Source organism: Clarias gariepinus, chromosome 9 (genome assembly GCF_024256425.1).
Source record: "Clarias gariepinus isolate MV-2021 ecotype Netherlands chromosome 9, CGAR_prim_01v2, whole genome shotgun sequence".
Lineage (NCBI taxonomy): Eukaryota > Metazoa > Chordata > Actinopteri > Siluriformes > Clariidae > Clarias > Clarias gariepinus.
In genome coordinates, this window is record NC_071108.1 from 16,330,918 (window position 1) to 16,452,813 (window position 121,896).

The 121,896-nt window shown below is 37.2% G+C and overlaps 5 protein-coding genes across 13 annotated transcripts in view; 2 read left to right on the forward strand and 3 right to left on the reverse strand.

Annotated features, from left to right (window-relative positions):
• tpd52l2a (tpd52 like 2a) overlaps positions 1-6,397 on the forward strand; it is a 13,320-nt gene extending 6,923 nt beyond the window's left edge. For 2 of the 5 annotated variants that reach the window (XM_053503733.1, XM_053503737.1), the window contains 5 exons: positions 2,741-2,842; positions 3,231-3,257; positions 4,931-4,972; positions 5,253-5,289; positions 5,410-6,397. In XM_053503733.1, coding sequence (XP_053359708.1) covers positions 2,741-2,842; positions 3,231-3,257; positions 4,931-4,972; positions 5,253-5,289; positions 5,410-5,451 — 250 coding nt within the window. In that variant the 3' untranslated portion in view covers positions 5,452-6,397. The remainder of the gene's footprint in view (positions 1-2,740; positions 2,843-3,230; positions 3,258-4,930; positions 4,973-5,252; positions 5,290-5,409) is intronic. The other 3 variants (XM_053503734.1, XM_053503735.1, XM_053503738.1) reach the window with 3 other exon arrangements.
• A 261-nt stretch (positions 6,398-6,658) lies between these two features.
• dnajc5aa (DnaJ (Hsp40) homolog, subfamily C, member 5aa) lies at positions 6,659-17,823 on the reverse strand. Of its 2 annotated transcripts, XM_053504611.1 has the most exons (6): positions 17,718-17,823; positions 11,797-11,925; positions 11,465-11,678; positions 10,947-11,118; positions 10,780-10,805; positions 8,903-9,042 (listed from the first exon to the last, which is right to left on the reverse strand). In XM_053504611.1, the coding sequence occupies exons 2-5, from the start codon at positions 11,904-11,906 to the stop codon at positions 10,795-10,797; spliced, it is 507 nt and encodes a 168-aa protein (XP_053360586.1). In that variant the 5' UTR covers positions 11,907-11,925; positions 17,718-17,823; the 3' UTR covers positions 8,903-9,042; positions 10,780-10,794. The 2 variants fall into 2 exon arrangements, with proteins under 2 accessions (XP_053360585.1, XP_053360586.1); XM_053504610.1 differs by lacking the exon at positions 10,780-10,805 and having other exon boundaries at positions 6,659-9,042.
• Positions 17,824-30,515: 12,692 nt separating this feature from the next.
• gid8a (GID complex subunit 8 homolog a (S. cerevisiae)) lies at positions 30,516-38,793 on the reverse strand. Its single transcript, XM_053504921.1, has 5 exons — positions 38,693-38,793; positions 37,955-38,099; positions 35,483-35,679; positions 33,895-34,092; positions 30,516-31,964 (listed from the first exon to the last, which is right to left on the reverse strand). Exons 2-5 carry the CDS (start codon positions 38,073-38,075, stop codon positions 31,791-31,793), a joined length of 690 nt encoding a protein of 229 aa, XP_053360896.1. The 5' UTR covers positions 38,076-38,099; positions 38,693-38,793; the 3' UTR covers positions 30,516-31,790.
• A 10,579-nt stretch (positions 38,794-49,372) lies between these two features.
• On the reverse strand, positions 49,373-67,060 carry ythdf1 (YTH N6-methyladenosine RNA binding protein F1). Its single transcript, XM_053503860.1, has 6 exons — positions 66,689-67,060; positions 66,122-66,146; positions 61,680-61,759; positions 58,523-60,154; positions 51,123-51,167; positions 49,373-50,965 (listed from the first exon to the last, which is right to left on the reverse strand). The coding sequence occupies exons 1-6, from the start codon at positions 66,713-66,715 to the stop codon at positions 50,939-50,941; spliced, it is 1,836 nt and encodes a 611-aa protein (XP_053359835.1). The 5' UTR covers positions 66,716-67,060; the 3' UTR covers positions 49,373-50,938.
• Positions 67,061-77,893: 10,833 nt separating this feature from the next.
• si:dkey-70p6.1 (uncharacterized protein LOC570575 homolog) lies at positions 77,894-115,086 on the forward strand. Of its 4 annotated transcripts, none has more exons than XM_053503512.1 (8): positions 77,894-78,162; positions 80,214-80,291; positions 94,040-94,262; positions 103,149-103,206; positions 104,693-104,780; positions 105,074-105,645; positions 110,116-110,241; positions 112,153-115,086. In XM_053503512.1, the coding sequence occupies exons 3-8, from the start codon at positions 94,129-94,131 to the stop codon at positions 112,711-112,713; spliced, it is 1,539 nt and encodes a 512-aa protein (XP_053359487.1). In that variant the 5' UTR covers positions 77,894-78,162; positions 80,214-80,291; positions 94,040-94,128; the 3' UTR covers positions 112,714-115,086. The 4 variants fall into 4 exon arrangements, with proteins under 4 accessions (XP_053359487.1, XP_053359486.1, XP_053359483.1 ...); XM_053503511.1 differs by having other exon boundaries at positions 77,894-78,158; XM_053503508.1 differs by lacking the exons at positions 77,894-78,162; positions 80,214-80,291 and adding an exon at positions 91,637-91,693.
• Positions 115,087-121,896: the final 6,810 nt, after the last annotated feature.

Sequence of the window (121,896 nt, forward strand, 5' to 3'; positions counted from 1 at the left end):
AGTAACGATGGGATCTTCTGTGTATGACTCAGAGCCAGAGGCTTGCAGCTGCTTCCACTTTTGAGGATGTCAGCAGTAGGAAATTTACCACCCAGTGACCCATAATGTCCCGTTTTTAAATAAAATTGCGCTATTTATTGCTTTAATAACCGGATCAGGAAATGTAGAAACTAATGTGTATGGATGAAGTGAAAGGGGGAGAGAAGATTGGCATGTGGTTTTTAGGTTAAGTTTATACAGGAGCTGCATGCACAGCTTTGTTGTGTTCAGAAGGAACAGGCCAGAGGACACCTAATAGGATTGAGAGCATACACAGGCTCAGTAGCTGTGATCACAGCAGAACAGAGAAAAGGACACAACCCAAAGGTGTTGAATAGGGGTTTCTTTCATCATTCTTGAGGTATTTGAAAGCTAATGTTCATCTGTGCTAAATATTAGTTTATTTAGTATTAGACTTGCCTCAGAACATGTGTTCATTGTCTTATACTGAGGCAGGTCTAATACCAAATCAACTGATATTTAGCAGATACTTAATAAAAGTGGTGGCACAGTGGCTTAGTGGCTAGAACTGTCGCCTAGCATCTCCAGGGTATGCATGGCATTTGCATGTTCTCACTGTGCTTGGTTTCCTCCCGGTACTCCGTTTTCCATCCACAGTCCAAAAACATGCAGATTTGCCTAATTGCCATTACCAAATTGCCCATATTGTGTAAATGAGCATGTAATTGTGTGTGTAAGCGTGCCCTGCAATGGATTGGCACCCCATCCTGGGGTGTACCCCACCTCGTGCCCCAAGTCTCCTGCGAAAGGCTCCAGGCCCCCCAGGAAACTGTATGCAGGATATAGCGGTATAGACAATGAGTGAGAAAATAATAATTTTTGTATTTTTCAACATTGTCTTTATTAATTGTTCAATGAAGTGTTGAAAATTTTTAGATACAGCACCCTCGACAATTATTGGCACCCCTGGTTAAGATGAGTTCTTAGCCTTCTAATAAATTAATTTCTTATTGCAGAAACATAATCTCATACTGAAAATTTCAGAAAAATCTAACCTTTAACTCGAGTGAATTTAAAAAAACACAAACATAATCCATTACTAAAAAAGAATTAAAAAAAATAATAAAATCACCTGTTTCATCATTATTGGCACTCCTAACAATTTCCATAAAATAAATGTAATTAAAGCATTTCTGTCATTTTAACTGTAGTTTTAAAAGTTGATCAAAGTATTCTGAAACTTTTAATTAACAATTCATGAACAATTCAACAATTCATGTCAAAAAAATATGACGTGACACAAGGGCCTATTTCTCTTATCCACTCTTCAACATGGGAAAGACAAGAGAACACCCCATTTAAGTAGGGCAGAAGTGTGTCAACCTTCATAAGTCAGGCAATGGCTACAAGAAAATAGCCACTCACTTAAACTTGCCCATACAATCAGAAGAATCATTAAGAAGTTTAAAACAACTGGAACAGTGAAGGCTGGACAAAGACCCAAGTTTATCTTGCCACCATGCACAGTGAGGAGGATGGTAAGAGAAGTTAAAAAAAACTACAAAGACTTTGCATCTTAGGGTCACAAAGTCTTTATAATAACCATCAGACACCATCATGCCAACAAGCTGTTTGGAAGGCTGTTTCTCTTCCAAAGGCCCTGAAAACCTTGTTAGAGTGCATGGCATCATGAACTCTTTAAAATACCAGGACATTTATATCAAAACCTGATGGCCTCTGTCAGAAATCTGAAGATGGGCCATCATTGGGTCTTTCAGCAGGATGCAAAACGGGGTGAAATCTACACAAACACAGTTCAGCAGACACAAAACCAAGCTCCTCTCATGAATTCACACACAAAAAATTATTATAAGCCTAATAACACAGCTTAACCGGCATTGCCAATAATTGTGGAGAGCGCTGTATATGTGATTTTAGATATATTTACAGTACTTGGCTATAAAATAAATAAATAATCGCAACCACCAACATTTCGTTTAGCCTTTTTTAGCTTTGCAGAGAGACAATTTTACAGAACACAATGTGGTGGCCAGTTCATGTGCAAAAATTATTTCTTATGCTCCAAAATCCACTGGAATGTGTCCTGGAATGTCCCCGTGCCACCAGGGGGAAAAAATCCATTGATCCGATGACCTGGTGAGGCAGTACATTCAGGTCATCAGCTGACTTCATTTCTTTGCCACATACAGTAGCATTTTGAGTCTAGACCTTACCTGTGGGGTTTATGCTGCTTAGCAAATTGAAGCCTTTTGTTCTGGTTTAAGTGGGTTTCCTATGACCTGACAGCTGTTTGGTCTCACTTTCGTTGCATTGTGTGTGTGTGGAAATGCCCTTTCTTTTACTATTCAGCATAGCTGTGATTTACGCGGTAATTGTTTTTCACCAAGATCTCTATTCATTGTTTTCCTGACCACATTTGTATCATAATGTTGATGTTTCAGCACTATGCTCCAGTAATTTCGAATCTCCTTAGTTGTTTCCTTTACCTGATGCAGGCCAATAATTTGACCCTTCTAAAAAGGTCACCTTTTTGGGGCCAATAAGGTCACATTCCAAACCTGACATTAATGCTAATTACACTATAGTCAAATGTCTCTGTCCCACCCCTAACCAGGACAACACAACAGGTGACAGCCATGGGTTGTGTTTTTTTTTTTTATTACTATAATTTAACCATGTTTCATGCAAGTAAATCAATGCTCCTCTTTTCTTTGTGCAGGTATAAGAAAACTCAGGAGACTCTGTCCCAGGCTGGTATGTTAACATCCTCTGCTTTCTCATCACTGGGTGATGCAATCAGAAGCAGACTGGTAGAGATAAGGTGAATATTTATCTTGTTTTTTTGTTCTTGTTTACCTTTTTTTTTTTACAAACATACAAACAGTACTGATTACAACAAAGTTGTTTAGTCAGTAGTCTGTAAAGTATCACAGTACAAACACAGTAGATTGATTATTACAATAAGTACTCCCTCTACAAGTGAAGTTGATCTTAAATTTTTATGATGCTTATGTAAGCATAATCACTTTGTACTCGCACTGATATATTTCATACGGTCCCATACCCCACTAACACACACACACACTTGACCTATACAAAAAACGGCTTTATTAAAAAAGTGTTGGCTTTGTTTCTAGTGTTGCTTTTGAACAAGTCCTTTGTCCATGATTGTATTTTTCCCCCCTTCAATGCTTCATTGGGATGCTCAGGGCTTTGACTTACACGCCCCCATCAGGGTAAGAATTACTGACCAATGACAGTTGACTGCTCTTTCTTTTTCCTTTTACATTCCACACAGTTCAATTAAGTTTTAGTTTTATTGCGTTTATACCTATGGTCAGAATCAAAAAATTATTAAAATAAGGTTGAAAATGTGAAGAAATGCGTATAAATCATAATTATCAGTTAAATGAAACTGAATTTTCTCAGGACCATGGTACTGTAATGTTCGCTGCACTAGATGCTGTTGTGATAACAATGTGTAACCACCCTGAAGTTGATTATTTTCCAACGGGAAAAATTGTTGTTTTTTTTTGGTTTATTTGTTATACTTTAATTCGAGCACAGCAATTTGCTTATAAAATTCAGCAAATTTTTGTGTATTAAAGATTTTTTTTTTAACCATTTATACATTGCGTAGTCAGAAAAAGTTGCACACATGCAAATCAATCTTTCGACTGCCCTTATGTTTGTGGAAATGATTTCTCATCATTACAATGCAGCTTCATCAAGCGTTTGAGTGATCTCTGATCAGTCCTAAAAAATTTTTGGCCACATTTCCTTCATGAAGGTTCAGGTTAAAGGTTTAGCATTATCCTTCCAGGTTTTAATGACGCATTGTACAATTCTTTTCCCAGTTTTTGAAACAGTCACTTTTTTTCAGTTTAATTACATTTAATGTAATCAAATGAAGTTAATTTCTATTATCATTCATAAACAGTTTTTTAGGGTACTAACACTAAAATGTAACTTGACGTGTGTTATTAACATGTCCCCAGTCCAGTATACACTGTTCAGCCATAACAATGATCATCAATTATATAGCAGTAAACTGGTGACAGGAACATGGACACGGAAGCCTTATTTACAGTATGCCTGTGGGGAGCAAAGGCCAGCCCGTCCGGTCCGATCCCACAGAAAACACTAATGTAGCACAACTAATGTAACACAAAAAGTCAATGTTGACCATGATAGAAAGGCACCAGAATGCCCAGTGCATCACAGCCCGTCACACACAGGGCCAACATGTAAACAGGGCAATTTCACCCCAGTTTCACCCAGATTTCAATCCTATCAAGCACACATTCAATACACCGGACAAACACAGAGCAACCCACACCACCCAAACGATCTGCTACCAACGTCCTGGTGCTAGACACCATAGCACACCCTTTAGAGGTCTTGTGGAGTCATGACCTGAGGGGCCAGAGCTGCTCCAGCAGCACAGACAGCACCTACACAATACTGGGCTTAATGTTTTATATTGTAATGTTATGGCTGATGTACATGTTATAAACTGCAGACACCGTTCAAAAATATTACATAAATGTATCACTATAGAAAGCTCCAACATAGCAAAGATTATGCTTTTTCTTTGTTTTTTAATCTGTTTATCATTACATTTAAAATATGTAAGCATCCACTGTGCAAGATGTTACCATAGAAACAATAAGTCATTAAAAGGAGCATGCTGTTGTAGAAATTTTTTCAAAATTTAAGTTTAACTTACTGTAATAGCACTGCGGTACAATATTGAATGTTTCCTAATCTCTTGTTGCATTCTCTCTCTTTCGCTCTCTCTCTCTCTCTCACACACACACACACACACACACACACACACACATTTGGCTAACATTCTCTGCTTGCTCTAATGCTTCTGCTTCTGTGTTCTCACTGCTGTCTGAAACAGCAGCTCCTCCATGCGCCACTCCTTAAGTATGCCCACTATGAGGTAACGTACCAGGTACACCTGACTCCCTCTTCCCCGACTCCTCTTTTTCCTATTTTATTTTTATATATATATTCCACTTGTTGCCATGTCACTGGAAAAACAAGGGTTGTGTTAACTTCTGCACACTGTTTAGTGCTTTCCTCACGTGTGTATGTGGGCATTGCTGTTTATCTTTTTGTCTGTAAATACAAACGTATTTTCTTGGTATTCTGGGTTTCATATTTAAATTTCATACCAACTAAAGATTTGCTTTCATCTTGTTTTTTTTTTTACTTTCTAGGAATTCACCAGCATTTAAAAACATGGAGGACAAAATGGTAAGCATAAAATCCACTTCTAATGTAATACATGGAAGAGGAAGATAAAAATAATCTTTAAGTTGACAGGTTGCAACAAAAATAAATAAATAATTATTAAAACCCCTTTGTCTTACCAAGTCCAAGCCAGCTGAAGGGAGCACAAAAGGTGACGATGCATAACCGACAGCAAGCACAGATTCATCACCAAAACTGACCTCTGTGACCCAAACTACCCCAAGTCCTTTGCTGAAAGCCAAGAGATGTCAAACAAAACCTTTAATTTAATACTGCTGAACAATACTAATGCTGTAAAAGTCTACATCTCTGCTGCTTGCTTTTAAAGGAGAAACCTTAAATGGCAAAAAAAAAAAAAAAAACTGACAGTGTGTGAGTGTGTGAAAGCATGACGCACATGACTTCAACTACTGTTTTATGTTTCCAATGTGTGAAAGGGTTTTAAGAAAGCCATCTGTTCTGACATTACTACTGATAGAATTTGCCTGTTTCCATGCATATACACTCCGACACACTGTGGATTAACTAAAACCGCTTCCCTGGCAGGACATGTGCATCCTGTTACATAAGATTAATGAGAATGTGACAGACTGCTAACTACATCCCTTATAACTCAGGGCAAAGGGTGCTAGCGCTTCGACTTTAATGTGAAGAATGTAACTAATGCATCATAAATTGCTTTATGGAATATAAGATTAATTTAAATAACGTGTTTGGGGGTTAAATTAAACACTGTTTCTCCATATTGGTATTTGGTTAATTATGCAAGTAAATTAAATTAAAATTTTTTTTGGTGTGACTGTGGTAACAGGAAATATTTAGAAAAACTTAACATTAATAAACGAGTTTGTTTGCCTGGTTGTTCTGAAGTTAATACTTGGGATGCGCTTATGGTGGACACAGTTATCGTGGTAAGGGAGTAAAACCAAAATATGAAATGCGCTGGGTGGTGTCTGATTTGTCTGAATAAATTATGCAAAGGTATTGACTTTACCCTGAGACTGTTACTTTTATCCCATACACAAATCTCCAAACTAATGTGTGGCTTGGGATTTGGTATTATTTATCATTAACACTGTTACACAATAAATAAATCTAGAGGTGAAAAACACATGGTCGTGCTGGTGATTTGTTTTTGGCGCATCTTCATTTAATAATTTGGAGCTCCTTGACATACCTGTTTCATTCTTTTGAAAGGTTTTGGTTCGCTTTGGGATCATGCTTTATTAATTATCATCAACTTTTGTGGACATGTAGTTAAATTCAAGTCAATTGCAAAATTAATATAGCTTTTTACAAACTTAATTTAATGCATTGTTACTTCAAGCGTTTCTGTTTTCGATTAAAATGCCATGTAATCAAAGAAGAAGCATTTGAAATGTTCATAAACATTTATTTTTACACCAGCAAATTAGAGAAATGTATGTTTTCTTTTGGACAGACAATAACCATGCTACAACATAAAGGTCTATATTTATAACTCCATTAATCTGTGTATGTACATGAGACCTTGACCATTTAACTAGGAGTAGCATAGTTTTACAGCCACATCCAAATAACATACGTCTGAAACAAGGACAGTCTTTAAAAACATGACAAAATAAGGTCATAAATAAAATAGAAAAACAACAGATTACCATTTCACTATAATTACACATATTTTAAGGAACTGTGTCCTGCCCATAATATTCCATTGTAGTATTTAAGTTACACATGTTGCATTTTTCCACCATTGTAATGTAGAACCCATAATGGGCAAACCAGTGTAGATTTGTGAATGGGGAAGGAAAATGCACAGGAAAGGACCAAAGATGCAAACAACCATCAAAAGCAATCAAGAGCAGGGACACACAAGAGGGGAGGGATTGTGAGAGAGAGAGAGAGAGAAAGAGAGATACAGAGAACGTGTCAGACACAAAATATCCACTGCAGAGAACTGTGCTCAAAAGCTCAGCGTGAATGACGATGAAATGGTTTCTAGCCTTTAAAATCCGAAGAAGTAGAAGTGAACAAGGCTGGTCATGTGGTAAGAGCAATGCAACATAAGGCTGTAGACTGCACCATTGGCAGGTGTTAATGGTGCAAAAATATGTAAATGGGATGCAGAAATGATACCCAGCTTGGCACTGGTATGGATGTTCAGGGAGACGTGCAGATGTATGGCATCTTTGAATGGCTGTGTTACTTTAGTCTGTACAAATCTAAAACACCAAGGAGATTTACACAGAACAAAATGTAAACACCTATACTCAGGACTGATTCTGAATGTAAAATGTACAGGGTGATTCAAAATAAAGTTTTTCTTAAAATTTCTTTTTAGTCTACAAATCATTTTTAGGTGAAATTACTACCGAATTGAGTAAGGAGTAAGGAAGAAATGGTACTGGCTATATACTGTAATAACAATCTCCTTCTGTGAATGTGTGTTAATGTTTTGTAATCACCCTGTTCATTTGATAAAAAAATTAAACAAATAAATTATAAGCAATAAAACAATGGAATAAATATGAGCTAACAATTACAAAGTGAAAATACGCAAAATGTACAAATGCACAGGGTGTATATGTAATGGATATCACTATATCTAATGTTTTCTTTCCTCTTTCCACACACACCGGGATGAACATTCTAAATTGATGGAAACGGGTGTGTTTCAATTGTAAATCCAGTAAAACATGAGTACATTACCAAGGTAAAGTGAGCTAAATAATGCGACTGACGCTTAGAATCAAAATATACTACGAAGATGAGATCCCGATAACCTGATCAGGCTGCGACATACACCAACATCCACACTGCATGACTTCTGATTAACGACTGATACATAATTGTTTTTCCTTTATTCTTTTATACACTATTTTAAAATCCTGAATTCCTTAAGAAAATCAGTTTTGGAGAAAGGTGTTTGGCAGCATCTTGTGCATCAGTTGATTCTTATAGACTCAAATGACTGAGGAGGAACCTGATGCTAAAAACAAGGACTGCATTTGGTTTTTAGGTTTAGGCATAAAACAACAAAGTTCAGACTGCTGAAACAGACTGAATAGTATATTACATACAAGAGCCTAAAACATGACTTAATTTCTTGCCCCCCAGAAGTGCAATGACAAGAATGAAACCATGCAATGCTGGGGGGAGGCGGGGCACATTATTAAATGTGGCTTTTTTTAAAGACACATGCATACATCAGTTCAACAAGAATATCCATCATAAACTACTAAAATGTGAGAAAAGCAATGCACACTCAAAGACCTACTTGCTTTAACTTTAATTACCGCCTGGGGAACCGTGCAAGCTACAGGACAGCAAACAAATCTGGCTGGAGAAAAGGCTGATGGAAAGGCAAGTCTGAAAGTCAAAGGCCAAAAAGACCAAGTACAACAAGAGAGAAAATATCTTCTGTTCTTTTTGTCACTAAACTCCTTATTTCAAGCTACACTGAGGTGAATGTATGCCACTCCGGAAGAATGGTGATGGCGGTGGATATGAGAAATGGGTGGGAATGGCGGAAAGAGCACGTGTTCCACTCTCGCTGGCTTTTCTCCCTGCCAATGGTGGCTTTTTCTTTTAAGTTGTTGGAGTTGCTCCTCTGCTCGTTCCTCGGACTCGGGGGTGGGAGAAGAATGGCAGCTGGAGAGAGCTGGGATTAGTTGAAGCCGGTGTCGGTCCGGTAGGTGGTGTGGTGGCCATCGGATGTTAGCTGGGTGGTCTCTGTGGCTGACGGTTGCAGGACAATGGGCTCACCTCCACCAGCCTCTGTTTAACCACAAAGAGAACATTTACAATAGCAAAGATTTTTTGACTTGGGCCTTCCAAGAGCAATAGAAAAGCATTTGTGCTATTGTCCAGAGATCATGAGCTGCCACAGAATTCTGAAGATGCCACAGCCCTCGATAGACGGAAATCCAAGAGAGCAAAATGACACATGCTCTCTGGGTAGATTATGGCACACTTTCTCTCCCCTATCAATTAGAGCGAAACTAGAAACTAGAAGCACAGAAGAGGGTGGACAGCGCTTTCCTCAGTGTTATGCCACCCCATGACATAGCATGTGCGGCAATTTAAAAAGATGTAGTCGTCTGGCTTAAAGGAAGTATGCTCTATCCCTAACCCCTTAGCATATTTTGCATGATAAGGGAGAGCTGGCTGGTGAGCGGAAGTGAGGGGAAATGGGAAAAAAAAGGGGGGGGAAATGGGGAGAAATAATGGAAGGGGAATGTGAAAACAAATTTGTGATGTGTGTTACTTCATCATCAACCTCACTGTTGAATTTTGTAAAGAGTAACAGTTCATGCTTGAAGTAAAATGTTCTGCAGCAGAAACAGTTAAAATAATACAGACTTGCTTCATATTCCATACTAATAATAACACTCTTCAAAAGAATTTACAAAAAACACTAACTTACTATGTTACTAAACACATTGTTCATTTAATGGAGATAAATATGCAGAGGGGTGACAAATTAAAGGAAAAAACAACATTAAGTGTTTTCATTGTCAGTGACAAGTGTACACAACAGTTATAGTGCATCAGAGTATAGACTCTACATGTCTCTGGACCTGAAGAGAGGGATAAAAAGCATTTTCCCAAAAGATATTCCCTCTGTTGGTGTTTTGTTGTTGAAGATGTGGTGAGGAACAGCGTTGTCTAACACACTGCCCCAAAATCTCTCACAGATGTTCAATTGAATTGAGGCCATAGCATATGATTTACATCATTTTCTTCCTCATCAAACCATTCTAGAACTCCTCATACCCTGGGAACGTAGGTCTTATCATCCTAAAAGCAACCCCTCTAGCCTGGAAAAAAAAACTTTTACCCTTTCAAACCGACAAGCCATAAAATCCATGGTGGAAAAATAATAAATTTGTCACTTCTCTGTATATTTGTTTTTCTTAAATATATTCAGGACATTTTTTCGTCCCTTTCATTGTATGGCACTCATTACAAACTGTAAACAACTTGAGCAACTATGAAAGGGTTAAAAAACAATTTGTTAATTGCAGTGTGACGAATGAAGAAAGCGTGACTAACTGCATGCAAAAAAAATCTGCCCTAAAGCACATGACTTGTTAAGGCGTAATGTAACCCGTGTGCATGTCGAGAGACCGGGAAGCTGATCGCATTAATTTGCACCAATGTCATTTCTAAAGCTTTTGCTTCAGTTGTCTATATTATGCACATATCCAAAATATGATGTGGCTTTTTTTAACATCTTGAAATCTACATTAGGTTTCTTTTTAAAATTACACAGGATCCTAGATATTTTGAAAGGGTTGCTGCTGTTGCATTCATACTGTTTCAAAAATGAAAGAGAAGATCCTGCAGAATAATTAAACTGGTCATCACAATGATCTACAACTGGTATAAAGCACCACATATAACACAATATCATTATAGTTTTCTATGAACATATCCCACTATTTATAATGCAAGCATCTTGATTAAAAAGGGAAAAAAAAGAAAGAAAAGGAAACCTGATAGAAAACTCACTCATGCTGTGTTCATTTAGCCACGATCTGTTCAGATGTAAGAGTTTTAACATAAACAAGACATTTGATTACAGACACGACAACACCATGGGTGATTACAGAAAAGACTTTAAACAGACTACAAAATTGGAATTTGTCCAGAGCGCAAGTTACAGTGTAGCATCTAACCTCTCTCGTCAGACTGCAGCTGAGCCTCCAGGTCTTCGGGAGAGACGTAGAACTCTTGGTCGGGTCTCTCTGGTGGCCGTGGTTTACACTTCCCACAGCAGCAGTTACAGCAACAACACAGACAGCAGCAGAAATAGCAGCCCGTAGCCAAGCCGCAGAACACAAAGAGCGCCTGCAGAGGGAGACAGAATGCACAGTAAAACAGAGGAGGCTCAAAGGAGACATGGAAGCAAATGATATCTTCAGTAAGTATATAATATATAAAATAAGATGGTAACGTACATATTTTTATGGCAAAGGAGTAAAACAATTAATAAGCTACCCAAACATCCTGCTTTAGTGTTTATGTTAAATAACAGAAAATTCAGATTTTATTCTTTTTTTTATCTTAAACACAAATGTTTTCACTGGATAGCAAAAACAAAAGAACTGATCTCGCCATTCACATACTTTTGAAAGATATTGTACGTAAAACTCAAGCTTTTTCTTATGCTATTTCTTATGATGTATTGTCTGACCTTGGCCCACCAGCTGGACAGGACAAAGTAAGTGTTGACATTCTCCTCTCCAAACTGCTCGGCTACGTAGAGCCCTAGGGAGCCGTACTTGTCATAAATGTTGCGCTTGGTAGGGTCGTTCAGGATGGCATGAGCGTTGTTGATCTCTTTAAACTTGTCCGCTGCCTCAGGATTGTCTGGGTTCTTGTCAGGGTGGTATTTCAGGGCTAGTTTCCTGTGAGAAAGAGGTTGACAGTCACAAGTATTAGCTAATTAATTACTAGCACTATGGGGGTGAAGAGTGATACTGTGGTTTATACTATTTTATAAAAAATAAAAAAATTCTTTCTCACCTGTAAGACTTCTTGATGTCATCATTAGTGGCCAGTTTGTCGACACCCAGCACATGATAGAGGGACTCTCCAGAGGTGGAGAGGGTGCGCTGTCTCTGCTGCTCAGTCATGGCAACTTACGCTCTTAATCTGCAAGACAAGAAAGCTGCATAATAACTTTATGTCAATTGTTTAAATGTCATGTCTTGTTTAGGAAATATTTTCCAATCTCTGTCAAACTCCTGTGCCGCGGTCTATTCCAGTAGGTGCTGGTTAAACCCATGAATTCAAAGGAAGAGGCAGCAGCAGCAAAAAGCTTACAAAATAAAAAAAGGATCTGAGGTATATGCAATCGGTTTTGTTTTAGCTGTGGTATATTTTAAGCAACTCAAACTCAATTTTAGACCTTTTAACTCTCAGAAGTTTACCTAAACAGCTGAATCAATTCTGAATAAAAAAATAGCAAATCTACCAACAAATTGGTTACATCACACAACTTTAGTACTGTTTCTGTGAAGAATATTCTTTCAGAATTAACCCAAAGTACGCAACAAACTACATTTAGGAATTCAAAACCTGCATAGTGCTAGCCTGCCAACATCTTCAAGCCTTCCTGCTACTAACTGGTGTTCATTAAAAAGAAGCATAATTGCATTACTGTTAGCAAGCCAAAATACTTCATTAGAAATGAAAACAAAGATCAGCACCATATACAGTATATGTACCATATTAAGCCTACTCAATACACACATGGCTGTTTTTTTAAAAGAAGAACTAAGATTTAAAACTTTTTTTCCAGTCTGTTTCCATAACAATACTGTAACTTAGCACCTGAATTAGCACATGTTCGACAATGCAGCCCCGCTAGGACAGGTGTAGTGATGCCACAGCGCATCAGAATTACACTCCAACATTTTTGTCTTCAGGTGAGGAGAAAAAAATATTTCACAATCTGGTAAAAAAAATCATGAACATTTCTGTGAGCTTTTAACAATGAATACAGCTGTGTTGATATCTAATGTTAAAAAAAGAGGTTTACATTTGAGGTGGTGAAAAGTTGCCATTCCTATATGATACAGATGGCATGCTCTAAACTATTCACACATTTTTTCAGGCAGCACAGAAACATATTTACTAGAAGCAACACATTGTTTAAAAAGAACAATAATGGCAGATGACACACCACAGTCACTAGCTGTTCTTCTGAATGTATGGATTCTTGGCTTTCAGAATTTAATTAGTAATGGGGAGTTGGATATGAGCCATGCTGCATTCGAACAGTGTCATTCTAAAGTTAAGGACTGTAGTAACACGACTAACATCTGATGAGGACATCAAATCAGTAATTATAAAATCATGATACAGAATTGCCATACAACTCACGTTAGCACCTATATCAACATTGTACTGGGTTGTGGCAACATTGTATTGGATTGTGGTAACATTATACTGGGTTCTCCCTAGTGATTTACAAAGCAGGGTCTGTGTTGACACCTTAGGATGTTTTTACATTGGAACCTCAGAATTGTTTCCAAGACCATAAAGTATTTTGATCAGTAAGAACACTATCATTCCATGCTCAGTAACCGTGCTTGAGTTCGCTTGAAGATGTTGTCTCAGGCATAGTGTACAGTGTACTCGGGCTTGGATCAAATCAGACACAGAAGCCACACATACCTCAGCATGGAAGTAGACGTGGCATCATCAGTGCCGCCTGTCTCCTCCGAAACCTGTGTGCACGTAGCATGCGCCAATCTCATTCTCTGACCTACACAGCTCGAGCACGAGGCTAGAGAACCTCACTTTTTTCCCGAAATATCAACATTTTAGGCACAGCATTGTTCTTTTTTTCTTTTGTGTTTAATGGTCGGTCACAAACCAAAAAGGTGCCACCTGCTGTATTAGAGAATGTCGAACAATACAAGGGAGCAACCATTTCTGGGTGCGGTACAAATTAATGGTGCCTAAAGTGAGGATTCCCTTAGATGAGAAAATAAAATGGAACAAAGATAAACTGCTATTTTTATTTCTTTTTTCCCTAAATTCCCTAAATTAGTCGTGTCCAATTCCTCTCTGTCACTAGGGGGCTCCCACATTAAGGCTACTACTACCCCTTCAGTCAGGAGGGTCGAAGACTATCACGTGTTTCCTTGCTCAGGCACAATTGGGTGCGGCGTAACACACTCTGAGGACAGCGCTATCCTCTCCTGCCACTTGCACGAGCTCACAGATTGATTGGCTGTAGAGCCGTGATTAATGTAGGAGGTACTACGTACCTCTCATCCCTCCCCTCTGAGAGAGCTCGGCCAATCAGCGTTCTCTTGGCCCCGGCTGCGAGAGGTTACAGCATCACCTGGGAATCAAACTCGTGATCTCCGGATGATAGGGCGAGCACTTTACCACTGCGCCACTCAGAGGCCCAAAAAAAAAGTGCTATGTTCGTCAAAAAAATAAAAAAAATAAATAAATAAATAATATCCTGTCACTGTACCATCAAGGTATTGTTTTATAACTTTAAGCTTTATAACACACACCGTGCCAGCTCTGCCTCAGGGAACATCAGTGGTAAACAGAATGGAGTGATTTCACGCTTAAGCCACTCACACATGATTATAATCTGCCTCACGCTCTACACTGTGAGAGACAGGAGTGTTTTTAACGATTTAATTTTTCCACCACTATGAAGACTTGGTATAAAATGTGTGATGTGTATAAAAATTCAATGCGTATAGCATTAATAAAGGACAATTACAAAGTTTCCCTGTCCTGTACACAAAACTTCATTACAAAACTTCACTGAACACTAAAACAAATTTTTTTTTTTATAAAAATAAGAATATATTATGAATAGATACAGTACAAATGAAAAAGTAAAAAGCAATTTGTATTGGGATTTAACAATGGGGGATAATGCCTAAATTTGCACCACTCTAAATTAGGCACTTTGATGGAGTTGTTATGAACAATGTTGAAGTATAATTTATTAACAGGTTTACAGTATTATGGTAACAGCTTCTCTTCCCATGTGCACTTATCTTTAATACATAACAGAACAAAAAAAAATCTATTAGAATCGGAATGCAGAGAATTAATCAGTTCATTATTGATTTTGATTTATTAATTCATAGAACACTGACAAAAGTTTTGAAATGGAGCACAATATTAGAATATATCTGTTGCTATGTATATGATAACACTTTGGTTTTTTAATTTATCCCAGAGTATCATCTCTCATAATCACTACTGAAGAAATTTATTTTATGGTTATCTTCTAAAAAGAAGCTTACTATAAAATGTTCAGTCCCACTTAAGAGAACTGTTTGTAATATTTTTTTCACCAGAGTTTTGGGAATTTGATGAGGGCACATAACAGATACCTCAAACAGCTTATCAATCCAACACCAACCACACAATGCAGTTATCTAACCTTTCCCTAATCTATATGAAGAAAAAATAACAGGAAGCTGCGACGTTGCAAATCAAGAGTAATGTGATAACACAGACAATCTGTCCCCTTTTCTGTCACAGATGGACAAAGACAGCTACTGCTGATGGTTTTACTGAAATAAATCCTAAAGCCAACCAGCTACTATATCTACAGATAAAAACTTTTAGCTTTGGTTTGCATAATAAAAATCATGAACAATTCAACAGAACAATTTTTCCAACTGGCATTTCTGAGAGTTCTTGTTTACATAAGCCAAGCTCTGCAAACAGTGTAGGCTGCTAAAGCTGGAACAAATCTGCATGTTGTCTTTTAAAAGCTCCTTTTTGTAAGCAACATTTCCGATGAAGGAGCCACAGCTTCCAGCTTCAATATAATGCACATCAGTGGGAGATTTAAACACTAAAGCCACTTACTTTAATTAGAGGTTTAAACAGAGTACTGATCAATACGGAATTAAATTTGGCAAAAGGTTCTTTTCCTTCTCTGGTCATGATAAAATCGTATATATTCATCACCTGTGCCCACTCTCAGTATATTCAGCAGTTTTTATGAAAGATCAGTTGGAAATGTCAGGGTGCGGCACAGTATGTGCTTTAGCGCACTGTCACTTGTCCCATAGGATTCAAAGTGTAAGAAGTTGGATTTACAGAATTAAAGACACTTTTAATCAAAGACCTCAGTTCATCAATTCAATATCACTCAGTCAGGTATTTAGACTTGGTTACTTGGTGGTCTTGCAAAAACAATAGGAATCTATTTAAATGTGTTCAACAACAATGATTTATTAAAATAAATAATTAAAATTGATAGACTGTGTGGAGTCCAAAAGGCCTCTGTGTGCTGTTTTCTCCTGCCTGCCTACAAATCCGAACGCTGAAAAACCATTACGATAACATGACCTCACCGACCCCTGTTGAGAAAAACCACCCATGATTCATCTGCTGATTCACCATTTTCTCATCAGCTGCTCAGATAATGTAGACTTTCACTAAACAAACAGCAAATAAAAATCCTGCCTAGACTGAAACCGGAAGCAAAGTGCACTAGTGAAAGGTTGTGGCACTACAGGTTTTTTTTTTTTTTCAGTACATAACCTACTTTTGTAAGATGTAGGTGAACCAAGACTATAATAAAGCACCCTGTTACATCTATTTGAGATTATGGTTTGCAATGAGTATGATGGTTCTAGAGTACGGTTTATAATATGAGAATTGGTGGTTTTGAGCCTCATCGTACCAGTGCAAAGCTGAAGAATCTTCTTTTTTATCTCTTGCCTTGGCTCATCAGTTTTATCAGAAATAAATGGAATATTTCACCAAACCATTTCATTCCAAGTGTAAATTATATGACATCATAGGGAAAGAATGGGTTCAATAAACCATCCAAGTTTGTTGCTCATTTAAGGAGCTAGGAATTTTAACTGTCCTTGAGAAGTCTATTTTCCAGATTTATACGATGCCTGCTATTTGCATGTTTGCCGTGGCTTGGGCTCATTTCCAACTAGCACAAGGGGTTCTAGTGCTTGTCCAGTGAGCACTCTTCCGCTGACTCTCCTGTTTCAGCTGGTTTACTCAGCACTGCCAGCCTCTGACAGATGCAGCGCAACGCCTGATCGTGAGGACACACAAGCCTGGGAATAAATCCTTGACAGTCGGGTTTAAAAACCTGCACTGCATCCAAGACTAATTATTAATATGTGCAAAAATGTTCCCATACTCTGTTTAGTGCATTTTAACGAAATAAGAATGTGTGGAGGAGGTGTGATCATCTAACAGACATACATGATCATACTGCACATTTAGCACACCGCATTGTAGGAAAACTCAGGAGATATGTCATGTCTCCTGTAAATTAAAACACGACTGCTGCAACAATTTCTCTTATAAACATCACCAAGTAGATCATAGTATATTCATGTATGTGCATGACAATCCTCTGTGTCCGAGAGGCACGCAAAGGGTACTACCAAACCTTAATGACATCATTTCGGATTAAGGATTACAGATGTCCCGTTTTAGGTGAAATCTGAAGATAGAAAATAGTCACTGCGCAGTTTAAACTACGCTTTCTGCATTTATCCTGCTACCCTGCATTGATGAGGAGGAGAATCGGCCTCACCATTCATTAGACACGGACAAGTGAGCGCTGCTGGTGGAATCACGACCAGTGATTGTGTGCTTAAAATAATATAAGAGTAAAAGACAGTATTCCTGGATTATGAGAACTGCCTTCAATTTGACATTTTATAACGGATTAATTTCACGATGATAATCACAATCGCTAATCTCCATCTTGCTAGTCACTGCATCATAGGAGCACAGTACCCTGGCTAGCAGCGCGCTCCATAGCATCCATATTGGTTAGCCTGTTAGCTCGAGCTCCCACTGCACGGGATTCTGCAACGTTATACAGCTGAACACTGGAGAACCAACACACCGGTAACAACGCTGCGTTTTCGTGTATATGAAGCGCTTTAGAAAGGAAGGGGAGTTACCTTTTCGTTGGCGTCGTCAAGCTGCGTCTCGGAGTGACTTCAGTGCAGTAACGGTGCTGTTAAATCCGTGCTCGCATCCCCGTGTGCCGCGCGCGCCGACGTGAACGCTCGAATGCAGCACCAGCAGTCTCTCGCTCGGCTCCGCCCACCAACAAGCGTGCGCGTGCCCGCTAAACTACAGCGCTGTTCGCTTGTATATTACATTATACTATAAGTTCTATAAGAAATAGGACGCCATGTACAATTAAGATGTAGCGTACATTCCAAGGCGCTAGTTTTTTTTTTCCCACAAAGCACTCCAAAACACCAGTTAACTGGTCGGTGTTTAAAATCTGTGGTGTGGCTTTCTCCCACCAAAACCAGGGTGTGCCACTCGACCCAGATCAGTACTAAACATGGTCCTAGAAAAATAATCACTGATCCCAAAATGTTCCAAGTTCAAATGGGTAAAACCGACCATGCAACATTTCTACATCTATATAATATTCTAAATATTTAAGGGTTCGATTCCCACCTCGCGTCATACAGTTTGGAGTTCACCACAGACAGCCTTATTTTTTTCCTGTATACAGCCCTGGAAAAAAGAAATATAAAAAAATATCATGCCAAAAATGATCAGTTTCTTATGTTTTTTTTTTTTTTTACAGGTGCATGTGTTGGTGAGATTAACAGTTTAGTTTCATTTTTTTTTATATTCTTCCCAAATTCAATATATACTTATTGTTAAATATATCGAGTGTATATTTAAAGGAAATGACATAAAAACACATCAAAATAACCCCAGATCATGCAGTATTTGCAGAGCTTTAATAACTCAAATAAAACAAAATGCAAATAATTTGTAAACAAACATTTAAAAAATCTGTATTTTGTGGAGTAACTCCGATTTGCAGTTATACAGCGTTTATGCGTTTTGGCTCTCCACCAGTTTTTCACATTGCTTTTGGGTAAGTTTATAACTCTCAGCTTTGCTTGATGGTGGTTTCTTTTTTTTCTAGAGCTTATATATATAGAGTTTCAAACAGAACTGTCTCCACTTTGGTGCAAAACAACCAACTCATTGTAATTTGATTGTTCAGAATCTAAATAAACATATATTTGTTTTTTTATTTTTTTATTTTTAGATACCCAAATTAGCAAAAATATATATTTCATCCAATATGTTATAGCAAATGATTTTTTTATTTTCCTTTTACCTGTCTCAGTCCCTGGCTGAATCTGATGTGTGATCGCTGCACCAGATCTAGTGCTAGGCTGACTGTCACCAAATTGAGAGTAAAAAGTTTTAAACCTCACAAATGAGCAGATTAATTAACAGATGATACAGATTAAAATTGTTATATTTATTAAATAACTAATTGAATGCCAGTTTCGGAAATCATCACTTTAGTACACAAGGTGGGCAATAATATAAAAAAATATATTAATTATTACAACAACAACAACAACAAAAAAACATGCTGACTGGCAGCAGTTGTCTGGCCACCGGTACTCCTAGTGCTCCCTATGGCTAGTCCCGGCTATGAGTGAGGGAGTGATTTTCACATCTTAAAAAAGATAATTTCTCTTAGAATAAAAGGGTAAAAATACAAGAACATTGTTATAAGTGTAAAAACTACTTATTTCTCTGTATAATCCCCTGCTACACTAATGCACTTGTCCCTGTTCCACCATTGCTTGGATTGTGTCTAGAAAGTTTCCTCAGTACATGATCAGACTGCCTGCTACACTTCTGAAACACTGGCATTTTAAAGGCTTTATTCAAAAAGCTTTTTTTATCACAAGCTCCAGTCTAACAACGCCCCTCAGATGTGATTATGTGTAAAAATACAACATTAAAAGATGCGACATATTCTTATTCTAAAATCTACCATGTTACTTAAATACAATTTTTTAAAAGAGGATTAATTCTTCAATTTCAAGGTATATTTGGAATGATGAAACCAAAGGAATTTGGGGGGGTTTCGTTACCCAATTTCCAATGATACTTTTGGGCTGCTCAAATCAAGCACATGTTAAGTTGGTATAATTATAGATTTGATTCACGCTGGGTTGGGATTGAATCTACAAGATGCTTTCCCAGAATGTTATGTTCCCTATCATTTATTTATAATGTACAAAAAATCCAACAACTGATTAGAGCTTTTACTGTAACAAACACCCTTCTGGTATGGAGGCATATTAAAAAATATTTATCCATTTCAGACAAGTTGTCTCTTAAATCTCCAATTGCGCTTAATCTTGATTTTCCCACTTCCATACAGAGCATTGGCCTTTTGACTTGGAGGTCAAGAGGAGTGTCTGAATTAGGTCACTAATTTAATGATGGCCAAATGAGATCATTTCAGGAGTTAAGAAAGGAATTCAGTCTGCCCAGTAAAGATTTTTATAAATTCCTTCAAATACGACACTTTTAGAGTTGCAGTTAAAAGAAGGTAATATACGATTTGATCTTACTGAAATAGAAAAAAGCTTTTCACTTCATGTACTCTTAAAAAAGATCTCTGAATTATATGCATTGCTGTCCAATGTTGGTCCTTCGACCTTTGACTCCTTAAGGATGACATGGGAAAAGAACTTGGGGTCTATTTTCAGTGATGAGGAGTGGCTGTTTGTCTGTTCAAATATCTTTCCCCAAAGTGCTTCAATTTCGGTTCATGAACAAAACTTTAAATGTATTTATAGAATAATTTAACCCCAGTTCGCCTCCATAGAATATTTTTCAATTGTTCTCAGCTATGCTTTAAATGTAACATGGAGATTGGCACGGTGATGCATGTGTTTTGGGATTGTGACAAAATCAAAATGTACTGAAAAAAGAGATTTACAAAATTGTTCAAAAAAATAATTGGAAAGACATTTGCTTTTTCCCCAAAAGTATATCTCTTGAATTGTACAGTGGAACTGTGTCTTGACTGTGGTAGAGAATGTGTATTGAATTTCTGTATATATTTGGCCAAAAAATGTACATTATTACTATGGTCAACTGCTCAGATACCTTCGGTCAATATGTGGTTGAGTCAGGTGACCACACTTTTACCATTGGAAAAATTAACTTATGACTTGCATCAAAAATCTGAGGTGTTCTGGCGAATTTGGTCCTCTCTCTGGAACTTTCTTGAAGGTCCTCATTGACTATGCCTTTCTAAACTTAGTTTGTGATTTGTTTTTATTTTTGTCTTTGCATTTAAGCATTTATAGCTATTAGAATGTGTTACAAAATCTTGCCTGTTGTCGAGATACCTGTACCACTGCTGTTGTTTTGTTAAATTTAATAAAAATAAAAAAAAAAAGATGTGACATAAAAAGTGTAGGAAAAAGCAACCAGATAACAGCATGTGTGCTAAACTACATGGTACAGGGCAACAGAATAATGACAGCAGACATTCACAATAACCAACAAGGTGTTGGTCCTATGTACACTATATTCCCAATTGGATGTAGACAACTGACCAATCCCATTTATCATCTCATTCCAGATTTACTGTAGCTTCCTGTTGCAATTAAAAGACCATCTACTCTTCTGGGAAAACTTTCATCCACAAGAGCGCTAGTAAGTTTAGGCATTAATGATGGGTGATAAGGTTTTTATTCCATTTCTTCCCAAAGGTGTTCAGTGGAGGTGAGTCAGGGCTCTGTGCAGGCTATTTGAGTTTTAGTCAAACCGTGCCTATGGTCTTTTTTTTTTGGTGCGTTGTTATGCTGAAACAGGTTTGGGCCTTTAGTTTCAATGAAGGAAAATTGTAATGCTACAGCATACAGGGACACACTATACGATTGTGTGCTTCAAACTTACGTAAGGTTTGATTGTAAGATTTCCCAAGTCTTCGTTCATATCATGTAGTAAATGTATCTGAATAAATTCTGTCCTGTGATTCACTGATTTTGAGAAGCTGGGGGTGCGTTCTGTGGAAAGTTTATACATGTACAAAACCCTTGTATTATCCAGCCAATGAGGAAACCCAAAGAGCTTTCAACATTAAAAAGGACTTGCTAATTCCATGTAATATAAAAAACACAAGCAATTGAAAATACTATTAATACACATAAAAATAAAATGTTTAGAAATTGTCCTATTCTTCAAAATTATCCCAAAATTCCATTCTATTTTGGAAAGGAGCCCTTCATGAGAGAAATCAATAATATGCATACAATTGCCATTAGAACTACAATGGACATGTTTTTTTTTTCCTTTGACCATACACATCATCAGCATGCCAACATGCCACCCACTTATGCAGCACATGTAAACACCAGTACATAGCTACAATGGACATGATTTTTTTCCTTTGGCCATGCACTACAATGGACATGTTTTTTTTTAAATATACAGTATGGTAACTTTTCACAGGGACATTGTAGTGTATAGAAATACATGTATGTATGAAATACATAGAATGTACACTTCATATGTACACCTGTTTGTTTATGCGGTTATCCAATCATCTAATGTGACAAAAGCACAATGCATAACCTCATGCTGATACAGGTAAGAGCTCCAGTTAATGTTCACATCAGACATCAGAATGGGAAAAAGGTATGACATTAATGGGGACATGATTAATGGCACCAGATGATCTGTTTTGAGAAGTTAAAAAAACATCTGGCATGGAAAGAGTCTACAGGTTGAAACACCTTGTTGATGAGAGCAAACAGAGGAAAATGACCAGACTGGTTTTAATTGACAGGAAGTCATACAGTAGTAACTCAAATATCATCTTTACAACCATGGTAAGCAGCAAAGAATCTCAGAAGTAGACCAACCACATCAAGTTCCAATCCTGTGTGCTTAGAACAATAATCAGAAGCTATCAAGAGCACAGACTCTGTTAAAAAAAAACTGATAAAAGACAAGGTGATTTTCTTTCTCATTTTTCTCATTTTTGTCATCATCTGTCCAGTTTGGGTTTGTGCATCCATGATATCCCTAGACTCCTAAAAAGACTGGAACCCAATGTGACCTTCTGCTGTTGTAGCCCATTCAATGCAAGATTAGATTAGATTTTTTTTTTTTTTTTGCATGCCGAGCTGCTTTTCTCCTTATCACTGTAGTAAATGCTGAATAAATGAGTTCCACTATATAGTCTCTGCCAGCTCAAAGCAATCTGTCAATTTTTCTCTGTTGTTAAAATTTTACTTATACCACTTCAGCACTGTTATTTCAGCGATAGATATCCAAGTATTGCAAAAGTTTTATTAAACCGTGTCCAGGCATTTTTGCATGATGCTGTAACAAAATCTGGCACATAACTGCTCATAATTTCACTTCTACTTAACATTTTTATTTTAGCGCATAACACTGGGCTCTCAGTTTGGGTATTTTACATGCCCTCTCCTCGGACTGCTGCAGATATGTTTACTCTAATGACTTGTGTTTTCTCTCACAGCAGCATTTTACATTCTGCTCGATATTAGTACCATGGTTTTGGAGCATATGAGACAAAATGGTTTAAAACTAAAAAATGCAGAAAGAATAGTCATACATCGATCTGTCCATACATCTTTAAAGGTTCAGTTCTCATGTGTACTTGAATGTTTTTTGGAGTAAGCCATGTTTTCGTTTGTGTGGGAAGGATTGGGGCAGCTTATCTGTGCATTACTGTTGTTTCTGTGTCTTTTACATAATCTATACACGTTAAACTGTCCTGTTGCTTGGCTCGATTGAGTAATGCGTATTGCCACACCCACTTCAAGGGAAAAAAGCATTAAATTCTAACGTGGCAAGGTTTTATTAAGTTCTGTCAAGCTAGTTTTGTGTGATGCTTTGACAAGATCAGTAAGTGAGTGAGTGGTTGGTTTAGATATTATGGGAACTCAAAGTCACAAAGTCATAATCCACAATAAGGCCAAAGCAAAACATTTTAAAACTATATAAGCACTTATATTATATACTTCAAATTCAAACTTATATCAAATAAAAAATTTATTTGTCACATACACAGTCATACACAGTACGATATGCAGTAAAATGCGTGTCCGACCACCAGTGACCTTAAAAAGAAAATAAAAACTATATATAAGGAATAAATATTAATAAAAAGAAATACGAAAGAAAATAAATTTAACTAGTAAAATAAACTGTACAAATAAGGGCATAATAAAAATATTACAAAATATAGAAATATAGGAATATGGGGGGGGGGAGTATATATAAAAATTTTAAAGTGGCAATGGCTGTGCAAATATGCATGAAAAGTGACTTAAGAAAGTGTCATGTGCAATGGACAGATATATAAATATGTATTGCATGAATGTGTCCATGATTGTCCAGTCAATGTCAATGTTTAAAAAGATATTACTCCTGTGTGGTGGTGTGATTGAGAGACCATATCGCCTGCGGGAAGAAGCTCCTCCTCCGTTTCTCTGTGTTGGCCTTCAGGGAGCGGAATCGCTTCAAAAAAAAAAACAGTCCATTGTTGGGGTGGCTGAGGTCCTTCACGGCCTTCATCTTCCTGGCCTTGGTCCAGCACCGCTTGCTGTAGATCAAGTGCAAGTCAGGAAGCTCGGTGCGGATGATGCGCTCAGCTGGTCGCACCACCCTCTGTAGAGCTCGTCTGTCCTGCATGGTGCTGTTTCCTAACCAGGTCGTGATGTTTCCGGTCAGGATGCTCTCTATGGTACAGGAGTAGAAATTCCTGAGCACCTTAGAGGGCAGTCTAAAGTCTCTCAAGCGTCTGAGGTGGTAAAGACGCTGCCGGGCCTTTTTCACCACGGTGTTGATGTGACTTCAGGGTAAAACCTTTTTAAACAGGTTAAACCAAGATAAAGCATAAACTGAAGCTTTTATGCCAAAAAAAAGAAAGTAATCACTCTAATATTTAGTTTCACCAACTTCAATTTTGTGAACAATTTGGTGGTGAATTTGTGCGTGAAAATGATTCCTCATGCTCCCAAAACCATTCTTTTACAACTTGAGTAATGAAATATACTATAGGGAAGAAAATATTAAGTCAGCTGACTTTGTTTTTATAGCAAATATGTAACACTGCTGAGCCTAGACCTGACCAACTGAAGCAAACTAATTTTTATCATGTGACCTTACAATGTGTTTAAGTGATCTCTGATGATAGGCATTCATGATTTTTTCCAACGGCAACTAATGTTTTAGGCACTTTTAATCCAGTTTCAGTCATTTCTCTCCTTTGTTGATGCAGGTCCTGCTGAAACAGTGACTTGTTGGGCCAGTAAAGTGAAGTGGTATAATTGAAAGGTTAATTTTCCGGTTCAGGCCATGCTGGACAATAAACTCACATTAAAGACATTTTACTTACCATATATAAAAACAAGAAGTGTTTTCACGGTACACCAAGGTGGACAAAAATGTCAAGTGAAAAGAGATACAAAAGCAACGGAAAGAAATATTATTGACAAATATAAAGAGTTGAACAATTTAGTGTACTACTATGACTTACAAACACAATACTGCACATAAATATTAGTAACTGGGACAGCCAGACATAGATTGAAAGCTGTTATAGGTGCAAAAGGGGGGGCAACTCCATATTAAACTATATGTATTTAAATACAATGTCTTTGTAGGTTAGGCAGACTGACCAAAGAGAACTCCAGCGCAGAATGGGGCTAAATCATGCACATTCCCAGCCACACCACTAGATGGACACAGACGTTTGTCAATTCAGTTGTTTCATTACATAATCACTTATAACTATTAGATTTATAATAAAATGTTGGGGTACTGTTATTATGAGTACGTAAAATGCCAAGCATTTTCATTATCAATATAAGTATATACTGTATAATAAAGATAATAATGACTGTAGAATGTGGTAGCCTTACAAAACAAATAAATGAACACACTGCCAAGTGTAAATTGTGTAAAACTAAACATGCACACACACACACCAAAAAATTAAATAAAATACAGTATACAGTGGGGTAAAAAAGTATTTAGTCAGCCACCAATTGTGCAAGTTCTCTCACTTAAAAAGATGAGAGAGGCCTGTAATTTTCATCATAGGTATACCTCAACTATGAGAGACAAATTATGGTGGAAAATAAGTATTTGGTCGATAACAAAATTTCATCTCAATACTTTGTTATATACCCTTTGATGCCAATGACAGTTAAACATTTTCTGTAAGTCTTTACAAGGTTTTCACACACTGTTGCTGGTATTTAGCCCATTCCTGTTGATGTTATGAGGCTGTCCCTGGGCAACACGGACTTTCACCTCCCTCCAAAGATTTTCTATGGGGTTGAGATCTGGAGACTGGCTAGTCCACTCTAGGACCTTGAAATGCTTCTTACGAAACCTCTCCTTCATTGCCCGGGCAGTGTGTTTGAGATCATTGTCATGCTGAAAGACCCAGCCATGTTTTATTTTCAATGTCCTTGCTGATGGAAGGAGGTTTTCACTCAAAATCTCACGATACATGGCCCAATTCATTCTGTCCTTTAAACGGATCAGTCATCCTGGTTTCTTTGCAGAAAAACAGCCCCAAAGCATGATGTTTCCACCCCCATACTTCACAGTAGGGTGTTCTTTGAATGCAACTTAGCATTCTTTCTCCTCCAAACACGAAGTTCTATTTTGGTTTCATCTGACCATATGACATTCTCCAATCACTCCAAATGCTCTTTAGCAAACTTCAGACGGGCCTAGACAAGTACTGGCTTAAGCAGGGGGACACGCCTGGCACTGCAGGATTTGAGTCCCTGGCGGAGCAGTGTGTTACTGATGGTAGCCTTTGTTACTTTGGTCCCAGCTCTCTGCAGGTCATTCACTAGGTCCCCCTGTGTGGTTCTGAAATTTTTGCTCACAGTTCTTGAGATATTTTTGACCCCACCGGGTGAGATCTTGCATGGAGCCCCAGATCGGGGGAGAATATCAGTGGTCTGGGTATATTTTTTTTCTTATATTGTCCCTCATAGTTGAGGTATACCTAGGATGAAAATTATAGGTCTCTCTCATCTTTTTAAGTGGGAGAACTTGCACAACATGATGGTGTTCTAATGCTTTCAATCTAGGTGCACTAAGCTTATCAAACTCAACCTTAGGCATTTGCAAGTTAAGTTATGATGAAGTTCATGTTGTATGCAAAACTCCTGCATCTCATTCAGTAGAGTTGCTAAAAAACAATGCCTGCCTGCCAATTATTCAACAAAGGCCAAGATATCCATCCTTAAGATGGGGGTTAATTTGATTGTACATAATTCCAATATACAAGCCATCGTATCGAATGTGTTCTTCCACACAACTCCCTCAAGTTGACCAAAGTACAGAGAAAACCTCTTTTTTTTTTACAGTATGTAGATTATAAAGAGTAAGACGAGCAGGGGTTGTGGAACGCATCTACTGACAATTTATACTTACGTTAAAGCACATATATAACAACTTACTTAATAAAAATAGAAATCTAGCTTAAATGCACCCAAGTGAAAAAAAAATTGCTACTTTTTTAAAAAATGTACTGTACTGTATACCAAGGTATGTATTTTTAATTAAAATAAATATTTTGGGTGAATGTCTGGTTTTCAAGTAACACTTAATTTGATCCAAAAGTACTACAATGTGATATATATTTGCAAGCAACAATGCTGTTTTGCCTAAAAAAAAATCTGTATGCATGACCTGTATGAATCCCTGACCTCAATCCCAGTCAACACCTTTAAGATGAACTCGTACATTAACCAGAAAGTATACCAGGCTACCTTAAGCAACATCGGTACCCAAGATGACTTACGTTCTTGTGGCTGAATGAGCAAAAATCCACAATCTACTGGAAATACATCCAGGAGGAATGTAGGTAAACGGGAACAAGGATAACGGGAACTACGTGGACATATTTGGCCATGTAGTGTTTACAGTATAAAAAAACCCATTATATAATATACACTCACCTAAAGGATTATTAGGAACACCTGTTCAACTTCTCATTAATGCAATTATCTAATCAACCAATCACATGGCAGTTGCTTCAATGCACTTAGGGGTGTGGTCCTGGTCAAGACAATCTCCTGAACTCCAAACTGAATGTCAGAATGGGAAAGAAAGGTGATTTAAGCAATTTTGAGCCTGGCATGGTTGTTGGTGCCAGACGGGCCGGTCTGAGTATTTCACAATCTGCTCAGTTACTTGGATTTTCACGCACAACCATTTCTAGGGTTTACAAAGAATGGTGTGAGAATGGCAGAGTCAGAATTTGGCATAAACAGAATGAGAACATGGATCCATCATACCTTGTTACCCCTGTGTGGGCTGGTGGTGGTGGTGGTGTAATGGTGTGGGTGATGTTTTCTTGGCACAATTTAGGCCTCTTAGTGCCAATTGGGCATCGTTTAAATGCCACGGGCTACCTGAGCATTGTTTCTGACCATGCCCATCCCTTTATGACCACCATGTACCCATCCTCTGATGGCTACTTCCAGCAGGATAATGCACCATGTCACAAAGCTCGAATAATTTTAAATTGGTTTCTTGAACATGACAATGAGTTCACTGTACTAAAATGGCCCCCACAGTCACCAGATCTCAACCCAATAGAGCATCTTTGGGATGTGGTGGAACGGGAGCTTCGTGCATCCCACAAATCTCAACAACTGCAAGATGCTATCCTATCAATATGGGCCAACATTTCTTAAGAATGCTTTCAGCACCTTGTTGAATCAATGACACGTAGAATTAAACTCCAAATTAATTAAACACCGTATTAGTATGGTGTTCCTAATAATCCTTTAGCTGAGTGTATACAGTGAAGGAAATAATTATTTGTCCCCTCGGTGATTTTGTAAGTTTGTCCAATGACAAAGAAATGAAAAGTCTCAGAACAGTATCATTTTACTGGTAGGTTTATTTTAACAGTGACGGATAGCACATCAAAGGGAAAATTTTAAAAAATAACTTTAAATAAAAGAAACTGATTTGCATTTCATTGAGTGAAATAATAAGTATTTGAATCCCTACTAACCATTAAGAGTTCTGGCTCCCACAGAGTGGTTAGAAACTCCTACTCAATTAGTCACCCTCATTAAAGACACCTGCCTTAACTAGTCACCTGTATAAAAGACACCTGTCCACAGAATCAATCAATCAAGCAGACTCCGAACTCTCCAAAATGGGAAAGACCAAAAAGCTGCTTAAGGATGTCAGAGACAAAATTGTAGACCTGCACAAGGCTGGAATGGGCTACCAAACCATTAGCAAGAATCTGGGAGAGAAGGTGACAACTATTGGTGCAATTGTTCGAAAATAAAAGGAGCACAAAATGATCATCAATCGACCTCGGTCTGGGGCTCCACGCAAGATCTCACCTCTTGGGGTGTCAATGATTCTGAGAAAAGTGAGAAATCTTCTTAGAACTACACGGGAAGAGTTAGTTAATGACCTCAAAGTAGCTGGGACCACAGTCACCAAGAAAACCATTGGAAACACATTACACCGCAATAGATTAAAATCCTGCAGTGCTCGCAAGGTCCCCCTGCTCAAGAAGGCACATGTGCAGGCCCATCTGAAGTTTGCCAATGAACACCTGAATGATTCAGAGAGTGACTAGGATTGAGATATGGCATTAACTCAACTCGCTGTGTTTGGAGGAGGAAAAATGCTGCCTATGACCCCCAAAACACCATCCCCACCATCAAGCATGGAGGTGGAAACATTTTGCTTTGGGGGTGTTTTTCTCCTAAGGGCACAGGAAAACTTTACCGCATCAACGGGAAAATGGACGGAGCCATGTATCGTAAAATCCTGCGCGACAACCTCCTTTCCTCTGCCAGGAAACTGAAAATGGGTCGTGGATGGGTGTTTCAGCACAACAATGACCCAAAACATACAGCAAAGGCAACAAAGGATTGGCTCAAGAAGAAGCACATTAAGGTCATGGAGTGGCCTAGTTAGTCTCCAGACCTTAATCCAATAGAAAACCTATGGAGGGCGCTGAAGCTCAAAGTTTCACAGAGACAGCCTCGAAACCTTAGTGATTAGAGATGATCTGCAAAAAGAAGTGGACCAAAATTCCTCCTAAAATGTGCGCAAACTTGGTCATCAATTACAAGAAACATTTGACCTCTGTGCTTGCAAACAAGGGTTTTGCCACTAGTATTAAGTCTTTTTTTGTTAGAGGGTTCAAATACTTATTTCACTCATTGAAATGCAAATCAGTTTCTATCTTTTATTTAAACTGTTCAATATTTAACTTGAGTGGAAACAAGGCACATATCAAGTCTGAGTACTGTAGTGAAGATGATGGATTATTTTGATCTTGCTTCTTTTTTTTTTTTTTTACACTAATGAATGCGTTCGAATGGTTAACTGAAACATCTTAGTAAAATTGCCATTATTTTTTTTCACCCCTTGAAAAGAAGGCCTATTATACCGTTATCCCCTAACTACCATAATTAAGTGCAGAAAACTAGGGACCAAGTTTGAACATTCAAAAACTAATCCTTACCCTATGAAATTCTTCTTAACTGTACAAGTACCGGTAAAAACAGTTAAAAATCTATGCAATGGCATCTTAATGATATAGTCACTATTCCTTCTAAGCTGTAAATGACTTGTTCCTTACTCCTGTGCTGTTAAACATGTTTTTTTGTTCAGGTTAACAGTTTTTTTTTTTTTTTTAACTTCCCTTCAATATCAGCACCGTTTCATATTCATGCAGCTGCTTTTGATTATGCTATACTTCAGAACATACTTTGGATCCTGAGGGGAAGACCAGAAAGCGAGTACTGCTGGACAGGAATTACAGAAGGGACATGTTCAAAGATATACAGTATTTGCAGACTCATGCCTTAAACACTGATGAAGTGTGTGGGATCAAAGAGGCAAGATCAACATTTTGTTTCAAAGAAATACTTTATTGTACCTGAAATTTGAATTTAAAAGCAGCAGAGGCTGAAGAATGTGTTGTTGAATAAATAACATAAAAATGACAACTATAAATAAACTTCAGTAGCATGTACAAATCTAAAATAAAAAGAGTGATGTAGAAATTATCAAGCCATTTAAAAAATGAGTTTAAAATGAAAAAATTACTTATTCTGAAAAAAAAAAAAAAAATTTCACCCACATTCACCTGCTTGACATGTTCATTCACCTGTGCTCACCATTTAAGCAAGCTAATTAAGTGAAAATGCAAGGCTTCCAACCTTCTCTCTCAAACAATAAAAACATACACACAGTCTCATGCACACACACCTCAACATAGTCAACCAATACAAGGCACAGCAAAAGGACAGACCAGAAGACTGTGTCCCTACCCATCAAAAACACACCAACTGTTAAAAAAAAATTCAGAAAAATTATGTATTGATTTCCACTGGGAAACAATCCTGAAACATTTCCATACAGAAAATGAAATTTAAGCTTAACACTTACCTAACGATTAGGGGTGTAAATATCAGGTATCGGCACAATACAGTATAATTTTAATTCCACAGATTACAAGCAATATTTGATGATACAGATGAATCCGCTACAATTAAAATTCTATTTAGCAGGGAGCGGGTAGTAAGCCTACCTTTGACTTGCAAATAATGAGGTACTGCTTTTAGTATCAGTGTTATTAGCAAATCACCTTGCTAGCTTATTTACATGAGCTGGATACTTTTTTTTAAAGAACCAATTGTTTGTTCTTTTAAGTATCGATATCTAATCAATCTAACTATTAATTTTTGCTTTTATTCAGATTATTCATTGCCTTAATTCAAACTTTCTGAATGCTACACCCCTAAATTCTTTGCTGTTTTTTACACTTTTAATTTAGATGGAAAAATAGCATTAAATGTATATGGGGGAAAAAAAAGGTAGACCAAACAGAAAATAAAAAGCCAGTACTTTAAAAAAAACAAGATGAATAACATTTGCAAATAAAAGGTCAATAGTATATAATTATTTTCATTCTGAAAGCTAAATTAATTTGATATATTTACTTTGATTAGCATATCTGCTTTGAAAATATAATACAATATACAGTTAAGTTATTCCTCTTGTACGAGATGCAAACAAATTGCTAGTTCATATTCGTTCATATAGATGGTCCATTCACTGACTTTATAAATGGGGGGGGAGATGTTACAGTATAGCACAGATGTCCATGTTGTTGCCAGTTCTTACTTGGGCTCCTCAATTGTGCCCTTACTAATGTCTGTCATTTTGGGGTATTTGACTTTTTTCTGGTCAAGTTCATTCTGAGCCCATAACAAGAGCTTTAGCAGCTTGGCCAGTTTTGGTGTCGACTCTCTGTTTTCATAGTCGAGTACTGCCTGGTTCACCTCACTCCAAACCTGCAAGAGAAGACATTTCTTAGCATAAAACCTTCCTTACGCAATGATGCCACCATGTGGATAAGAAGCAGAACATAATTAAAACTAGCTCAATTCTTTTGTTTCTTTTATAACAATTACAACACTTCTAACAGTTACACAATTACTTAAACCATTAACAAAAGAACAATATTGATCATCTTATTACAGTGGAACCTGTTAAAGGATTGGATATTTTAGACAAGTAAAGCGTCAACTTCCAAAAATGATGTGTTGGAAGCATGTAAAATCGACAAGTGTAAGATTATGAGCGACTTTGACGAGGGCAAAAGAAGTGATGGTGACAAACAGGGAGGCAATGAGAGAGTAATGGATGCCCAAGGTTCTTTTATGTACATGGGAAGTAAAAGCCTGCCCACCTGGTCAGATCCTTTATGTGGAGGGCAGGATGCATCTGTGTCAGGTGTAATTGTAGGTCCCCCCTAATTTCAATTCTCAGTTTTAAAATTATAATCGCCCAATCACAGCAAGTCTTAATATTAGTCAAATACAACATCAGACAAGCAACATAACTCTTTTCACCATGGTCTTATTTAACAAAACAGGGCTGCCTGTTGTTTTGGAACCCATAAATAAACAGAATCTGGGCTGCTTTCCTCATGACGCTCTGGCAGTTCTTTGCTTCAGCTGGCTTCAGTTCCTGTTTGTTTTTGGGACATTTAGTGTCGTACAGTAACATTTCATCACTTTTTAATGATGGCCATTGCATTATTTCGACAAGCTTATGCAAAATACAGTATAATGCTTATTTAACTTTTTTATTTTTTTAGTTAAGTCGCATTCAGTTATCTTTAAAACCTTGAATTGATGACAAAAGAGTCAGACCACTGTGTAGAGTCCTCTTCATCACATCCCAAAGATTGAGGTTAAATTCTTGACTCTGTGGTGAATTTCCAGTCAAGGAGTGAATTCAGCCCCCCCACAAACATGCTTGTACATTAGACACTAGGCATGTCAGTGCATAACTTCTTCCACCTCTCTTCTTACCCTGATTTGCCCATGACTCCGCATGATCTTTTCCCAGTGCTCTATAGTCCATTCTTTATGCCCCCTAGCAAATTGAATACTTTTACCTGATTAGCCTCACTGCCAAGTGGTTTGCGCTTAAGGCTACACAGCTGGTTAGTCCCAAATCTTTTAAATTTTCTTTGCGTTGTAGGGGTGAAAATCCTCTTACTTTCACTATTAAACATAGCTCTACTGTGTGTGTGTGTATATATATATATATATATATATATATATATATATATAAAAAATTTGATTTCACCAAGCGTCTTAGTGATCCATCATCGCACTCATTCAGGATGTTTTTCTGACCCTTGTTAAACAGAATAACATCTTTGCCATGACCACAGAATACATCTTCTACATCAGTTAAGATTTAATAACTCATTGCCAGGTGAACTGTATTGATCACTGCAGTAATTATCCAATGGAAGACTTTTAACTACTTTTTTTTAGCCTTTTTTTCTATTTTGAATATTATATTGAAAAAATTTGATACAGGTGGCACAATGGCCTAGGGGTTAGCACTATCGACTGCAGTCCAAAGAAATGCAGGTTAGGCTAATTGACTTTCCACAAAATTGCCCATAAAAAAAAAAAAATGGGTGTGTGAGTGTATGCATGTTGCGACACACACACACACACACACACACACACACACACACACACACACACACACACACACACACACACACCAGTTCCATTGTCAGCATCCATGCTTACACCATAATATGAATCATTGAATTGTTATCCGCTTTTTTTCACTATTTCTTACACCCTCAAATTAAAGCTTAAAGTCTACACATTAGCTCCAGTGAAGGGAACATCATTTTGGTAATATACTGTATAGTATCCACACCCGTACACATACAGTATACCCCCTCACCTTCTGTCGCTGCATCATGTTTAGAAGATCTCCAAAAGGTGAGTCTTCAGGGTTGTCAAATGCAAGCAGGGCCAGAGTTCGCTCCATCTCGGTTAGACATTCCCTGCTCTCCTCACCTTGTTCAGCCAGCTGTGACTGCGCAAACTCCAGTGCAGCCTCAGTTTCCCGCAAACGGATCAGTTCAATCAGATGCTGCTGCTGCAAAAGAGGAAAACCTATTTCAATATTTCAGATCTAGCACAAGGGCACCTTTCATCTCCACGTCTTTTGTAACCTCTCAGACTACTACACACCTCAATTTAAGAGAGAGTTTTGTTGGTCGACCACTCCTAGGGAGGTTAATAATGAACTTGAATGTCCACAGTCTGAATGTAGACAGATTGAGTCTAATCACTTCAGAAATGGTTTGGTAACCTTTGGATGAGCATCAACAACTTTTTTTTCTGAGGTATTCAAAAACATTTATTTATAAGAATAAGTGATGCACTGCCACAAAAGTGTTTTTCAAGATCAGACTTTTCTTTAAATAAAGCATCTTGCCCACTAATTAAAAACATCTCGCTCTGATTTCTCCTTATTAACCAAATCATTCCTAATGTTTGCATAATTTTGCCACACAGATATGCCATTTGATTTTTTTTTCCTTCAAAATTACAATGACATGGCATGATATATAAATATAGATATAAATATATTAGTTAACTGGGTTCTCTCCATCTACTTTTAAAACTTTTAGTGTAAAAAACCTGAAGAAGTTTTGGTCACATTTCTTCAAAACCAGTTTGTAAACCCTTTAAGAATTTTTTAAGGCAGAAACAGATACAGTCATAGGGAAAAGACAGTACATTATCCTTCAATGACGTGTTTATTTATAATTTATTGTTCACTTTCGCCATAGTTCTTCCTCAGACACCCTAAAATCTGCCAGTAGAATTTGCTATTGATGAATGCACAATGCTGCCAATGTCAAAAAAGACAATGAGCATGCATTTGGTTGAGCGGTGGACCACATTGAAGGTCTTCCTGATTTCTTATCATCTTCCAGTGACGTTCTTCCACTCTTGAAGCGTGCATGCCATTCAAATCACCCCGAACAACTTACCGCAGCATTACCGTAAACTAGCCATATCATTTTAAACATCTCTGGGCAGATTTGCCCAGTTTCATGCAGAAATTCACGGTTGCTCTGTTCTAACTTAGGAAACAGCAGACGTGATAACGCGCGTTGCACAGCTCCCAATGTACACAGGACGATGTCTTTTGGCACACTGACTATCAGTGCTCCCGGTGACTGTGCATGGAGCCTTGTGCTGACATTTTTGTGGGTCTCACTACAGTAATACAATGAATTTCTATCTAGTAATTTTGTCCCAAACTGTAAACCAACATGTACAAACCATGTGAAGAAATAAAAGCACCGTATAATTCTTGTATAAATTTTTGATATACATTTTCATTCTGTGCTGTAACCACAGATCGCTAATGTATAAGCTATTTTCAAAGATGATTTTAAGACCATTTCTTTTTGCTTTGGATCAGGCTTGTGGCCTACAAATTTGTGGTTAAGAATAAAAAGAATAAGATATACCTGAAGATGGAAGTACAGATATCGGTTGGCGTCCAAGAGTTCTGGATGAAGGCTATTAATGAGAGAGATGGCTTCCTGAATCTGCCCTTTCAAAATCATCTCCCTGATCTTTATCCTCTCATCCAGCGAGTCCAGATCCACACTGGGCTCAATGCCTGACTCTATCCGGAACTTCTCTGCAGCCTCTTTAAAACCCTCTGTGAAACACAAACATTTCTTAATCTAGTGGTTGTTTATTTTTATCACATAAATGTGTGATGTAACTGATGATAGTGTGTACACTATGGCCTGCTTTCATCAAAAAGATTAAATTCAGCCGGTAAGTCACAGTGAGAATTAGGAGATGAAAACGTCAAGTGGGTTCAAAAAGCTCTAGCTCACTTCTGCAATAAAAATCTGCCTTTGAAAACAAATAAATCCCAACAAAATGACATGGAAATAATATCACAGACTACTTTTAGGTCTTGGGGACAGCCTAAAAATATTACCTTAGTTAATTAACCAGTTTTATGCAGTGATAAAAAAAAAATAGGCCTCCTCAACTCTAAAGCTCTTCTCATGACAGTTTTGGAATTTTAAAACACAACAACTGAAACAGTTTTCCAGCAGAACTAGGGCTGAAACAATTCCTCAAGTAACTCGAGTAATTCGATTACAAAAAAAATATCGAGGCAAAGTCTTCAGCCTTAAAGCTTCTTTTAATTCATCTTAAAAGCTTGCGTTATGTTTTTGAATTATTTCTTTGGCGTGACACAGCGCGCTTGAGGATGCAAGCCGCCAGTGAACACTGTAGAAGAAAATGCGCTTATGTCACCCACAAAGCGGAAGGAGACTCAAATAGTTAGCTGTGTACTGATTTGAGGGAGTGTTCTGATTTGAACAGTGTTGTGGGTGGGAAAATGGAAGGGAGCGATAAAAATATCAGCGAGCCAAGAAAAAAAAAAAAAAAGCAAGAGAAAATTACAGAAACTGTCAGTAAAGGCTTATGTTATGCCTGAGCTGTAGAGCTGTGAACATTTAGTTCTAAAAGTAAAGTTGCACAGCTGATGTTTTTGTATAATTATTTACTTTAATGTGTGCCTTAGTATTTTTTTTAAACTTCAAGTCATTTGAAATACCTTTTTTTTTTTAGTTTTTGCATCTGAGTAAAGGCTTTAAAATAAGAATGTATGGCATTGTAATGCACTCAACTCATCTTAGTCAACTTTAAGCTATTCCTTGTATTGTGAATAATGACAATGTTTATTTTTGATAACATGCTGTATGCATTTAAAAAATAAAAGAAGATTTTTCTTCAAAGTAGACCAATTAAGCTTTGTTTCTCTTATATATATTTTACATTGCTGTTTAATTAAGCAAAAGTACATTTTATCTGATTGCTCGATTAAATTTTTTGTAGAATACTCGATTACTTAAATATTCGATAGCTACAGCCCTATAATAAACTAAAGGTGAGACATTCACATTGAATACAGGACAAAGTAGATGTGACGGGGGAAGGGGGGGTCAGAAAGAGGAAGTATTTCTTAGCAGACTAACCACTGGACATAGCAACTTTAATAGTACTTACAGTAGGTAAACACCCAACAGGATTCTGTGAGGAACGCCATGAAAGTAAGACTGACGAACATGTACTGGTCTCGTGCAGAAAATATCCGCAAGAGTGGCTAGATATGGTGGCACAGCTCTTGGTGGCAATTTTTTTTTTTGAGGACAACTGGACTGAAAAGTTAGCTTTAAAGGACAGAGAAGCCGAGGAAAGAGATATATATTGGTAGTGGTTATGCAACTTACAGAACTTCAACTAAAGATGCAGAGTGGTACAGAGAGGAAATTGGCTTCAAGAGGCCAGAGAGATGAGGGAGAATGAGAACTACAGTTGGCGGTAAAGTAACCAACCACTGTTAACAACAAAGAAGAAACTTACTTCTATTTGTGATTAGAGACAAATATCTAAATATTTCAGGCACCTTTACTCATAACAGTGAAACAAATAAGGAAGCTTAAACATTTACAACATATGGCTATCACTTACAGCATGAGTCATCCAGAATGTCTTCCATTTATTTTATTGCATATGAACAGCTTCCATCAATGGTGATAGCGTTTGAAACTACGACCTTCCGATCAGTAATCCTAACATTTTAACCACTGAATCACCCCTGTACTAAAGTCAGTAGTTAATTTGGCAGACACTCTTACCCAGAAACATTCTGAACAGACATATGATAAAGATATAAAATGTTTAAATAACCTTTAAAAAACACACACAACAGAAGAGACCATTCATTTATATGAAAAACTGGATGAAATGAAACAGAACTAGATGAAGCAGCAAGTGTAAACTTTTAGCCATGTAAAAGTTTTCCTAGGGCTGCCACACAGCAACTACATACTATATAGTATTCAAGTGCCATTTATGGCAAAATTCCTACACAGACATATGAGTAAATGCAAATGAAACTGGCTTACCGGTTACTAAATAGTTCATGATGAGACGGTTCATATCTGCTCTTTGAATGTGCACGTTATTCATTTTCTCCATCCATTCCTCCTTCGTGATATCTTCAGGCTTTTCCGCATAACTCATCATGGATCTGTCACTAAAGTAGTTCTCCTATAAAACGCCCGTTAAATTAAAATATATACTGAGATGCTCACTCATGTAATAAAACACACACACACACACACACACACAAATGTTTCTGCTAATATACTACGTGACCCCCTTTAAAAAGCCTGAGACATCTGGCTCTTCTTGTCAAGTGCATGCAACAGTTGGTCAGCGGTGGATGAACGAATAGAGCAGCAGCTACAGCAGCGTCAGGCGGCGTTTCGTATTTTCGCGGTGTTTTCAACCTCGTATCGTTGTTCAGTCAAACGACTGTTAACTAACGTTACACTTCATTTTAGAACAACTAATTTTTAAATCTAAAATGGCATCATATAAAAGTGTGTTTAAGAGCTTTTAAAATAAAATTGCGACAAAGCTATACATTTGGTATTTTTCTCGGTGGTGTACAAAATAATGGCGGCCTCAAGAGGAAGCAAAACAATCGAGTCTGAAACTTAAAACGACTATCACAGAAAAGACACAAAACAGCCCAAATTGGATAGCGCAAAATCCACATGCAGGTCAATAATGTCGATAGCAGTCCGTTTCTTTTGGTTAAATATGTAAAGCACATTTATTTACGATAAAATACTTACTAAATAAATATTGGCGATGGCGCTGGGCCTTAGGCTGAAATCACGCGATACAACAGTGCGTGCAGGACGAGATTTCACAGAATCTCTGTGATTGGCCAGGACCGTAACGGCGCAGTTGCTGAGGCAGAGCTGTTCGGGTTGCCAAATCCTTTGTTTCTGGAATAATGTTTGTTACGAAATCTCTCTCGCCCTCTCTCTGCCTTAAGAAATATAATAGAAAATATTATAAGGTATTACTAAGATCATTAGATGACATTTAAATTAGATTACATTTGCAATTTTCCTCAGGATTAGGAAAGATTGATCGTATATTATATTTGCATTTAATTCGGACAATTCGTGTTAAAAATAAGACTACGTTTGTTTGATTTTTTAATTCGTTTTCCGTTTCAAAATCAAATCATACTATATCTAATTAAAATAAATATTTTATGTAGAAAATAGAGGCATATATATCTTATGATGAAACTTTAAAATATCGCTACCCTTTCCTTTATTTCGTCACATTCCGTATTGTACAGGGTTATAGAGACGATTGTCGAACGGGTGACTGTAGAGAATATGATGGTTTATTTATTAACGCGATCTAGACATTCCATTCGACTCGTAAAATTTACAAGTAGAAAACACTGCGTCTACAATAGCCAAATGAGAACTGTCAAAGCATAATTTAAAATTTAAGTCGTTATGATTTCGTTTTCCCTATCCGTGTTATAATGACATGTTTCTAAGTAGATTAATTTAAAAAACAAAGAATAAACTGCGTGTTCTCATATACAGTATTATGCTGTAATGTCATTGTTAATAGATCATTTCGATGTAATCATATCTATATCAGGCCTAACATTAGACAGATTTAGACACATGGAAAAATAAGAGGTTTATAAATGAAGTATATATATCAATAAATCTATTTTCAGGCTAATGCTTTATGCAGAGGTTTTATCCACGTATTGTTTCTGCTATCACTATTTAAAACATAAGGTTATAGTTACAGAATGTAACTAATAGTAAACATCTAAATATGTTTTAACATCTTCCATATAGTCAACATCAACAAAGAAATTGTTTAGAAATACAGAAACAAATTCGCGCAGTCCTGCGCAGACTAGCGCCTCTGGTCTCGCGGGAGAAATGGCTGATGTGACATTTTGTTCGAGGTTTCGTTGCTGGACAATCTTGCACATTTGCCCCAAGGCGTAAGCCTGCATTAGGATGTAGTTCTTGGCCAGCAGCAGTGTGGCGAGCGCTGACAGTTTCAGGTTGTGATTTCCGCTGTACGGTATCGCGGCACGCAGATCGTCCAGAGCGGCGTTCACATCGCGCATGCGCCGTCGCTCGCGCGCGTTAACAGCCAGGCGCGAGCTTCTGGGATGGACTGCGGATGCAAGAGATCGCATTTTGTTTAGATTCGTCAGGAGACTGAAAACCTCTTTCGTTGGCGTTCGTTAGGGTGGAACCTGCGTGTAGTCCTGTTCGTGGTTTTCCCGAGACGACGCCGACGAAACACATACTGCAGGCTGACCAAAACTGTTTCCACCTGCGTTCATTGTTTCGCACAGTCACCTCCACCTGAGCGCTTTTAATCTCACTGCGCTGTTTCGCTATATAACAGCACCGGCACTGATCAGGGATTAGAAACCTGTCCAATGAAATCAGGGAGTAATCACAAACAGTTTGTTTTCACACAGTTTGTCAAAGCATGACACAAACACATTAACGGGGCAGATCACAGGTGGCGAGGGAATACAGGGCGGGAGATGAGTTAGTTTATTTTGTACTCGATTAGATTATGTCGCATTGGTGACCTCCATTTTGTTATTGCTGCTCAAAAATATTATCATAATGCTCAAGAGAGTCCTCAGGGTGAAAAGATTATAACGGATTTTTCTAGTTTCAAAACAACATCACTGATGTTTTTAGGCCAGATTCCTTGATGTGTCTGCCATCTTTTTACCCCCTCTTTAGATTTATCGGCAATTATGTTAGAATTATTAATAATCAACACAACAATAATAATAATAATAATAATAGTAATAGTAATAATAATAAAATGTAAAATACAAATGTCAATTTCAATTCAGCAAAACCAAATAATTAATAAATTTTCTTACACTACAAGAAAACAAAGAAATCAGCTAAACAGTAAATGTAAGTAACACTGGTCCAGTATATAATATATAATACTGGCACTATTCAAATGATAAGGTGGATTAAGAGGTAACATAAACAGAGGAAGCCATTATATATAAAAGTATTTTAGAGCATTATAGTTGGACCCATAGCCAAGAGGTGTTCGGAAAGTTTCCAGGCCTCCCACAGTCTTTGTGATGAAATTCCCTGCACATCTCTATAGTTTAGGGCCCATGAGATCTTCTTTCAACTACAGTAGACCTGGGTATTGAGTTGCACAGTGACAGCACTGAGAGAAAAGTGACATTTTGAGCTATGACTCAAATAAAAAGATGAAGGCAAAATTTTACAGAGATTCTGTGGGAGTGAATTCATAATCTTCGGTACCACAACGCTGAAAACACACAATTCATAGAGAAAAGTCTAAATCCAGGAGTCACAAGCACAGCCTTATATTTGTGGGTAAGCACAACTTTGCATGGAAACTGGTAACCAGGGCATTTTAATTAATAGTGTAAATATGGTTTGAACATTATTAGTATATATGATAACTTCAACATTTAGTAAATTGTGCTGAAATTAACAAAAGCTGTTGCCATGAAGGCCAAAAAGAACAAGAGTATAGTTGAGATGTTTAAAATGCACATTTAGCAAGAAATAGGTTAAACAACAGTTTTTAAAATTAAATTTGTGCTTTTACAGCAATATACTGCTAACAGTGCATAGTCCTATAAAAATACAGTACATCATGCCATTGTAAACAAACAATACAGTATGTGTCTGTGAATATTAACTACACTAAAGGTTGTGTCTGGTGTATTGAACTAAATGTTGCTGTTAGGGATACTGGACATTGTGAGGCATTTTCTTCTGTAAACATGACTCTGAAAATGCAGACATGAGAGGGTTTTGATTGAACTTCAGGATTAGAAGAATGTCAAAGTTAAACCATAAACTAATTTCTTAATGACATTTAATTGCTATGATTTAAAGGTTATTTAACAAAAATTACTTGCAAAAAATTGTAACGTTTTACATAATACCTACAACACTTGAATGGGTAAGCACACCATAAAACCTTATTGCAATAATAACCCATCAGCAATAATTGGACTGATTTGTATTTTACTGTGTGCTGGTTAGTTAGTTGGTTAGAGTGTCAACATGTCACATGTCAAACTATCTATCTGTCTGTCTGTTTGTCTGTCTATCTATTGATCCATCAGTCTATTAGTACATGAAAATGAATTTTTGATTATCATTCTTTATGTTGTTATTATTATGGTCTTGAAAGTTTGGATGCCGGATGAGCACCCCCAGGCTCTTTGCCTGCTGGACCCATCCACAATGGGCAGTGGGGTGCAATGGGTGTTCTGGTGCATTACTATTGTAGCCAACATTTACCTTTTTGCAGTTTGTGCTAAGTTGTCTTTGTGAGCCTTGGGTGCCCATGATGCTTTCCTGGTATATAATTGATAATCCATGTTAATGTGTTAATGTTATGTGGTGTTATGGCTGATCGGTGTATGTATGTATGTATATATATGTGTGTGTGTGTGTGTGTGTGTGTGTGTGTGTGTGTGTGTGTATGTATGTATGTATGTATGTATGTATAAAATTCTATTAATTAAAGGAAAGGGAAACAGGAGGCTGATTGGCTTTTTATGCTGATTTGATTTCTGTTGAATAGACAATATAATAAATGACTATATTCTTCCCACTTGTGAGAAATGCTGTAAATGATCCAGATTAATTAGTCATCATTTTCAAATGCAAATGTCTGTGATTAGAAATTAGACCCTCACTGTCTTTTCATAAGGAGGGGGTTGATGGAATGCAATCAAGCGTTCTGTAGAAACACATCTGCTTAATGGAGGATAGAAGCTCCAATTTGTTGCTACTAACAATGTTTCTAAACATCACACATTTTTGTAATATGTGATCAGCAAATTTTAACCTATCCAGCACTATTTCATAAAGGTAAAAAAATAATAAATAATAAAAAAACCGAAACTTTTTAATACTATCATTGTACTTTTTTAAAAAACTACAATCCATACACAGATGACAATTACAAGCTCTGTTTATATCAGGAACGCTGTGTCGGGGGATGGTGTCAAAGAACAAAGCATAAGAGAAATAGGTGGGTGAAGAAATGGGGTTGAAGGGTAACTAATATATTAATATATGGAAATTAAAGCATGAATAAGCGTGGCAGGCACACCCATCTGCACACACAGATGCTGACACACCCTCAGAGCAACATTTGCATATGACCTTCCACCCTGAGGGGGTGTCTGGCCTAATTTATGTCTTTAAGATGCAGGGTGCAGGTAATCTGTTCAAATAGGGCAAAACTCATTATGGACAATAATAAAGAGAGGATAAAGCATGCACTATGCTCATAATACTAGAATAAAAATGCACATAAGATTTTGGAATATTTTTCATACGTTTATAAAGGTAACGAGTCATCAAAATCTTTATGACAGACATGTCAGTATGCATTACCAAGAAATAAAGTACAAATTAATTTTTTCTGTGAATATGATGTCATTATTGCATCCATGCTTATCTAAATCGAAAGTGGAAAACACAGAACTGAGCAATGAATTTCCTATTTGATTGAAACTAATTGTATGTAAAAGTTGTGTGTATTATTTGTCAGTTATGCAAACCCTCATAAAAATATATGACTAAAATTAAATCAGAGGTGCAAATGCACCATTCTACTCTTTCTGGTTTCAGGTTCTAATGTTATAGCTAGGTCATAAATTGAAAGCCCACAATTTCTGCTACTAGCCTTTTAATGTCACTCTCCAGATAATTCATACTGGAGTGTAGATCAGACCGGCCCACTCATCCTTACACCTCACACCACCCGCTGCACCGTGGACTGTTGGCGATTGGAAAGGGGGGTCTTCGACTAGTTAGTGGGGTGAAAGAAAAGCTGTTGCCGGGCGACTGAATCACGGTTGCCATAGTAAGCTTGAATCAAGCAGCTGAGCCAATCATCCGAGACCATGTGGGCCAGAGTGGGTCTCGTGCTACTCAGAGATGCACACGTGGGAGGAAGATTGGAGAACAGAGGATGCAGAGGGTGGAAGGCATGTGTGGGGGGTGGGTGGGGGAGGGGTTGCTCGGGTGGTCTGTCAAGAAGAGATGGGAGATAGATCTGGTGAGGGACAGGGAGTACAAATGAGACACCAGGATAAATTTTATGTCTACTTCTGGGGATTTTCACCTCTTCCAATTAAGTCAACAATTCGACCCAATTTAAAAAATATTAATTATAGGCTACATTTAAAAGATAACCCTCTGAAATAAAATTAAAGGGACTTTGATTTTCTTATTAGTACTGAATTAATTTAAAATGATATGATATGAAAATGCATAGGGTGAATTGCAAATGCTGGCTAATCTTTTGTAATATTTTATTTTGGAGTAAATGCAAGCCTCAGTCAGAGTTTTGCATTCTCAAAGAGGTTAGCTGATAGGTCAAACACCTGGGCCTTCCTAGAAAGAAGTCAATAGCGGTTGTTATTGCAGCTGAACTCTCTTTCTACTGTCTCGTTAACGGGTTTTGTTTTGAATTCTCGTAAATAACAATACTGCTCAGTAATATCTCTCTGCATGACTAAAGGCGAGCTATTTTCCCTCAGCTCTGTTTTGTGGTCACGGCTCGTTGTAATGGAGAGGCCCCCGCTCGGACTGTCCACTCAAAGAGCCTTACAGCACAGCGGCCAAATGAATGGAAATGAATGAGCTGCGGCCGTATTGTAATGCAGAAGGAGAGACGGAAGTGGGGGGCTCCTCCCTCCACCACCCATAAATGGACAGTCCCCCCGAAAAACCGAAGAAACTGCACCACGTTTTAGCAAATTTCCGGACACTTTAACGGGCTGCACCTTCCTAACGGAATAGGAGAAGGCCAGGATGGGGACGCTTCAAAATCCGAGTGAACGGAGTAAGAGCGCCTTTAGCATGTAAAATAGACTGTAAGGTAATATCCTGATTGGTGTAGAATAGAGCAAATATAGTGCTATCGTTTTTTCGGCGCGGTAATTTTACTGATCGTGTCTGGTGTATTGAAAAGGATGAGATCAGGTCGCAGTGTGAGGAACGAGCAGGTGCCTGCGCCATGTTGCTTCTCGTTGACTCTGCGTCGTTTAATCAGTGCTGCGTAACCCAGCTTATATGTTTCCAAGCTCAGTATTCTGCAATAAAATCGTAAATCGTACGCTGTTTTTTTTTACGATTATAAAAATAACCAATTAATTTATGAATTTATTCAGTGATATACTGTATACTTGTTTTTTTTTTTTTTTTTTGATGAGTCGATGAGTCCAAGTTGATTCCAATACATTTCGATTATTTCTAGCCTGTGTTCAGGGGCAGCAGAGACCCCGTGGTATTTAGGGTGCGGAGACTGTGTAACCTACTATCCCAGTTATTATTATTTTATATAATTAAGTGATTTCGCTTCTCCGTGAATGTCAGTGTGGCTGATTTTCAAGGGCATATTCTCCTGATGGGGATTTGGTTATAACGGGTTAGAAAGGGGGGGAGGGACTCTCGGTCCATGTCATGACGTCACCTTGTCCCAATGTAATCCTCTTTGCGCCGAGCCTTATCATCAGCAGAGCAGGGTGAGCGCACAAGGAAGCGCTAATCTCTGCAACACTAGCCGGACCTGAGCACAAACGACAGTATTGCACGTTGCGGCAGAGGCCGACCACTAAAGGAAATAAGCGACATTTTGCGCAAGTTCAGCAGGATGCAGGGACAACAGACAGACAGGCTGAGGAAAAAGATCCACGGCGAAGGAACCTTTGTTTACGGGGATGCTTGAGGAACGACTCAGTGCCGTAACGTTTTGATAATTTTTTTTTTTTTTTTTTTTGCTGGGATAAATTTTGGGGAGGGGCTTTGAAAGGTTTCTTTTTGTAATATTCGATGAATAAAAGGATGTACGGGGTGGGGGATTATTCGTTTTGTTTACCGTCCTAATTAAAAAGGGATGCAAGCTACCGACACCAAAGGGACCGAGATTTATATAAATCTTTTTATTTTTTATTAGGTATTAGATGCGACGGTGGACGGATGCGCGCTTATGATTTCTTTATATGTTAACTGTGTATTGAAATGAGGTGCGATTTTAGGCGTGCGGAACGCATCGATAAAATGCTATGGCAGAGATTTTGCAGTAGGGATTGTCAGGGGTGTCTAAAAAGCCTGGTTGACTGAGGGACAATAGCGGTGGATGCGAGCTGCACAATTCAGTGTCTCAGTGCATTGAGGGTATAGGGAGAGAATAGGCCGACGGCCTGCTCTCGGTGCACCTGCATTCGACGCTGTGCACTGGATATAAACGAGCACTGACACTGATGGGGGGTTTTAATCGGCAGAGTTTGAATGCGGCAGATTGCACCTTCCATCTCCTGTCGATCCCGGGCTCCAGCTCTGCGTGTTCACGGCGGACCTTGATTTAATATCCGATACAATTAAGGCACGCGGTGAATGCCAAGAGAGGCTCCTCGAAAACTGCGGGATTCTTCTGGGAGACGTGCTGCTGCTGGGCAGGAGAGCGCCAAGGATAACGTGTAGCACATACAAGCGCTCAGCCTACACGTTAACGGCAGCAGTATTTTTTTTTTAATCTCTTCACTCTGATTGAACAAGTGAGGTGTGTGTGTGTGTGTGTGTGTGTGTGAGGCAGACGCATGATAGAAATAGCAACTTTGATAGCTAGATCCCCTCTCTGTTTGAAAGCCTTGCTCTTTAAAGTCTGCTCACATTACAGTAAACGTGTCATAGAGCATCAGATGGCTAATGATCATCAGATGGTTGAGCTTTAGCCTATAGCTCTGTGTTAAATGGCCTGAGATTAGGTTTACAGTAAATGGCTAGATAATGACGTGCGCGTCCATTAGAAGGGCTACTAAAAGACTGTTGTTTTGTCTGATTTTGTCATCCTGTATGCAGGAAAGTGAGCGAATGCAGGCTACGTATACCGGCGAATGGATTTAATACCAATGCTGCATCCGGAAAATAATCATTTTAATAATAGCTTGTATTCTTAAATATTAAACTCAGGTTTCAGGGTTTTTTTTTTCCCTAGTGACGAAATATTTGGCTTTAGACTTCATTCTGCTCCCGTACGTTTTCAGAAATGTATGGACAAAGATTGCAGAATGTGTTCCTTATCCTTCCGCCACACCAGTGTCAAGGTCTATCAAGGTCTTCTTGTTTTTCCTTTTTTTAAAACGAAATATTTCATTGAATATCACTGTAATATGATATTAGTGTATTTTTTTCCCTTTTCGAAATAAAATGTTGTCCTAAATGCCTGTCGGCCATCTCTATTTCCCATTTTACTTTCCTTTGTCTTTTGGATTCACTTGTCTCATTGGAGAGCTTGTGACCTTCTTGTTGGTCGTAACGTAATAGAGGTCGCACAGAAAATGTCAAATAAACGAAATACCTCAAAAATACCGAGTTGCTTTTTACTTCACCTTTCGATACAGCAATTTATGTTGAATATAATTGATGCCTATTAACAGAACAGCACACAAGGTCAGTGTTTGATGAAGGCAAATCCGCAGTATTAGCTCAGTAGTTTATGATCGACTGCACGAAGAGATGAAGAATGGGGATCATTTGAAATATTGAATTTAAAAGAATTACATAATTTCCAGGGGAACATGCTCAGACAGGCCGCTGGGGGTTAAAAGTGGAACCTGTTAATATCTACGAGGACAATAAATATGCAAAATGCACATTTTAACTACAGGGAATGCAATTGTAATGTAATTAAAGTTATTACAATTAGTTCAATATTAAAAAAATATTATTGATTATTATTCATATACATTAGTATTATTATTAAATTGACCTATAGTGCTTATCAGAATCTTTGGCATCCATGGTAAAGATGGCCAAAAACGTTCTTAAAACCACTTAGTAATTAGCTTACCCTGAAATGAGAAGAATTTAAACTTGAATACAAGTAAATTGTTTAAGAAATAATAGATTCACACGTTTCACAATTACTGGCACTCCTGAGATTCATATGAACAAGTAAAAAATTTTGTTAATTTAATTCGAATGTATATTTTTGTTTTAAAATTTACCTGAAAGTTCAGGAACCCTTAAGTCATGAATGTCTTCCGGTTTTGGTGGAGTATAAATGTGAGGTGACAGAGGCCATAGGCCCTTAGTCATTCATCATGAGCAACATAAGAAATAACAAGAGAATATGTAAATGAAATTGAACAAAAATCTGTTGAAATTTAGGCAATTGCTCTAAAAATGCTACATGCCTGAACATGCACCTTACTACGGTTAGGAAAATAGTTTGAAACAATCAAACCTGTAATGAATCTTCCCGGAATATGACGAAAGTGTATTTTGCCCATGTTGTAAGATGGATGGGCAAAAACTTCTACGAATGTAGGTTGGAGATTTCCAAAATATGTCCTAAAAAATGACCAAATCTATATTTTTAAGTCAATATCCATGGTGTCAAAAGGAACCGTGACTGGAGGTGGACTCTTAAGTCAAATGAGACAAATACAGGAACTAACACTTAAGGTCAGTTTGGCAATCAAGGAAGGATAATTGGTTATAAGGGGAAAAGAAAGAAAAATCCAATATGTCATGAGTGGTACTCCTCCAAAGGTACTCAGAGCCTTATGAGGATACATAAAATCATGGGCTAGAATTGTGTTACCATCTTCCATCTGGATATTCAGAAAGTACATCCAAATGTACTGAAAAATGTTAAAATGACCATCGATGCAACCTTTTGACAACGTGCTTACAGTCCTCAAAATAATAAGAGCATGGCGTAATCTAAAAGGAAAGTCCAGGATCCTGGGCCCTTTGGGTTCTCCTGCCTCTTCAAACATAATAGAAGACTTTGGTGTTTACAAATAAAGACTGTACAAAGCACTAAATGCAAGGGTGTCAATAAGACATTAATGACCATTTTTACTTCAGTTAAAGTTCTCCTTACATTTTCAGTGCAAGATTAAACTAATTTAGCACAATCAAATTTTTTACCCATACTCACCAAAGCTGGCATTAAATCTGGAGCCGACTGTATATTAAAAAAGGGACAAACTACTAAATGTGAAAGGAAACTAATGCAGTCCTGCTAATATCCTTTTTGCACCACACTGACTGACCACCATTAGATTTCATGTTTTATTACCAATATGAAGTGCTTATCTGATTAACTATTAAGGCACTAATGATTTACATAAATACTGTATTATTACTGAAAGGCTAATGGAACATTTTCTCTTCCTTATGGGTCAGAGTAATGCTCTTCTAGTCTAACAGATACAGCATTAAAATTCCCTTTACATTATGCTTAACGACTTCATGGCTGCTTTGGGGAAAAAGCATTTACACAGCATTTTAAAGATGCACACTAATTAGTTCTGTACATGATCACATCATACATTTGACAGGAAGAGAGAAAAGAGCTGATGGAACTCTTACAAATGGCAAATCAGTAAAAACAAGACCTTCAAACACAAGTTACAACATATAGTATTATTTTAATAATGACCATGATCAAATCTAAGAACGTGATAGATAGTGACCTTCCATACAATGCATATTCATTTCAGGGGTGACTAAAATGTTCGCCTTGTAATTTTTTTAGTATTTCATATATTCTCATAAATCATTTGTTATATGATTATATAAATCTCAATTCCTCACATGATAGACTCCCTCTTTCACACACAAACACACGCACAACAGCAAGCAGGTCCTAAAAAAAATCACGCACAGAAACCGTATACTCTTTTTGTTTCATTTTTTTTCTACTTTTTAACAGTAAATCAGTAACATTAATTTTTCAGGTTACACATTTGAGGCGTTCTCAGTTATTATATGCTCCTACATTAAAGCTTAGCATTATACTCAGAATGAGGGGAAGAAAAGATCAATAAACTGAACTCTGTTAAGAAAGGATGAGAAACAAACATACTGGAAGTGATGCACCTAGATTGATTTCAGTAAGCAGTGAATGCTACATTTCTCTTAAATTGGCTTGAGCAAAGAAATAACATCCTCTGCTGGACATCAGTGGAACAGTACAGTGTTCAGAATGCTGCTTTCGAACCATTAGCAGAGTAAAACAAATCATAGCACTTGGCTCAGAACCATAACTCAGACAATATTTTTTCTTCTTCACTTCAGCCAGTGATGATGTTGACTTCCCTTGGGTTGAGGGTGCACGGGATGTCTTTTCCCTGATTATGCTGTTGAGGTATAGTACAGCAAATTTTAAACGGTTTTGATGACAAAATAGCTTTAAAATGTTAAGGCTCCGAGCATGTAAAATAAATGAAAAAGTCCTGTGACCAATATGACTTAAACACAAAAAATATATAAGCTGAGTGTTACATAATTCAAAAATATAGTTTTCTTTTACAGCAACATTATCATCATGTATCAAGACACATTTCTCTGTCCCTTTTTCCGCAGTGGCACACGCACTCCTCAGTCAACCCCTCTTAAATCCCTACAACCAACAACAAAAGATGCACATCTTGATTGTACAAAATTCAACTGGCCAAATACAGTGACTGATGCTGGGGAGGAGTCTACGGTGCTTCCAGATTAGTCTTTTCCTCACTTTACCAACCACCATGTCAACACATACTTACAAACACGCATCATGGGCTTTTAACAGTCACTGACTTACTTCGACTCTCACAGTCAGTGGCAGGTATAGTTTAAAAAAAAAAAAAAAGAAAGAAAAAAAAGTGCAGATAACTGTTGACCAAAGTCAGTTATGTAAGAAGGGAGGGGGGTGTGTAGAAACCAAACCAAATGACAACAACAAAAGAGACAAAGATGATCACGGTGCCATTATTTGATAGGCGCTAATTGATTTCATCTCCAACGGAGCTGGAACCAGAACCAGTAGGGCAGAGCCTTGAGTTTGAGGCTGGTCCAAGTTCCCAGATTTAAATAGACAACTGTTTATTTTTCTTTTTTTAAAATTTCTCCTTGTGTCCTGTGTTTAAATTTTATGTTCAAATGGTCAGTCCTAAAACAGTTGCTCAAGCTATTGGGATGAGGTGCAGTCTTCTATTGTTTACTTCGATTTTGGCGATCCTAGAAAGAAGGAAAAAAGATGGAATGTGTTCAAAAGTGATAGCTGCGATACGTTTCATTAGATCATGCCCCTTGCACCACATGACCAATACAAGATATCTGTATTGCAACAAGGAATGTCCCCACTCCCCTACAATCCCCAATTTAAACTGTTTACCTGATCCAGACGTGATCGATTCTGGGACGAAGCAGGTTCATAGTTCTGTCAATAAAGAGAAGAAGAAAGTGTAAATGCATTTTTAAGGTAATCATTTGGAAGCAACTCCACTTAATGCGACAGCAATTAAAACTAAAAAGAATAAAACGTTAAGACGCAATAAACATACAGGTTTAAAAGCAGTGAAGACTGCATTTCCTCAGGCACATGGATGCTACGTCACCAGCACTGTTCACATACACATCCATATCCTACTTGTGCCTCAGGAAGATGAAATGGCAGTCAAAACAATCCTGGCAGTCAGGTTCTATGTTCATCTGTAATTCTAAGTGATTTTATACCAAATATTCTGAAATGCATATTAGTCTCTTTCTGTTATTACGTTAAAATTAAGACAGGTCTCATATCAGACCCTAGTATTTACTGATCTGGAGGGTCAAAATGATCAAATCAAAGTCAAAGGGAATTTATACGTGTACAATACCACCACAGTTATAAAGGCAAAAACTTCCTTCATTTCTCTACAGGGTAGATGAAAATTAACTAGGCATTCAAAACACTGGCGTCCCCAGAACTCCTTCATTTGTTTAAAGATATAAAAATGGCTTGGAGCGGGTCAAGACTGTACAGGACATGTTGCAATAACTCCATTTTATTAATGTGCAGTGTTGTTACATTATTGTTTGTACAGTTCCTTAGACAGATAGGTTGCTTCTGCAAGCTGGCAGCAGGTTATATGTCTATTTTCAAGAATCAGGACTGTAGTGGGCTCTGAGCCACCTCAGCTGGGCTTGTCATTCATATACCTTCTTCAAAATGTCATGAATCAATTCAAAAACGAGTCTCATCTCCATACTGTGCTTCAAGTCTTCTGTAAATGTCAGTTTGTTTGTATGCCTTTATTCACCAGAAATTTCCTTAAGTTCCATTTGTCTTGAATATCAGCGAACGCGTTTAGGTGGGCTCACAAATGAAAAGTATGCAAAAGTCAAACACTAATAGGTTATAGTCAGCATTGAGACATCAGTAGATTGGTCAGTCTGGACGCTATATTTCTGTTAATATTATCCACCAATATTGCACTGTAATGAGCCAATACATTAGTCAGGGTGGAAGAAAAATAAATAAATCAGTAACCAGCATATTCATGTGTTGACAGAAATGTTTACTACCAACCTTTAGCGACAATGCAAGGCATCACCCAACTCACCGGGAGGGACAGAGACTCTTCTGTTGTTTCTTAGCATCATATTGTTTTATGTTGTTCTGTATTATTTTATTTATTTATTTTTTTCCATAATTCAGTTAACATTTTAACAAAACATGAAAGCAGTACCAAGGCTCTAAGGACATATCTTCTGGCAGAAGATTCTAGTCTCAATTTTAAAGATATGGAATTATAATTACATGTGTAAAATTCTTCAGCCAAATTATGGAAAGTTTGTCACTGTTGTAAGTTTGTAAAAGTTTATATATTTGCATACAAGTTACATTTATAATAAAGGAAAACAATGTCTTTTTTCGCTGCACTGTACTGAAATCTTTTATTGAAGTTTATACTTCTTCCTACTCCTTTTCGAACATATTCGTCTGCTTGTTTATTTAATAATATTTTTTTATATTAGTTCATGTTCAAAAAGTATTCAAATCAAAACCTTTGGAAACTTACTTTAAAACTCAGATACATCATTAAAGATTGCCAAATGGATTACAAGATAAATTATATTTCACACCATGTAAAGAAGACATGCAGTCTACAGTTGACTTAACACAGAAGGGAATACTGGGGATGTAAAAACTACATGCCAAAAATTAAACTTGTGTAAACTTGTGACCCTAAGGACATGTTTGGTAAATGAGCAAAGCACAACTGGCTAAGGGAGCTGATGCACTGAAACTTGCATAGTACTCCTTGTAGCAGGTCTGGATCAGGGTGGGATTACTAATGTTTATCTGAGACTGGGCCGAGACCACATAAAGGACCTTAGTTTGGTTATTTTGGTCCGAGTGTGACTGCCAAATTATCACTATTGATAATTTAAACCTTTTAAATATTAAATACCAACATCTGAATTTCTTAAAAATACAGCAAACTGCTTTAATATTGAGTAAATACTTATCTTCTTTTTCTGTTGAGTTTGGGGGCTGTTGGTGCAGTTTTGCCATTTACTGGACTTGAGTTTTGCATTAGACATGACATTTAAACAAATCAACCCAAGTTACACACCATTTCAGTGCTTATCAGATACTTTTGTGCTGTACTTAAAATCCTGTAAAATCAAAATATGAACCGAATCGAATTAACAGTCAACCTATGACTCCAGTGCCAATGGTAAAGTTGAGGATAAGAAAAATACATTTTAGACAACGGTATACTTCCCCTCTTGTGGCAAATGTTTGTGGAAGGGATGGTCCTGTTTCAGCATAACAACCTCACAAAGCAATGTTAATAAAGATATGGTTTTAGGAGGGGTCTGTACAGAGCCTCAGCAACACTAAACATCTGTGGGATGTACCGGAACATTGTGAGCAAGGTCTTCTCATCCGACATTGGTGCCTGACATCACAAATGCTCGCTTGACCTAAAGTCCCACAGCTATGTTATAAAATCCAATGGTACAGAACAGGACACCCTGATTTTTACTCAATGTTTACTTTCATTAGAACACCTGTACATTTGGGCTGTAGTGCAGCACAATGCATATCATAAAACTAGAGTTTCTGTTAATATTTACATTAAACCTCAGAAAGGGGAAAACAGTCTTTAAAGTTTATACAGAGAAACAAAAATACATCATGTGTAAGAAGGGTCTGCAGGCTATCTTGGACACACTTACCCAAACAGGACAGGCGAAGACTAAATGGCTAAAGACAAAGACTTGCTTCCATGTTTGTTACATGCAAACAGACACGGCAGCAATTACAGTTACAATTTGAGCCATTTTTCTCCAGCTTAATAAAGTACAAGAATTACCAGCATACTGAATAAATTGAAAATAAAATAAAGCAAAGAAATATTTATTACTTTAAAATATGACCGTTATTTCAAAGTAAAGGCATATACTATATAATTATATCATTTTATAGTGATGCATGGGTAGTTCATTTTCATATCCGCACATCGCACGACCCACCCAACATGCTCTAATACTGCAAATCAAGCACTGGTATTCACCGCCCAACCTGCCGAAAAGGGGGAAAAAAAGAAAAGAAAAAAAAACAACAACAAAAAAATACTTTATTCTCACTAAACCGATAAATGGGACAGAGAGCACACCAACAGCAGGTAATGAGAAAGAACTTTACTCTTTATGCCTTGCTTTCAAAAGAGGGATGATCTAATAAATACAGTATAGCTAGGAAAATGAAAAATAAAAGTAAGCCTCTAATAATAAATCTGGCTATGCATGCAATGTGTGTTTAATGACAAAGAGAGTGAAAGAAAGAGGGGAAAAAAGCAGATGTTTTTTAATATGCTTATGAATAAGTAGACCAACTCTGATTCTACTTGGTCAGTCATGGACCTCGCCTGCTATATTTTCTCTAAAGATCATAGAGATCTTTAGAGAAAATATGTCCCCCCCCCACATGTCACTTCTGTCAGCCATGTCCTGTTCTTGTTCATGGCTGACAGGAGTGAAAGCTAACATTGCCCTCTGCTGTTGTAGCTGATCCACTTGGTTTGCCCGTTACAATGTATGCTGGTTCAGGGTAAACAATAGGCAAAATACCGCATGCCTGGTGCAATTATAAAACTATATACAGTATATCTATATAAATAAAAGAAATGTTGTCTCTACATTCTTTAGAACTAGCTCCTTCATTGATATCCTTATGTTTCAAACATTGGAGGAGCCGAAAACCAGAAAAGTTTCTTTCTGTATGTCTGCCCAGCCAATTTTGTCACAGCAATGCGGCATAAATGAAATCAAAATGTTGAGTAGAAGGAACATTATGAACAGTTACAGGCCAAATTACATCACAGCAGAAATTATGAATATGGCACTTTTTCTCTTGAGGTGGTGGGCGTGTCAATACATGTCACTCAACAGAGTCAATCAACAAAATAGTTTACTGTAAATACAGAGTATATGCAGAAGACAGAGAAACCATCAAAATGCATCTAAAAGATGCCCAAACTCTCACAGAACAAAAACGATCACGAAACGCAAATACACTATCAAGCAAAACACCGTATTGGTGCTGATTTTATTCATTTGTTATAATATTTAAATAATATAAAATATAATATTTATTATTTATTTACTATTGTATTTATATAATTAAAAATATTGTATATATAGTGCAGAAAATGTGCCAAAAAAAGCTACTTTTTGGAGAGATGATTCTATACTGTATGTGCCACAAAAACTGCCATTTTTCAGCATTAGTGTCTTGCATCAAATATTATTAATTTAAAAGCAAATTATTCACATTTCGTTATGAGTACTAATACTAAACACATGACCTGTAAAAATTGTTGCCTTAAATTAAAGCATTCCGTGAATAAAGTATTATAAAAAATGGTGTTATATGATCCTAACTGAAAATTCACTTTTAACCACCAATACCATGTTTTGGCCTTATTTTTCCTGCGAGAAGTTAAAAACCAGTTTCTCTCATATGTTCTAATACCATGGCACTAATAAAAAGCAGGCTTAAAATATAAGTTTTAGAGTAAACATACAGTGGTGTGAAAAACTATTTGTTATTCTTTTGCATGTTTGTCACACTTAAATGTTTCTGCTCATCAAAAACCGTTAACTAATAGTCAAAGATAATATAATTGAACACAAAATGCATTTTTTAAATGAAGGTTTACGTTATTAAGGGAGAAAAAAAAACTCCAAATCTACATGGCCCGGTGTGAAAAAGTGATTGCCCCCCTTGTTAAAAAAATTACTTACCTGTGGTTTATCACACCTGAGTTCAATTTCTGTAGTTACCCCCAGGCCTGATTACTGCCACACCTGTTTCAATCAAAAAATCACTTAAATAGGAGCTACCTGACACAGAGAAGTAGACCAAAAGCACCTCAAAAGCTAGACATCATGCCAAGATCCAAAGAATTTCAGGAACAAATGTAATTGAGATCTATCAGTCTGGTAAAGGTTATAAAGCCATTTCTAAAGCTTTGGGACTCCAGCGAACCACAGTGAGAGCCATTATCCACAAATGGCAAAAACATAGAACAGTGGTGAACCTTCCCAGGAGTGGCCGGCCAACCAAAATTACCCCAAGAGCGCAGAGACAACTCATCCGAGAGGCCACAAAAGACCCCAGAACAACATCTAAAGAACTGCAGGCCTCACTTGCCTCAATTAAGGTCAGTGTTGACGACTTGAGAAAGAGACTGGGCAAAAACGGCCTGCATGGCAGATTTCCAATGCGGAAACCACTTTTAAGTAAAAAGAACATTAAGGCTCATCTCAATTTTGCTAAAAAACATCTCAATGATTGCCAAGACTTTTGGGAAAATACCTTGTGGACCGACGAGACAAAAGTTGAACTTTTTGGAAGGTGCGTGTCCCGTTACATCTGGCGTAAAAGTAACAGCATTTCAGAAAAAGAACATCATACCAACAGTAAAATATGGTGGTGGTAGTGTGATGGTCTGGGGTTGTTTTGCTGCTTCAGGACCTGGAAGGCTTGCTGTGATAGATGGAACCATGAATTCTACTGTCTACCAAAAAATCCTAAAGGAGAATGTCCAGCCATCTGTTCGTCAACTCAAGCTGAAGCGATCTTGGGTGCTGCAACAGGACAATGACCCAAAACACACCAGCAAATCCACCTCTGAATGGCTGAAGAAAAACAAAATGAAGACTTTGGAGTGGCCTAGTCAAAGTCCTAACCAGAATCCTATTGAGATGTTGTGGCATGACCTTAAAAAGGCGGTTCATGCTAGAAAACCCTCAAATAAAGCTGAATTACAACAATTCTGCAAAGATGAGTGGGCTAAAATTCCTCCAGAGCGCTGTAAAAGACTCGTTGCAAGTTATCGCAAACGCTTGATTGCAGTTATTGCTGCTAAGGGTGGCCCAACCAGTTATTAGGTTCAGGGGGCAATTACTTTTTCACACAGGGCCATGTAGGTTTGGATTTTTTTTCTCCCTAAATAATAATAACCATCATTTAAAAACTGCCTTTTGTGTTTACTTGTGTTATCTTTGACTAATAGTTAAATGTGTTTGATGATCAGAAACATTTTGTGTGACAAACATGCAAAAGAATAAGAAATCAGGAAGGGGGCAAATAGTTTTTCACACCACTGTAACTGCAGCAGTCCAAGATAAGGGCATGTAAAATACCCAAACTGAGAGCACATTGTTATACCCTAAAATCAATATGTTGAGTATGCTATGAAGTGAAGTGATGTAATGTAATGAACAGTTGTGTGCCGGATTTAATATTCTACTTTAAACAGGGACTGTATCTGGTTGAATCCGAAAGAAGTATAACTTAGCGTTAAGGCTTAAGCTAGTCAGCCTTATAAAAAAATATATATTTTGTTGTATTAATAAGTTAGGCAGAGAGTTCACCGCACAGAAAGACAGGCAGACATGTACATTGGCTTCAACATGAAATAATAATATCACAGATTACATTAAATCTGATCAGCTTATTTTTAGCTTTAACCTTTTCAGTACTTTATTATTTATTACAATATATGTTCTGATGACAAAATGCTGTTTTTGACTAGTTGGGGCAAAAAATGTTTCGGTGGCATCCTAAAACTGAAATTACCTATATGCCCATGCAATGTAAGCCAAGTCAAACATACACTGATAAATTTAATTTAAATTCATTAGATTTTATTTGAACTCAAAACATGCTCCAGTTACCCCTAAAGAAGGCAAGGATGCTGCATCAGCATATCTTTCAAGCAGGAAAATTGAAGAGAAATTACTAAACAAGAGATAAGGGGAAGTGTCTATTAATCTCAGAGTTCAACACCTGTGTACAGAGTTCAAAACACCTCTTCCAGTCATTCATTCATAATTTGTATATCTGAGTGATAATCCATAGGAGTACTTCTATGCTTAAATGCTAAAAAAAAAAAAAAAAAAAAACTATGGTTTGCAGGTTTACAAAAAATAAAAATGGAAAATGATATTATAGTGGTCATACATAATTTATGCTATCTGTTTATTAGTTCATGATTTCCCACATGAAAATAAAAACATTATGTCGTAAAAACAATATTTTCCAAACTGTTTTAAGTGTAGATTGTTATATAGCTGTGCTCCTCAAGTTAATTAGAATTTAGACAATACTAAATAAAACCATCCATAATGTACAGCATGTACTTTTACACATTTTAAGCTTTAAGAAAAACTACTATGGCAGGTGGCATATAGAAGAACCCAAAATTAAGACAAATCATAACAATGCATTACCTTTCTCACCACCTCTTCCTCCTCCTGTCTTTTCTCATAGTGTGAGAAATCATCAAAGATGGATGTGGTGTGCTTGTAGGTGGCGATGATCTTCAGCACCTGCTTGGCCTTCTCCAGTGGTACCTCCTGGGTGTCACGTGAGTTGGTCACAGGTTTGTTGTCATTGTTCTCCAGACGGATATGGCGCAGCTGGCTGTTGGGCACATCCTTGACAAAGAGCCAGTCCACGTCAAATTTGCCCTTCCACTTGTCCTGTGCCCAGACACCGGCACTAGTGCCGTAGTCTACTGGTGAGCGCATCTCAGCCACGCCACAGAAGTGCCCACTGCCATTTACACTAAACAGCAGGTAGACAGGGCCCCGGCCATTGAGGGCACGGAATGCTGCGTCCAGCCTCTTATTGCCATGCTCTGTGCTGCACCAGATGGAGTACTTGATTGAACGGTGAATGTCATCTTCTGAGTAGCTCTTGATGATGAAAACACGGCCATGCTTTAGATTCCAGTCAAAATCCTTCGGGTTGTAGCTATGCGATGCACGCAGCTTCTCCAGCAATGGGTGAGGGTCACCTGGGCCCATGCCAGAGTTAGAACTAGTGCCCATCACTCCTCCTCCTCCACCATTGCCCAATCCACCACCACTGGAAGGACCAGCGCTATCCAAGCTGCCCCCTCCACCATAAACTGGGTTCCGGTTACGTGGTGCTATCCACCGCGTCTGAGGGGGTGGAGCCGGTGTATGATTCTGATAGGGTTGAGGAGGAGCAGGAGGAGGCGGAGCCTGCAGAGCCATATGCTGTGCCAGAGACTGGGCAGAGGGCATGGGAGGCTGAGGGTGAGGGGGCAAGTGACCATGTGAGAGAGAAGGAGGCTGCTGTTGCTGCTGCTGTGGAGGCATAGGTGATGCCACTTTGATCCCCTTGTTGTCCCAGGTGCCAATGTCCATATTGTGTTTGATGGGTGGTGGTGGCGGCGCAACTCCTGCCACAGGCATCCCAGCTTTGCTTTTAACTTTCAACTGCTGTGCTTTGGCAGGCTTACTTGCAATGGCTGCCCAAGAGGTGGGTTTCGGGGCAGGCATGCCCACGGGGGTTCCACCATTGCCAGTGGCTACTGCACCACTGGCACCAATGACCGAACCTACAGTCTTGACAGCCGAGCCAGTACCAGTAACAACGTCACCTCCGATCTTCAGTCCCAGCATGCCCTGCTCTAGACTGTTCATACCTGGTGCCTTGTTCAAGGTGTCATTGTGAAATCCTGTCTGCCCATCAGGGACAAGTGTGCCACCCAGAGAGCTGGGCGGGTAACTATAGCTGCCCCCATAGGCTGAGCTTTGAGTCTGCTGGCCCTGAGAGCCACTGGTACCCCAGGCTGAGAAGGCAGGATTCTCTGGGAAAAAGTTAAACCGGTGGGGGTAGATGCTACTTCCCAATCCCCCTGGCTGTCCAAATACAGTGTCGTGCATGAAATGGTGGTCACCATTGCTGAGCGGAGCATAGGGAGCAAGATAAGGGATTGGAGGGTCGCCACCAGTTGACCAGGGAGCCTCACTAAGGGGGTAGGGGAACCCAATGGATGGCGCATAGTAGCTTGATAAGTAAGGGTCAGTCATGGATTGGTAGCTGTTGTTCTGGAATGCAAAAATGATGTGGTTTGAATTTTGTAATAATATTGATAACATACTCAAGGTAGGAGGTCATTGAAACAACAACAAGAAAAGAAAAGAAATCATCAAAATATAAGATAACTAGATGAAAAAACTTTTTAGCTGCTTCTCAGGAGTAGGGTTGGGTATCGTTTTTTTTTTCGATACCGGTGCCAAATCAATACTTTTAAATCGGTACCGGTGCCAAAACAGTGCCTGAACCAATACTTTACAAAAGCCACAAAATGATGGTGGATGACTCAAGAATAAATTTTTATTGAACAAAAAATGTAATGCTTAAAATTAAACAATATATTAAAAGTTTAAAGTATATATAAATATATAAGTACTGTTGTAGTACTACTAGTACTAGCTGGAAAGCCATAATTATAAACAGAATCCATTTTACATAAGTATTTTACAAATCATTTGACCATTTGTTAGCATGAATGCAAGATTTGCATTTTGCGATTAACATTACATTAGCCCCCATGACTGGGACTGGGGTCGCCCAAACTGATAGTGCCAGCTGCTGTTCGCAAGCTGTGAATCACTTTGCACCCCTCTGCTTTTAAGTTTATTCCGTGTGCCCTCAAATGTTTCATTAAATTTTTTATTAGATTTGACGTGTTACCCCTTTTACACCCAACTACTGTAAAACATTTGCTGCACGTCGCCGTGTAGGAATCCTTTCTTGTGAAATATAGCCACACTTTCGACCACTTAGTTTTAGGCATTTTAACAAAAGTTGTTTAATTAAGCAAGCTAAGATAGCAGTAGACCACCTGCTGCCGTCAGAGCAAGTGTAACGTTAGTTGCTGCATTCACGTGAATCTCGGATGGTCTCTCATTTCCTGATAATTTGTGCTTTTAATTTTTAATCTAATCTAATAAACTTTTAATCTACAAATAAAATGGACAGTAATATTACCGCAACAATGTTTTGGATTTGTATTATCAAAGCTTTCCGAAGTTCTCAAGATTTTTCTGATTAAGGAAATAAGTAATTTTTTCGATCATTTCTGACACCCGATGAATGCAGTATTAAAATTTTACTAGCAATCACGTGTGTTGATGAATCGGACACTTATTACAACTGTGACATCATAGCCCCAGTGAAAAAATATTTCAATCGACAGTTCAGGCATTTAAGTGGTGCCGAAATAAGGCACTAAAATTCGCGTTCTGTTTCAGTTTGGTACATACCGGTTATATAGGTACAAATGCTGTATTGGCACCGGTTTTCGGTACCCAACCATACTCAGGAGTTGTTGATAAAATAATAAATCACAGTTTCTTTAAGACACAGTTTTTCACAAGAAAGTGTGCCTTACAAACATGTTGAAAAAACTAACAATGGTTAACCCTAGGGAATTTTTAAATTAACTTTCATCAAGATATGCATGTAGTACAGTATAGTGACTTTCCTAAATAAATCTTTTGGTACCAAAAAAAAAAAAAAAAAAAAAAGGAAAAAGAGAAGCATACACCCACATACAAATTTTCTCACCGGATTAGACTGGCCAGTGAGGTATGGTTCAAAGTCGTTGTCATGGACCGTTTCCTTTTGGTGGAGTGAGCCATTTTGCACTAAAACACAAATAATTTTTTTTTTTTAAATGAGCCAAAAGACAGACAGAAAGAAAAAGTGTCACAAACACACCTAATGCATTCCGACAACATATGTGATCTTACAGCCCATAAAGACAGAGTTTATTTCAGAGTTATGGGGGATTTTAGAGGTTGCTATTATTAAATATTGTTGTTAATTCTGTTAGTGTTACAATTGGTGCTATACTTTCTGCTATGTTAATGCTATTCTTATTGTGTTCCTAACACATTAATAATGTAACATTAATTTGAACTGTTGTGTATATTTAAACATTTTTTATATGCTGCTGTTGAATTTTTTTGGGAGGGTCCAGCATCCAATTCATTTTCTACAAAACTAGTTTACTCGTAGTCCACTCAAGAAAGATAACCAAAGTTATCCAAAAAGTTATTTACAGCCAATATGTTTTAACCTTTGTATTAAAGGAGTACAGCTTCAGCCTACACCATGCATGCAATTCCAAACTTCTATGGATTAAAAAGGTAAATAAACCATTATGAGAATAAAACCAGATGGACTTGCAAAACTATCCTCTTTTACTATTGATGCTTGGATACATGTTGCTAGCAAGAACCATATGACTGCAGATAAACCAGCAAACTGTCAAACATATAGTAATGTTAGTAATATGAACAGTCTTACTGAACTGATGGGATAAACAAAATAGTTGCTGACTATTGTTTATAGCCACTTTGCATTTACTGAACAAATACCATGTCTTTAACCTTACTCAGTATAAACAGCTCTAATGTCATGCAACATATTTGCAAGTAGCAGAAGGCCATTCAAATCAATATCAATCTCTATTTGCCAGTGATGCATGGTGATACTCTGAATGCCCTTTCAAATGCTTTAAATGGCTTAAAACCAAAGCCTGTATTCCAAAGGGTTTAGAAGCTAAAAAGGTTACTAATAATTTAGCAGTTTTGCATTTATTAGGATATTTAGTCTGGGATTATACTTGCACTTACATTTGCTCATGCAAGATAGAAGTCTTATGTATCCTGATTTCTTTTATTTTTTGCATCAATTGTGCATACATTAGCATGAAATGTGCTTGGTCGAGTAACAGTAAACAGTAGATGCAGTACAGAATGATGAACAAGATATCAGAGACAATGTTGACTAAATAATGTCATGTAGGAGGGGTGTTCAAGTCAAATTAGGACATATGATTTGTGCTGAACAGAACACAGTTATCAGACTAAAACTACCTTTATTTCTATATAATTCCCTGCTACACTAATACACTTATCCCAGCGTTCCACTAGTGTATGGATTCAACAAGTGTAGAAAGTTTTCGTGGTACGCCAGAGACATATTTGCTTCATGTCCAAAATGCTGACCCAAAGGAACAAAACATGAAATGAAAAAAAAAAAAAAACGCGAAAATAGCTTGGAGCAATATCAGTACTGTACTGTAGGGTACAGCAGAGTTCCTAATGTGCAAGTGGTGATCATAAACAACTGTTCGCACAGACAGATGCATCTCTTCCGCAAGTTGGAGCCAAGTTACCTGGCGGTTTTTAAAGATCTGGCATTCCACTCACTAAATGTTCACAGGAAAAGCTACAGTGGCCTTTAAAACCACCTCAGTCGGCATTGCCATACACCGACGTACAGCGCTCATTTAAATGTAAAGAGTCTAACCACTATTCTGTGCTTGAATGTTACCGTAAATGTCAACCGGTTTTAGGCCTTCATTAATGAGAAACTTTTTCACAAAGTCCTGGTTTGATTTAAACACAACCCTCGAATTTGCTGTGTTTAAATATTTGCGGCATTCTGCATTACTGTTAGTGAATTTTAAATATGTCTTTTGCAAGTTTCAAATCTACTGAAAGCCAATGTTCTGAAATGTTATAAGCAGAAATGAACAGCTTAACCTTATGTGCAAATGTGGATCACTAAATATATGGCATTAAATTGCTTAACATTTTACCAGTCTATATAGCAAAATGGTACAGCCTCCCTGAAAAAGATTTTAGAGCCTTCTTCGAGTCACAGATTGCAAACACACCTTACTATAGCTTAGGACAGACATTTCAACTGCATTTCATAGTGGCAAGAGTTTTACGTTAATGAAATTGAAATGCAATGCAACCATTGAATTCTGAAATGAATTGAGCCTTTAAAAATTTAAACGTTTGATTTCTTTTCCATTTGGTATATTCATATACTGTAAGAAGAAAAGTCTTTTTTTACCGAAAAATTACTGGGCTATTTGGATTGAATTTGGATAGATTTTTTTTCTACAGGTGGGTAAAACAGCCTTTCCATATGGAAACATTAAGTCCAAAAGTCTATTTTTTTTATTGACACAAATAACTAGGACGGGTCAAACAATAAAGAAAAACATATGAGATGACGACCCCTTAGAGTCTAGTAGATCTTCCCCCTTGCGTGTTAGCAAGAACCTGTTAAACTTCCGACAATGAAGCATTAAAGCATAAAAAAAAATGCTTTCAAATTAAAATTTCTATTTATCAACTGAGGACACATCCTGGGATTCACCAAGTAACAAATCAACATGGCTGCTTACAGCCACACCAGTAAACCATGTAGCACATTAAATTTCTTTTTCTGTACATGCAAAAAACATGTTTAAAAAAAATCTATAACCCTGACCGTAATGTTGACTGTTCTGAGCCGATAAATGAACACCACATGACATTTAGCTGGTTACTTTGTTGCTAATAAAAGACAAAAATATAGGCGTCTGTTATTTTTTTTCTTGCCACTTTGCAGCTCAAACGTGCAATGGTCTAAAATGATGTAATTGAATTTTAGAATACTTATTAATTAAAAAGCTTTTCCACAAAAACCATGCAAATAGTCCACCAAACTATCATTTAAGGAATGATGCACAGACAGCTTCCTACTCTTAACATGTGATAAACTTCTAACATAAAAAAAATCTCTGCATTACCAATCTGTGCATTTTAAAGCCCTTACCTACTATACATCGTCATTTATACCTCATAGACAGTTAAATGTTCAGCCCACTGTGCAATAAAAATATATGCAATATTGATATGCGCAATACTGTGCAATATTTCTAATGTTTATTAGATATGACCTTTTTTGTGTGTGTGTTTTGTGTTGTCGTCTCTGAAAGCTTCTGTCACCAAAACAAATTCCTTTTATGTTCAAACATATCTGGGAATAAAGCTCATTCTGATTCGGACTTATATCTTTGAGCCGGTTCACTAAGAAGGCAATGTCAATGGAGTAAGTGTTTACAGGGACATGAGTCATCTGAAACAATATGCATTGCATATTTGTTTGTGATTACAAATTCATCACAGTGATTCTGTGACTAGAAGACTTGATGAAATGCTGAATGAACTACCAGTTGGTTAATGGATATGAGTAACACATTACACACGAGTTGCGGCATAAAAATAACATGCCTGCCCAGGTTAAATTTAAATAGCAAAACCTGCAATATGGATAATGGTGATGATTACTATTATGATTAACTTGTGAAAATAACTTCCTTAAACCCTGTAATAATACTTTCTTTATAGTTTGATATACTATCTTGACTTATTATAATAGTGCACTCAGGTTTATACTCAGTGACCGTTACACACAGCTGTGATAGTGTTAGTTTAGATGTGAAGCAGGAATTTTGTTCAGATTTTTCATGAGCACATAATCATCTCTGGGCTGAGAAAACACTTGTACCAATTTAAAACATACTGAGATGCCACTACCGTGTGCATCCCTCCAGCTGATAATAGACAAGCGTACATAGTAGTACATAACAGACTAACGTGATACTGTAACTGTAGACCTCGAGATTTGGAATAGGTTTGACCTGACAAAATGGCCAATTAGTGTAAATGCCAGTTAGGGGCAGTGGTGGCTCAAACGCTTAAGGCCCTGGGTTACTTATTGGAAGATTTGGGGGTGTCAAGCCCCAGTACTGCCAAGTTGAACCTGTTGGGCCCATGAGCAAGAATTTTAACCCTATCTGCTAGAGGGGCACTAACTCCAACTTCCTAACTGTGATATACAAGAAAAAACATAAATGTGGACGTGCTGTAAAATACAGGCATCTTAATCTTAGGTGGCAAAGTAGAATTGTGCATGCTTGCTTCAATCAAACTAACAAGGGGTTATAAGTGGTATGAGTACACCTGAAAGCATTCACGATACAGGCAATGTTTAATGCCGCTATTACAACCACGAAAAACGTCTTATTTGACGAGCAGACCTAACGGCGTCGATGATGTTTGGCCTGGTAACCGGAGCTGGCGTCGTTCACTACACTTTGCTACACTGACCAGGGAAATACGTGAGAGTTGCTTTTAACGCCAACCGTTTTCACTTACCTTTAGCATCTTGTCCTTTTGATGTCTTGAGGTTCCGTCGGCGCAGACAACATGGGAGAGATGCGGGAAGACAAACACATCAGGTTAAATCAAATAAACATAGCACACAACCATGCAGCTGGCTATATCGTTAGAAGCGAATCATTTGCAGTGCTTGCTAACTAGCCGTTCAAAATTAGTCAAACACTAAGTTGCTAATACCGTAACCAAAAAAACAGTATAGGTTAGCTCGGTTAGCTAGTTTGCTGCAAATTAAGTTCAGTTATGTGTGTCTCACTCAGGAGCCTTCTACTGACAGTTTCTTAAAAAACTGATGGAAACGATGCAGCAAACTTGGCATTTCCCCGCGGTCAGGTTTATAAGAGCAAGAAGCAAGCTATGTAGCTAAGTAGCGAGCAGCACATCCGCAGTAGCCATTAGCCAGCGCTTAGACTGGAAAGCAGTACATTCCCGGTTTCTGCTCCGAGGTCCAAGCCAAGGCCTTAGGCTTTACCTGCGCTCAGAGCTAGCAACTGTGGACATTAAGCAGATATCCCTCCGGCTAATGTATCTAATAGTAAGGCCTACCTGAGGATCAATACTGGTAGTAGACATAATTCATCAACCGACTCTCTATAATCACAAACAGTCTGTTTTTTTTCTTTTCAGCGTTATTCCGAATCGGTGTTTCCTTGCTCGGCTCCTGGCGCTGTTAGCTGCTGTAACGTTATTTTTCTCGGCACAAATCCTCAGTAAGTTCCACCGCCAGATTCTACCAAACACAAACACCTGAATGTAAAATATTCCGGTCCGGATGGTGTCTGTAGTTACTATAAAGTCCACGTTTTAAATTTTAGTCCAATTCCGTTTCGCGGCGTGTTCTTTTAAGATTTTTTTCCCTACACTTTCCAGCCTTGAGTTATTGTGCAGTCCTGTTCACTTCCCCCAGCTCCATCCGGGACCTGCTCAAAGCGGAATGACGTCACACACATACCGGGAGCTTTACTTCTTAAAAAAAAAAATTATATATATATATATATATATATTTTTTTTTTCTACTATTTTTTTCACACTATAATTAATATATGTGGTAATTCATGTAAAAATTATAAATTGTAACCGTACTTCCTGAAATACTCCGAAAAGGTAAATCTATTTCCTATAATACTAGGAAGTGACACAGCTTCCAGTAGGTTGATGACACAAATAACAGTAATGCATTTCGATGAGGCACCGATCACTCATTCAAAGGAAACAGTTTTTTAGGTGTGTGTGTGTGTGTGTGTGTGTCTTATATGTTATTTATACCATAGTATAATTTTATTATAATATATATAATATATTATATACATTTACTATTTTTCTTTTCCTGAATGGTGTATACATTTTTGGCTGACTCTGTATATATATATATATATATATATATATATATATATATATATACACACACATTTTTTTGTAAGATGTCCAGATGTGTAAGATGTGCTTTGACTGTATGTGAGGTACCAAACCCTGATAACAAATAATGAGCTGAGTGTCTGTGCTGTAAAGGTGGGTCTTTGGAAACCTGCAGAATTTTGAACAATTTTTCCAATTTACATTCACCTGGACAATATAAAGTATAGGCCTACTGATTTTTGTTTCATACACATTTCATACAAACTTAAATAGTTCTTTTAATTGTGTAAAGCTGCTTTGTGACAATGACAATTGTTAAAAGCGCTATACAAATAAAATTGAATTGAACAATTTGGAGAATTATCCTTCTTGTTAAATGACTGTTATTTAGAGTGTTTAGATAGGATGTAGAGAACTTGAGTGAATAGAATTTTTCCAGTGAAATCAGCAAAAACATCCATCTATCTTTAACCGCTTATCCAAAGTCGGGTCGCAGGGCAAAATCTGCAAAAACAAAAAAATATAAATGTAATTAAGAAATGTTAAGGTATATATATATATATATATATATATATATATATATATATATATATATATATATATATATATATATATATATATATATATATATATATATATATATATAATATATATATATATATAAATATATATATATACTATCTTAATAAAATTTTCTGAATTCAGTTCAGGTTGGTGGCATGGTGGCATAGTGGTTAACACTGTGGACTCACACCTTCAGGGTTGCGTGTTTGATACCTGCCTCGGGTGGGGATGTGGAGTTGGGTCCCCATGATTGGTGGGCTTCCCTAATGACATTTTAACTTATTCTAACATTCCTAACTTATCTTGCAGATAAGTTAATTGGTGTTCCCATATTGCCCGTAGGGCTTGTGTGTCGCCCACGATGGATTGACACTTTGTCTAATTGTGCCCTCGAAATGTGCCCCAAAGTCTCCTGGGATATTTTCCAGCAATCCACCTATGCTCCCAGCTATTAGCTGCTTATCATCCACTGTTTTCTTTATATAAATTAGATAGCAAGGTTGCATTTACCTAGCTGTCATTATAGGAGGCAAGCAACTGCTCGATTTCCAGCGGACTTATTTTTCATCAACAAACACAGACAAGCTTTAGCATAAAACCAAGTTCTGATCTTCTTTGTCCATCGGTTTCCTGATAGAAACATCTAAAACCAGCTCATTTTATACATATGTTTAAATTTAGCAATATTATATGAGATTTTTTTAATTTATAATGAAGATAAAATTCATTTGGTGGACTAGATTAGGACTTTTATCACACTCGTCCCAGTCTGTGGGGCTTATGTCTGACATCACTGCTAAACTGTGTAAGTGAACCATTCTAAAACTATAATTTACATTACTTATTCGCCCTGTAAATATCGACATGCATATTTATGTGCTTACATTAACAAATAAACATTTTAAATCTGTAAAAAATTTTTTTACAGATTTGTTTTAGCCTTTATATACCAGATCAGCATTTCCGTTGGTCAAAATATTTACTTTACATACACATTGTTTTTATTTGGTGGTTTTCTTTTAATCAAAATGCTTAGGGTAGCTTTCAGCAAACTTCTTACAATATGTTGCTTGAATTTTTGCATGGCAGGACTGGTTTAACTACATTAGATCTTTAGACTTTCTTTCTCAGACATCTTTTTATCAGTTTAGCCATAAATTCTTTGTGGAATTCAGATGGTTTTGTTTTGGCCACTCCTATACTTTTCCTTCTTTGTAATTTTGAAGGTATGCCTGTTATTATAGCTGTGTTGGAAGACTAAGTTGTAAGCATTTTTTTTATTTTCTGTCTTGTGCTATTAATTCATTGTTTTTATTGAATCCTCCTTCCTCATGATGAGGAAGAACATATGCAGAACATATTTTATTAAACTCCTAAAGCTGTCTGCCTTATACCAAATGTGACTGAGTATACAAACATGTCAAAAGAATGATTTCCTAAATCATATAAGAAGCATACAGTATATAGAAAGAAAACAGTGTATATAATAATTTTAATATTTTGGCAAAATGATCTGGAAATATTTAGTTCTTTTGTTTTTTTCAAGCGTTCCTTGAGGTATACTTATAAATATTGTTTGGGGTATAAGAGCTAGTTTAACTAACACTTTAATAAAATATGTCAGTCTGTCTAAAGAACACAGTGTGTTTTTTGTACATTATGGTATAATAACGTACATTAACAAGAGTTGTAGTAGTGGGTAGTGGTAGCTCAGTGGGCTAAGGCACTGAGTTACTGATCGGAAGATCAGCTGTTCAAGCCCCAGCTTCTCCAGGTTGCCATTGCTTAACCCTATGTGCTCCAGGGGAGTTGTATTGTGACTGACTCTGCACTCCCCAGTTACACTGGAATATGCGAAGAAAGAATTTTACTCTCCAGTAATGTATATGTGACAAATAAAGGCGTAACCAACTTAAAAGAAATTAATCTAAAGAAAAACTTGAGTGAATGAATCAGTGATTATTTCTATACAAATGTGACCATGATCAAAGAACAGTTGAGGGGATGAATAGAGGCTTTTCTAATGATATAAGGATAACATGAGGTTTGTTTTAAGGTGGCACAGTGGTGTAGTGGTTAGCCCTGTGGCCCAAACTTTCATGATCAAAGGTTAAATTCCCAAATTGTTCTGTGTATGTGTGTGGAGTTTGCATGCTTTCCCTGTACTATGTGGGTTTCCTCTGGGTGATTTGGTTTCCTCCCACAGTCCAAAGTCATGCAGGGTATGCTAATTGGCATTTCCAAATTGCCTGTAGTGTGCGAGTGGGTGAATGTGTGTGCTTGTATGTCTAGCATACCCCACCCCTTGCCATGAGTTCTCTGGGATGGATACGTACCCTAAGTTACCTAGTATAAGTCCAGGATAAGCAGCGTGGAGAATGAGTGAGATTTGCTTCCATTTTTAGGGGTTTAACATTCTAAAAGGATCAGAACATTTCTCTGTACATTCTATCAGAATGTATTTGAAGCTGTGATGAACAGCTACACCTAGTCAGAATGAGGTCTTTTTCATTAAAATGTTTATATGATTTTATGGGAAGATTTTTCTTTTACTCAACATAGATAAACTTATTCAAGAGCAGCGAAAAGCATGTGCAATGAACAAACAAATTTACAATCAACAATAGTTTTTTTTTTCTACTGACTCCAGAATTAATTGGTGCACCCAAGCAAAGTAAAGGTGCTACATGGTTTCCATGGTTCTGTAGAACTCTTTAGATCAGCAGTTAAACACACCTTAGAACGTCTGCCTCAAGGTACATGTTCTATATAATTTCTTACTCGGTTCTATAAAACTGTAAAAAACAGACATCTGCTCTGATGCACAAAAGTTTGACTTAGTTCTGTACAACTGTAGGGAATTCCCAACAAGGAATGCATGTTCTTAACTATTTAACAAGGGCTTTTTGTGTCCTTGCCAATAATTTTAAAAACAATGATCAGTTTGCTGTCATTTTATTCTCTTTTTTTCTGGAACTCTGCATTTGCATCTTGTGAGATTTGCCTACAGAGGTGTTAAGAAGGGGGTGGGAAACCTGTGCTTATTCTTTTAAAGTAAGTTCTTTCACACTCATTCTATTCATTTCAAGCTGCATAGTTTACATTTGCTTGTCATTATAGAATGTTTACCCTAAATGTGTATTTTGAAATAATAAATCTGCAGATTGTAGAGACAATGTACCAACAGAGCCAATCAATGCAATAGTTTATCATAAATACACAAATTATGCGGAAGTCACAGAAACAACCATAATGCCCCTACAAATCGCAAAATGTAGACTAAACAAAATTTTTAGTTTGTGTACAGATGGACAGATCATTGTACGTTTCTTCTTCTTGTAGGAATTTTACAATCAGTTCATCTAATAGGTTCCGAATCTGTGGTGCTAAGTTAAGCAGTAACGTGAAGAGATATTATGAGATAAAACACAGGACGTTAAAGCAAACAAATCCACAGCAGTCCAAGGTCATGTGCCAGATGTACTGTAATAATCTACTTTAAGCAGGGGGGTTCTTTTTATTAATAAGTTAGGTAGAGAGTTCTGCCACAAAAAGACAGGCAGACATGTACAGTGCATCCGGAAAGTATTTACAGCGCATCACTTTTTCCACATTTTGTTATTTCACAGCTTTATTTTACAATGAATTAAATTAATTTTTTCCCTTGGAATTCTACACACAACACCCCATAATGACGACATGAAAAAAGTTTACTTGAGATTTTTGCAAATTTATTAAAAATGCAAGGATGAATACTACAAATGTTCTGAATACAATATATAGATAAGATGATTTGATGATGAGGGAAAAAAAAGCTAAACAGCTAAACTTTTATTCAAAATAAATGAGGTATGTATTAATACTTTATAATTACATTCCAGCTGTTTGAATACTTGGTTAGTCAATATTTTAAGCCATATGACTCAGATTGTTGTACCTGCAGAACTAAGTATAAAATTATATTATCTTAGTCCATTGCCCCCTTATGATGAAGGATGGAAATAGGTGCAGCCAAATGTTAAATGCTCTCAAGTTCATGACTTATAATATATTTGACTGCAATACTGAAATTAAAGATCTCACTCTAATATTTGATTCAGTTAAGTATCTGACACCAATAACAACCTTTTAGTTAAGGTACTAAAAGAATAAAATCTAAGTCCTCAAATTACATTTAATCTAAAACAGATTTATACTAAGCTTTCACTTGAACATGGAGTTCCTCCACCAGAGGCTTTTATATAGCCATAGTTATCCTGTTAGCTCAAATGTTTCTATCGACTTGCAAGCCTAGGCCTTTTCTATTCATTTAAACTTGCAAATATAAGCACATTTAAATGTTTAACATACTAAACTTTAGTTAGAAACTATTTCAAGTAATCATATAAATCAGACAAATCAATCATTATCAAGGCATCATATGTCATACCTACAGTAGTTTATTATCTGCAATAAATTAGAAGAATAAAATACTGTAATGAAATATGCAAATGTACAACAGAGCGAATTAATGGACTTGTGTAGCTAGCACAGGACGCAGATGGAATTGCATCAGAGAACAATCAGATAACACCAGATAGTAGAGGTCTTTCCCTTAAGCTCTTCCTCTACTATAAGATCTTCCACTTTGATCTAATTCTTACAAAGTATTTATTCCCCTTGCACCCTTTTAAAGTTCATAATTCATAAAGAGAGTAATGTCTACATTAATCTTGGTAAATTCCTAAACTCTAGTTTTTAAGTGAAGTGAAATTCCTATGCAAAATATTCTAGTCCAATACTAGTCAAAAGGTAAATGAATAAATGTTTTCTTTTGATTCTTCAAAGTAGCCACCTACTTTGATGACAGCTTTGTACACTCTTGACATTCTCTCAATCAACCTCATGAGGTAGTCACCTGGAATAGTTTTCCAAAAATCTTGGAGGAAAGGAGTTCCCAGCGGTGCTGAGTACTTGTTGCCTGCTTTTCCTTCACTCTCCTGTCCAACTTATCCCAAACCATCTCACTTGAATTTAGATTGAGTTATCATAGAGGCCAAGTTAACTGAAGCAGCATTCTATCAGATTCCTTCTTCAACCAAGAACTCTTACATAATCCAGGGGTGTGTTTGGAGTCATTGTCCTGTTGGAAAACAAATGATGGTCCCACTAAGTGCAAACCAGATGGGATGGCATGTCACTGCAAAATGTTGTGTTAGCCATGCTAGTGTCCCCCAATTTTGACAATGCTTCACTGTGGGACTTACACATTCTGCTCACCCTCTCTAAGTGTAACAAACACATGGTATTTAAAAATTCAAAAATCTCAAATTTGGACTTAGACCAAAGATTCTTGGCCCCCACAATCCATTCATGAAGGCCTGACTCACAGACTTCTCCGAACAGGGGATGTTGAAATATGTCTGCTGCTTAAACTTTGGAAAGCATTTATGTGGGTTCTAATCTGAGGTGCTGTAAATCGGTGGTTTCTGAGCCTGGCCATTTTAATGAACTTATCCTCTGCAGCAGAGGTAGCTCTTGGTGCAGACACCAAAACCGCTTTCCCCAAACTGTTCCCACAAAGATTGGAGTATGAAATTGTCCAAAATGTCTTAGTACGTTAAAATATTAGGAGTTCCTTTCACTGGATGTGAGGGGCCGAGCCCAACTCCTGAAAAACAACACCAGTTCCAGCACTAATGCTTGTGATGCCTGGGGCCTACCAAAAGTGACTCTGCTTAGTATATATAGCTTAAAAAGCTTGTTATACCATTAGCTTTCTAATCTGCCAACAAATGCAGTATTAAGTTAGTATTAGTATAGCACTTAACATTCAAACTAAATAAACACTTTTCATACTACATTATTTAATATGTGGTCAACTAGTTAGCTTTTAAAGCTACAAATTTTTCATAAAAAATTGCTTAAATATTGGTGGTCTAGAAACTAATAAAAAAGCACTGGGTATACACTGGGTATATTTCTATTTGTACAGTATATTCCTATTTTTATGTACAGCATATTTCTATTTTTAGTTCTATTTTTATCCTAGTTAAATTAAATTTTTCTATCGTATTTCTTTTATTCATATTTATTTCTTATTATAAGCTTTAATTCTCTTTTAAGGTCACTGGCGGTCGTATAAGCATTTCACTACATTTCGTACTGTATATGACTGTGTATGTGACAAATAAAATTTGAATTTGAATTTGAATTTCTTACTTTGCGAAACCATTATTTGCTTCCTTGTTTACTTTCCTTGCTTTCCTACCATGTCTCCTTGTCACCTTGTCACTTCTAGGAAGAATTAAAAGAATTGGAACAGGAGAAATCAAATGTATCTACCAAAGGATTTGTTCTTTCACTGATCCATTAGTCTAAAGCTATCTACAGTGCTCCTGCCACATTGTACAGTGCATAAATGTGTATGTGTAAAGCTAAATGTGACATATGCATATTTTCTGCATTTGTTGATTTAGTTTAAACATTTGAAAAATATTATAATATTACAAATTATTTACAAATTGTATTATGTTTATTAAGGTTTTGCTGTTGTTATTTAATCTTTTATTGGATATTTTTTTTGGGGGGGAGAGTTGAAGCATTTATAGTTTTAAACACTACAGTTTAGAAAATGCTCTGGTGGAGGTCATGGGCTAAAGGATCTATCATCAAAAAATTAAAGGAGGCATTAGTAAGAGTTTTGGAAAGTAGTTCTGATCTAAAACCCCTCTACTCAAGAAAAATCTGTAAAAACACAGGTAGTTTTAATAATTGTCCAAAAAATAAAACATATTTTTTTAACTTTAGACTCAGACATGGCCCCATGCTTGCGAATTTTGTTACATATCGGGGTGAAGGGTTGGACTGCTTTTTTTTTTTCAATGAATTGCATTTATTGAAACACAAAGATTACTTACTATGCTAAATTTCAGGGACTTAACCTTTTTTTCCTTTGATATGATTCTGTATTTTCTACTGGTAATCCTTTGATGTTGCATACTTTCTAAACAATAAAAAAAATTTAAGCAGTCATTTATAGCATGTGGTTTATTTGATAACAATGTTAATTTATGGGGTGTTATTGAACATTTATGTGGGTGTCATATCACTGAATATTTAGTGCTATGTTAATTAGAATGTAATATAATTGAGTCTAGTGGCAAAATGTTCTTCTCCTGTGTGTATTTTATTGTTACTTTGGCTAGGCTATAAAATTTTTAAACTGGTTTAACAATGTTATATGACATTTAATATAACAATAACCCATGTTGGGAGCTGGCAATCATTTTCACTGTAATTAGCTATTTGTTTTCTATAGAATGCACTATGCCTCTTGGCAATAATAAATGTCAACCAGCAGGTGGAGCACATAAGGCTGTGGGATGTGCCGTAATGTAGTGTAAGGTAGTGTGTATAATGTATTCTTTATTGGATTTTATTGGAGTTTTTATTGGATTTAATTTTTAGAATTTATTTAATGCATATTTGTTAAAAGCACTTTTTTTACATCACATTTTCTGTACAATATAGTGCTGAAGATGCCCAAAAATCACAAGTTTTAAATGTATTGTAAAATAATAATGCAAAATATTTTTAATAGTATACATAATTACGTTTAATAATAATATATAATTAATACATATATATTATATTATAGTATAAATAATTACAAAGCTTAAAAAGGGCCCAGCAACCACTTACCTCTCTGTTGTAATCACACATCGCCCCGCCCCACGTTCCCTCCGATCCTCCAGCAGGATCTGGTTCCACCATCTCTCAGGGATCGAGGAAGACATGTTTCTAGACTCCTTTCTGTTCTGGCACCTAGGTGGTGGAATTAACTTCCTCTAGATGTTCGTACAGCTGAGTCTTTGGCAATCTTTAAGCAATGACTTAAGACGTACCTGTTTTTTCTGTACTTAGGCTAATTTCTCCCTACCCTTGCTATATCAGCTAAAGCCCCATTGCAACTACATTTACATTTACATTTAGTAACTACATTTACAGCAACTACATTTACATTTACATTTAGCCATTTGGCAGACGCTCCAGAGCGAGTTACATTTTTATCTCATTACACATCTGAGCAGTTGAGGGTTAAGGGCCTTGCTCAAGGGCCCAACAGTAGCACTTTGGTGGTTGTGGGGTCTTCCGAACCGTAGTCCAATGCCTTAACCACTGAGCTACCCCTGGCCAACTAGCTAGCAAAAACAGTAAGTCAGTGGCTAGCTAGCCAGAACAGAGCAGATCAACTACAACCAAGCTATAACACAACATATCATTAGCTATATATGAATAAATGATAGGTCAATATATTCTATTATCACATTTCCTAATGATAGACAAATTTACAAAATAATATACATCAATAAAATATTTAGGGGAAGTAAAAAAAAAAAAACACTTACACATGTCACACAGATGTGTTAAGACTGTCTTCTAAATAGGTTAAATGTGACCCTGATGATTTGGGCCACAATGAAATATCCCCCAAAACAACTTAATGATCCTCAAACAAATTAAATGTTCCTAATAATTTCTATTAAGAGTACATACATGTCACTTTTAAGATAAGATAATAATGGATCCAAAAATGCAGTTAATTAAAAATTACAATTAAATAATATAAAAATTATTGTTTATGATGTTACAAAAACAACCTTGTTGAAATCCATAAAACACTGACAGATAATGTGCATCATGTGGGTCTCTGATAATTCAGAGGGGTAATTAAACCACTCTGGTATAATCAGCGCATATGTTACATGAGGCATTGTGGTGTCGTGGCTAGCATTTTCACCTCACATCTCCAGGTTTGAGGGTTTGATACTCGGCTCATGTCTGCGTATGTGTGGAGTTTGCATGTTGCCATGATTGGTGGGTTTTCTTCCAGGTACTCTGGTTTCCTCCCACAGTCCAAAGACTGGTTTGGGTAACTGCCATTCCCAAATTGCCCTGTGTGTGTGTGTGTGTGTGTGTGTGTGTGTGTGTGTGTGTGTGTGTGTGTGTGTGTGTGTGTGTGTGTGTGTGTGTGTGTTCTGCAAAGTATTAACACCCTGTCCAGGGTGTATCCTGTCTCGTGCACAAAGTCTCCTTGGATAGGCTCTGTACAGGATTAGGGGTAAAGAATGAATGAACTCATGTTACCTGTACTTGGATAGCACCTATTCAGAATGTGTACAGTATTTTTTCATAGATCTGGAATACACACACACACACAAGCATGCACACACAGCTTCTTGCAGAGTCTTCTTTTTTTTCTGGTACAAGCTTAAGGTCCTTCACCTTGCTGGCATGATGCACGATCACCACCATATTCACAGAGACTACTCTGCCCCCCTGTGTACCACAACATGCCCTACAGGACACACAACAAGCTGCTGTTCCCCAGCACAAATGAGCAGCAGTGAGTCAGCAAACTGGCAAGCTTTACGCGGGTCAGTCATAAACACAGCATGTGATGCAGCACAACAGGTCATGTCAAAAACAGTGACTGATATGAATCTTGGAGCTGGACGAGATATGGGTGTGGTTCTATTGGCCTCTAACCTGTGCATGAAAGAAATCCCAGAATCTCTTTCGATAGGGTGTGCAATCATCAATATTATGATTACTGCAGAAGTCTGTGGTATAGAGGCAACTGGGCAACTTCGTATGTTGCAAGAGTAAAGATATAGCTCATATTGTAAGCGGATTCATTTTTTTTTTTACACATCTGGCAGTGTAGAATCTCAATTCGCCTTCTGTGTGCCACTAGGGGGCGCTTTTAAGAGAGCATTGGGCATTCGCGTGCTGTTACACGCGCAGCCGAGAGACGGAGAGGCGAGGAGGCTTTTTATTATTCAGCACCAAAAAAAAAAAAAAAACCGAACAAGTCAAGCTTTGCCTTGCCAGAGGAGCTGAAGCCAGACGCCAGAGTGATGGCGGTGCGGAGAGAAGGCGGTGCTGATGCGGATATCAGTCGCCGCGGCGCGCGCGAGCTCTGTGTAATAACGCGCGCGGAGCACTGATTATGCGCACGGGGCTGCGACCGCGAGTCCCAGCACTTCAGCCGCATACTGAGAGGAAGACAGAGAGAAACAGGCCACAGCTGACCCCGGAGCCCATAACCTGCGTAAGTATGTACGGCTCTTTATTAGACTGTGTGTGTGTGTGTGTGTGTGTGTGTGGATCTGTGTTTGGCGCTCATTGCCCCTTGCACATGTCAAACATCTGATGCGTTCGTGGTTACTCCATCACATGTGATATAGCATAGATGTACCACAATACGTGTGCAATAAAGTGATTCGAGAGAGTATAACGGTTAGTGCATTAAAGCGGATGCGCTGGTTTTCGACTAAGAAGGCGACGCACGCACGTGTGTATCTGCAGCGGTCTTTTGTGATGCTGCGACTAATTAACCGATTTTTACCGAGGCGACCTCTGATGTGGAAGCAAACGAGGCGGGGACGTTTTACCATTCTGTGGAAACATCTCCAAGCAGTTAACACAAAAGCGCCATTCATGCAATGCCTTTATTTGTCAGTCTGTAAAGCGACGCGGACCCGCTCTCCGTTTCTCTGTGAAAGCTGGCGACGCGTCTGCACCGCGCGGACATTTTGACTTTGAGCTTTTTTTTTTTGACGAGCACAAGAGATCTACGACATATCTAGAGACGAAATTAAATGGCCTGTGCGACTGCAGTAATGATTGATGCATGCTTTCTGCTCGTGGGGGACCAGCCAGGGGTTCAGCTCTGACCCGTCTGGAGGTGAGTGAAGCGCCGCAGTCCAATACAGAGCGACTGGCGAAGGATGAAACAAGCCAGGGTCATGTGCAAGGCCAAGGATGGAGACAAGCAGATGTACGATGTGGGCGTGGGTCGTTAAGTGCTCAAATCAGAGCCCGTTTGCATATTTTAAGCGCACACAAGAGCTAAGAGAGGAGAGGACAGAGTGGCTTGAAGGAGCCAGAAAGCCCTGGGGCCAGGCTGCTCAATCAGATAAGCTTCCAGTAGGAATGGAGGAATCTGCCTTTTTCTTACCAAAGGTTACAAGAAAAAAATAGCCTGTTGATAAACCAGAATACAGTATGAAATCAGTTCTATTTTTTGTGCACACTTCAGCGTAAGGTCGAAATTTTATATTTGTAATGTTGCATCCATATACACACTCGCTCTTTTGTTTGTTAAATTAATTCACACTACATCTCAGTCATCAGGCGTTTCCCTTTCTCCAAGCAACCTCTCTGATGATTTAGTCCTCATTAGTCCAAGACAGTAAAGAAAAATCAGCATGCATGTTTGCTTATGTTAAGAATTAGGTAGAGCAGCACAAAGCATGTGTTAATTAATAGATATTAATTACACAAGCACACACAAACAGCGCCAGAAAACATCAGCATAAAATCCCAGAGGTTTCCACGGCCCTGGTCCAAGGCCCACATGAGAACAACAATTATACATGTTAAACTGTAGAACCTAGAAAGAGGGGATAAGACCACAGCTTGCATCTGATGAATCATTTTCATGGTTTGTTTTGCTGCCTCCCAGTAGGAATCGCCACCTTTCCGTCTGTCTGCTTATTTAGGGATACTGTGACATTCCTTAGACATACATTCATGAATGGATTCCTGAACTGTGCCCTTGAATTTACTGAAACACTATAATTACCATGAAGAAGCTCTTAGGCCTGACAGAGTTGACTAAAGCAGCTGGCTATTTGAATGACATTTAGATTGCACATATGAAAGCATCCAAGCAGATACACATCCTAAAAGAATATCCAAAAGAATCATCAGATGCGAGGAAATGTGTTTAATCTTTATACTTCCCTGGAAGCAAGATATGGACGAATGTTTCTCCCTCTTTTATTACAGTTTAAGTTAACTGCTAAATGTCATACCACTAACACTACATGTATAAATATGGGTAACTACTGGTTTCTGCCTTATCAGCAAGAGCATGTTTTTTTGCCTGTAACTGGGTGATAAGCAGTGGGCTCAATCCTGTAACAAAGCTGTTTTCTGATGGAACTTTCCATGCGGCCTACCTGCATTTATTATGGAGCAAACAAGCAAACATAGTGTCTGATTGATGAATGGTGCCCAGAAAAAAAATCGACTTGTTTGTATGAGTTTCTATACAATAAGGCAACAATCATTATTTGATGTCTTGCACCTTTTTTTTTAGGAATTTTTAAGGATGGTTTTGCAGCCATGGTTACATACAGTACTCCGACCAGCTTGGCTGTTTGATGTGACATTCTGAGTGAGTATTCTTTCATTCTGTTATTATTTCAGAAAATTATTGTTAAAATGTATGTACTGATGAGTTTTAAAATTCAGACAGCCATTGCAGGGATGATTGTGCTTCCTAATTGACATGGTTTGGGTAGATATTAGGGCCCAATAAGAGCAAACATTTTGATTTCATAGTTCTTTCTATACAAGTAGACCTCTAGTGTTGTTCAAACAGTTCTTCAGCAGATCCAAGCCTTTTTTCAGACAAAATGATTGATTACAAGAATTCAGTCTGATGTATGATTGGTTAGATCTTTACCACAGAATAGTTATCACTGTGCAATCAATATTAAAGTGTCAGTCTAAAACACTTTAACTTATAATTTAAAGGAATTTTTAAATAATAAAGATTGTTAGTCCTATGTTAATATTTCATAATCTTGTTTGTACCTGTCTGTTAATGTGACCGCTTGCAGTGCTGTGTTGAAAGTGATCTGTAAATGTTACGAGGGCCGACCAAGTTGGATTGCTGCTGTGACAGATTAATGGAAAGAAGTGCATGTCTGAAAGGGGCTAAAGTGTTTATTGTACAGTAAATACAGGGCGGTGGCTTGGGAAACTGATTCAGATGGTCAAATGAGGACAGCCTTTTATGAACGGAAATATGTCCTCACCAGTTTCTATTTTATCACCTGAAATAAAAGTAATTAAAACTGTTCTGTTTGCTTAAATTTGAATTAAAATAGTGAATTCAGTGAGTTCTGCTGCCTGTGTCTCCCATAGTTTTATTCGTCATTTTCCTTTGTCTTTTGTACAGTATGTAAGTGCTTTCTTGGTTACAGTTGGACGGCGCAGGTGCATTGCAGACAATTTTACAGGCGGCATCTGATGAGAAACAAAATTGAACAGGCTTATGTCCAAAACACTAATAAAAGCATTTACAAAAGCTCACATAGCTAGCAAGGATTTAGGTATTTCTAGTCAGTTTTTTCGCACTTGGTAATCTGAGTCCTCATCCAACATGATCTTTGCAAATAACATAAGCAGGATTATTAATTAAATAAAAAAAAACATTCACATTGCATTAGTGAAATATATTTAATATTTTTTTAAGTAGAGGTGTCAAAGTATTTGTATAAGTAGAAAAACACTTTAAACCATTTTAATATATATTTATACAGTATATATAGAATTTTTTTATGAGATAGGGCCATTTAAGGTATAAGTAAAAATGTACAAAGTAAACAGTAGGAATTAATGACAGATATGATAAAAATGCCAAATGGTCTGGAATAAAAAAAGAGTACACATGACTGTCATAAAATGTAAACTGATTCTCTTTGCCTGTCCTTGTATACTGTTCCTGCAACTGTATAATGTAGTATTACAGCACAATTACAGAAGCACTTTCTTTAGTAAATTAGAAAAAAAAATTTGCTAATGTAAATTGTCAATGATATACTAAACTAGCTAGTTACGCTAGCAATACTAACAAACTGTATTTAGCTAGATAGCCATTTTAGCTTAATCTAGTTTACAGCAGGTCAGAGCTACCAGACTGACAGTTACCAACATGAACTCAAATGCATGTAATTTACCTCAGTTTAAGATCCGTGTTTTCGAAACATTTGCTAATAAAATGTAGCTATAGTAACATGTTTTAAAAGGGATTGTCGCACGTTGACTATTTCTCACCCACTTAGCTTGTATACAATGACAAAACCACCTGGTAAACTGTACTGTAGGTTCTTTCTTTGGATATATATTTTTTAAAACTACATTAGATTTAAAGCGCTTAGAAAATACAGTACGAAAGAAATTACAATTGCGGTGGCTTCTGGTCTAAACTAAATTTTACCTATGCTTTTTCAGTCACAGTGATGCTGTCATTGTCTGACATTCTTGTTTAACATGGAACCTTGCAAATCTAAATGCTAATTTGTTATTTGGTCATGAATATGCAGTCATGAAATCAATTTATGTTTTTGTGAATATTGATTTAGAAAACAACTAATCAGGTTGGTCACTAAAGGAATCATACACATAATCGAACAAACTCAATAGTGATATATAAGTTAGTTAGAAGAGCAATAGCTACAGTGACAACATCCAGAAAGGAGAGGATTGCCTTAAAAAAGAGAGAAAGAAATTTCTGTGGTCAACTGTAAGTCAGGGAAACAATTTGTATGTAAGACTGGCCATATGAAATCTGTGCTGATAGCTAGATGCCTGAGGCAACAGCAACAAGTCTAACACGCTGAACAATCTGTCAATCTGCTTGATGACTGCTCACTGATTCCAATTTGCCATAGTGTGATACATAGATTGGAACAACTAGTAACCTTATTCAGCCAAGGCAGCATGACCATGACAGGATTAGACATGGCTGACAGTGAAAAACACCACGAACTTTGCTACAGTAGCTTAACCTTGTATGTTAGACTTTTATTTCTAGCTTTTTTTATTATTATTATTGCAAAGATATAAAGATATTATTAACGGGATGTTTTATTGTGCTGTTTTCACTTAGAGATTCTTTAAAAATTGTAAACAGTAATAAAGTATTGAAGGATGGGGTGTCTGCTGTCTCCATCCCTCAATGTACAGTTGTTTTCCAGTTATTTATTTTTAATTTTTGTTCTACATAAAAATAAACTTCATAGAAAAAGCTGAAAAAAAAGAAACAATGCGGTGACAGAGTCTTGTCAGTGAGCTTGGGGGACTGACATGCCGGTATCTTTCTTCCTCTGAAATCTAGGCCTTCACAGTAATTAAAACATGCAGTTCCTCTACTGCTCCCTTTCCCTTTCTCTCTTTCCCTCTCTAGGGTAGTAATTGGCAGCAGAAATGAAAGCTCATATCTGACTCTGTGATGAAAGTTTGCAGTTGTTACGTGATCTGATTTCTACGCTGGTACATTAACAATTAAGGAAATTCATGTGCTAGTGGCCTTATTATTCATGTTTGGAAACTTTAATGGTTTTCTAGAGAGTTTATAAATGGTGTGACAATATACCAGTATGATAGTGCACTATTTTAAACAAATATCCTTTTGAGTTTTTTTTATGGCATGTCAGTGGTGACAGTATCTCAACAGTGTTATTTTTAGGTTCATTTAACCTGCAAGTAATGCTTCTATATCTTAATGATCTGACTTAGACTCACCATCCACTTCATTAGGTGCACCTTGCTAGTGCTAGGTTGGAATCCTTTTTGCCTTCAGTACTGCCTTAAGTCTTCATGGCATCGATTCAACAAGTTGTTGGAAACATTCCTTAAAGTTTTATGTCCATATCCATCACATCCCAGCATGCTCTATTGGATTGAGATTGTGACTGTGGAGACCATTTAAGTACCGTGAACTCATTGTCATGTTTAGGAAACAAGTCTGAGTTGATTTTAACTCTGTGAAAATATCTCATACATTGCACCACCAGCAGCAGCCTGAATTGTTAAGACAAAGCAGGGTGGATCCATGTGTTATTTTGTTTACACCAAATTCGAAACCTAACATGCAAATGCAGCAATTGAGACTCATCAGACCAGGCAATGTTTTCAAATCTTCTGCAGTTCAATTTTGGTGAGACCTTGAGATTTGTAGCCTTAGTTTTCTATTTTAGCTGACAGGATTGGCACCCAAGATGGTACCAAAAATGCTCTTCGGGATACCTCAGTTGTAACAAGATGTTATTTGAGTTACTGTCGCCTTTCTATCAGCTTAAACCAGCCCGTCTGACACCAACAACCATGCTACATTCAATGTCACTTAAATCCCAATTCTTGCCCATTCTGTTGTTTGGTTTGAACTTCACTTGATCCTCTTGACCATGTGAAAATGTCTAAATGCATTGAGCTGCTGCCATATGATTGGCTGATTAGATATTTGCCTTAACAAGCGGTCAAACAGGTGAACCTACTGAAGTGGCCATTGAGTGTATGTAGTTTTACCAGCTTGTGCTTTGATGCAGAATGGCATTTCTTATCATCCTCTTTATATATGTAGTATTTTAAATGCAATGGCAAGAAATTCTCTGAGTTCAAAGTGAGAGTGAGAATCAATCACATTCTACAAAATATTGGCAGCAAACCTTATCTTAAATTAGCTGCTAGCCATCACTTTCATCACAATAACAGCAGGTAAGGAGCAGCCTTAGATTACTAAAATACACACAACTGAACCAAACAAAATCTGACTCTTTTAGTAATTATAAATACATGAAGGCAAATAGATCCTATGATAAGCCATAATTTGCCAAATTTTCATGGAGACAAATAGAGCGCCAAATTAAAATTTGAACTTTAATCAGGTTAAATTTAATTAAAGCATGGAAGTAATTAAATCTTTACAGTAGGTTATTTGATAGCACATTATGCTAATTATTTATGAATTTAATAGGTTGCAATGCTATTTTATTTTCTATGTTTTTTTTTCATTTGTTATTCACATGTAATTTAGCTTTCTAAAAATTGGACATATAGACATGCTGTATTTTTCTGTTGCTAATAATTATTTCTGTTTATAAGCCTGAGATTGAGGGAAAATTTCAAAGTATAGAAAAAATTATTTAGGAAATTTAGTCAGGGAAAAAAAGGTAAAGTAGTAATTTTACAACTTAAATTTTTAGCCATTGTTTGAAAGTAAATGGGTTATAATGTAACAGCTTATCATGATTAACAATGAATTACACCCATAATTATTTTCCCATTTGGCACATTTTTTAGCTAGTTTACCTCAGACTATCACACATGTGCTTGAATACTTTCTACTTATTTTTCAAAATGCTTGACTAGAATTCTTGAACAATTATGAATGTTTAAAAAAAGAATTTGAAAACCATAATTATTATTAAAGCAACTTGTTTCTTTTAACAACTGAATTTCTAATCAATGCTGGATAACAGTCTGCATCACATGCAAAGAGAAATAAAGCTTGCTATAGTATGATTTATAGAGGATCCAGAGGGAGGTATTGCAAGATTTTGGGGAAGTTGCAGCCAGACACGAAAAGGATAAGGCAGAAATACATTTTAATTGCTTTTTTTAAGTGAGTGATGAGGTAATCTTAAACACTGAAACCATAATATTGAAACAGTCCTATCATAGAATTTTTTTATTGCATTCCACCATCCCCCATCCCCAACCCTCATAACCCCCATATACCCCCATTTTAAAGCTGATTATTCTCATCACGTGTATGTAGTGAGGCATTGTAGAGAAGACAAAGGCAAAGAACTTACAATGGTGAAACTGTAGAAAATACTTTTTAACTCTTTAAACATAAATTTTATTTCATGTCATAAATCATAAATTTAATTTTACTTAATATGTTCTTATTTTAATTTTCCTTTACTAAAATATAACATTAAAATATATATATATATATATATATATATATATATATATATATATAATAGACACACAATGATTTGCTCAATATCATAGTCACAAGTTGTGTATTGCATGTATGTGAATTTCTTTAATGATATTATATTGTAGTCATATTCTCATTGGTATGTGAATTTTTCATTTACAAAGCATTATTTATTCTTTTACATAACATTGCACTTAAACTTTCTTAAAGGATACGAATCCGCTGTTTACAGTGCAATCAATTATTATTTGTTGTTGTATCAACACATAAATTGAAGATAAGTCAAAGGGTTGAGCTTGCTCAAATAATTGATGATATTTTAAACATGTATGTAAATGCCCTGTCTTGTTGTAATGGGTTAGAAAAAGCTTTTTTCTGGACTGCAAATGAAACCTAAAAGTAGAGACAACACAGCAGGCGCATGATTCTAGATCATCCCTGACTGTGACTATGCAATTAAGCTGTAGGGAAAAATGGCTGTTTGCCAGTTAATTAGGCCATAAAGAAATACAGCACTACTGTGAGATCCTCGTTATGTATAGTGAAAATAAAAACTCCCATCTGCTGACTAAAGATATTATTGTGACTACCAAACTTCGTGTATATTCTTATTCCTTTCTTACCAGCCAAAAGAGATGTCTTAAGGTCTATCTCAATGCTGTTCTCCGGTATAAGAATGAGGATTGGAGCACCCTAAAAGGCCCGGTTATGGCAAATGCGTGTTTGTGTGATTTGTGTATCAAAGTTCTGTTGTGCACTGCTTGAGATTGACAGGTCGTAAAAAACAAGCTGATACCCTAAATGTTGTACTACAGTGGAAAGGTGCCATTCCTTTTAGGGTGAAGGAGAGATAATGGAAGATAGGGGGCTGGGGATGTCAAGGAAGGAGGACAGGCAATAGAAAAAGGAGAACTGGTTAAGGGGGATGTGAGATGGTATTTTGCAACTCTGTCTGCCTGCCTAAAAGTCTTAGAGGACGGGATTATAAGAATCAATATGGCTGTAGAACAGAAGGCTGACTGTCACCACTGATAGGACACATTTGCTGGAAATTTTAGGTAACTACTTCTACTACTTTCAAGAATGTATAGCAGTACCTTTACCATTGGGTCCCGCAGAAAAAAAGTACAAGTATACTTCTGCATGTTTCTCAAATCTTTTCAACATTATTGGATCAAAAGCAGCAGGTTGAGAATGACTCAAACCATCTTGTGTGAATAAGTGTGTATTTATTAAGGCATGAAAACTATTCATAATGCCCAGTCATACTTGAATATTGCAAATGACTTGATAAATTGTCAGGATTTGACACTGCTAATGGAGATGTTACTGGTCCTAAAGTAAAATGACCAAAATGACAAAAACACGGCAAATAAAATAATACAAAAATGCATAAAATGAGCAAAATAGTAGAAAAAAAAAGTTAAGCAGATATTGGTAAAAAAAAGTATAGACAAAATGCGCAAATGCTTAGTGATGATAGCAGTGAAACACAACTAACTAAGCAAAGAATGGAGGGGTACTGTAGGTGTATGTACACATATATGGTCTAATAGGTAGCAGGCTACAACAATCCATTGCCAGTGAGCTAGAGTGATTGTAGGTAGAGGAAGCCAAACCATTCATTACAGAAGTTTTTAGGGTTGTCGAACAAACTTTCTACCATCTTAGAAAGTGACCAATCAGAAACTATATTTCCTGCATCTTGTACACATTATATAACGTACCATTAATATTTGGCATGTATCCCACTAACACAGCTATTTACACAGCTAGGAAAGAACAACAAAACATTATGTCACTTAAATGTAGCTACAGTGCATCCGGAAAGTATTCATAGCGCTTCACTTTGTCCACATTATTCCAAAATGGATTAAATCCATTATTTTTCTCAAAATTCGACAAAAAATACTCTAATGACAACGTGAACGGAGTTTCTTTGAAATCTTTGCATATGGATTAAAAATTTATTACAAATATAAAAAATTAGAACCTTTCAGAAGAGCAACCATCTCTGCAGCACTCCGCCAATCAGGCCTGCATGGTAGAGTGGCCAGACAGTGGCTTCCACTGCTCGGTAAAAGGCACATGACAGCCTGCCTGGAGTTTGTCAAAAGGTTTTTTGTTTTGTTTTGTTGAAGCACCTTTGGCGCCAATTAGAGACTCAAGTCTTTTTGAGTATGATGCTACAAGATGGTTATTCTGGCCAGGTAGGCCCGCTCTAGGCAGAGTCCTAGTGGTTCCTAACTTCTTACATTTTTGGATGATGGAGGCCATTGTGCTCATCTGGACTTGGATTAGTCAAAGTATTGAAGAAACAGATTTTTTATTTGTAATAAATTTGCAAAGATTAAAAAAAAACTCCTTTCACGTTTTTATTATGGGATATTGTTTGTAGTATTTTGAGGAATATAATGAATTGAATCCATTTTGGAATAGGGTTGTAACGCAAACAAAATACTGAAAGAGTGAAGCGCTGTAAATATTTTTTGGATGCACTGTATGCATCCAAACAATCCTATACCAAATGATGGATTATACAGTATCTTAATATTAAGACATTAAGTCACATAAACATTAACAAAACTTGTATTGTAGTTTGTTTAGCTTTAAACCGAAAATTCTGATGGCTACCCACATTTCCATTCAACACCTTTATTTTCATTGAGAACATTTGAGGTTGTTGATTTAAGATCTCTCATGGAGAACATTAGTGGTTGCTCAAAAATGCAATTGGCAAACCAGCCATTCAACAATACAAAGTGTCTTATGTTTGATCTCTTGTTATTAAATGCAGAGCTGAGCATGGTTTTTGACTAGGCTTTTGGGTGTTGAAGTTACCAGAGAGCTAGACAGTGGTTACAGTAACAATACTAATCTTTAGGTGGCTTGGTCTCCCAGGATGTCTTCTCCGTCTACCTGGGCAGCAAGTATGCTACATTTTTCTTCTGCTTTAATTTTATATTGCTCAAATAAGACTCTGTATGATTTACGTTTGCAGTTATACAGTTTCTCCATCAAAAGACAGGTGCTTGTAACCCGAAAGACACTATGCCATTTATCATTTTACGTTATCACACAAACATATTAAACTAACATTATTTTTGTCGTATTATTATTTTTGCACTGGACTTCACTTCCCATCAGCCCCAGCAAGTGCCACTAATCACTCTCACTTTAGAGGAGGAGGCAGTTATTTTAATCTAATAATCCTTTTTGTCCAATTCAGCGAAGATCTTCTTCTGGCCTGCTACCTGTCACTTCTGTGTGTGGGCTGAAAAAAATTGTTTGTTCACTGCCTTGGCTTTTTTAATAGGAAACAAACAATGTGACACTGCTCGATCATTAAATAAACGAATCTGCACTTTGCCTCCAGTCAGTGACAGTTTTGCAGTTTGGTGAGTGCTGGACCTGCCTGGAAATGGGCCTCTTCAAGGCACAGACGTACATGGCACTCCATAGCCAGTGTGGTTACTGATAAAGCTTGTACCTGCACAATCTTGTCCATGCCTGTACAAGTAGATAATGATGATAATAATCTATGATAAGCCTTTTGGCACTCTTTTGCAAGTAATATATACTAAAATAGATGGTGACCCTGTTCTTGAATGTTATTAATAACAGGTAGATAAAATAATTGAATATTGGATAATGAATAAGTAAACTACACTAGTCTACACTTCAGGTTTAGTTGCTTATACATCCTAGTCTTATAAAGTACAATCTGATTATTTGCTACATGTGAAGGACTATGCAAAAGTCTTAGGCCATATGCATATGTAGCTTTTTCTTTTAATAAAGCCTTAGGCATATGCAAATATCTGCTGTAGATCAAGAATGTCTTCAATAAAAGACATATTGTCACACCTGCTTCTTTTTTCATGCATGCAAAGCTTTCTTTTACATATTATGCTGCTTTATTTTTTGGCCTACAGATATTTTCCTGTAAGATTAAAAATATTCGCTGGAATACTAATGTTTGGAAATCTTTTTTTTTTTTTTTTGTACTGACTTAATAATAAAGTCATAAAATAAACATGCATAACAAAGTTTGTGCACATAACAGTGTGCCATAGCCTTTTGCACAGTACTGTATGTGTATATGAACTTTCATACTGAAACAAATAGACTTTTCCAAACAAGACAAAGATACTATTACACAAGACTAACATTTAAAGGCAGGTTATTCAATATTGTGTATTATATCAAATGTAATTATACTATACAATTTCTCATTTTCTGTTTATAGTTTCCATAGTCTGTTAGATTTATGTACTGTTTTATGTTAGAAATACCATTATTGGCTTTATTTAAACTATAAAGGAAAATCTTTTTTTTTTTTTTGCATTGCATTGCATTGCAAAAATGAATAAAAAATTTTTTTCTACCGTGCAGGAGTTGCTGTATCAAATGCTCGAGTCACCCTGTTTAGCCCAGCAAGTTAGTAAATGAGATAAGCAGCTGTTTAAAAAGACTGTGATCGTTGTTCAAAAGGGCACCTTTCCCTGTAGTTTCCAAATATAAGCAGAAATTAAAGCAAGGCTTGAATAAAAGGAGCATGAGGGTTTCATTTCAACAGAATCTAGAACAGAGTTTTGTGTTTGTGAGAGAAGACATGTGGGTAATATTTACAGCAGCAGGCCAGGGATTAGTTCAATGAGGAAATATTGCACTGTGGAGGACTATCTGACTTCTTGTGAAATGCATTCACATTGTCCATTTAGTTAAAGAAATGAAACTCTGTTCCCAGATTGCTTTTCTACAATTAAGCATTTAAAGCTGTACCTGCCATTGACTTACTGTATGCTTTTTGGAAGCCTGCTTATAGCAAAGAGCGGGGGTACTGAATTAAAATTTAAGAAGTTCTGATCAATAACATTTTCTTCGAGCTGAGGTCTGAATTTCAGGTTTGTGTTAGGATTCACAAAGCTTCTTTAAAACGAATTCTTTCATAGAGCTCCTATCTTATCTAAAAAAGTCCTAGATCGGAGTCCTAGACCAAAAGTGATTTAGGAAACTTCTCAGAGCAACTCTGAGGGAGGAAAGTACAACAACCACAAGGTGTGGTTGACCCCGTTGCCAGGTTGATTAAAAAATAACCTCTTACCTTTGCAAAGGTCTTAAAAAGCAAATTTTGTAAAAAAAATAAATAAATAATAATAAAAAAATATATATGCTAATAGAATAGAGAGTGAAATCATAATGTTTGCATATGAAGAAATTGTATAATCATGACTACAGGCTACTTTATGCAAAGTTTCTGTTATAGGCTGAATATCTTGAAGAAAATTAAACAGCCAAATGTTGAAAATGTGTCTAATTTTAAAGGAACCAGTTTCCACACAGTAGTTATTATTTTTAAGTTCTTACATTTATTTACCATACTGATTTTATTACTTTTAATCCATTTCAGATTGATGGGAGCGAAATGGCTCAGCTTTTAATAATTTACATGATTGCAGGACAGTCAATTTAAGTTGCACTTTTGGGTGGTTTGTAGCCAACAATCCAAGAAAGATGGAAGGAAGTAAAAGAACAAGAAAAACAAATTGGACAGAAGAGCAGTGTTTACTTTTAGCTTTAAGTTCAGTGTCTGGTATATTTCTTAAAAGTCCTCTCTACTCTTAACAATTTTTAACTTAGGAGCTGCTTTTAGGGCTAAGATGTTTCATGAATCATTTTTATCTTTACTAAGATCTAGTCCTAAATTTAAGAGGAAATTTTAAGAAAATGTCATAAATATCATGAAATTTATTTTTTCTTTCTTTCATCACTAGGAGCAACTTTCAGGCTTAGGAAGCTTTGTAATTACGGGCCCAGATCTCTATATATGCAGTCATTGTCAGTCTAGAAAAAATAAGCATTTAAAAATTTTCCTAGAATTTTATTAATATTTCTTGACAATTCTCAGTTTTTAAACTTTGATGTATTTTTTCTTGTATTTGTATGGAATACAAAGAACTTTAATCAGTCTTAAATGAATCTTTATTTGCATGCTGCAGGACTGTAAATGAATGTGAAAGGACTCCGGTTGCTGTTATACTGGGCTCTCAGTTCAGGTATTTTACACACCCTGACCTCAGACTGATGTGGATATGTTTGCTTGTGATCCTTTAGGAGATGCTACAGGTAATCAGGTGGTTTTGTAGTTATTCTAGTATAACGAATAAATTCACCAGATCTGCTGTGGATCACTTGGTGACGATATACACCTTCTTGTATCATGGAGGCACATCTTTTGGAGTTGATAGCATGGGTGCAGGTGTCCAATTTGTCTGTAAAAAACTCATGAAAATGTACAGGAGTTTCAGTCCACCGAGTTCAAGGCGACACAAAAAAAACTTGTCATCTCATCACGTCAGGAGGGTCAGCCAATGCGTGAAAAAAATTTCATGACTTTGTCATGACTTATGACTCATTTCAATATTGCAGAAAACGAGCCAGATAATTAAAACATGCTCATTTGGATTTCAACATCTCTTCACTGCCAAATTAAAGTGTGATGAAAAAACAAACATGCAGACAGATTCACAAAGGGAGCACCCCCTCCTCCCTCCTACACACACACACACACACACACACACACACACACACACACACACACACACACACACACACACACTTAATGTTATTTTCAGTTTGCTGTCATGTGGTATTTTCTAACACTCATATTGCTGTTACTGGTACTTGGGTAATGTTAATAATCATAAATAAATTGCATGAACATGGAACATGGAATTATGAGCCAACTGTCCCATTCAGAACCACACTCTTCGTCAGGGTCATTCACTGAAATCTGCAGCTGGTTTGAAAAGGCGAGAGATGGAGAGAGACGCACACAGAGACACTATGGGCCTTTAAGGAAAATAGGAGTCCTATAAAGAAAATCTAAGTCACCACTCTACGACATCGCCTACAGAGAAGTTGGCTCTTGTGCCAGGAGGGGATGGTTTTGCAGTGGAATAAATAAAGGTGCTAGGCTTATGAGACAAGGCATGGATTGATGGGTGAAGTTATACAGCTGGGTCATGGATACCCAGGCGCTGAAGTGTATGTGAAAAGGAAAATCGAGGAAAGGAACAATGAGCAAAGTAGCTAAGCACATTTTGTATAATCATTTATATTACAGAGTTTAATGTGTGTATTTTAAAAGGATGCAAGTGAAAAGCTACAATAAAACTATAGATATTGCTTTTTATGAATGCTTTTTAAGGCTATTTCATTTTCATTGTAACTGATAATTTTGTATTGTATTTTAACAGTATTAATTATTGTTATGTGTAAATACTTTGACATAAATGTAACTCTATTTCTTAGTCTATTATTCTTATCAGGCATTATGTTAAAGAATGAATAGAAGTACATCTACATACACTTTTGGATTATGCAAACAGCAATCAGAGCTGACCTCTGGTCTGTAATTCAGTAATAATGTATATTCAAAACAATTGTAATCGAATATATGAAATTATTACATTCAATTTTGCTGACAGACAACCACTAGACAGCTGCTAAAGTTTGACTCTCACCCCTTCCAGCCTTTTGTGATATATGCTTTTGCTGCTGTGTATTTGTAGCAATGAAAACTTTTATATTCAATATTTAAAAAAAATATTTTTTACAAATTAAGACAGTGGTTGCTAACTGCTGTGTTAATACATTAGCTCATTAGAGAAAAGTATGTTTATTTTCTGGGTTATTGTAATAGAAAACCATTAGCTGGTATTTGATGCCAACCTAAAAGGATTTTTAAGGTCTGCCTATGTAATTGTATTTATAACAAAGCCTTTGATATAAAAACACAAAAGAATGTAAAACACCTATCTATTTTAATTTAATTAAATTTTTAGCAATAACTAATATCAAACAGTAATATTTCATACATGGTACTATACATAGTTTACAGAGTTAATGCTAAAGTAGAGTGAAATACTTAAAGTAGGTGTTACTGCAAAACTGCTTTCAGGAAAACCAACATGTGTATTGTGAAAGATAAGGTTATTTTTATAATTATATAAATTCATACTAATAAATGACAACATGCAGCTAGGGACTATCCATGGCATGCACGCATCCTATTTTCAAGCAAGAGAAGAAGTAATACAGTACATATTGGAGGGTTTGGTGCCTGATGGTAGTGAATCTGTCAACATAAAAGGATCAAAATCGCCCCCTGAATTGAAGAGCTGAGGATAACAGTGTCAGCCAGGGGCTGACTGGCAGCCAATAGTGAGAAAATGACAGTAAGTTTGAGACAAAGGGAGATAGATGGAGCTGGGATTCCTCTTTTTCGCTCACATGGTACACGGAAGGAGGATGCAAGGATTCAGATGGATGCTGCAGTTTGATCTAATCGAAACAAATGTGCACAAAAAAAGCTTACTCTTTGTTTTTTTTTTCCCCAGATCCTGTGAAGTGTATACCCGGTTTTTGCCTGTGTGTGCCCGTGGCAGAGAGTGGGAGTGTACGAGTGAGCGTGTGTGAGCACTCTCACATGGCCTCGATGCAGGACGGGGTGAACTTCACTGCTCCCCCCTACAGCAAAGTGTTGCTGCTCGGGGCCATCGCCGCCGCCTCGGCCTTTGTCGTCACCATCCTGATTGTCGTGCTGTGTGTGGGCTGCCACAGGTGCGGGACAGAAGGACATACCTCTAACACCGAGCATAAACATGTTTAAATAAACAGTGGGTTTAGAAAGTACAGGATCCAGACCTTGATCATTAGGTTACACATTACACGCCGACATTTTAGAAATGTCTTTTAAATCTGATTTAATTAAAAATGTAAACTTGGACTGCCTAATTGAGATACAGTCAGGGCTTTTATTTAGTATTTTGTGGAAATGAAGACAATTTAAGTAGAAGAGGCTTGAATTTCTTTGTACGGTGTATTCTTTCCATCAAACCCAGCGGGCACAACACATGTAATCCACGTGGATTTCTGGTGGATATTTGGTGAAGTGGTGGATCCACCAATTTTCACCTGATATCCACGTTGATTCCACGTGGTTTTAGGCACGTGGAAAACCTGTTATAAATTAATGTGGAATCCACATGGAGTTTTAGATCTACATTATTCTTCGCACATTTCCACGTGGATATCACGTGAAAAATAATTTTGTACCACCTATTGATGGTTGCTGGATTCAATTTTGAATGCATATTTTGTATGCTTTTACATAAATGTGACAATCATTAATTAACATTAAACACACTCTAAAATAAAATGACGCATATGACGCGTCCAATGTGTTCTAAAGTTGAACACATGAGCCAAAATGTGTTCTAAAATGGCATTTTCAAAATGTGTTACTGATCGCCTAAATGCCACATCTGACTACAACGTACACTGGATTTGCAAACTAAAAAGTGGTTTAGAACACTGATGTGCTATCAGAGGCGACACATAGGCGTCGCTGCGCAGAGTGACTTTGCAGTCTAGCCAGTGGTACTGAGCATGCGCAGTGAGCTGCCTTTCCTGGATACCGTTTTTTTAAGTGGAAGCGCGAAACATTTATAGCTAATAAAAAAAAATTAGAAACTTCGAAATTTGTTTAAATTTGCGGTCTGCTAAAGTTACCCGTGGCAATTGTGTTTCATACAGAGAACATTTGTGTGTGATGTTACAGGGTGAGCACTGAGGTAAGCAGTAATATTCTAGTATGTTCTGTGGCAGTTTGTGTAGGTTCTAACCGACGCGATTAGCTTGATTGTGAATCTATGTATGTAGCTAACGTAGGCTTCGAAGCATAACAGGCAATTGCAAACGTTAATTTGTCAAAAATCATAACAACAGGCTAGTATTTGATGAACAGGTATAATTTGTCATAAATGCAACACCATCACCATGTATAATATATTATATGCACTGAGGAATTCTGACAGTGAACACTAACATTCACTTGCAGAATATGTTCCATTGAATTTCTAAGAATGGGAGAAGGAACTTTTCAGTGTAACTTATGTGGTTACTCTACCCATTTATTTCTTTGAAGATAAATAGATAAGTTTGTTTACTTCTAGATTCCTTACCAATTCACTTATGTTTCAACTAAACATGAAGGGATCACGAGGGGATAAAACATAATTTGACAGCGCTGTGCAAATTAATAACTGGTAAGTAATTGAACAGTGCCTTGTGGTCGTGTCTTTGTTTTATATTAACACAATGATTGTATTGATAAATTGCAGTCCATGCATCTAAATTATACTAAACATTTTTGTCCTTTGACAGACAGTGTAGTAAAGGCGCATGATGTTACAGAAGCCTTTGCCCTCAGCTCCATTGCCAATCGGTTACGAAATGCACCTAAGAGGAAAGAAAGGCTGGATGCAGTGTCATTTATTAAGTGTTAAGTAAATGTTTTTGTAATTTTGTTTCTTTTGCTGTTTGAGACAGTTGTCTATCTTCTCTTAGATGTTTTGTTTGTTTAATTAGCCTTTTATGTTATTTCAGTATTATGTTTGTTATGTATGTATGTATTACTGTATGTATGTTTGTTTGTTTAATTAGTTTTATGTTATTTCAGTATTATGCACTACACCCAGTTTTTGTGTGCATTTTGTATTGTTTGTTTTGAAATATGAATAAATAATTAGTTATTACAACTTTTATGTGATTTGTGTCTGCTTTACACAGGATGTTGTAGACATTTTGAACTTTGCAGAATTTACGTTGAACACAACACATATTTTCCATGGGCTGACATCCATGTCTTTTCCAAGTGGTAAAAAACACGTGGATTCCATGTGTCAAATCCACGTGGAATTCGACTTGCCTTTTACGCCTAAATTACCCGTATTTTCCACGTGGTGAAAACACGTCTTTTCCACGTGGTTTCCACGAGTTTGTGCCCACTGGGAATAATCTTACGCTCAGTTGAACAAAATTTATAATACAAAAACATGCAAAAATACAAGGTGTCTAAATACTTTGAGAACACACCATAAATAAGAAGTATGGGACATTTGTTATGTTCAACGCAGACTGTTTGGATATGGCACATCCAAATTGATTGTGATTGAATACTGCATTAGCTACAGTCTATCTAATGAATTATTGATGTGTTTCTCTGCCTGCTTGACTAAGACTCTTTTCATGCTTAGTCTTTGTAATCTGGAGCTTAAGCCTTGCTTCCCAGGGTCTTTTCTAATGGTAGAGAGGAATTCAAAGGAAATAAAGTTGTTCTTCCAGAGCAAACATATTTCTGTTAGATTTTTTTGGAAAAAAAAAAAAGAGTTGTGAAAAAGCAACTTTGGGCATGAAATTTAAGCTCCAGATCTTTGACCGAGAGGCATGTGTGAACTTCTTATGTTTGAATGTTTTATTAGGGTATGGGTCTTATGAAAGTTTTAATGCTTTATTTTATTTTAATTTAATGTTATTTGTATAGCACTTTAAACAATAGACATTGTCTCAAACATGCTTTATAGATATAAAACTTTTTTTTTTTTTTTTTTTAATAAACAGATTTATAGCTTGGTCCATTTGTCTCTAAGGATGCAAGCAAGCATGAGGTGATGGTTCCATGGTGTAGCGTGACCCTAAATAAATTCCTTGTATAACCTTATATGTTATTAGCTAAAAGAGCAACTGTATAATAGGAAAGTGATTTTAGGTAACATAAAGTCAACTTTAATGAGCTTAATATTATATACTATATTGCCCAAAGTATTTGTTCGCCTGCCTTCACATGCATATGAACTTGAGTAACATCTGATTCCTAATCCATAGGGATTAATATAATGTTGGCCCACCCTCTGTTGCTATTATAGCTTCAACTCTTCTGGGAAGGCTTTCCACAAGTTTTAGGAGTGTGTTGCAGAAACACATTTGTGAGGTCAGGCACTTAGGTTGGAGGCGAAGGCCTGACTTGCAGTCTCCTCTTTAATTTATTAGAAAGGTTTTCCATTGGGTTGAGGTCAGGACCAGTCAAGTTTTTCAACACCAAACTCAGTAAAAGAAACTCCTAATGCTTTAACATTCCAAGACATTTTAACAATCTCATGCTCCCATCATTGTGGGAACAGTTTGGGGAGAGCCCTTACTGTTCCAACATATCTGCGCACCAGTGCACAAAGCAAGGTTTATACAGACATGGAGGAGTGGCTTTGGTGTGGAAGACCTTGACTGGCCTGCAGCCAGGCCTTAACTAGTCTTAAAGTGCTGACCTCAACCCGACAAAAACACCTCTGGGTGAATTAGAGCGGAGACTGCGCGCCAGGCCTTCTCGTCCAACATCAGTGTCTGACCTCACAAATGCGCTTTTGGAATAATGGTCACAAATTCCCATAAACACACTCCTAAACCTTGTGGAAAGCCTTCCCAGAATAGTTGAAGCCATTATAGCTGCAAAGGGTCCAACATCATATTAAACCCTATGGATAATAATTGGATGTTACTCAAGTTCATATGCATGTAAAGGCAGGTGATCAAATACTTTTGACAATATAGTGTATGTTTACTGATGAAGGCTTAGGTGCCGAAATGTTCATAGCAATTTCCAAAGCTACTGTATTTAGAAATAGTTTTTTTTTATAATAGCATTTTACCCCCATCTTCATGTTTTTGAACATGAATCTTTCTCAGCTTTAGTTGACTCGTGCATATACTGTATGCTATAATAATCATGATAAATGATGTTTGTGTGTAAGGCTTTATTGTGGCAGATTGCGATATTCTATGTGATTAAGTTAAAGGTTTCAGTAAAGGAAATGATTAGAAATTAGAATAGAAATGTTGCCAATAAAGTATTGTTAAAGGCTATAATAAATACAGTGGAACCTTCGATTACGAGCATAATTCGTTTCGGGAGTGGGCTCGTATTTCAAAACACTCGTAAACCAAATCGAACTTTCCCATAAGCAATAATGGAAACTAAAATTATTCATTCCACAGTCCCCAAAAAATTAAAAAATTAAAATAATTAACACAAATATAAAGTAAAAATAAAACAAATTAACCTGCACTTTAACCTTTAAAGAAAATAAAAATAAATCCCGACAGATAAGTGTTTCCGTTTGTGCACGGAGGCGCTGTGTATGTGTGTGCATGTAAAAGTAAAGTACGGAGCCCTTTCCCCTCTCCCTCTTCTCGTCTTACACACTCGTCTTACCCTTTCTCCACTCTTTTCACACAAGCGCGCACACTGTTTTATCGGAAAAATAAACAAGAAATCTCTAATGACACTTGATTGAGTGACACATTAACGGAAGCACTGCTGTGAAGTGAAAATAAAACAAATTAACCTGCACTTTACCTTTGAAAAGAATCACGACAGGGCAGTGTTTCTGTGCAGAGAGAATAAGTATGTGTGTGTGTGTCTGTGTGTGTCTGTAAAGGCGAAAGTAGGAGGGGTCTGTGTGTGGGGGGGGGGGGGCACGGTGTTTAGTGACGCGCACGCACACAGACACAAAAAGCAGGCTGATACAACGAGAGAAAATGAATCTTTAACCTCTCTAATAAGACTTGCTTTTGCTTAACATGTGCGCTGTACACACACGCATACAGACACAAAATAAAATATGTTTTACACACACCAGTGGTCACAGTGTTATAGTAAACAGTACACGCGTGCACAGATGTTGATTATACCGGTAAGAGATGCGTACTAAGACCCAGCAGGGGAGACGATTACTCACAATTCCGCAGCGCAAGCGAGAGAAAAACCGTTGGCTCAGTTGTGATCACGTGACGCTCAGCGTCAAAACAAGAAACGTATGCGTGATACATGATACTCAGTACTCGTAAACCAAGACTTGTTAGTTTTCCATGTCAAAATTAATTAAAAATCTTTGCTCGTCTTGCAGAACACTCGCAAACCATGTTACTCGCAATCCGAGGTTTCATAGTATTTGTAAACATATTGAGTACAGTAGTGTAATATCCATAGTATAGAATAACATAATCCAGTGCATTCGATCATTTACCAATTTGAAAAAGTAATGTACAGTTAATGCTAGTCTGAAGGTTAAGAGTCTTGCTTAAGTACCCGACCATAGCAGTTTGTAGGTCCTGTGAATTTTTGAAGACAAAATTTTCTGTTTTTAATTCACAGCCTTAACCACTGAATAACCACTACTAGCCTTAGTAGTATTCGTTGATTCAATGCTAATCTTATAGTACAAACCGGATTGGATGATGTGGAGGTGCCAACTTCTAATATTTTATTCAGAATAGAACATAAATCACGGAACAAAAGTTTAAACTGAGAAAATGTATCATTTTAAGGGAAAAATATGTTGATTCAAAATTTTATGGTGTCAACAAATCTCAAAAAAGTTGGGACAAGGCCATTTTCACCACTGTGTGGCATCTCCCCTTCTTCTTAAAACACTCAACAGACGTCTGGGGACCGAGGAGACCAGTTTCTCAAATTTAGAAATAGGAATGCTCTCCCATTCTTGTCTAATACAGGCCTCTAACTGTTCAATCGTCTTGGGCCTTCTTTGTCGCACCTTCCTCTTGATGCGCCAAATATTCTCTATAGGTGAAAGACTGCAGACTGGCCATTTCAGTACCCGGATCCTTCTCCTATGCAGCCATGATGTTGTGATTGTTGAAAAATGCATGGTCTTCCCTGAAAGAGATGACGTCTGGATGGGAGCATATGTTGTTCTAGAACCTGAATATATTTTTCTGCATTGATGGTGCCTTTCCAGACACGCAAGCTGCCCATGCCACACGCTCTCATGCAACCCCATACCATCAGAGATGCAGGCTTCTGAACTGAGCGTTGATAACAACTTGGGTTGTCCTTGTCCTCTTTGGTCCGGATGACATGGCGTCCCAGATTTCCAAAAAGAACTTGCTCGTCTGACCACAGAACAGTCTTCCATTTTGCCACACTCCATTTTTAATGATCCCTGGCCCAGTGAAAACGCCTGATGCCTGCACACCATGGCGGTTTTGCACGCCTACCAGGCTGACCTGCTGAGAGACTTGAGCACTGGCCGTGGGGGGTGGCCCCCCAATGGGGAGAGGCACGCAGAATTCCTTTTAAAGAATGAAGTGTTCTCCCTGGCACCCCCAGGAGGTTGGTGTTCTTGCTCCGCCACCACTGGTGTTTCGGGCAACTCCAGTCTCCAATAAAATGTTAGTTCTTCGGATTTCTGCCGTGTTTCAGGATGCCGAACATCTAACATCCCCCCCGTTTAACTAAGCCGCTGAGCTTTGCCCCTTTCTGAGAAACTGGCAGTGTAGAAGCTACTGCCAAGTATATCTCCTTGGGTACTAAGCACTGTACAGAGAAACTACAGGATTCAGTTCTCACATCACCCTCCGCGTTTCAATGGTACCATTCAATGGCGTGGTCTCCACTTCCATGAAACCGGAAAGTGCAAGAGGAACGGGGGGCTGCGTCCAATTTTTTAGATTTTGCGGGCTTTACCGCTATCTAAAAATAAATCAATGGAAATATTGCCACAACACAGGAGGTTCCTGAGGTTCGCTTTCGGGGGCGAAGCTTACCAGTATCGGGTCCTTCTATTTGGTCTAGCTTTTTCACCCGCACATACACAAAATACATGGATGTAGTTCTGGCTCTTACGACTCCAGAGCATCCGTATTGAATTACATGACTGGCTGGCCCAGTCTCAGTAGCTAGCGCTTCGACATCAGCATGTCGTTCTAGCTAATCTTTGTTTCCTAGGATTGAGATCCAATGCCATGAAAGCATGCTCTTTCCTGTTAAGAGGACAACATTTTTGGGTGTCACATGGAATTTGAGCGTAAGCGGGCACAGCTGTCTCCCGCTCGTGTCTAATCCATTCTCAACATTGTCAAGGAAATCAAGCTAGACCAGAAAGTGACCATCACTAGTCTGGGGCCGCAACGGGGGGTGGCCCCCACTATACTGGGCTATTGCCCTCTCCTATGAGGCGCGTGGGCTCACTTCGCGTCTAGGAATCAGGGCTCATTTAACCAGGGGGATCGCCTCATCTATTGCACTAGCAAGAGGTATTCCCCTGCAGCAAGTGTGTGACACGGAGGGTTGTCCTCTCCGCACACATTTATTACATTTATAGTTTGGATGTTCATGCTACTCCGGGCCCACGGGTCCTCGAGTCAGCTACCCAGACATAGTTCTGAGACCTTCTCGGCCTTGTGCGCACACGCTACACAATGCGGGGTCCAGACACTTGCAGTGCGGCGACGTTGGTACTCTTGTTCCCATAGCGTTTTCATCCAGCATCGAGTGTAGCCTTTGAAAGGAAACTTCTCGGGTTACTTTGCTATAACCCTGTTTCCTGAAAAGGCGGGAACGAGATGCTGCGTCCCTATGCCGCACTGCCCACGTGACCGGCTGTCCGTTCAGACAAATCAATCTGAGGAATGTTTCCGGTTCACTCCTATTTATAACCTGCAGGTGCGTCCTATCAGATGACGTCACCTGACCGAGGTTATAAAAGCCAAAAATTTGCCGTGTTTGGTACACACATGCTTCACAACCGGCAACATGACAAGATGTTTCCATAGCGTTTTCACGCAGCATCTCGTTCCCGCCTTTTCAGGGAACAGGGTTACAGCAAAGTAACCCGAGACGTTATCTTAGTGAGGAGGTGTGGTTGACCCCGTTGCTAGGGATGATGCAGCAATTCAAGGACTGTGATTGTGTGATAAAAAAATAACCTCTGACCTCTGCAAAGGTCTTGAAATGGACTCTTTGTGAAAATAAAATACATAATAATAGAACAGACAGGGAAACCATAATGTTTGTATATAAAGAAATTGTATAAGCATAAACACAGGCTACTTTATGCAAAGTTTCTGTTATAGACTAAATATATTAAAGTTAATTAAAACAGCCAATTGTTGAAAATGTGTCTACTTTTGAAGCAACTAATTTCCACACAGTAGTTACTATATTTAAGTTTTTACATTTATTTATCATACTGATTTTATTACTTGTAATCCATTTCAGATTGATGGGAGCAAAATGGCTCAACTTTTACTGTTCAGTCTGTGTAAGTTGCACTTTTGGATGGTATGTAGTCAACAATCCAAACTGGACAGAAGGGCCGTGTTTATTTTTAGCTTTACGTTCAGTGTTTGGAGAATATTACTTCCTTCTGCCATTTTGTTCTCTGCTATAGAAACTCTTAAGCCTCGTAAAAGTCCTCCTCTCTAATCTTAACAATTTTTACCTTAGGAGCTGTTTTTAGGTCTAAGATGTTTCGTGAATCATTTTTATCTTTACTAAGATTTAATCTTAAATTTAAGGGGAAATTCTGAGAAAATGTCATAATTCTAAGAATTTTCTTAGAATTTCTTCACTAGGAGCAACTTTTAGGCTTAAGACGCTTTGAATACGGGCTCTGATGTTTATTTTAGCCAGATGTTAAAAGAAAATACCTAAATCAGTCAAAGGCAACTAAACTTTCATAAAACCATGTCATAATAGGATACTATAAAGCTACAAGATACATGAAATACCCAGGTGTAGCTGGGGTTGAGAGGGTTTTTTGTCCTAATATTGAACCAACCGTCTATTACTGTTCTCTTTTTGTTTAACAGGAAGGGGAAGAGTCACAATGGTACTGGTGAAGAGAGAAAGCACAGACTCATGGACATGGTGACCATCTCTTTAATTTTCCACAGTTGCCATAAAACTATTTGCTTTTTATATCAGCCTTTAGACTGCATTGGCAGGTGAGACGTTTGGTATCCACACACTGATGTCTGGATTTAAATTTGGCAATATAGAAAGTCAGATTCATTATTGATCATTTTAGTTTTCTCTTCACTTTTTGTTCAGGTGTGACAGTCAGGAATGTCTCAATTGCATGAAGAATCTACTTTTAAAGTTCCAAGTAAATTTTTATAAATGTGAATAGTTGTTGGATCAGGTACTCTACTATTGTGCAATTATAAAAATTATGCATCTTTTACATAAAGAAGAGTTTGCCCAGAATGTTCACCAGTTTAGCCAGTTCTTGCTACACACTGGAATTGGATGTTAAACAAACGTTTATAAAATTGATTAAGCTGATATGTTTTTGCTTGCAGTAGCAATGTATTGGTACGGGAATAGAAGGGCATTCAAGTTAAACCGGGACATTTTATAATGCAGAATACTACACTGACATGATGGGACTGCCTACTTCACATCTGAAACGCTGGACTCCCAGTAACTACTTTATTAGCCCAAACATGTGGAAATACCTTTGAGCAAAATCAGGACTGTAAGGGGGATGAGGCAATGTAAAGAAATGTGTGTACAGTTCCCACAGACAGATGCGTCTCTTTTTTAAGTTGCCCGGTGCCCTCAGTCAGATCCTCAGCTCAATTTATTGAGTTTTTTTTTAATGGACTTTCTATGTCTGGGTGGATTTCCTCACGGTTCTCCCACTTCGCAAATCATGCTGATCTGTGGAGGGACTTTGCTAAATGTGCCACTTGGCAAAAATGAATGTGTGAATAATAATGTTAATGGTGCCAGTGATGGCTGGATTCAAGATGTATTCAGACTATAAATTCATTTAATTTTAAGCAATTACATATTTTATTCTGTGTATTTACACATGTAATAGTGGTCAGAAGATAACAGAATTAATACAGCACAAAAATGTGATTTATTCTCAAAGTCAGGCTGGTAGAAAACTGAAATATGCTGCATTTTTTGGGCAACCTCTGCTATGTACAGTATGTCCAATCATTCAGCAGTCCTGAAGTCTTGAGATAATTAGGTTGGAATACTAATATGTGCAATTTTTTTACTCATTTCTCAGTACATCTGCATAAAGCCACTTTAAACTTGGCTCTGTGGTAAGGCTATAGTTTATAATATTGCTTATCTTATTGAGCATTTACTGTTCTCACCTGTCAAGTGCCACTTTTAAGCTCCACATACAAACACACACACACACACACCCAAAAAAATTTGTTTTGCTTGTAATTATTTACAGTAAAAACATATCTATTGAACTATACTGTGATCTTTATAATAAAAAGCCTAAAGACTGATCTATTCTCTACGTTTTACTCTTTTACATCTCATACTATCATCTACAACTCATATCAGGCTATATAGTGAAAATGGTCTCTGTTTTTGCTTTTAGAACATATTGCGGCAGTCAAAGCTGCGCTCCATCAGTAAGTCAGACACCAAGCTCCATGAGATGAACAGACTCAACTGCAATGGCAAAAGTATGTACATTCGCTTCTCACACTGCTTGATAGTGTTACCGAGGCCGCAGGGTCGCCTCAAATTCGGATATAGAGTCGGAGCATGCCGGATGGTATAAGTTTCATTTCGGGATACAATTTTTTTTCCGTTCTTCTGTAGTAGAGCCACCCGTAGATGTTTTTTCACTTTGTGAGGGTTGGCGCCGTCTGTGCCACCTTTGCCTCTGCAGTTTAGCCCACAATGTTCTGTTTCTTCTTTAAAATATTACATATTTCAAACTCCATGAAGCTTAAATTTGATCTTAAATCTTCAGAATCCTCCAAAAAGAACCGTCCAGCCAGCATGGACCTGCTCCTGCTGCCAAGCCGTCGCTCCAACTCGGACCTCCGAACCTCACAAGGCCGGCAGGTTCCACAGGCGCCCACAGGAGAGGATGGAGAACACACGTACGCTGAGGTTGGGCGCCGCTCGTCGCCTACTCGCTGTCCCGAGGCCGCGCTCAGGGGGAGGGCTGGAGAGACAGACACTCCTGCCCCCCCAGCTGTTCCCGCTAATACCCCAGCCCCACCTGATCCGGATGGCGACAGCCTGGATGGCGGTATTCCTGAGCCTGAGACCCTTCCTCAGGTAATGAACCCGCCTCCCCAGCCCACGGAAACAGCTGAGTATGCATGTATCAGAAAAGTTCGCAAGGTTGACAAAGCTGCCCAGAAGAGGGATAATGGCACTGAGACAGAGGAGGGGCTCGGGCAGGCACAACGGCACAGTAGTGGAGAGATTCGTCATGCTCCACCCAGTCATCCAGCTCCACCCCCACCACACCCACACAGTCAAAAGTTGCAGCGCAAGAATGTGGAGGCTTTCAATCTTCCTTTCTTTCCAAAGGTAGGTGAATGGCTTTAGTAAGCCAGTAGACAGATAAGTACTGACCGTTTATTTTGCATTATTGTGTCTGTGAAAATATTTAACTTAATTAATAATTACTAGTTGGCTTCGAGGTGACGTTGTGGTTAGCACTGGCACCTCCAGTGACCAGGTTTAATTCCCACCTTGCGTCTTCGTGCATGGAGTTTGTTCTCCATGTGCTTGGTTGCTTTCCTCTGTGTGCTCCGGTTTCATCTCAAAGACATGCAGATTAGGCTAATTGCTACTGTATTTCCAAATTGCCTGTAGTGTGTCCAAGTCAGGGGTAGCTCAGTGGTTAAGGCATTGGACTACGGTTGGGAAGATCCCAGGTTCAAACCCCGCAGCCACCAAGTTGCCACTGTTGGGCCCTTGAGCAAGGCCCTTAACCCTCAACTGCTCAGATGTGTAATGAGATAAAAATGTAAGTTGCTCTGGATAAGAGCGTCTGCCAAATGCCTAAATGTAAATGTGTGAATGAGCATGTTAGAATGCGTGTATGTATGAGTTCCCCGTGATGGATTGGCACCCTGTCCAGGATGTACCCTGGTCTCCTGGGATAGGCTTCAGACCCCCCCGCGACCCTGTATACAGGATAAAGAAGTATAGTTGATGAGTGAGTGTGTTGGTTTACCCTCATTTTAAATGCAGGAAAAAACTGCAGGATCAGATCATCTGAGGTAGTAAGAAGGAAATAATAAATTAGTTGCTCATGTTCTCCAAGTACAAGTAGTGGAAAGAATATGAAAACACTGACTTGAGTAAAAGCATTAATAATTGATGAGTAAAATTGAATTGCTTGCGTTAGCATACATCATTTATTTGGTTACTACTGCACTACAGTAATTATAGTCTGAAACTGACACATACTGTTTTGGTGTTCATTTTTAAAATAGCCATAACACCATCTGACTGATCAACAATCTATAAAGAAATGCAACATTACCTGTACATCATGTTAGGTTAGATATTGAGTTGTGAAATGTCAGTATCTCTTGTTTACTCACATACTTTCCAGGATATTAAACTGTTTGATTTGAAGCATTTTAATACTGAAGATGTCTAATACATTGGGATATTTATTTGTCACCAGTGTCTCAGACATTGCTGTTGTTGACTAAGCATTTAGCCCCTGAAGTGTAGGAAGATACAGATTTATTTAGATTGAATCAATTCCTTTTGATAAGCCTTGCACCTTCAGGATCCAGGTTAGATTACCGCCCAGGCTCAATTCTCTGTGTGCATGGAGTTCTCCTCGTGCTTTTTGGGTTTCCTCCGGGTACTCCGGTTTCTTCCCACAGTCTAAAGATATGCAGGTTGGCTAATTGGCGTTCCCAAATTGACTGTAGCGTGTGAATGAGTGTGTGTGTATGTGTGTGTCCTGCAATGAATTGGCACCCTGTCCAGGGTGTACCCCACCTCCAGCCCTAAGTTTCCTGGGATAGGCTCTGGGCCCCCATGACCCTGAATACAGCACAAAGCGGTACAGACGATGAGTACGTGTATGTACAGTATGTATGTACGTTTTTTTTTTTTGGCCTGTTTTGTATGTTTGTAATTAGCACTAAATGACAGAATTTACTTGTGATGTCTTTTGTTCACAATAGTGGTTACTGCTATAGCAATGTACTGTAGGCGTTTAGGGGTTTAAGAGTTTCTGTTTTTTACTTAACCTACTAGGTGTAAATGTTATAATGTTATTGTGGTAATTCTATTGTATTGCAATTGTACAGGAGTGCAGTGAAGTTAAATATTTTCGTCTTTTAAAAAAAGCTCACAATTAGGCACTAGAATTTTATTAAAAAGTATCAATACACTTGAACCAAGTACTCCGTAATGAGGGTCGATACAGTTTTGTTACTTTCCATCCCTACTAATCACATCCTCTTGTGAAAATTCCTGACACTCGTTTCTATCCACATGGCATTCCTGCTGAGACATACCCAGAAGCCCTATGCCATACAAATGACGCAATACACAGCAACTCATATGCAATGCCTGTGTTCTCGTTATTCAAATTCAGGTCTTAGACGGCTAGCAACTTCCTATTGATAAAAGGTATATTTTCTCATGAAGAAAAACCTATAATCTTAAAATAAATATTTAGAAGCTTGTTCATTGTAGCTTCTTAGGCAGCTTTACACATTTAAGGGAGCTTTACATTGCTTCTCTGACAGAATCATAATAGACATATAATAAGATTGAAATAAAACACCCCACAGAGCTCTTAACTCTACACTAATGTCATAAAAACAAACATTTCAAATAAATAGGCTGAAGAATATACTTTGCTAGTACATAGTGAAACTTACTTTTCTATTTAAAGTATAGTTCGCTCACAGCTGCCCGGTCGGGAAAACTCATTAAGCTTTAAGTCATTAGATACACTGAGTGGTTATAGATGAGCTAGTCAGTCAGCAGGGGGAAAGCCAGATGGATCGCACTGACCTTAACAGTGTGTTAGAGGACATGTTTCGTACTAACTCGAAAATTTCTGAAAAGTTAAAGGATGATTGTGCAACACACATCTTTAATTAAAAGCATCTTGCATTTCTTTTCGGTTTTCTGATGAATGATGTCAAGCAAATCTTTTTTCACTCAATCAGTAGTTGAGAGGCTTTGAATAAAAACACTAAGTGAGTGAAAAAAGTGTTTGTTTGAAATCATTCATTGGATGAACCAACACACATTACAAAGGTCCATGGAGCTCAGTGCAGATCTGAGGAAGAGGATGGTAGATTCATGTGTATCAGAGGGATTGAAGATTTCAAGATTATAGTTCAAATAATTCTACATTAGTACAAGATATCAGGAAGTGTAGGCACTTTGGCAAGGTTTGAAAGAAGACCCAAACTGACACCATGAGGTGAGAGTAAATTGGAGGATTAGGGGAATTTTTTTTTAAGCAGCCCACGATATTGCTGTCAAGTGGCTCCATTTTAATTAGTAAAAAAAAAAAACATAATCAATATGTTTAAGTTAGGGAAATATTTAAAATGATCAAACAAAATTTTCAAAGGTTTTCATCACAGGAGACTTCGAGCACAAGGTGGGGTACACCCTCCGTAGTGTGCCAATTCATTGCAGAGAGCACATACACTCTAGGAGCAATTTGTGAAGGGTAATTATCTTGCAGATAACTGTCTAATCTGCAAGGACACCAGAATACCCAGAGGAAACCCACCACATCCAGGGAGAACAAACTCCACGCACACAGACCTGAAGTGAGAATCGAAACTTCGCCCACGTAGGTGCGAGGCCACAGTGCTAACCACCACGGCACCTGGCAGCCACAGATTAATTTACAACATTGCAAATCACTAAACAGTGTTTAAACAAAGATCCAGCAGACTTCATACACAGCAGTAGACTCTATGCATAACATCTCTATCTGACTTTTCCAGATGTCCGATTATTAGTTGTAGTTCAGTTGTAAAAGCATAAGATTCCAAAACATATCTATGCTTCATTCTATGCTTTGAATTTTAATTTGATCAAAATTTAAATTTCTTGTTCGGTTGCATTTTTGTTCATCACACACGTACCTGTATCCATAGAAGTCTTTGAAAGACTTCCTTAAACCTAAAAAAACAAAACAAAAATAATGTCCTCGGGACTGGCTGACCTGAGCATTAAATATTGTTTTGTCGCTTAACGTCATATGAAAATACATAGGTGGTGTCTTATGCGACATCCTTGCCATTCATTTTGTTTCTTGGAATGCAACGATAAATAAGTTAAAAGAACTAGTTTAACTAGTTTCTAGAGTCTACATTTACAAATCAGTTTATTGCTGGCCTGAATATCTGTTGCACCACTCAGGAGACTCTGACTTAAAATATACTACTGAAATTAAGTGAGGGTGTCTTGTAAAGTTGATACAAACACACAGTTCTTGTTAAAATAAAGTATTGCTCTTAAGTGTTTCATAATTTGCATTCATTTTAATTTCATTTAACCATTTAAATATGCAAAAAAAAAAAGGGGGGATGGTCAGGACAACTTTTTTTGTTTTTTTTTCTTTATTTAACCAGGCAAAACAGATTAAGAACAGGTTTCTTATTTACAACTGTGGCCTGGCAAAGGCTAAGCCTTTTGGGGAAAGTAGGGGAGCTCATAAAAATAAAACATTTTAAGAAATATAAATGAAATTATGAAAAAAGAAAATGAAAGCAAAAAGTAAATAAGGTACATATTATAAAAAATAATAACAATAAAAAAAAAATAATAAAAACTTAGTTCAGGAATGTCATATATATATATTTTTTATTATTTGTAGCTAATATATCTTACGAACTACAGCTAGCATGTTAATTCAGTAATTTAATACTGCTAGATTGGTATAAATTTGTTACACTTGTGTACACATGGATATATAATGATAGAGACACTTTAATCAGAAAGAGTCTGTATTTAATAAGATTGTTTACATTCTTTGCACTGTTTACTCAGGAGGCAGTGTTTATTGGTAACGGAGAGGAGTACATATGGAAACCTCCTGAAGATGATGACATCATGTTCCAGCCCAAGCACATAGGCCCTCTAAGCCCTCACATGGGAGAAAACATGGCAGCTGGGGTACGTCCTTTTCGGTATAAATGCTTATCAAGGTTTACTAGCTTTCACCTAATTTCTAGTCTATATGTAGTCATGTAAATGTTGAGGTGTAATTTTATTAGCAAAAGCCAGGGGTGGTTATAGGATCCGACGCTCATGCCAAATTAAATGCCTTTCTACTAATAGTAATTATTATTTTATTATTAATATTATTTTGTTATGAAATATATTGTACATATATTTTTTGGTAATACCAATATTAATATTACTGCTAAATAACGAGTTCATGAGTAATTTTTTTTTTAAAAGACCCTTTTTTTATGAAAATGTCACTACATATTTTCAGAAAGACCTGTTGTCTGGAAGAGTTTGGTAACGAGATATTCACGTTAAGGATGGCTTATATTAAGCTGCATGTGACTGTGTGAAACGTGCTACCACTAACGACAAAAAAACAAGCGCTTGCAAACCAGACAGGCAGCTATCATACAATATAGCCATGACATCGGTTAAGGTATAAAGAACTAGCTAGCAACCTAACGTTAATTGCAACGTCACTGTAAAAGCAGATTTGAACCAGTGTAGAAACAGGATTCATTTATCTGTGCTTTTAATATGTATTACAGTGGAACCTCGGATTACGAGCTTAATTCGTTCCGGAAGTGGGCTCGTATTCCAAAACACTCTTAAACCAAATTTAATTTTCCCATAGGAAATAATGGAAACTTAAATTATTCATTCTACAGCCCAAAAAAATAAATACATAAATATAATTAATACAAAATATAAAGTAAAAATAAAACAAATTAACCTGTACTTTACCTTACAAAAATGTAAAATTAAACCCCGACAGATAAGGGTTTTCGTTTGTGCATGCAGAGTGTATGTGTGTAAAATGTGCGCGCACACACACACACACACACACACACACACACATTAACGGATAGACCGTTTTTAAAACCATTTAAAAATTAGCAAGGAACATTCCTAGCCACACTCACGTGAGCGCATACTAACAGGATCACTGCTGTAAGTAAAACAACAACAGCAAAAAACAAATTAAACAGCTCCTCACCTTTGAAAACAATCGTGACAGAGAGGAGTTTGTGTTTATTTGGCAACCTGAGAGGAGGGGGGCTGAAGGGGGGCTCGCTCGCGTTTACAGCCTCCTTCTCTCAGGTTGCCAAACAAACACACAAACTCTCTGCCTTACACAGACACAAACACGCGCACGCAAAAACACTGCAGGCACTAAGACCCAGCAGGGGAGACGATAGGTCTCGGCTTTACAGCTCCCCTTCTCTCAGGTTGCCAAATAAACACACAAACTCTTCTCTGTCACGACTATTTTCAAAGGTGAGGAGCTGTTTATTTTTTGTTGTTGTTGTTGTTGTTTTACTTTACAGTAGTAATCCCGTTAGTATGCACTCACGCGAGTGTGACTAGCGATGTTCCTTGCTAATTTTTAAACGGTTTTAAAAACGGTCTCTCCGTTAATGTGTGTGTGTGTGTGTGTGTGCGCGCGCACACGCACATCTTACACACACACACACACACAGCGCGTGTGTGTATTCACTTAGCAGGAGAGACGATTACCTACAATTCTGCTGCAAGAGAGAGAAAAACCGTTGGCTCACTTGTGATGACGTAACGCTCGTTGTTAAAACAAGAAGCGCATGCGTGAGACATGATACTCGGTGCTCGTTAACTAAGACAATGCTCGTTTTTCAAGTAAAAAATTATTAAAAATTGTTGCTCGTCTTGCAAAACACTCGTAAACCACGTTACTCGTAATCCGAGGTTCCACTGTATATATATTATTTTTCAAAAATAATAATAATAATAATTATTATTATTATTGTTTGTAGAAAAAGCCATGGCATTTTTTTTGCTTTACCTTTTGTGACTCATTGTTTCTGTGTTATTCTTCAGATCTCAGATATGTACTCCAAAGTCTGCAAACCAGGCAAAAAGAAGAGAGGCATGCCTGGCTCTCCCACAGGTCCTAGGGATATTGGTGGCTATAGGACCTTGGCTCGAGGTGAACGTGATGGTGGCTTTAATGTGGTGGTGAAGCCACAAACATGGGCACCGCAGGAGGCAAAAGCTTCAAGGATGCCCCCTGGCTCAATGGAAGAGCACTGCTATGAAGCCATTGGTGCAGAGGAGAGTGAAATGTCCTATGAAGCTGCAGAGGTTGGAGGAGGAGGAGGAGGAGGAGGATGGAAACGAGAAAGGCCTCCACCCAATGCCAGTGCCACCCTCCGGCCCAAGAAGAGGAAGCCACAGCAGCCACAACACCAGCCACCTCCACCACCTCCTCCTCCCCAGCATACACCCAAGATGCAGCACCTGCCAGCCAAAGCACTTTTGCTGCCAGGCGAGAATCTCTATGAGAGCATCCCTGACCTGAAGCAGGGCTCAACCACATCGAGTACCACCACCATCTTCACTTTTAATGATGGAATGGAAATGTATGTCACTGGCCTGTAAGGGCTCAAACTTAAATCTTAAATGGAAAGACCCCCATCGTATAGTTGAGTAGGGAAGAGACTTGACAAGGCAACAACTCTTTCTGCACTCATTCACACATCATGTTTACATTTCAGCTCTATGGTTCCTAAGTAGCCCCACACATTGCCTTAGAGAAGCAGTCTGGAAAAGGGGGTTTATCATACAGAAGATATCGTGCTAAAGCTTTCAGTGGGGATGCTGTTGCATCATACATCAGTTTGGTAAACACACATGGCACTACCACTTCATGTCTAACATGGTGTATCAGTATTAAATGACTACGGAATTAAATATGAAAATGTGGTGGGGAAAAAGTGATAACACAAAGGTGAAAACTTCTCGCATAATCACATATCTTTCAGGAGTAGCAGACATCAGATTTAACAAATTACCAACATATCACTACATAGGGAAAGCCTGTTTAAGGTATACTCCAAAATCCTTTTTTTTTTTGACAGTACACTCACTTGTGCATTAGTTTCTGTGTAAGTTTCCATCGGAATTGCGGGTTTCTTTTGTTTTCATTTTATGTTAATTCCAAAGGAAAGGACAAAATGAGCACAACTCTACTGAGCAGAAAGAATACAAAAATGGCACAGAGTATTTATACTCCATGTTTTAGAGTTCTATTGACAGAGAAAAATAATGCAGCGGGAAACAAGTCCCTTATTTTAGTGACAAACCAATAGCAAAAATATAACTAATAATAAGGGTCTGGCTAAGGCCACTATTGTTAGACTCTGTAGCTTGACAGTGAACATAGGCCTTTATCTAAATTCTTTACAAATACATCCACAAGCTTTGGGAAAATATGTGGCACTATTTTTCTAGTGATAAAGCCTCTATTTCTGTAATGGAATTCTATGGGAAATAAATATAAAATATAGATATAAAGACAGTATTCCCATTGACTGAATCACACAACTGTATATTGGTCTGCATATTCAAAAGCACATAATCATAAATTGCAAATTTCCTCCTCCAGCACTTAAATGCATTGTAGACTCCTTCTGAGAGACCATTTGAAAAATGCAAGCTAAAATAAATTACATGATAATTACAGTAGCAATTAAAAAAAGAGACCCTAAACAGAATTCGCAAAAGCTCAGGGAAAGTGGAAAAATATATAAACGTAATTAAATTAGTTGCACATGGAACTGTTTTCCTCTAAGTGAAACAAAAAAGAGTTTAGAGCAGTTTAGGCATCGGACCTTGCCCTTCAGAATGTTTTTTAGGTTTTTGTTTTCATAGTATTATTATAATATATTTTTTTTATCTCATAGCATAAACACCTAAATGGCTGTGTATGAAGTCACCACTGCCGTACAAATACAGTACAATAATGTTTTACGTTGTTAATACTGTTAATGCACTTTGCCTGATAAAAAAAAAAAGATGCATGTATTATAAAAAAAAAAAGCATACAAATGAGAAAAGGTGATAAAAAAACAAGTTATCTGGTGTCTGAGAATGGTTTCTTTCTTGCTGTTGTCGGTTGCTTATTTGATTTAATTGCCTTTTCCTCTGCTGAAGAGAGAGCACAATGTTTTGCTTCAGGACTGATAACTCAAGGTGAACTTCATCTACATCTGACATTACACAACTGGAAGCAGAATGTGACTGGTCATAGTGAATAAATCATAGACAATACTCCTCATTTTTCCAAGTGAACACCAATCAGGATTTCACTCTACCTTCCTACAGCACATTAACCAGCTGTATAATAATTGGGAATACTATAATAAAATATTCTATTCATGCTATTCAAATGATGGTAACCAGTGTGAGTGTAGTTCGTTACAGTGGTTTTTCTGTTAATGCAGACAACATTATCTGTGACGTTGCTCCAGAATTGAGGAAAAAAGAAAAAAAAAAAAACAGTGAGATTTTATATTAGTGTTAAAAGAGGCTTGAACCCATGGAGAAAGACTATAGTCTATGAGTGTGGCACACAGTCACTGTCATTTATGTTGGAACAATGTTGTAAATATTTTACAAAGAATTGAAGAAATGAAAAGAACAGGAGGAACAAGGTGAAGTTGCTGTAGGTGTATTGAACACGTGTTTCTTTTTGTTTGTTTTTTGTTTCTTTAATTTTCTTTTGGAATGTTTTCTCTGGTGAAACTTTTGCTCAGCAGTATCTCTGTGGGTTTTGATGTGTTTTTTTTTTTCCTTTTCCCGTGCCATCTTGAGCTATAATGTGTATTTCAAAGATCAACTGAGTATTAGTGTGGCAGCTGATGTTGTGTGTTTGCTTATCAAACAACAGGGTTGTGTGTTCCAGCCGTGTAAGTACTCATGTGCAAAAGATTGTAATGTTTTTATAACAAAATTACTATTCATAAAAAATGTCAACAAGTTTATACTTTTCTAATAAAGTAGCACCTAAAAAACCTGACTTGGATTTACATAATATATTTGGTAAAAATGCAAGAAGCTCTGTAGTCTATCACCATTTTCTATTAAACTGACAAATCTTGCCAAAGCCCAAGTTAAAGGAAAACAAAATTCAAGGTACATATCCTGTGTTAGGTCAATTAGGGTAGATCCGTAATTTAATCGTAGATCTGTGAGATAATTTTGAAATAATGGAGAAAGATTTGCTCCTGCTTTTATTAACTATATTAGTTTTCTTTTACACTTACAGAGTATTAAGGAAGGGAGCCTTCTACAAGTTTTTCATTAAACTTAACACAGTTTTTTTCCCATCTGGCCAGAGGTGCACTCAAAGTGAAGCCCTAACTATGGCAATTGTAATTTGGTAGAGGTATCAAGTAGAGGCATGAAAATCTATGGAGTTGTAACAAAAAATTAGATGAATGTAAGATGTACAGTATGTGAAGCTTTGCTTTCAGCTACACAGATCATTTTAATCCAAACATTAATTAACTACACTCCCTGGCCAAAAAAATAAATAAATAAACCTTGCTATTTCAGAAGGGACAAATTATTATTATTATTATTATTATTATTATTTTGCCCTTTAATCAGTCTTTGTTATCACACATAATCTGTGCAGTATGTCTCAAACCATGCTCTTGCTGTACATAAAACGCATTTCTAAATTCCAATATTGTTAATAATGATATTTAACATTTTATGAAAAATAATGTACTTTGGAATAACTTGAAAATTGAACCATTTTGAGAACACTTGGGCAAATGGAGAATCTGATTAGAAATCTTTGTTTACAGTTAAACCAGGAAAAATGCCATGTTTTCCCTCCATTTCTGATAGGTTCCTATGACAACAGATGTTCCTCATGCTGTGATAGGATTGTTTTTTTTTCTCTCCCATAACAAGACAAATTTTTTTATTATTTTTGGTTGTGGAACAGCCCATATTGTTGCCTTATTGCGAACATAATTAAGCATTTGATTTTATCCTATTACTTCTGTAATGTAGCATTACAGTTATGTGTATGTGTGTGTGTTAATATGTCGTTTATGGAACATGTTTGTTTGTGTGGTTGTGTGTCTCCCTCATATGCCTCTATCTTACTTGTTTTGATAAAAAAAAAATAGGTCATCCTTAAAACATGTGCAGTCTACATGGCAACCATCTGCTGATTTTTTATTGGCTGATATGTCTCCATGGTAACTGGTTAACCTTGAGGCTACAGTCTCAGACCGGTTTGTTGTCTGGGAGAATCCAACATGCATGAGAGCCTCTCTTAGCCCAGATGTCATGCACGCCAGGCACATCGGGTAGACAGAGTGCAAGTCTGGCACAGGGAACTCTCTTGAAACATTAATGCTGTGATAGTGGAGGCCTGGTAGAATCATGACACTGCCACATTTAAACTGCCTCACAGAAAAGCTGTCTACAGCACCACTGTCTCTACCATTATAATCCTGTAGGCTTTTCAAGGCTTCAGTAATACACATGTTTAGTCAAGTTTTATGGTAGTTAAGATAAATAGTAATGGTAATGACCAGGACAGTTTCCTTTAAGATGTTTTTAAACAGTGTTTCCTTATTTTCTCTTAACAGCACATTAACAATGACATATTTAATCTATTTAATATCACAAGTCATTGTATTTTGTGTTTGTAAAGCTCTGAGAATTGCATGTTTTTGTTGTAGGACTATTTTATAAAGTTATCTATTAGATTAATTAGATTTCATGAAGTACTTAACACATGCATGGGACAAAGAATATGCTTGAATATACAGTACGCTTGCATTGTTGTAGGCAAAGGAAGCATGCAACAACCTTATAATGTAGATACAGCTATTAAATTTGGTATGAATAATCACAATTTAACCAATGGAATCAATCAGCCACAACACTAACACCTTAGATGAATCGAATAACTTTAACTATCAATTATATACCAGTAAATCGGTAAGAGGATCATGGTCACAAACGTCTCATTTATGCATTCGGGGACTAAAGGCTAGCTCATCCGATCCACTGAAAATCCAATGTAGCACAAATTGATAAAAAAAAATTATGATGAAAAAGGTATCAGAACAACCAGTGCCTCACATCCTGCCGTATATGGGGCTCAGCAGGCAAAGAGCTCAAGGTTGTTGATCCCAAGATCCCTATTTGGTCGAGACTTCATGGAGGTCCAATCCAGGAGGCCCCACACCGCAACCCACAGGATCCAAAGGATCCACCTCCAAAGTTCTGGTGACAGATTGGTGTATTGCTTATTGTTATTGCAGATTATTGTCAATATACCAATATATCAATATATTTTTAATGTAGTTCTTATTAATTAAGTAATTTATTAATTTATTTATTCATTTATCATTTTAGTAACTACTGTATTCCAGTGAGATTTGTGATGGGTCTGATGCCAACCCTGGGAAGACTGGGATCTCGGGCAATCATGTAGACACACAAACACTCATTCACAGCTATGGGCAATTTAAAATAGGACTGAACCACAAACCTTGCTGATGTGAGGTGTCAATACTATCTGCTTCAAAAGTTGCAAAGTTTCTCCTTTGAAAGATTTAAAATGGTAAGAATTAATGTTCTGAAAAAACGTGTTTTAAAAAATTATACCATTTAGACATTATCCAGCAAGGAATGATTTGGCATCACAAGGGTTAATCCTGTTGGTTGTTTAATGTTGCATGGATTTTCAGTCAATTTCTGTGGCAATATTTTTAGTACACAGATACATGCCTAATGTCGAACCATTAGAGAAGTCTAAATGAGTCATGTTTTTAACCATTATCTTCATATCTGTCCTCCCTCTAAGGAAAACTGTGTTCATCAGAGGAACCAGTGAAACTGCAATTGTGTACTTTATAATTGCTATATATATATATATATAGATATCTTCAAAACATGTTTCCAAGATATTCCTCATCCATACACTGCTCATATTGGCTGATTCCTTATTGATGCCTCACTGAGTTGTCATCTTCTCACTTTAATTCATGCTGTTCCCAGAAGAAATAATATCAACCGCATTATTTTCCAATCAACGTTGAGTTACAAAGAGATTTCAGTTGTTCTTTGAGGTTATTTTATTTTTATAGCTTCTACCTCTACCTTTCAACATCTCTTTCTCCACCTTATCTTTCATCTTATCAAGTTTTGATAATGCACAGGACCCCAGGTGCACGCATGTAAGCTTTTAATATAATTTATGTCATATCATCACTTAACAGGAATAGTCAAGATTTTGGCCAACATACCCTGGCCTAATGAACTATATGGCTAAAAGTACAGTATGTCTATACCCATTTGTGTGTAGGACCTCCCCAAAGGTGCACCAATGTTGTAAGCATCCAAGGGAAGACCGTAGGACACGGTGTGCTAAAGGGGACTTGGCAAGGTGGAAGTACTCAAGTGTCCTGCACAGAGGCCGGATCTCAACCCCAGCTCTGTGTTAATGCTTCTGGAATGGGCACATATGGGCATGATCATGTGTCTGTATAATTTTGCCCAACTTTAGGGCAGATTGCTAAAGGGTGACAAAAAAAAAGGAAAACTTCTTGCATTACGTTACATTCATTTTATGTGATCTAAGCCTGTGCACACAAAGTAATTTGCTAAAAAAATGTATTCACTTTAAAAATAGTTGTACATCAGGTTTTACATATTATATAAACTGTCTGTATCTCATCATAATCATCATAGTAAATACGATTTTTAATGATTGGCACAGATCCACTATAATGCCATGGTGTGTGTGTAAAGGGTTCCACCAATCGTTAAGAACACCACACACACAACACACACATACACACGCACATCCCATGATGAAGTTTTTTTGTAATTGCTCTTGTAATCAGTTTATATAGAAACAGCAGGATAGATGAACTTGCCCCACAAAAGCTTTATTGTTTGTCATTACCTTCCCTTACTTCAAGTAAGCTGCTAAATAACTTGTTAAAATAAAGAGAGATACATACTACCACCTAGTGGTAATAATCCTCATCTTTAGAGCAGAAACACCAACATTGGACCAATGTTTTGGGTGGGTTCCATGTTCTCAAGGGAGACAGTTTTTATGTGTTTGTAAGAGAGAGAGAGAAATGATATTCTAATAATAACATAGTTAGTGTCTTAAAATATTTTAAGACACTTAATAAAATATTAAATTAAATAAGCTTTTAAAAATAAATAAATAAAAATATTTTTTAAGCTTTTCTGCCAGTAATGAATTTAAACTCATAACCTTCCAAAAATCAATAAGAACTGAGTTATCACCGTTGACAATCCATAATGGCAAAAGGTAATTTATTGTTAAATAATATTAAATATAAATATAGATAGACATGGACAGTTATCTGTTTGAAGCTTTTGTAAATATTTTTATATGGTTTAACTCGGTTTTGTTTAGTGATGGTCTTTTTTTTATTTTATTTTTTTTTACTAAAAACTTGTTACTAAACCTATTAAAGCTAACTTGAGTGGCCATGACAAGAAGTTGTTCAATTTATTTAATCTTTATTTATTCCTTTAAAAATATCCAAATGAGTATTTTTTTAAATAATAAATTCTTCCTCTTCCTTAAATTTGCTTTAAAATTAGGTTAAAAAGTATTTTTTGTGGTCAGTCACAATTAAGACAGGTAAGATAAAGTGTTACACACTGAATTAATATATTTCTACTATGCAAATCTCAAAATGTGTATATCCTTGCCCCGTTATAAACACAAAACCCTGTCACTAGAATTCCTCAGAATGTGTGTAGGTGTTTTAACATATGAAAAAACACTTATAAAACACCAATACTAAGGACAAAGTAGAATGTATTTTAGTGTAGTTACTCGATTGTAACATACAGTATATTGTAACATATTTTTTAACAATATATTTTTTTTCTTATCTCCCTTTCTACTGTCTATGGTATACAGTATTTGGCAAAAATACTGAGACAAAAGCGAAATTCAATATTTTAATGACTTTCTAGATTTTTTTTTAAATAATGACAATCAAGATAATAAGAAAAATGTTATGCAAATGTTAGACAAGAATCAAAATTTAGAGGATTGGGAAATTGGGAAACCATGCTGATGTCATGCTGATGAACCATAAAGATGTCTGCAGCACTCTGGTGTCTTTTGTTCAAACCATAAACGCTTGATTGTTTCCTGACCACAAAACAATAGATCATAGACAGATCCTATACAAAATTATGCAACAAAAGTTTACAGTTTACTTGAGATTTTCTAAATTTTAACCCTTTTTTTTTTTTTTTTTTTGCGAAGGTGGACCCAGGGTTCAGAAAGGAAAGTTCTCTGAAGAAAAGTAACATTTCAAGGAAATTGTTTTATGTGCAGGAATAATTTTAACACAAAGGATATGCTGTCTTAATATTTTTGGTCACCACTCTATCTTTTAACACCCAATGTGCAGTCCCACATGAACAGGTAGTGTGTTTGTTAATGGATTTTGATTGTGGGACTTTTCCACATAAGCATGTTGCTTCTTGATCCTTCTCTTGACAGAGTTCTCTCTGTGTTTCTCCTGCATGTTTGTTGGAACTGTGATAATATCTTTTTAATGGGTCGCATCATCCTCTGCATTGTTGAAGAGCTCCCATATCCTCTTTTTGTCATTTTATTAAGGAGTGCATACAAAATAAAGAGGTTATGAAAAATGCCAAAACCAAAAATGATACGTGTGACTAATGTAACTAAAATGTATTGGTTTACCTCTTATGAATTGCTGTTGTTTATGTCGGCCATAGTACAGGATTTCTCCTTCACTGACAGTCATTCCTGAATGACCTTTTTTTAGCTTGCAGATGATGGCCTTGAACTGAAAATCTGAGTCATCAGTGATCTTTGTGTTCTCAAGCACATGAACTTTCGGCCAATATTTCCTCAAGGTGAGTTTTATGCATTACATGAAATTCTTTCATTGTATACAGTACTCTCAAGTGCTCAGGACATGCGTCTTCTTACGACATCTGGGTATAGATGTGTTTCAAGAAGACACATGTCCTAAGCACTTAACAGTACAATACAACAAAATTCTTTCTGTCAAGTACTCTGAAAATGTGCTTTCGTGAAACAGAGCTGTACCCAGATGTCCTAAGAGGGAAATAATTATCACTGATAACACAGTTCTTGTAATAATATGTTTAGATAATTTCAGAATATGCATTCAACCGCTTGGCTGGCCATGGCCTGTCTGTGCCTTATACACCATACCTGACCCACTGCTATCACATTGAGCAAAAACTGAATTTTTCTCATTTCTTATGTTGCATACCTTGACTTGGGGTGTTATCTAGGTACTACATACCCAGAACTTAAGATTAATTGAAACAAACAAAAAAAAATTTTTAATTAAATTATGTATGTGTGTATGTATGTGAATGTTTGTCTGGGTTCATCCAGAATAGGCACTGAAAATAAAAACAAACATAAATATTTGGATTATGCTTGTAACATTAAAAAAATGTGTGATGTTATCAAAATGCATAGGAACCCCCTTCTTACCATTTACACCTAATGTGCTGAATTGATTAGTTTGCCTCCTTAGATATATTTACTATTTTATTAAAAAATTTAGGGTTGCACAATAATGTAGTGGTTAGCGCGGAGTCTGCATTCTCTGGTTTCCTCCCATAGTATAAAAAAAAAGCAAACATGGAATTCCAAAATTTTGAAATTCCGACCTATCTTGATGTAATACTGTAGTTAAGTAGCTATTGTTCTAGACACCAGAACTTTGAAAATCT

What these genes read in the sequence shown, in the direction of transcription:
- gid8a (XM_053504921.1), bottom strand. Translation starts at nt 38,075, where the DNA reads ATGATGAGTTATGCGGAAAAGCCTGAAGATATCACGAAGGAGGAATGG. An exon ending in CATGAACTATTTAGTAACCG is followed by an intron (nt 35,680 to 37,954) that starts GTAAGCCAGTTT and finishes TGTGTTTCACAG; the next exon opens with AGGGTTTTAAAGAGGCTGCA. An exon ending in ACATGATGCAGCGACAGAAG is followed by an intron (nt 31,965 to 33,894) that starts GTGAGGGGGTAT and finishes CTTCTCTTGCAG; the next exon opens with GTTTGGAGTGAGGTGAACCA.
- si:dkey-70p6.1 (XM_053503508.1), top strand. Translation starts at nt 91,645, where the DNA reads ATGAATGTGAAAGGACTCCGGTTGCTGTTATACTGGGCTCTCAGTTCA. An exon ending in AGCACAGACTCATGGACATG is followed by an intron (nt 103,207 to 104,692) that starts GTGACCATCTCT and finishes TTTTGCTTTTAG; the next exon opens with AACATATTGCGGCAGTCAAA. An exon ending in GAGAAAACATGGCAGCTGGG is followed by an intron (nt 110,242 to 112,152) that starts GTACGTCCTTTT and finishes GTTATTCTTCAG; the next exon opens with ATCTCAGATATGTACTCCAA.
- ythdf1 (XM_053503860.1), bottom strand. Translation starts at nt 66,715, where the DNA reads ATGTCTACTACCAGTATTGATCCTCAG. An exon ending in CTACCAGTATTGATCCTCAG is followed by an intron (nt 66,147 to 66,688) that starts GTAGGCCTTACT and finishes CGGAACCTCAAG; the next exon opens with ACATCAAAAGGACAAGATGC. An exon ending in AAAAGGACAAGATGCTAAAG is followed by an intron (nt 61,760 to 66,121) that starts GTAAGTGAAAAC and finishes TTTGTGTTTTAG; the next exon opens with TGCAAAATGGCTCACTCCAC.
- dnajc5aa (XM_053504610.1), bottom strand. Translation starts at nt 11,906, where the DNA reads ATGACTGAGCAGCAGAGACAGCGCACCCTCTCCACCTCTGGAGAGTCC. An exon ending in GACATCAAGAAGTCTTACAG is followed by an intron (nt 11,679 to 11,796) that starts GTGAGAAAGAAT and finishes TCTTTCTCACAG; the next exon opens with GAAACTAGCCCTGAAATACC. An exon ending in TGTCCAGCTGGTGGGCCAAG is followed by an intron (nt 11,119 to 11,464) that starts GTCAGACAATAC and finishes CTCCCTCTGCAG; the next exon opens with GCGCTCTTTGTGTTCTGCGG.